Source organism: Peromyscus maniculatus, chromosome 23 (assembly GCF_049852395.1).
Source record: "Peromyscus maniculatus bairdii isolate BWxNUB_F1_BW_parent chromosome 23, HU_Pman_BW_mat_3.1, whole genome shotgun sequence".
NCBI lineage: Eukaryota > Metazoa > Chordata > Mammalia > Rodentia > Cricetidae > Peromyscus > Peromyscus maniculatus.
Window position 1 is genome coordinate 16,853,927 of NC_134874.1, and position 121,896 is coordinate 16,975,822.

General features: G+C 53.5%; 1 protein-coding gene and 1 long non-coding RNA gene across 3 annotated transcripts; one reads left to right on the forward strand and one right to left on the reverse strand.

Moving 5' to 3' along the window:
* Positions 1 to 53,191: 53,191 nt before the first annotated feature.
* Scarb1 (scavenger receptor class B member 1) lies at positions 53,192 to 121,282 on the reverse strand. Of its 2 annotated transcripts, XM_006970668.4 has the most exons (13): positions 120,958 to 121,270; positions 81,568 to 81,725; positions 80,366 to 80,507; positions 77,735 to 77,938; positions 75,910 to 76,005; positions 74,812 to 74,927; positions 71,216 to 71,382; positions 65,686 to 65,804; positions 62,919 to 62,992; positions 60,468 to 60,519; positions 59,609 to 59,755; positions 57,090 to 57,218; positions 53,192 to 53,975 (listed from the first exon to the last, which is right to left on the reverse strand). In XM_006970668.4, the coding sequence occupies exons 1-12, from the start codon at positions 121,081 to 121,083 to the stop codon at positions 57,090 to 57,092; spliced, it is 1,530 nt and encodes a 509-aa protein (XP_006970730.1). In that variant the 5' UTR covers positions 121,084 to 121,270; the 3' UTR covers positions 53,192 to 53,975. The 2 variants fall into 2 exon arrangements, with proteins under 2 accessions (XP_006970730.1, XP_006970731.2); XM_006970669.4 differs by lacking the exon at positions 57,090 to 57,218 and having other exon boundaries at positions 120,958 to 121,282.
* LOC121825514 (uncharacterized) lies at positions 109,172 to 113,910 on the forward strand. Its single transcript, XR_006067834.2, has 3 exons — positions 109,172 to 110,255; positions 111,869 to 111,918; positions 112,426 to 113,910. It is a non-coding gene; the product is annotated as an uncharacterized LOC121825514 (long non-coding RNA).
* Positions 121,283 to 121,896: the final 614 nt, after the last annotated feature.

Here is a 121,896-nt window from a genome sequence, read left to right on the forward strand (position 1 = left end):
AGCTTATAAAAGAAAGCGTCTGAGCCGGGCGTTGGTGGCGCACGCCTTTAATCCCAGCACTCGGGAGGCAGAGCCAGGCGGATCTCTGTGAGTTCGAGGCCAGCCTGGGCTACCAAGTGAGCTCCAGGAAAGGCGCAAAGCTACACAGAGAAACCCTGTCTCGAAAAACCAAAAAAAAAAAAAAAAAAAAAAAAAAGAAAGCGTCTGCCAGGTGAGGTGGCGCACGGCTTTAATCCCAGCACTTGGGAGGCAGAGGCAGATGGATCTCTGTGAGTTCAAGGCCAGCCTGGTCTATATAGTAAATTCTAGGACAGCCAGAGCAACAGAATAGAGAGGCTTTGTCTCAAATTTAAAATAAATAAGTAAATAAAGCATTGAGTTTTGGAGGGGGGCACGATTCCAGGGGATTAGAATCTATGACCATGATTCCAGGGAGCATGGCAGCAGGCAGGCAGGTGTGGTGCTGGAGCAGTAGCCGAGAGCTTATGTGTTGAGACAACAACCACAAGGCAGAGGGGGGGGGAGGAAGGGGAAGGGGAGGGAGAGGGAGAAAAAGTGAACTGGAACTAGCATGGGCCTTTGAAACCTCCAAGTCCACCCCCAGTGACACACCTCCTCCAACAAGGCCACACCTCCTAATCCTTCCCAAACAGTTCCACCAGCTGGGGGCCAAGTATTCAAACATGAACCCATGGGGTCATTCTCATCCAAACCACCATAGCCACACTCCAGCATTACTCCCACTATGTATGTCCATGCTCATTTTTGTGTTTTTTGTTTTTTGAAGACAGGGTTTCTCTGTGTAACTTTGGTGCCCGTCCTGGATCTTACTCTGTAGACCAGGCTGGCTTTCAAACTCACCGAGATCCATCTGCCTCTGCCTCCCAAGTGCTGGGATTAAAGGCGTGCGCCACCACCGCCCGGCTCCACTTTTGTTTTTTGAGACAGGGTCTCTCTATGTGGCCCCAACTAGCCTGGAATGCACTATGCAGACCAGGCTAGCCTTGAACTCACAGAGATCTGCCTGTCTCTCCCTTCCAAAGTTTTAAAGGACAGGGTGGCTCTGTCTGGCCTCTCTAAACAGAGGGGCTAAGGTGCCACCCCTCTTGGCATCACACTCTGCCTGCCTATCAGGTCCACTGTCCCCAGTGGTGTCCTCAGTCCCTCCTAACACACCATTATTTCGATTCTGGTGGGACCTCACTTTGCACGTGGCCTTTGCAATCCCACCAAGACAGAAGAGATGATGGAAGCAGACTGAAGCAGCCACCCACATCAAGAGAGGTGCCCTGGGGCTCTTAGGTCTGCCTGGCAGAGGGTGACACCGCTCTACCACCTCTTGGGACATGGCTTTTGAAGCTCAAGCCACGCGTGCTGGCCTCCACCCAGCAGAGGTTCTCTTCGGCAGCTGGCACTACCCCGTAGAGATGGGTGGATGGAGCAACCCCAGCCCTGGCGACCATAGGCCTGCCACTGCATCAGGGTCCCTGTAATTAATGAGCCCCCTTGCACTGCGACAAGACACAGGGACGTGTCCTCTCCGGCTGGGGCCAGGCAGACCGGCTAGCAATACACCACTTTTGCTGGTGTCCACTGCCAGCTCTCTGGAAGCTCATAATACTCAACAGCAGAAGAGTGATGTTGGGGGGTTGGGGATTTAGCTCAGTGGTAGAGCGCTTGCCTAGCAAGCGCAAGGCCCTGGGTTCGGTCCTCAGCTCCGGGGCGGGGGGGGGGGGGGGGGGGGAGGGGGGGGGAGGAGGAGGGGGGAGTGACATTGGGGAAGATTGACTCCAAATCAGCTGCTGACATGGTAAGAAAGGAAAGCCCATGCTCACCACCTCTCCCAACGCCACCCGGCCTGAGAGTCACACAGCTAACCTTCCACCCTGCCATGCTCCGTGGCTAGCCATGCCCAGGGACAGTGTGGCCCGCATACTGGAGGGGGGGGGGGAGACATTCCTTATCCCCTCAAGGCATGGCCATCTTAGCTCCCACTAGGGAGAGGGAACTTGTCACTTTATTAAACCTTGAGAATAGAATCTGCCACCCAGAGGCCCTCAGGGGCATCCACTGAGATTGATGGAAGATGGTGGGCAGGCGCCATTGCTCAGCCTTGCCCAGCATTCCTGACTCAGGCGAGGGTCCCCTAAACCCTGCAGGGCCAGCTACTTGGAGCAAGCTGCCTGGAGAGGAGATGGCGCCACGTGAATGGAAAGAGCGTGCAAGTGATGGGGTCCTCTGAAGGTGTAATGAAACACACCCCTGGGGGGCTCTAAGCTCCAGTGGTACCCACACTCCGCCTTCTGACGTCAACACAAAGCTCCACCCCCCCACCCTCCCACCCCGCTAGTTATACAGACTGATCTGCCATTGTTCACTTGACCCCTTGTGTGCTCAGCTTTACAAACTCTTGTCTTCTCTCTCCCCACAAAGCAGTGGTGCCCAACCCTCCTGACTCAGTGACCCTTTAATACAGTTGCTTACGTTGTGGTGACCCCCCGCCCCCAACCATAAAATTGTTTTTGTTGGTACTTCGTAACTGTAACTTGGCTACTGTTATTAATCGTAATGTAAATGTCCGTGTTTTCTGATGGCGTTAGGTGACCCCCATGAAAGGGTCATGACCCATATCTGTGCACAGAGACCTGGATGCCCATGTGAAATCTTCATGACTCCCTGGGCACACTCAGATACACAGACACATGTGTGTTCTCATGATCCATGCTCTCAGTAATGAACAGAAAACTATGTCAGCTAGCTGAACTTCGTGAATCTGGACAACTCTGTCCCTGCCTGGTCTACCACTCACATGTAGACACGCTTGGGTCCTCCCTTCCCGCCCCTGCAGCTGGGCACCTACCTCCATGAGCCCTGGGATGGTGATTGGTGCCCTCAGATCTGGGATGACCTTGGAGCCCCGGACACCCTGATCACTTGCTAATACCAGCCAGCCTGTCAGGCACCCGTCCAAATGCAGACCCACAACAGGGAGGCGGCAGCCACAGGTTTCAATGGCGCCTCAGGGGGTCTGTCCTCACCCTGGAGCCCCTGCCCGGCCCCGCGGAGCTGAGGACGTCAGCATGGCATGGACTGGTGGGTACGGCTGCCGGCCCACTCCTGAGTAGCCAGATGGTCAGCCATCTGCAGCTCTCCTCCTTCCTTCCCCGCCCCCTCCACGCTCCACACCCTCCTTCTTCTTCCTCCGCCCCCCTCTCCCCCCCTCCTCCCTCCTCACCTCCACTCTTCATCCCCACAGGGCTAGGCTGCTCCAGGCTTGCAAAGTGCATGCTGGAGTCAGGTGACGCATGGCAGGCAAACCAGGCCTGGCAGGAGAGGGCTGCTCCCCAGAGAGGGACAAGACATGCCAGTCAGGCCGGGTCTAGACGGGCCGACCCCTCCCCAAACTAGCCCCTCCGTTCTGAAACATTCCCGGCTTGGGAGGACAGGTTGTCCACACATGGAACCATTCATTCAGTAAACAGCCAGTGCCTATGAAGGTCTGGGTGTTGGAGATGCAGCAGGAAAAGTAAACTAGCATTTATTGAGTGCCAGCTGTATGCCAGCCACTGCTCTAGGTGCTGAGAACCCAGCTGCCCTCAAAGTAAGTACGTTAGACGTTGTATTTCAAGCTCCAGGCTGATGGCAACATCCATCAGATAGATGTCGACTGGCCATCTACTACATGCCAGACACATTTCTGGCTGCTAGAGATGGAGCAGAGAAAGGAAAGCCACCATATTTTAAGCACCTCCTGTATGTCAGACACCAAACCAGTCATAATTAGACTTTCACAGAGAAGTAATCCCAGGTTGGGGTTGTAGCAGATGAGGGACCCGGGACAGATGATCTGAAATAAAATGAAGTGTGTATAGTGGGTAGCTGTTCCAGCTTTGACCTGGAAGTACTATCCCTAGTGAGGCTTCCCATAACTGCAACACCTACCTATGACCTGCCCCTGTGGCTGGACGAAGGCGGGAGCCCCTAAGAACCGAGATCCGGCCGGGCAGTGGTGGCACACGCCTTTAATCCCAGCACTCGGGAGGCAGAGTCAGGTGGATCTCTGTGAATTTGAGGCCAACCTGGGCTACAGAGTGAGTTCCAGGAAAGGTGCAAAGCTACACAGAGAAACCCTGTCTTGAAAAACGGGGAAAAAAAATAAAGAACCGAGATCCAGACATGCTCGATCTCTTGGTTCCTTGTGACCCCAGATGCTGGAAGATAGACCGAGCAGAGTTCTCCAGAGGGCACCACTGGACTGTACTCCACCTCTCCCGGATCCTGTAACCTATTCCTTTACTGGCTGTAAGTTACCTCACAATAAACCTCTTTTTAACTACGTGGAGTTGCCTTAATAAATCCCCCAATAAGTGTGGAAGGTGTGGGAGATCTCACTGTGTGCTCCTCTCAGAGGGGCAGCCAGGGAGGACACTCAGAGGGAAGACAGGGAAGCAGGGCCCGGATGGAGCGGGAAACCCACCATGAGGTTGGCTGGTGAGGAAGAACATTCTGGCAAAGGTCATACCCAGGGCCCAGCTGGGATGAGGTAGAAGAGCTGGGTAGGGATGAGTTGGGCAGCTCCGGAGGGAACTAGAGAGAGAGGCCTCGTGGCCAGGAGCAGTGAGTACCTCCCAAAGGCTCCCACCTGGAGGGGGCTCCGGTTGTGAACAGAGCTGTGCATGCTCGCCTATGAGGAGAAGGGGCCCGATCCATCCATCTGTCCCCACTTGGCTTGGCGTCTGGCGCGGGAGCCCTGGGTGGTCCCTTAGCCTCACTCTGGCTCTGTCCTGACACCCCGATGGGGGCCAGGAGGGTGTGGCAGGGGCTCTGTCCTCTTATTTGGCTGTGAGCTCCCAGGCTGTGTCCCTGGCTGACCCCTCTGCTGGAGTCTGGAGCTGTCAGCCTCGATTCCCCGGTGCTTTTAGTCACCCCCCCTCTGTTCCCCACGAATGACATTTATTTATTCCCTCGCCTGGGAGCGTGGCGAGAATTAATTATTTAGCATGAAGAAAAGCACTTTGAACATGGAAAGTGCTGAGGAGCATCCGACTTCACAGAGCCCGGGGGGTGGTATGCCTGAGGGTGATGGTGATGGCCCAGGGTCCCCACTGCTGGGGGTGGGGGGCTGGGTGAGGAAGGAAGAGGCTGTGAGAGAGCAATCTTAGCGTTCTCTGGGGGAATTTTTCAGTGGCTGTGCTCTGTTCTATGTGAGGAAGTCACCTTGTAGCTCACAGAGTGCCCTCTTCTCACGCGTCCCCAAGACTTACAGACAGGACCATCAGGGCGAAGGCATATTAGATGGAGGTTCAGAGAGGCACAAGGCTGGTGCGTGCTGGCCCAGCCTGGATGCAAGGGTCAGTGTGGTGGTAACTGTGTGTATCTGTGTGCCCATGCATACTTATATGTGTGCATGTGTTTGTATTTGCACACGTATCCGTATATATTTTTATGTTTGCCTGTGTTCATGATCCTGTGTGAGAGGACAACCCCCAGATCAACGAAATTAGAGCCCACAGGACAGAACAGGACAACGGAGACCAGAGGCCAGTGGGACCCCAGGCCAATCGGACCCGAGGTCAGCAGGAACCCAAGGCCAGTGGAATCCAAGGTCAGCGGGGACCTGAGGTCAGCAGGGTCATGAGGCCAACAGAGACCAAAGGGCTACAGGGACTCAAGGCCAGTGGGAGCCTGAGGTCAGCAGGGACGGGAGGCCAGCAAGACCCAAGCCTGTGGAAACTGGAAGTCAGCCAAGGTCCAAGGCCAACCTCTGAACTTAAGCCTTGCCAGGATTCTCTCTGGGCGGGGCTTGAGCCATCTGGAGAATGAAGAGGGGTCATAGGGAGGGTGAAGCTGGACATGATTATGTGAAATGGACCCAATATCCACCACTGGGCTGGAAGGAGGCCGGGGTGACAAAGCCAGGAGAACATAGTTCCCGGCCACAGGCATGGGCCCCTTGGGTTCTCCTTGTCACAGAGCAAAGGACTGTGGGTCTGTTCAAGCCCCTTCCCCATGCCAGCACCAGGAGACCCAGCAGAGTTGGCCATCAGGCAGTCTCTGGGATCTCAGCTTCCTCCTCCCTCCTGGGGATCTGGCTCCACCGTGATTGACCCCCTGCACCTAAGTTGTTAATATGATGCCTGTATTCAGTAGATGCCCAATAATTGTCTGCTCAGAAAAACCGGCTGTTATTCAAGGGCCTCTGTAAAACAAGATGGAATAGGATTGGAGAGCAGAGAGATGCCCTGCTTAGGTTGGTTATAACACCCCCTGTGCCTCAGTTTCCCTACTTGTGATACAGATCAAGGAAGTAGAACCACATTGTGGGGATTCGAGGGCCTATCTCCAAGATGGTAACATCAGCTCCGGCACATAGCATGTGGTCCAGCCTGGGCTACCACAGGTCCCCAGGCCAGGCAGAGACCTAGGCAACCCACAGTGCTCTCAGCACCATCCTGGACAACCCTACCGGATCATCTCATTGTTACCACACAGGTAAGGAAACATTCCCAAAGGAGGCTGGGGAGAGATAGCTCAGAGGGTAAGAGCACCGGCTGCTTTCATCGGGGACCCGAGTTCAATTCCCAGCACCCACATGGTGGCTCACAACCGTTTGTAACTCAAGTTCCAGGGGATCCTATACCCTCTTCTGGCCTTCTTTGTTACCAGGCATGCACAGGGTGCATATAAATACATGCAAGTAAAGCATGAACATGATGCATACATACTTATATGCAGGCAAAACACCCATATACATAATAAAAAAATATTAAAAAGTACATCTTTAAAACACTCTCCAAAAAAAAACGAAGCCCCATGCCCAAGGCCATCAGCTAGACGGCATGGCTGACGGAGGCGTACATCCAGCAGGGACAAAGGACCCAGGAAAGAAGGCCAGCCTGTGTGCTAACCTGCCAGGGCAGCTCTGACTGCCTTGGCATGGTGCCACCTGGATTTTAATGGCCCACTGTGTGCCTGGGGCCAGCAAGCGTTCCCAGCTGTGAGGCAGGAGGCTGCCGTGGGTATGAAGCCCAGCCACCGTGGCGGCTCTCCCAGGGAACCGGGTGGAGCTGCAGCTCCGTGGGCAGCTGGCACACACGCAGGAGACCGCTACCATGGTGACGGGGCTAGGCCCGCTCCCTGTGCGTGGGCCACATCCTTCCTCTCTGGGGACTGCAGGGCCAGGGCTCTGGAGACGCCTCTCCCTGTTCCCTGTTCCAGGGGTCATGTGGGGGTCCCCCATGGATCCCTGGCCAAGCACAGGCTAACAGGGCAAAAAGCAGCTCAGGGCCCCGACCCCCTCACCTACCCACAGACACCAGCTGGTGTGTGAGACATTCAATTGGCAGGGTATCCGACTTCTAATTCTCACGCAGATCCGTGGCAGAGGCGCAAAGACTGAAGCCCGGGAAGCTAAATGGCTTTCCCAGCGTCATGAGACTGATATTGGGGAGCAGATAAAAGACTTGTCTCCCGGAGCTGTGGGACCCCAGGCAAATTACCCAACCCCTCCGGCTTTAGGTTCTGCATCTGCGTTGAGCAAGTGGGTTCATGATGTCAGCCTTGGAGACTTGGAAGAGCTATACTTGATCTCTCGGCCAAAAGGGAGAGGAAAAAAAAAAAATCAATCCTCACTCCCAAGGACAGATGAGTGTGTATGTGTGCAAACCGTCTGCAGTGAGGGTGTCTACAGAGTGACACAGGCCATTGCCTGACCCCACAGGAGAAGGCCCTAATATAAACAGTGGGGACGTGTCCAAGGGTGGGAGCAGAGAAGATATAGAGCAGAGCCATGGGGTCCCTGCAGGAAAAACCACACCTTTAGTATAATTTGGTGGGCGCTAGCCTGAGCCACACACTCCTCATTCCCTCTGCCTGGGGCATGAGGTTCACCACACACTCATCCCATGGCAGCCATGGAGAGTGGTATCTCCCAGCTAGCTTGCTGGCCATGGGATCAACGTAATTCCTGCAGGGCTGGAAGGAGGTATGGAAGGAGGTGTCATCTAGGCACTAGATGACAGACCAGAGAGAGATGGAGGGCACAGCCTGGCCCAGCTCTTTCCAAGCTTTACCTGCTTTGAAGTTCACAACCAACCCGCCTGACCTGATCGGGTACACTTGACCTTGTTTCTGCCCATGGAGTGCTAGTAGTTTGAGCAGAGTCCTTGGAGACTCGAGGCAAGAAGCTGTTCTCCAAATCGTCATACTCCGGAGGCAGCTGGGGTGTGGGGTGCTCAACCCAGGGTTTGGGGCACAAGGAGGAGATTGTATTAGCAAGTGAGGAGAAGGAACTTTAATTATTTTTAGTAATTAATTTAATGTATTTGTATTGTGTATGTATGTACAAGTTGTAGATTTCGGTTGTCTTCCCCGTATGTGGGTCCTGGGAATCAAGCTCAGGTCGTCTTTTTTGTTTGTTTGTTTGTTTTTGTTTTTCGAGACAGGGTTTCTCTGTGTAGCTTTGCGCCTTTCCTGGGACTCATTTGGTAGTCCAGGCTGGCCTCGAACTCACAGAAATCCGCCTGCCTCTGCCTCCCGAGTACTGGGATTAAAGGCGTGCGCCACCACCACCCGGCGAGCTCCTTTGCCCGCTGAGCCATCTCACCAGCCCATCAAATATGATAGGCATTCCTATGATAGGCAGCCCACAGGGGAGGAGCTGGGGGCTCAGCTGAGCCGTTGGCTTAGGACCTGGGTCCTTCATCTGGTCAGCTCATTGCCACAGCCCAATAGAGGATTGCTGTTTCTTCATATTTCTTTCTTCCTTCTCCTTCTCCTTCTCCTCCTCATCATTACTCTGTTATTACTGGATGCTGGGGTTCTTACCTTGTGCATGCTAGGCAAGTGCACTATGACTGAACCATATTGTGTGTGTGTGTGTGTGTGTGTGTGTGTGTGTGTGTGTGTGTGTGTATACAGGTGTGTGGAGGTCAGAGGACAACCTCAGACTCCATCCTTAAGAGGCATTCACCTCCTTGGAGACAAGCTCTCTCGTTGGCTCGGAGCTCACCCATTTAGGTTAGGCTGGCCAGCCAGGAGCCTCAGCAATCATTTTCTCCTTTCTAGTGCTAAGATCACAGGTATGTACGCCTGGCTTTTTACATGCATTCTAAGGATTGAACTCAGGTCTTCATGGTAGCATGACAGGTAATTTACCCTCTGAGCCCTTTACCCCAGTCCCATTTCTCTCTCTTTTTTAAAAAAGTGTTTATTATTTTTCCATGTATATGTGAGCTTGTATGAGTTTGTGCACCATATGTGTGCAGTACCCACAGAGGCCAGAAGAGGGCATCAGATCCTCTGGAACTGGAGTCACACGTAGTTGTGAGCCACTGTGTGGGTGCTAAGAACTGGACCTGGGTCCTCTGCCAGAGCAGCCAGTGCTCTTAAAGCCCGAGCCATCTCTCCAGCCTCTGCTTCTCTTTAAGAGCAAATTTTAAACATCCCACAATTTCCCTTAGGGAAGCCCTTCTCATTGGCTAGAGTTGGGTCACATGAAGGGGAATGGGTACCTCTGATTGGCTGAGACCAAGGCTCGGTAAGCTAAAGTTTGCTGGCTCAATCTGGCCCCCAGTCTGTTTTTGTAAATAAAGATTTATTGCCAGTTGTTGTTGGTGGTGTACGCCTTTAATCCCAGCACTTAGAAGGCAGAGGCAGGTGAGTCTCTGAGTTTGAGGGCAGCCTGGTCTACAGAGCGAGTTCCAGGGCAGCCAGGGCTACACAGAGAGACCCTGTCTTGGAAAAAAACAAAACAAAATAAATAAATATAAACAAATAATAAAGATTTATTGATGCATAATCACATTCTTTTTACATATCATCATTGACTGCTTCCAGGCCCAAAGGCAGAGCTAGCTACATAATTGTCACAGAGATCATGGCTTGCCTAGCTCACCTCTTCAGCTAAGCTGGCTGACCCCTAACCAGCTTGACCTGGGTGGTACTCAATCATGGGACTAGTGTGAGCAAAGATGATCCATGAGGGCTGGGCTGGGCCATCCGGAGATGGTCCCCTAAACCATCAGTACTGGTGGAGGAGAGTCTGGGTACACCCCTATTACACCCGTGTGCTGTCGAGATGCCTACCTCCCCCAGCCTCACCTCTGACGTGAGCATCTGTGCCAAGGTATATGGGATAGAGTATCACATGCTGGAGGGAGCAGAATCTGGTAGATAAGAGGTGGGGGTGGGGGCGGGGGTGGAAGAAGTGGCCGAGAGGACACACCGGTTGTGCAGGCAGCCTTTGGATGGTATTTTTATCCGTCCACTCCCTGCTTCTCTCCTCAGTGGCTTCTCTTCATGTTTCTCCCCCTTTTCACAGGGACACCAGGCACATGGGGCCAGTGGCCACCTAACTCCCAAGTGTCTGGATCACCGTTCCACTAACTTGTTTCTCTCCTGCCTGGGACCCGAGGATTGCAGATGCTCGATAAACCTCCCTATTCCTCCCCCAGCTGAGTGCAAGATCAGAGGCCACTGCCAACGCTACCCTGCTGTGGGATTTTCCATGTGGAACTGTTCCCTGGGCATCTTCAGAGCCCCTGGGGCCTCACACCTCGCCTGCTTTTCTCTAGAAGCCCCTATCCTAAGACAGACAGACAGACAGACGGGCGCAGGGCTGGGAAGGGAAGCAGGTTGCTCCACCTGCCGCTCTGTGTTCCTCACCGGGGCGTGGCCTTCGCCAGGCAGCCACGGCACTGGGCTGCCCACCTGAACTCACCTCAGTCTCCACGTGGCCCCCGGGGAGTCACAGATGGTGGCTTCCCAACTTCCCAGCTGTTGACAGTGCAAACAGGACAGGGCTTCTTTTTCCTCCTTGTTAACAAATGTGTCAGGGAACCCATATTGAGCAGCTGTGGAAAAATCCCAGAAAATCTCAAAGGTCCTGTCCCGACCTTCCACTACAGCTGTGACAGCCACGGCCAACAAGACTGGAATCATTAAGGAACCCAATCCTGGGGACAGCCTACATGTCTCCAAGACTGTCTCTCTCTCTCTCTCTCTCTCTCTCTCTCTCTCTCTCTCTCTCTCTCTCTCTCTCTCTCACACACACACACACACACACACACACACACACACACACACACACACACGCCCATGACACAGACTGATAAACTGAGGCTGCTAGGGAACAGAGCCAGTCAACAGTAGGACAAGGTCACAGCCAATCATCTCTACACCACAGGCAACCTTAGATGGGGAAATTTCTGTCTCAGACGTTTATCTTTGAGACAGGGTCTCACTATGTAGCCCTGGCTAACCTGAAACTCGATATGTAGACCAGGCTGGCCTCCAACTCATAGAGATCCACCTGTCTCTGCTGAGATCAAAGGCATGCACCACCACCCCTGGGTCTGTTTTGTTTACATTTCTTTTTTCTTTTCTTTTCTTTTCTTTTCTTTTCTTTTCTTTTCTTTTCTTTTCTTTTCCTTTCCTTTCCTTTCTTTTCTTTTCCTTTCTTTTCTTTTCTGTGTATTGTTGCTCTGCCCAACTTTCTTTTGGGCCATTCTTTAAACCAGGCCCACGTGGCCACTTCGATCTTTGTATGGTCTTTGCTGTTTGTTCTGGTTGAAGTCCAGAGCTCCCAGCGAGTCAGAACAGCCCATTCCCAATCATCTTAGTTTCTCGGGGGGGGGGGGGGGGGGGGGGGGGGTGTGTGTGTTCCTTTGTGTGTGTGTCTGTGTGTGGTATTCCGAGCACACCTGGGCGAGCCGGTCACACGTGGTTTGGGGCCGAGAGAGTTCCAGGGCTCCGACACCTACAGACCCAGGAATAAATCATACACTGTGATAAAGGAAGTCCATCGTGCCCCAGCCCTGGAGTCCAGAGCATTCTAGCTCCAGAGGTTCCCTACGAGTGACATGGCGAGGCGGTTCTGATTCACACAGAAGGGCTCTGAACATGCAGCCTTCATAGGCCTGTGGCTCCTCCTTGAGCTGTGGGATGGAAATTCACAGAGCAGCCCTCACTCAGTACCCCATCGTCTGCCTGCACGTCCACGGCCGGTCCCACCCAGAGCCTGTCCAGGGTGACTCGGGACACAGCCTCGTCTCTTCATCGGCCTGTCCAGGGTGACTCGGGACACAGCCTCGTCTCTTCATCGGCTTGCTTGGATGGCCACCACGACGGGGTCCAGCTGTCACAAAGTCAACATGAACCAAGCTGTGCATTTCCCAAGTGACCATCGTGAGGACGGGGTCGCTGTGTCAACAGAGCAGACTCTGACCCCTGAAAGGGACCGGCAGCGCCCTGCACTGCTGAGAAAAGCCACTCGTGGACGTGGGTGGAATTCCCCTCTGTTGGGAGCCTCGGCACAGCCCTCTCGCCTGGGTTCTGCTCCAGGAGGCCCAGGAGCCACCTCAGAGGACTGAGCCACCTCCCCCCCCCCTTCTAGAGTCCATCAAAGCCCGGCAATGTGACAGTTTCAGCAGAGGAGACTGGAGGGGCGGGGATCGGGGGAGGGGGCATGAGCTGTGGCTTACCGAGGTCCCGCTGGTGGTTGGCCTTGAGCTGTGTCCTTCCACATTTGTCCACCCAGTAAGGGGGGGCGGAGGGGGGAGGGTGCTGACAGGCTTGCACAGGCAACAGAGGGCTTCAGCGATTTCTCCAAGGTCATACAGTGTCTTAATGCCTCAGGTCACGCTCCATCACTGAGGGAAGTCAGGGCAGCCACTCAAGGCAGGAATCCGGAGGCAGAGCTGGTGCAGAAGCCATGGAGGAGCGCTGCTTACTGGCTCTCTATCTCCTGACTTGCTCAGTTTGTCTTTTTTTTTTAAGTTTTTTGACACAGGGTTTCTCTGTGTAGCTTTGGAGCCTGTCCTGGAGCTCACTCTGTAGCCCAGGCTGGCCTCGAACTCACAGAGATCCGCCTGCCTCTGCCTCCCAAGTGCTGGGATTAAAGGAGTACTACACCACCATGGCCTGGATTCAGTTGTCTTCTATATCCCAGGACTACCCACGCAAGGAAAGCACCACCCACAGTGGGCTGGGCCTTCTCACATCAATCACTAAGTAAGAAAATGCACCACAGCTGGATGGTGGTGGCCGCACACACCTTGAATCCCAGCACTCAGAAGCTAGAGGCAGGTGGATCTCTGTGAGTTTGAGGCCAGCCTGATCTACAGAGTGAGTTCCAGAAATCCTGTCTCAGAGAGAGAGAGAGAGAGAGAGAGAGAGACAGACAGACAGACAGACAGACAGACAGACAGACAGACAGACAGAAAATGCACCAGAGGCTTGCCCCACAGGCCAGCCTTGTGGGAACATTTTCTCCGTTGAGGTTTCCTCTTCCCAAAGCACCATCGCTCGTGCCAAGCTGACATGAAACCAGCCAGCACACACAGCTAGGAAACATCCAGTATGAGATTTGAACCCAGGCAGCCCACAGTTCCACAGCAACGGCATGGATCACAAGAGGATCGAACTTATTCCGTGGGGAAGGTCTTTTCTTTTCTTTTTGGCTTGAGACAAGATCTCTCTAGATAGCAAGCTGGCCCCACACTCACAGAGATCCACCTGCCTCTGCTTCCCAAGTACTGGGACTAAAGATGTGTGCCACCAAGCCCGGCTGGCCCTAGGCTTCTTACAGGGGTACACAACAGCTCACAGGTAAATCAGCCTGTAGTCTCAACTGGTCCAAGATGGCCACACCCCCAAGCAGAGACTGGGCTCTTCTCAGTCCTGTGACTCAATAATGGCAAGCCTTATCTCCTCTCAGGATGGAGCTCCCTACAAGTATGAGATGGAAGATCCCCTTCCCCAGGAGCTATCAACAGTGATCAGTGCCTCCTATTTCCTGGGTCTGACTGCAAGCTGGCTAACCCACAACCAGCTCATTGCCTCAGTGGTTCCCGAGGATTCCGTGTGGATTCTGCTGGACCCTGTAAATACTGCCTGAAGCCAGCATTGGTATGCTGGTGACATGCAGACCCCGTCACAGGCCAGGTGTGCTGGTGACATGCAGACCCCGTCACAGGCACAGGCATGCTTGCTGCCCCCCCCCCCCAGATCTCACTTGTCACTCACAAGCTACAACCTCAGCTTTTGTTGAAGTTCCAACTACGGGCGATAGAGAGATGGCTCAGCAGTGAAGAGCACTGGCTCCGAGAGGACCTGGGTTCGATTCCCAGCAACCACTTGACAGCTCATAACCACCTGTAACTCCAGTCCCAGGGAATCTGATGCCCTCTTTGGGCCTCCACAGGAATCAGGCTGGCACGTGATACACATACATACTACATACATGCAGGCAAACACTTGTACACATAAAATAAAAAATGTATATGTAAAAAAAAAAAAGTTTAACTGTGGGTGGAACAGTGGAATGTCCAGATGTTACAGATCCATGTTTCTAAGCCAAGTGACAGGCTGGGGATTGGAGGAGGTCATCCGGCCCGGATGAGACCCACTGAATCTCTCCCATGAGCTGCCCTGCCTCCCCCACCAGGCTTAAGAGTCTATTTTCACACCGGGGCCACTGACTGGCAGGTTTAGAACCGGCACAGCCCTCACTACCGGGAATCAAGCCCCCTCCACCTCCCCACCCCACCACCCCCGCTCAGTGACCGATTATGAAAAGGAGGAAGACCACGTGCATGGCGCAGGTGGGATAAACATCCTCCTTCCTTGCCAGATTTAAATAGCTTTTCCTGAATTATTGCTTTGGACAAGATTAATAGAAGCAAGCTAGTGCTGGAGAGGCCTGTGAGCAAGTACAGGGACCGGGACCCAGGGGTTGATGTCCCGCAGTGTGAGGCTGTCCTGGACGCTGTGGCCAGGGCTGTGGACCACGTGTGGACCAGAGGGCAGGCATGGGCTGGGTGGGGACAAGTGATGGACACTTGGCAAACTTGGACATCCTGTGTCCCCATTACCTCAGCTTTGCCCCACAGGGTCCTCCTAACATCCCACACAAGACGTGCCTGGCTAGGGTTCCTTTGTCTCCTCCATCCCCGTTTCTTTTTTTTTTTTTTTTTTTTAAGTATCAGTTTCTTTCTTTTTTAAAAAAAAAGAATTTATTTATTTATATTTTATGTGCATTAGTGTATGTATGTCTTTGCGCCTTTCCTGGGACTCACTTGGTAGTCCAGGCTGGCCTTGAACTCACAGAGATCCGCCTGCCTCTGCTTCCCGAGTGCTGGGATTAAAGGCGTGTGCCACCACCGCCCGGCTAGTATTGCTTTTCTTACATGGTTTTTGGGGGTCAGACTCAGGCCCTTCAAGGAGTCCTTTAGGTGTGGGGGTCTGACTCAGGCCCTTCAAGGAGTCCTTTAGGTGTGGGGGTCAGATTCAGGCTTTTCAAGGTGAGTCCTTTACCAAATGAGCCATTTTCTCAGGCTGGTGTTGAGTCCTCCAGCCGCAGCTGCACAGATGTGGCACTCCCACTGAGCTTAACTTTAAAACAGCAAGCACAGGTTTATTCCTGGTTTCCCTGGCTTTTCAGTCAGGTGGGTGTGGGGACGGCAGGTTTTGAGGAAGGAAGTCACTCTAGCCCTCGGGAATGGCCATGTGTGCTCTCTATATGGACTGGTGCACCCTCCAAGCCAGATATAGGGAGGGCAGTCTGGCAGCTGGACTCTGGCAACCCCAGCAGATCTTCGTGGGGCCACAGGAGGCAAAGACACGCCCCATCGAGGGTCACTTGTCTGATAGTCTTTGGGTGGCCACACATGTTGGAACCCAGGAGTCCCTCTTGGGGACACTGGAGCCCTCATCCTACCCTCTCCTCTGACTGGCCATGATAGGGAATCATTTATACCACCCATCCTAGGACTCAGTTCTTAGCCTAGCTCAATGCTGGGCTCTGAAGAAGGGCAGAGGCGCCTGTGGATCCCTCTATGGCTGAGGAATGCCAGGGCAAGGCCACATGTTCCAGAGTGATGCCATTCACAGCCACAGGATGACCTACACAGGGAGGGGAGTCCCCTCAGCTACCCATGTCCCTTGGCTGGCCCCAGGGTGGGCTTTGACTGGGCCTCTGTCTTCAGCCTGGCCTAAGGCCATCCATTTACCAGCTCCCTATGCGGCTAGGAGATGGGCCTCTCGCACGGGGAACGCCCAATTCACCATCCAAGGTCAAACTGATTCGCATAGAAGCCCCTCCTTCCGACCAGGCTGGGTTTACTGGGACATCCAAGAGCTGCTTAGGGCTGAGCTGGGTCATGACTTCCTCCTGCAACCCCTGTCCCAGCCTGGCCCTGTAGACTCAATAAGAACTTTCACAACCAGGGCCGTGCATACAGTCGGCACTCAATCAATGCATACTTCACCCCCGAAAGGGGGCTTATCTGGAGTGGCAGGGTGAACCTGGCCTCTAGGTGGTTCCTCCCATGCTCCTAATGTGCAAAACCCACGGGCCCTCTGGCCCCGCGCTCTCTAGAGACCGCAGCCAAGAGCTGTATTAATACATTCAAACCTAATCAAATCGGGGTAATTTCACCAGTAACCTTTTCATAATTTCATCAGCATTAAAGGATCACAACGGCAACAAATTAATGCAGCAGGCACCAGCTTCAGCTGCCCAAGAGGAAGTTGGGGGTTGAAGTTTATTAACCAATCTGAATTAATTTGATTCTGAGCCATTGTTAAAGATACATCCCAACTCGGCAGCCAATAGCACAGCCGGCAGTGAGGAGGACCAGTGGGGAGGACCACTGAGCCAGGGCTCCATGCCTACAGGCAGCTGTTGATTCTGAGGTCCTGGGCTGGGCCTTCACAATTGGAGGGGTTGGGGGGGGGGACCAGGGATATTGTTGGTTGTTTTGGCTCTTCTGGGGGGCCCACCACCCAGCTCCCAAATAAATCACACACACACACACACACACACACATAAACACAGAAACCTATTCTTACTTATAAATGTTCGGCCTTAGCTTGGCTTGTTTCTAGCCAGGTTTTCTTAACTTATCTCGTCTACCTTTTGCCTTGGGGTGTTTTCCTTTTCTTCTGTAAATCTTACTTTTACTCTTACTCCGCCGTGGCTGGCTGTGTAGCTGAGTGGCTGGTCCCTGATGTCCTCCTCTCCTTGTTCTCTTGCTCTTTCTTCTTTTCCTCCCAGATTTCTCCTTCTATTTATTCTCTCTGCCTGCCAGCCCTGCCCATCCTTTCTCCTGCCTCGCTATTGGCCATTCAGCTCTTTATTAGACCACCAGGGGTTTTAGACAGGCAAAGTAACACAGCTTCACAGAGTAAAACAAATGCAACATAAAAGAACAAACGCAATCCATCTTTGCATCATTAAACAAATGTTCCACGATAAACAAATGTAACACACCTTAAAATAATATTCCACAACACAGGGGAGACTCCCAGGAGCATGGGTTCCCAGCTCTGTCCCCAGCCAAAATCTCACTTTCTCAGTATTGGAAAATAGCAAGGAATGGCTAGCTTCAGGTGTGGCTGGATCCAGGTGCTCACGGTCCATGGGGACTGGCTTTTCTGGGGTGTGTCCTGTTCTATGGTTTCCTTCAGAGTAGAGCTGGCTTCTAAGCAGCGTCTTCCTGATAGGGGAAAAATGAGGGACTGACGTGGCCACTTTCATATTGTGCATTCTGTAAATCTCCATGAAATCTTGGGTAAAAGAAACCAGTATATGCATGCTCTTGCTAGCTTACTGTGTACACGTTGCTAATGGTCGGCTTGTTTTGAGTTGACACCACACAACAGCCCAGACGACCCCAGAGTAACCCCAAAGTTGATAATGGGCCCAACGGTGGTTAAAATAAGCACTGTTCAAGAAAGTGCCTGAAGCCAGACAGCCACAGGATGAGGGAAGACCCTAAGGGGTGGTAGCAGAGGTTGAGACAGGGCACCCTTGGCTGCGGGACACCAGAAGGGACCTCAGTGGATCCTGCCACGGACCCTGAGGCCTCTGCCTGGCCACTGGCCTCACCTGACCAATCCTACCCATCCCACCCTCTTGTCAGCCAGGGTCCTGTGCCCTGCCCCTCAAGGACTTGTGTGTCAGCCCCCCCTTGCTGTATAATCTCAGACCAGCTGCCAAGCTGGGAGCCGGGCTCCCCCGGTGTGAAGCCAAGGGTTTCAGGGGGCGGGGCTGAAATGGAGAGAGAAGGAGACACAGGAACAAAGCCCCCCTGAAATCCCCTGTGGAAAGGTGAGCGGCCACACTCTGTCTCTCTTGGGTGTGCCCTGCCTCCTGCTGGATGGTACAGGAGGGGTGGAGTCTGGCGGCAGGGTGGGGGGAGGGGCGGCTAGGGTGGAGGCTGTCCTGGGCTGCGCCCTTCAGAAGCATGCCTGGGGCTCCCCGAGGGTAGAGTGCACTTGAGTACGTGTACCCTAGACAGTGGCAACTCTCCCCCACCCACCCACCCCCCCCGCAGGGATCGGGAGCTGACTCTCCCTGAGCCTGCCAGGCCCACTGAGGTTTCCAGTTTGTGTCCAGGGCGGCCCTCAGTAGAGAGGGTGCTGTGTGGAATCTGGGGCCACCGCTCCGGATGGCTCGGTCTGCTGCCACCACCGGGGAGGGCCCTTGGCTTCCGTCGGCACCTTCTTCCTGGTCCACCCTAGCCTGACAGCTCCCAGGTGCTGCCTTCTGGCCAAGCGGCTGGGACAAGTGATGTATAGTGTTAAAAGGGCGAGGTTCATCTGGGGTGAACGGAGCCACAGGGCAGGAATGCGCTGGGCCTGACTCTCCTCCTGCCGGACCGGATCTTCTCCTGGCAGCTGAAGCGTCTCCTGGTGGCTCAGAGCCGGGCCATGGCGAGCCAGTCTGTGCCCGGCTGCGCCAGCAAGAGCCACGCCGCAGTAAGCCACCGTGCAGAGGGGACACAGGGAGGTAGGGGGAGGCCTGTGTTCCATGGGTTCACACCCCCCCCCCCCCCCCCCCCGGCTCCCATCCTCACCAGCAGAATGTGGGTCTGGTGAACTCTGGAGCATAAGATTTTTCAAATTAGCCAGCTGCCCAGCACTCAGGAGGCAGAGCCAGGCGGATCTCTTTGAGTTCGAGGCCAGCCTGATCTACGGAGCGAGATCCATCCAGGACGGACACCAAAACCATATAGAGAAACCCTGTCTCGAAAAACAAACCAACAAACAAAAATTCAAATTAAAAATTCAAGAAATCTATCTGAAAAAGCCAAAATAAAAAATTTAAGGAAGTGTGTGTGTGTGTGTGTGTGTGTGTGTGTGTGTGTGCAGAAGCCCACAGAGCTCAAATGACCGAGATCCCCTGTAGCTGGAGTCTAATATGGTGGCTGGGAACTGAACTCAGGTCCTCTGTAAGAGCTGTGGGCGTTCTTAAGCACCACCGTCGTGTTTTCAGCCTCACCATGAGATATAAGCAGCTCTCAAAACTTCCCAGATTCCACCTCTACATGCTTTAAAAATCACAGCTGGGGGTGGGGGTGGGGGTGGGGAGGGTGGGCCTGGAGAGAGATGGCTCAGCAGTTAAGAGCACTGGCTGCTTTCCCAGAGGACCCGGGTTCAATTCCCATCACCCACATGGCAGCTCACGACTGTCTGCACCTCCAGTTCCAGGGGATCTGGAGATCTCACACGGACATACATACAGGCAAAACCACAATGTACATAATAAGTTAAAAAAAAAATCACAGCTGGCGGGGGCTGGGTAAAACCACTTGCCGCGTGAGTTTAATCCCTGGAACCCATGAAGAGTGGAAGGAGGGAATGTACCCCACAAAGTTGTCCTCTGACCTCCATGCGAATACTACGGCGGCATGCGTGCAGCCCCACCCCCACATACACGTCACACACACACAATAAGGATAAATAACCACAGCCAGGGCGAGGCCTGGTGATGTAGGTCAACATTCTAATACTTGAGAGGCAGAGGGAAGGGGACTACAAGTCCTGGGCCAGCCTGGGCTACACAATGAGTTCAAGGCAACCTGGGCAACTCAGTGAGATCCTGCCTCAAAAATAAAAAGTAGTCGCTGGGCGGTGGTGGTGCACGCCTTTGATCCCAGCACTCCGGAGGCAGAGGCAGGCGGATCTCTGTGAGTTCGAGGCCAGCCTGGGCTACAGAGTGAGTTCCAGGAAAGGCGCAAAGCTACACAGGGAAACCCTGTCTCGAAAAACCAAAAAAAAAAAAAAAAAAAAAAAAAAAGTAAAAGAGCCGGGTGCTGGAGGGGCAGCTCATTGATGAGATGCTCTGAGACCAGAGTTTGAGTCCCAGCATCCACATGCTGGCTCACACCATCTGTAATCTAGTTCTGTGGGGGTCAGGCGCCCTCTTCTGGCCCCTGTGGGAACTGCACACACATGGCACACATACATTCAGGCAAAACCCATCTACATAAAACAAAAATAAATGATTAAAAAAAAAAAGAGAGAGTGGGCCATAGCTCAGTGGTAAGGTCCCTGCTTAGCCTAAGGCTGTGGTTTTCACCCTCAGCACCAGAAAAAAGAAGCCGCAGCCCCTGGCCGACCCACCACTCCAGAGGCAGGGCCAGAGAGGGGGGCTTTCCCAGGGCAGGCTTGCTGGGGAGAGGGGCAGAGGAAGCCTCGGGCTAGTCCTCTCCTGCACTGGAGCCTGCCCTGCACTAGGGTCTGACCGCGGGAAGCCAGGCTGGCTGGAGTGTTTGTGTGTGTGTGTGTGTGTGTGTGTGTGTATGTGTATTATGTATGTATATGTGTGTGCATGTGTACATGTGTGTTGCATGTGTATCTATTTGTATGCATGCATGTATCTGTGTGTATGTGTGTGTATTATATATGTGTGTTTATGTGTGTGTGCATGTGTACATGTGTGTTGCATGTGTATCTATTTGTATGCATGCACGTATCTGTGTGTATGTGTGTGTATTATATATGTATTTTTATGTGTGTGTATTATATATGTATGTTTATGTGTGTGTGCATGTATGCATGTGTGTTGCATGTGTATCTATTTGTAGGCATGCATTTATCTGTGTGTGTGTGTGTGTGCGTGTGCATGTGTGTGTGCATCTGTGTATGTGTATGCGAGCTTGTGTGTGATGTTTATGGAGCAGCCATTGTTCTGTGAAATCATCCCCGCCACCCCCTTCCAGAAGGTTTTCATCTCCCTCAACAGCAGCTCTGCTCCCCCTGAGCTCCACCCCTCCCTCAGCCCTGGCACCCAGTGTCCCGCGTCCCATCTGTGCATGTGACAGATGCAGCTGCCTCCCACGGGGCTCCTTGCCATCTGGGGGCTGGCTGCTTCTTAGCAGAGTCTCCGTGTCAGAGCTTGTGGCACAACCCCCCCCCCCCCCCCCCCCCCCGTCTCTTCATGTCTTAAATAGATTTTCTTTTTCAGAGCATGGGGACCCACAGCGGAGGAGTCAGCCAAGCTCAGGGGGAGGGAGGCTCCCAAGGGGCCCAGGATGTGGGGCAGGGTGGAGGGGTGTGTGTGTGTGTGTGTGTGTGTGTGTGTGTGTGTGTGTGTGTAGCTCTGGGAAAGGAAGAAGAACACAGGGCCAGGCAAGTCCAGCAGGTGCAAAGGCCCTGTGGCCAGAGGCTTGCTCACAGAGGAAGAAGGCTGGGGAGCAAGAAGGCCAGGGGACTGGGCTGAGCCCCAACTCAGTCACTGCAGGTACTGGCCTCGGGCACAGAGGCACCACAGCCTCCCTGGTGACAGGGCCGGCGACAGTAACTAGACCCGAGAGCCTCTGCTCTCTCCAAGTCGGAGAAGATGGCGGCTCCCTGTCCACAGAATGTGACACCCTTTGACTTGTCACGTGAGCCAGAAGGCACGTTCACAGGTCGGGGTTTCCACGGCCGAGGAGTAGAGGACTGCTGGGTCTCCTCTTCCTCCCAGGACAGGGAATGGGATATGTGCCCAGCCTGGCCTCATGGCCATCCATGACAGTCCTGGGCTGCATGAGGCTCAGAGAAGTTGTGGAACTCATCAGACAGCGCCTGGCCCTGGCTGTGGAGCAGATTTTGAGCTAGTTGGAAAGCACATTGCATTTCCCGGTCCTACTTCCAGGATCCCAGCCTCTGGCCATATAGGAGGCCACACGGGGGGCTGGCTGTGTCCCTGAGCCTTGAGTCTCCTGTCTGTTGGGACCTGCGTCCCTTCCCGGTGTCTGGCGAACTGTAGGCACAAAGGTACACATTCGGTAGACGGTCAGAGAGACCTGCTGTGTGCTAGTCCTGTTCTGGTGACAGACCACTGTCCTAGGCAAGACCAGAAAAATGCAGAGCAGGGCCAGGGCACAGAGGGCCATTCCCGAAGCTTTCAGGCAAGCAGCAGGAAGGCCCAAGCAAGGAGAGCTGATCTAGCCAGCAATTGAAAGAGGTGAGCTCCAGCAATGAGCAGCTTGGGATGCTGGCCTGGATACCTCTAAGAGCCCCGGAGAGATTAGGAGGCAGATATGAAAGGACCGGGGTCACTGGTGTGAGGGGCAGGACATCCAGGGTCTTTGCTCTGAGGAAAGTGGGAGACACAGGAGGTTTTAGAGCAGAGAATTATCATGCTACAGGCTTTAACAGATTTAACAGGCTGCTGTGTGAGAATTGGAGCTGGGGCGGGGGGGTAGGGGTGTGGGGGTGTGGGGGTGTGGCCACCGGAAGCCAGGAGAACTGGATTACTGCATGGGTCCAGGCAACCAAAGTGTCTCCAATGAGGAATTTCGGTCCTGGCTAATGAATCAGTTATAGAACGGGCTGGGAAAGATGCAGCCAGGGGTGACCCTGAGTCCTGAGTCCAGCATGGCCAGATGGTTCAGCTTGGCAGAGAGAGGGGAGCCGCAAGAAGTGGGCCCGAGGCCAATCTCCAACAGCGGCAAGTTCAAGACGCCATGAGCCATCTGCCACCCCACAGCGCTCCGTTCCCTCCTGGGACCCCTCGGCAGGAAACAGGATGCGCTGTCTGCCTGGAGAATTCAGAACCTCTGCTCATCTCGGTTCGCCGCAGGCTGCGTCTCCTCTGGGGATTAAGCAAGCCAACCAGATCTTTCTTGGAGCTCAGTGAACCTCTAACTGCCTCTGCCTCACGCTGTGGGGAGGCTGGCGTCATAAATCAGCCGCCGTGATCCCCAGCCTCGGATGTGTCTCCTGGAGCGGCTCAGACAATAGACAGGATTGGGATGAGCTCACGCGGCGGCGGCGGCGGCGGTGGCGGCGGGCACCTTAGACAAGCCATGAATCATGACACGGGACAGGAAGCCACAGTGATCTCAGTTCCTAAGAGGGAATAAGAAAGGTCCCCAGCCCCATCCTGCCCCAAATTACCATCCTGTGTGCAAGCAGGGAGGTGCATTGTGCACGTGTGTGTGTGTGTGTGTGTGTGTGTGTGTGTGTGTGTGTGTGTCCGTGTCCCAGAATAGATAGGAGACATATCTAGAGTAAAAGGATAAATGAAGGTTGTTTTGTCTGGAGACAGGGTCTACGTAGCCCTGGCTGACCTGGAACTTTCTATACACACCGGGCTGGCCTCAAACTCACAGAGATCCACCTGCCTTTGCTTCCTGGAATCCTGGGCTTAAAGGCGTGCGCCGCCACGCTCAGCAAGTAAAGATTTCTCTTGAGGGCATAGGGAGATGTCATTGCTGTGTGTCCCTGAGCAAGGCAAGTGACCTCTCTGGGCCACCTTCATCCCATAGCAGGTGAGGATAGCCGTTAGCAGAGCTGGTGCGAGCTGCCCAATTCTGAGTCTCCGGGTGGCAAATCATGAACAGAGGTGGTGGTGCCGGTTTAAGAATGACTACTAAACTGGGTGTGGCAGTTCACGCCTACAATCCCAGCATTTGGGAGCTAAGGCAGAAAGGTTGGAGGTTTGAGGCTAGCTTGAGCTACATAGCAAGACAGAGAGAGAGAGAGAGAGAGAGAGAGAGAGAGAGAGAGAGAGAGAGAGAGAGAGAGAGAGAGGAGGAGGAGGGGAGGGAAGGGCAGGGAAGAGGAGGGGAGGGGAGGGGAGGGGAGGGGAGAGGAGAGGACAGGAGAGAAAAAACCAGTGTAAGATTTACTCAGGTTCACATCTCTCGAGTGAGTGGGTTGTGCATGAGCATCAGCATGTGATAGCCAGAGGCTGACCTTGGTGTCTTCCTCCGTTAATCCCCACTGTGTGTATTAACACAGGGTCTCTGACTTGAACCCAGAGCTCAGCGATTCCAGCTGGTTGGCTAGTTGCTTGCCATGGGGCATCCCCAGGCTCTGCCTCTGTGTGCTGGGATGGCAGGTGGGCAGTCCGCACACATGGCCCGCTCATTTTTACCTGGGTGCTGGGGATCTGCACATCCATCCTCACCATTATGTGCTGCCCACTGAGCCACCTTCCCATCCCCGCCATGTCCCTTGCAATAGTCGACGCTCTCTGCCCATCAAGAGCCCAGCTTTCTGCTTGACCCACTGGCCAGTAGGTGCATCATGGTCAGCATCTGGTCAGCTGGGGTTTGGGGGGTCATTTGTTACTGCAGCAAGACTCATCCTCTCCTGACTGAGGTCAAGATTAGTGTGAACGCACGTGCAGCTGAGGCTACCCCCGGGTGCACAGTGGAGGCGAGAGTTGGCTCATGGCCCATCACAGAGGGGAAGTGCCAAGGTAAGTGGCTTTGTCTGTTGTGGCAGAAATGTATACGGCTTCTCACACCTTGGTGAATCAGGACATAGACAGTTCTGGCCAGAACCAGGAAGAAACACAAACCAAGGCCTGCCTATCCACAGAGAGCACTTCTGCCAGCTAGGCCATGGGTCCCCAAGGTGTCACAGCCTCTCACAATAGCACCCCCTAATGGGGGGGGGTAAGAGTTCAAACACATGAGCCTGTTGGGGGCAGACCCAACCCATAACAGATCCATCTCCAAACAGCCACATTTGGATGTCCTAGGGTTGGGGCCAGGGCACTGTCCCACAAGGGGTTCCCAGACTTGGCAGCCCAGGAACTGTCCTGGCTTAGAGTCAGATACCTCATGGAGGCCTCAGCTAAGTCTAGTAACTCCATCCCTGTAGCCCTAAGAGGCCCTTGCACCCACTGGGTCCATGTGCATAAGAGCCTCACCTGACCTAGGAGAACCCTGAAGAGCAAGGACGGTGATCGCCCCTTTTTAAAGGCAGGAACCTGGCTCCAGGCTCGGGTGGAAGTCAAAATACTTGTTTGACCCACGATGCCTTGTGGTTCATGGCGGCTCAGCAGGATCAGTCCTCGGGCTCCCTCCCGGAACAAGACTCAGTGTAGACAGAACGCTGACGCAGACCAGACACAGAAGACAGCTTGCTGTTTCCCATCTGCTGCTTGCTCAGCGTTCCTGCTGAACTTAAAAAAAAAAAAAAAAGGAAAAAAAAAAATCCCTGAACGTATCAGTCCCTCTGCAAAGGCCCCAACCAGTCCTGATCAGCAACATTAAACCAGGCTGGACTGAGGCAGAGCAGAGAGCTGCCCCATTTTGGCCCCTGGAAAATGGCCCTAGAGTTGGGGTCGGTGCCTTCAAGCTGGGAAGGGGGCCAGATCCATCCTTCCCCAGGAAAACCAGGGCAGAAACCAGAAGAAAAGGAACCAAAAATGGATTTGGGCTGCAGGGCCCCCCCCCCAGATCCTCCAAGTCCTCTGCTACCTACCCTCAGTTCCCAAACCTGAAGCCCTTGGCTATAGTTGATATTCTTGACTTCTGGCTCCCTTTGGGCATTCAGAACTGTAGCTGAAGTTTTCCTGGTCCCACCCGGCTCCCATGATCCCACAGTACTGCAGCCGCTCAGACCCAAATAAACACACAGAGGCTTAATATTAATTAAAACTGCTTGGCCATTAGCTCAGGCTAACTACTGACTAGCTCTTACACTTAAACTCAGCCCATTTCTGTTAATCTATATGTCGCCACATTTTCCGTGGCTTTACCTGTGTGCCATTACATGCTGCTCCTTGGACAGCAGGCTGGCGTCTCCTCCTCAGTTCTATTTTTCCTTCCCAGAATTCTCCTTGTCTGCTTATTCCGCCTATACTTTCTGCCTGGCTACTGGCCAGTCAGCGTTTTATTTACCAACCAATCAGAGCAACACATTCACAGTATACAGAACATCCCACAGCACAGAACCCCAGTAGAAGGTAGGAGAGAGGCTCTGGGACTCCCCTGAGTTTCTGGAACTTCTCCTTGTGGCACAGGGATGCCCAACCCATCCCCCACCCCCACACTGCCAACCCACCTCCTTTAGCACATCCTCTAGGAACTGCTCACCTGTGACTTCTAGCTTCTCTTAACAGTTTCATTTTTATTTCGTGTATATGAATGTTTGTCTGCATGTGTGTGTGTGCACCACATGTGTGCAGTGCCTTAGGTGGCCAGAAGGGGGCATCAGATCTCCCAGAACTGGAGTTAAATAAAGGTAGTCATAAGCCATCATGTGGGTGCTGTTAACCGACTCCAGGTCCTCTGGAAGAAGAACCAGTGCTCTTAACCACTGAGCCATCTCTCCAGCCCCAACTTCCAGGTTCTGATCCACACTGGGCTCCTGGCCTCTCACATTGCCTAGCTTCCTTCTCCAGCGACCCTGAGGTTACCTGAGGCTGTAAGCCATTGAACTGGGAAGAGGAAAGTTCTGGAAGCAGGGGCAGTGATGCATCATTGGGAAGGTGCTCAGTGCCATGGAAATGACTGTTTAAAAAACAACTCGGCCGGGCGGCAGGGGCACACACCTTTAATCCCAGTACTTGGGAGGCAGAGCCAGGCGGATCTCTGTGAGTTTGAGGCCAGCTTGGTCTACAGAGTGAGATGATCCAGGACAGGCACCAAAACTACCCAGAGAAACCTTGTCTTGAAAAACAAACAAACAAAAAACCCAGCTCATGTGACCATTTCCTCTTGTCTCTATTGTGGCAAACCACAGTTTTAAGAAGCCAGGGAGCCCAGACCCAGACCCCGTCACCAGTGTTCTAGTTTGATTCCCTCTCCCAGTTGGTGGCACCTGCACCTGGAAAGCGGGCTGGCAGCCAGTGGTCCATGCCATAGCAATCACATTTCCTGAGCATAATAATTGCAGGTTCCTCCCAGCGGGTCTGACCTTCTGCTGCCTCCAGGCCTCAGGCAGCCAGCGGGAGGACGGGAGGATGGGAGGACGGGAGGACGGGAGGACGGGAGGACGGGAGGATGGGAGGACACATGCTCAGCTAGCTGTGGGGAGGTAAAGAGCCAGGAGCTGGTGACCTGGCTGTAGACAACTTCCTGTGGTTGGGGACCCTATGGATGCCAGGCTCAGCACATAAATAGTCCTGTAAGGACACAGGCTGTGATGGAGAAGGGCGGGCAGGTGGATCTACCTGTGAGCCACGTGTACAGAGGTTAGAGCACAGACCTCTGTGGGCAGGATTAAAGCGTATCAGCTGCCATGTCAAGAAACAGAAAGGCTGGGCGGCGGCGGTGGCGCACACCTTTACTCCCAGCACTTGGGAGGCAGAGGCAGGTGGATCTCCATGAGTTCGAGGCCAGCCTGGTCTACAAAGCAGATACCAGGATAGTCAGAAGTGTTATACAGAGAAACCTTGTTTCGATAACACACACACACACACACACACACACACACACACACACACACACACACACACGGAAAGATAGACACCAGGTGCAATGATTTTAAACACCTCATACCCCAATCCCATCCCATATATTATCATCTGAGTTGGATCTGTTAGGATCCCGCCCTCACTCCCACACATGCGCAGCTCCGGGTCTTATATCTAACGTCATCACCGGGTGCTGGCGACTACGTAGGTGAGGCATGGTCACAATCTGTGCCTTAAAAAGGATCCTTTTGATCTCTGCTCCCCTCCCCCCCTTTTCCCTCCTAATAAATCTGTCTGTAACTCTGGTAGTCATGGCCGTGGCTCGTCACTTTTCTGCCGGTAACCAGCGCCACCACCAGCGCCGATTATTATCTTTCAGGATCCATTTAAAAACTGCCCTCCAGGGCTAGACAGATGGCTCAGTGGTTAAGGGCACCGACTGCTCTTCCAGAGGACCCGGGTTCAATTCCCAGCACCCACATGGCAGCTCACAACTGTCTGTAACTCCAGTTCCAGGGGATCTGACACCCTCGCACAGACATCCATGCAAGCAAAACATCAATGCACATAAAATAAAAAGAAATTAATCATTAAAAAATAAAACTGTCCTTGAGACATTCACAAGTGTTTTTCCATGTTAAAATTTTGGAGTCTGCAAACCCAGAAGAACAAACAAGGTATGTACTCACTCATAAGTGGATTCTAGATATAAAGCAAAGAACAATCAGACTGCAACCCACAGAACCAGGGAGGCTACATAGCAGGGGGGACCCTAGGATGGCTATGGCTTATAATAAGTTTTGGTTTTACTCAATTCCTGGGCAAGCCTAAATCAAACATTTCACTAGTAGGATAAGAATTTATACCGTATCAAGCTGATAATAGAAAAATAAATTAAAAAAAAAGATTTTGGAGTCTGTGTGTGATAGCTGACTGTGGCCATCCCCTCCAACAGAAATCCCAGGGCCCAGGTCCCACAGCCCCAAGAAGGCCAGAATCACCGTGTATTTATAGGACTATATATCAGTGCTGGGGAGGCGGTGGACGCAGATCCCAGCAGCTCACTGGCCAGGAGATGGCTCTCTGGGTGAAGTCGCTTGTTAAAGACCCTGACAACCTGAGTTCCTTCTTTGGGAACCACATGATGGGGAGGGGAAGAGCATGAAATCCTGAGGGTTATTCTTTGATCTTCCCACGTGTCCCACAGCACAGGCATACAATAAATAAAGTAAATGGTACAGAGTGATAGAGGAAGACACCGATATCAGCCTCTAGCCTCCATCTTCATGTGCGTGCACACACAGATGTGCACATGTGCACACACACACACACACACACACACACACACACACACAGAGGCAACTTGACATACTCCCACATCATCCTGCAGAGATGAACACTTCCTGGAGCCCGATCTGAAACATCCTTTTCCTTCAATATTCCCATCCCCATCACCAAAAGAATATTTTTTGATGTCACTTTAATGGAGGCAGGGCTTGGTAAAAGCATCTTCCTCTATAACCCAGCATGGCCTTGAATTCACGGTGATCCTCTTGCCTCAGGATCGCACATTCTGGGACTCCATGTGAGCCATTCACAGGCGGCCTCTTTGGCTTTTATTCCGACTGAAAGTCATTAAAATGAGGTAAGACATAAATTTCTTTTTCTCTGTTTTAGAGTCAAGAGTTCAAGGGCTCCATCCACATGTGGCTGACAATTATGACCTCTATTGATACAGCTATAAGCAGACAATTTATAGGATTAGATATAATTATTCTCGTCAATGGAGCCAAGCAGGTCTCTGTCTGGCCTCCTTCATTCACTTTTCTTCTCCCACTCCCCCGCAAGGCTAGGGTTTGAACTCAGGGCCTCATACATGCTAGAAAACCTTCCCTCCTTTGAGTCACACCCCTAGTCCTGTGTAAGAGTTGAGAATCATCCATACTGGGGTATGCTCAGATGTACCCCACATGCACACCGTGTGAGGGTGATGGAAAGGGTCTACTTAGGTCTCTTTGAAGGTAGCGTTTGGGCCATGGCTGGAAGGCAGCATGTCCTGGGGCCATGTCTGGATTTAGGGGTGTGTGTACAGCCAGCTCAAAGACCCTGAAGCAGGGCCTCTGGTTTATGTTCAGGAAACGGGACAGAAGCCAGGACAGGGAGAGCAGGAAGTAGACCCATGAGATCTTGGGGACAGAATGTTATGCCCAGACCTTGGGGACCCCCAAAAGACCACCACGGAGACCAAATCCCATATGTAAAAGCAAAGAGCCTTTATTTTCAAGCTCAGAGCTTGGGTTCTCTGTCCAACGCAGCAGTGAGAGCAGAGAACCCCGAGATCAGGCAGGGTGAGGTTTTTATCATAGCAGAGCTTGGGGTGAGGGATTTCCAGGGTTCAGGACCCTGATTGGCTGACATCTGTCTAGGGGTATGGGGAATGTCTGGAATGTCAGGTATTTCCCCTTAGATGTAGGCCCACCCTGGGTGGGATCAGTTTATGGCTCTTCCTGGGTCCAGGTGTCCCAGAAGCTGTGTCTGGGTCTCTAAGCCTGTCATGGCAGCTGTGTGGTCAAGCTGTTTTGTGCCCCCCCACCCCCCAAGATCAGGTGACTATGGTACACTGTAGGGTCTCAGTCTTTACTCTGAACTTTCTATCCTGACCCAGTCCACTCTCAGTTCGATACACCGTTTCGGCAGCCGGCTTCTATCATTTAGCCTGATGCTGTCAGGTCAACTTCTCTTGTCCTGGGGTGGATCAATAGTCCACTCTTCGGGGCTGGAGAGATGGCTCAATGGTTAAGAGCACTGCCTGGCTTCCCGGAGGACCCAGGCTCAATTCTGGGCACTTACACGTCAGCTCACAACCATCTGTAACTCCAGTTCTAAGGGAATTCAATGCCCTCTTCTGGCCCTTGAGGGTGCTGCATACATGTGTACAGACTTACATGCAGGCAAAAGACTCATACACAAAATTAAAAACAAAGAAATCTTTAAGGAAAAGTGTCTCCTTGTGTCCCTTTGTGGAAACGTGACATTTTAGAACGAGCTGGACAGCGAAAGTCTGCAGTGGAAGACCAGTGTGTAAGCCAAGTCTACGAGCACGGGCCAGGCCAGTGTGGACATATTGGCGGGTGTGTGGTGCACACTTTCATGGACCTTGGCATGGCTTGACAGCTTGAATTCCCAGTTGAATGGCGCAGGAGGAGGCAGGCTCTGCCCAGGGAGCAGCTGAGTCTATACACTGTTCCTCACAGCAGCACCATGCTGGTGACTCTCCAGCCATCTTGGCAGGCCGAGATGGTCAACAAGGGACACCAGGGACCAGGCGCATCCAGGGCTCCCCTGGAATCTGTTCGCAAGTCCCAGTTGGAGCTGGGTGAGGTTGCTTGGTGGTTGGTGCATACTCATCATCCCAGAGCTCGTGGTAGAGGCATCAGCAGGAGCCCAAGAGCGTGAGGGAGTCCACAAGAGGTTTGGGTGGAGTGTTGGGGGCGGGGTGACGAGGGACAGTTCCTGCAATGGAGGACACCCTCTTGTTTACCTCTGTCCACACATACTTCTGTCTTTTATAAACGAATGAGGTCTAAATGCGCCATCGCCAGCCGCAGCCGCTGACCCCTCTGGGATGCTGGGAGCTGGGAGGGTGTGTGAGGATGGGTGGGCTCAGGGGTGATTGCAACCCCTCCCCCACCCCCTCACTCTCCCCCCCACTCCCCTGCCGCCCCTGACAGACAGCTCTGATAGAAGTTTCTGGTGCAGGAAGGGTGCCTGGCCTTCGCCAAGCCAAGCTGAAGGGAGAAGCCAGCCTCCTTGGCCCAGCATCAATGCTTTCCTGCTGTGGGAAGCCCAGCCCAGAAGGTCCCAGCCCAGAAGGTCCCAGCCCATCCTTTGAAGTCTGAGTCATCAGCAAAGATTCTATTTCACACCCAGATAAAGCCGAGCCTCTGAACAAACTCTAAAGGCAGGAGCCCTGCCAGCCCAGCCGGGCTCCTAGGCTTGGGGCAGCAGAAACAAGCCAGGACCAGTTCAAAGCCAGCACAAGTGTTCCAGGATGGGTCCCAGCCCAGGAAGAGGCATGGCTGGGGCTACTGACTGATTTGGACTCATGAGGAAAGGGAGGACCAGAGAGGTTGCCCTGTCTACCGAAGGTCACACAGCTCAGATCCAGGAAGCTGGGAAAGGACTCGGGGCTCCCCATGGCCCTCCTTCCATGCGACAATGGTGCTTCTGACCGCCCCGCCTCTGTTGTGACCTCTACCTGCAGGGACCTTCAGCCCCAGTGTGTGGGTGGTCTCCATCCACTCAGAGAGCCGGCCAATCGCAGCACTTACGGCCATGTGGTTGTCTCAGAGCTGGGCGTGTAGCCCAAGCTGATTCCATCCAGAATCGCTGGGGACAGGACGCAGGCATTGAGGGAAGTCTGACTTTGGCAGGCTCACAGCTGTGGAGATGGTGAGTCTGACGTGGACCCCACCCACCCGCTTAAGATGTCAGGAGCTGTGGTCCTCTGGATGTGTTGCAGCAACGTAAAATACATATGGTGGAGTCCTGAGACACAGGGCAACGAAATCCTTGAAAAGTGTGTGTGTGCGTGCGTGCGTGCGTGCGTGCGTGCGTGCGTGCGTGTGTGTGTGTGTGTGTGTGTGTGTGTGTAATGACTTACATGTGAGTATGCTTTCATGCAAGTGCTGGCTTGGTCCTGGCAATGAACTCACAGAGATCCTCCTGCCTCAGCCTCCCATCACATGCCCTCTCCCCCCCACTCGACAGGGTTTCTCTGTGTAGCTCTGACTGTCCTGGATCTCACTCTGTAGACCAGGCTGGCCTCAAACTCACAGAGATCCGCCTGCCTCTGCCTCCCGAGTGCTGGGATTAAAAGTGTGCGCCACCACCGCCCCGCTTTCCCCCTTAATTTTTGAGGCAGGGTCTCTCACTGACTGTCTTAATTGTGAGCTCCATGGCTCCTTCTGTCTCTGCCTCCCAGTGCAGGGATCACAGGCATATGCTGTCACGCTTCACTTTTTAAGTAAACTCTGGAGATTTAATTCAAGGCCTTATGCTCTCATTGCAAGAACTTTGCTGATCAGGCCATCTCCCCAGCCCCTAAGAAATGTTTGGAGTGCCTGGATCAAGCCATACCTGAAAGTCTGGACTTAATTCAGTCACATGATGATCACTCAGTTCCCTTTGGCTTAAGCTGGCTTAAGGGTTCTGCTCCGTCTAACCACAAACAGGTCTCAGGTGAGGCTGGAGTTCTTTGAGAGGGAGGACAATGCCTTTATTGTACTTCACACTACAAGCTCCTACCATGGCACCTGTACCAGGAACAGATGAGTTTGTTGATTGAATAATTAACCGACTGGACAACTGAAGAAACAGCCCACACCCTCTCTAGCTGTTGTTACTGGAACAGGGGGACAGAGGAGTCTCTGTAGAGTCCCCAAAGGCCAGTATAGCCCCTGCTGGGGGTGTGCCATCTTCAGATGGTGGTCCCTCAAGGCCTAGCCTAAGCCGGGAGACAGTGGAGAGATCGTGACCTTGGCGAAGGGTTGCGGCACCACATCCTGAGCCAGCATTTCCAGATTAATCCAGGATGGCAGCTGCAGGCCCCCCCTTCCCCCCCCCCCCAAACTCCCATCGAATCCATCTGAGTCATCTCAGGGCAGGAAGTGGCTCGTCTGTAATAAGTCACCACCGGGGTCCTGCTCAGGAAAAGGCAGACTTGGCGTTTTCCACAGCTGCAGGCTGAGGGGAGGGGGGCTTCACAGTGGGAGGAGAGAGAGGGGAGAGCCCTCCCGTCACAGCCCGCTGGTCCCCATCTCCAGGGCTGACTGGCCCCTCAGTCAGCCAGGCCTCTGCAGGGCTGGTAAATGCGTGGGATGGACATGCTCGGCAGCAGGTCCCGCCTCCAGTCCTCCGCCACCTGAGACAAGAAGAGACGGGTCATCTGCTATTTTCACACCTCCTTTGTCCTCTGTGTGCCCCCAAGGTGCGGCACTCGGTAGTGGCCAGATGGCGCTGGGCCGTGTCCCGGCCCACATGCCCTGCGCACAGTGCATAGCGGGCCTCTGTTCGTGCCGTTCCACCCACTGGCAACACTGTTCCCTACGTGGAGGGAGACTGAGCAGAAATGGCAAGGTGGTCCTCTAGTCACTCTGCAAACAAACCCTGAGCGTGAGTGCGGTGCTCTGGGCATCACGGGTAGATACATACCTTACTTCATTGTCACCAAAAGCCTAGGTTTTATGAAGGAGAAACTGAGGCACAGGCAACAGTGAGGGAGGGGACTGGGCTGTCCCCAGGGGCCGGGTACTCGCCTCAAGCCGTACCAGCTCCAGTGGCTTCCACACAGGCTCCTGTGGGTGGGGTCACCTCCACTCCCACACGGAGGGCCTCTGCCATCATCCTCAGGGGGTGTATTAACACACAAATAAATACCCGTGTAGCCAACGCTGGGCCCTGAAAATTTCTCGTGCCTCGGTTTCTCCTTAGCGAAATGGAGTAACAGTGACTCCCCCAGCAGCTCTGATGAGGACTTCAGAAGTGAGTTGGCTTCTAACAGCCTCCTTCCAAGCCAGACGAGGTGGTTCATCCTTGTCATTCCAGAACTCAGGAGTCAAGGCAGGGGGATGGCGAGTTTGAGGCCAGTCTTGGCTACACAGCCAGACCCTGCTTCAAAAGCCAAAACCAAAACAGCATTAAAACGCAGAGGGCTGGAGAAATAGCTCATCTGTTAAAAATGGACACTGAGGGGCTGGAGAGATGGCTCAGCGGTTAAGAGCATTGGCTGCTCTTCCAGAGGACCCAGGTTCAATTCCCAGCACCCACATGGCGGCTCATAATTGTCTAATTTCAGTTCCAGGGGATCCAACACCCTTGCACAAATGCACCAATGTAAATAAATCAATCATTTTAAAAACTAAAATGGGTACTGATCTTGCAGAGGACCTAATTTTGGTTCCCAGCACCCATGATGAGCAACTCAAAACTGCCTGTAACTCAGCTCAAGGGAATCCAATGCCCTCTTCTGGCCCCCCATAGGTACTGCATCCACATGCACGCACACACGCACGCACGCACGCACGCACCTTGGAGGGTAGAGGAATGGGTTTGCAGTTAAGAGCACTGGCTGCTCTTGCAGAGGACCGCGTTCAGTTCCCAACACCCACATGGTAGTTCACAACCATCTATAACTCCATTCCTAGGGGATCCGACAACCTCTTCTGGCCTCCATGGGCACTGAATGCACATATTGTCAGATATGCAGGCAAAACACCAGTACACATAAAAAAAAAATTAATGAAAAGAAGTCTTTAAAACATGCATCTGTTGGTGGGTGGTAGGTAGATGCATGGATTGTTAGTGAGTGGACAGGTGAGCGGTCCCTCTGTCCCAGACAGTTCTAGGCTGTATTAAAAATGTGGGTGATAACTGGGGCGTGGAGGCACACACCTTTGCTTCCAGGCAGGGGCGCTCTGATCTCTGGGCTCTGGGAGGACCCTCCCTCTCACCCCAGTCTACAGCTTCTAGAATTGGCTCTCAGCACTTAGGCAAGGAGTACAAGGGTCTGGGTTCCACAAGGTCAGCTCAGGATGGCTGGGAGCTGGGGCCCCATTGAGGGAAGAAGACTTGCCCTCAGCAGCAGGTTCCCCAACAGCAAGCTGATCGTGGGGGTCTGTGGCTTCTGCTCACGTGCCTCTGAGGACAGGGACCTCCCTTCTCTTTGGTGTGTGATTAAAGTCACAGCCTGAGAGGGGCCCCAGCCCCCCTGACTCTGCTCACCCAGGCTGGACACTGGCATCTCTGCCGTGTGCCAAGGCTTGCCTGCACACCTGTGCTCTGGCCCCACATGGCTGACATCAGATCCCCCATGGTTCCCCAGGCCACACCACAGCACACAGACTCTGCTGCCAGAAGCTGTACTCTGTAGTAGAGAGACAGACAGACACATGGACACAGTCAAAGGAATCAGTGGTCATCAGTAACTACGTGGTGGGGGGACAGCCAAGGAAGGAGGTACCTCAGATGGGAGTTCCACTCCAAGTACCCCAGGATAGCCCAGGCCGGCCGGGGACAGAAGATTTCATTCCCGCTAATAGAAAGAAAACAAGTGGGGGGGGCGGCTAAGGAGATGGCTCAGCAGTTCAGAACCCAGGTTCGATTCCCAGCACCCACACGGCAGCCCACAACTGTGACGGAATATTTAACTATGCGAAGATGAGCTGCATTTGTTTAATTATGTAAAGATGTGTTGCTGTTTTACTTTGCTTGCCTAAGGCACCTGATTGCTCTCATAAAACGCTGAATGGCCAATAGTGAGGGAGGAGGTAGAGGTGGGACTTCCAGGCAGGGAGAATAAGGAAGAGGAGGAATCTAGGCTCAGAAAAGAAAGAAAAGGAGATGCCAGGGGGTGGCCAGCCAGATACAGAGGGAGCAGGAAAGGAGGATATTCAGAAAGGTTAAGAAGCCCCGAGGTAAAATGTCGATGACTAGAAACAGGTTAAATTAAGTTACAAGAGCGAGTGGGACAAGCCTAAGCTAAGGCTGAGCTTTCATAATTAATAATAAGTCTCCGTGTCTTTATTTGGGAGCTGGTTGGCAGCCCAAAGAAAATTCCAACTACAGGCAACTGTCTGTAACTCCAAGATCTGACACCCTCACACAGACATACAGGCAGGCAAAATACCAGTGCAGGTAAGAGAGAGAGAGAGAGAGAGAGAGAGAGAGAGAGAGAGAGAGAGAGAGAGAGAGAGAGAGAGAGAGAAAGACAACAAATTGGGGAGGCAAATAGTGGACTCCATCCTATATCCACCTTCAAATGTTGGGCATCACAGTCAGGGCCAGATCTTCCAGAGGCCTGTTGCTGAGGAGAAGGAGGAGCCTCCAAAATGCAAACTAAGACTGTTTACCTTACTGAAGGATCGTAAAAACAAAACATACAAACAGCTTGGTGAAGTGCTGAGGCAGGAGGATTCAAAGTTCAAGGCCAGCCTGGGCTACAGTGAGAGCCTGTTCCAAAGCCCAAAACAATAAAAAACCCAGATTATACAACAGACACCTTGTGACCCACAAAACCTCCAACAGCCACTGTGTCTGAGCCTTCACAGGAAAAGTATATTATCCCCAGCTCGCTGCCGGAGCTCGCCGCCAGAGCTCGCCATACTTTCTGAATAGGAGGAGGCAAAGTCAGGAACCCAGTGACCGTCTTCTGTCCAGAGAAGAGGTCTGTGGCCAGCAGGAAGACAAATGTCCCCACATGGAGAGTAGGAAGCCCAGGATGGCCTCTCTCAGTCCAACTTCTCACCGGCAGTTTAGAAAAGCAAAGAATTCTGCCTTGTTGTTTCGTTTTGTTTGGGTTTGGGTTTTTCTGAGATAGTCTTGATGTGTAGTCCTTCTGCCTCAGCCTCCTGCATGCAGGGACCACAGATCTGTGTCGCCATGCCAACTCTGGCTTGGTTTTAATCTCAGGAAGGTAGGAGGAAGGAAGGCAGAAAGGAAGGGTGGATGGATGGATGGATGGATGGGTGAGTTGTAAGGTGAGTGGGTGGGTAGACGGACAGACGACAGATGGATGGATGGATGGATGGATGGATGGATGGATGGATAGGTGGGTGGGTGGATGGGTGGATGGATGGGTGGATGGATGGATGGATGGGTGGATGGATGGATGGGTGGGTGGGTGGGTGGGTGGGTGGGTGGATGGATGGATGGATGGGTGGGTAGGTAGTGAGTAGGTGGGTAAGTGAGAGGGTAGGTGAATGGATGAATGGGTGGGTGGGTGGATGGATGGGTGGGTGGGTAGGTGGATGGGTGGGTGAGTGGATGGGTGAGTGGATGACAGAATCTTTTCAAGACCCCAGGCTTCAGTGGAGGGCACAGTTCAATGGACTAAGGCTCCAGGTTGCTTGAGAGTGACCTCTTAGGCAAGGAACTCCCAGCCCACAGGGAGGGTGGGGCTGCCGTAGGACAAAGAAAGATCAGCCCTGGCCAGCTCCGGGCGGCTGTGCCAGGGACACCGTGACCCACAGCCCTGCCCTCGCCTGCTCAGAGAGAGTCTCCATTGTCAGTGGGTGACTGAGTTGCCGTCCTCTTCCCGGCAGGCGAAATGCAATCTGCTGTTTTTCAGAGCCACCAGGAGCGACAGGGCTGTGACCCTCCTGGTCCCAGGCGGGGCATGGAAGAGAGCCACTGGCCCCAGTTGGCTGATCCAAGGGAACATGAGAAAACCCCAAAAGCACCTTAAGGGGTCTCCTGTTGGTGTGATCCACGGCCAGTCACACCCATGGGAAGCAGAGCCGGGCCTCAACTTGAGAATTCAGCCTAGAGGAGGGACTGGGGCCTGGCTCCTTGTCTTTTAAGCTGTGTGACTTTGGGGCCAGTCGCTGGACCTCTGTGTGTGATCTTCCCCATCTGTAAGTGCTGTGGGATGTTCTGTATGTCCTGTGGGAGCCCTTCTTGGGTTCTTTGTGGCGTTACCCAGCAGGTCCGTATAGAGGATGATTAGGACCATGGGCCTGAGTGCAGGTGTTTGAGATGGTCTGCACTTGGCTGTGCTGGGGGATGGTCTGTATGTCAAGTTGCTCTGATTGGTTAATAAATAAAACCTGATCGGCCGTGGCTAGGCAGGAAAGATAGGCAGGACTAACAGAGAGGAGATATAAAAGGACAGAAAGGCAGAAGGAGACGCTGCAGCCACCGCAATGACCAGAGAGGCTGCAGCCGCTGCCATGACCAGAGACGCTGCAGCCGTCGCCATGACCAGAGAGGCTGCAGCCGCCGCCATGACCAGCAGCATGTGAAGACGCCAGTAAGCCACCAGCCACATGGCAAGGTATAGATGTATGGAAATGGATCAATTTAAGATAAAAGCACAGTTAGCAAGATAAGGACAGTTGGCAGGAAGCCTGCCACGGCCATACGGTTTGAAAGCAATATAAGTGTCTGTGATTACTTGGTTGGGTCTGAGCGGCTGTGGGACTGGCGGGTGACAGAGATTTGTCCTGACAGTGGGCAAGGTGGAAAAATCAAGCTACATGTAAGAGTTTAAGGGGAAGAGCCAGGGCGGGCCATGGTGGGCACGGAGCAAACACTGCTGGCCTCCCTCTTTTTTTTTTTTTTTCTCCCGCAGACAGGGTTTCTCTGTGTAGCTTTGGAGCCTGTCCTGGATCTCGCTCTGTAGCCCAGGCTGGCCTCGAACTCACAGAGATCCACCTGCCCCTGCCTCCCGAGTGTTGGTATTAAAGGCGTGGGCCACCACCGCCCGGCTTCCTTTTTTTTTTTTAAGATGAGGTCTCACTATGCAGTCTACACTGACTAGCCTTAAACTTGCAATCCTCCTGCCTCAGCTTCTCGAGTGCCAGGATGACAGGTGTGCACCATCCGCCTGCCCTCAGTGTTTTGGCACAGTGTCATCTGAGGCTCCATGTTTTTACTCGCCACCAGTGAGGTTCACCCAGAGGCAAGGCTAACCTCCAGGGACTGCTGGAGACACCAGAGGCGGGCCAGGCAGTGAGACAAAGAGGAATGACCCAACCCCGTAAGTCAGCCACGCAATACACAGACCCCGAAGAAGCAACGACCCAAAGTCCCTACCCCCGCCCCCAAGAATGAAGGACACACCAGACATGCTTCCGTAGGACTGGGTACTGTCCCTACTGTGTGGCTTCACAGGGGTAGAGGGTGGCTGCCATGGAGGGGGGTCACTGGCTTCTCTCATTGCTCCTGAGATACCCATAGATGAGAAACCCCCCCCCCCCAAGAGACTTCTAGAACTTTCTAGAAAGTTCTGCCGATCTGGCCTGACAGGCCAGGTAAACTGGCTAGCAGGTCTATGTCATACTCGCAGACATCAGTCTCCTTGGGCATCCCGAACCCTCCACCAGCCAGCTCCTCCTTCTGACCTTGTGTCCACCCCCTCCCTCCATAAAGCAAGGTCACACAGGAACCCATACACGGCAGTATTTTCCCTGGGGTCGGCCAGACACAGCCCATTCCAAATCCTGGTTTTATTTAGAATGACCATACTGTGTGTCTACAGGGCAGTGATTTGACCTCTCTGAGCATCTGATTCCCCATCCAATAAAGCTGGCGCTCAAGGCCGCAGGTGTACAGCCAGGTCACAAACCCAGATCTGATTTGGGCTTCCTCCCCACTGGATTCAGCACCCATCTCAGACCCCTGTTGTCTAGGGTGGAGGGCAATTCTGCTTCAGCCTTGGTCTGGGCCTTCCTACACATCAGGGCTCAACATCAAATGTCCCAGGCACGCTGCTGGTCATCCGATCCTCTGGGGACCCCGAGATGGCTGGGATCAGAACCATAGAACCAAAGTAGGCCTGTTGAGCAGCCTTGGGGGCAGATTCTAGGTCACAGCCCTGGCAAAGCAACTGAGCCTCCAGCCTGCTGCCCACCTATGGGCACCTATTTTATTTGTACTGAAATGTGATTTTATTTGTATGTTAATAAATAAAGTTGCTTGGGGGTCAGAGCTAATAGCAAGCCATAGCAGAGCTGGGCGTTCGTGGCACACACCTTTAATCCCAGCACTTGGTAGAAGAGCTAGGTAGATCTCTGTGTGGTCAAGGATACAGCCAGCATTGGAGACACACGCCTTTAATCTCAATACCAACCATAGAAGACCTGGAGGTCTGTACAGACAGGCAGTGACGAGGCAGTCATGTGTTTGGGTTTATAACCAATGAGAAGGCAGAATAGAAAGACTATGTAAAGATAGACACACAGGAAGTATGTCTCTTTTGGAGAGGTCTCTTGGCTTAAGAGGCTAGCTGCTGTAGGCAGGTAAGGCTCTTAGCTCTGATCTCTTGGCTTTCTTCTTTGCATTGGTTCTGTGTTTCTTATTTAATAAGACGGTTGGTTACATCTACACCCACCCAGCCCCTTCTGATCCCCATGGCATGGCATGACAGTGATAATCTTTCTCACTCCCTGGATCCAATCAGAACCAGTTCCAGCTTCTCAAGAGCCCAGCTGTGTTGGCCGTGGGCGGGGCAGGGGGGTTGGTGACAGCAGACACAGGAGATGTGTCGGCCATTGGGGGGTCCTGGTGGTACCCAGACACAGCCAGATCTGTCTTCACCTCTTGCTGTGTGCAACCTCCTCCCCGACAAACCCTGGGCCCTCACTCCCCCCACCCCAGGCTGCATCCATTCTATGGTGAATGACTTCATCCCAGAGATGACGGAAGAACCACATGGAGGGACCCAGGTCCCCAAACAACAGTGGGACAGATCTCCCACTGTCCCTGGTGGAGCCGCCCCATGGGAATCCCATGTCATAGGGAAATAAACTTCTGTTGCCTTTAACCAGAGTGCAGGGTTTTTTTTTTTTTTTTTTTTTTTTGTTTTTGTTTTTGTTTTTGTTTTTGTCACAGCAGCTGAATCTGCAGCTGGCAAATACACACGTTGCAGAGATAAGGAATCTGTCGCTTAGAAGCTTCAAATCTCAGTCCAGTAAAAACAAAACCCAGGACATGGGGTTGAGCGCCATCTCTGAGTAGAGGAGAGGAAATTACATTGTGGGTAAAGGAAGCTGCCCCGCCCCCACCCCAACCCCCCATGCACCTTCCTTAGGAGTGGTTTGCAGTGGGAGGGGTCTGGCATGGAGCCAGGCAGGTGAGCACTTTAGCGGGAGTCCTGTCTGGCTCAACATTACACCTCCGAAGGTCTCCAGGGCACATGGAGCTGGGTGAGTCATCTCACAGTCACAGCACATTAGCATCAAGCCCTTGCTGTGTGCCAGGCACCCTGGAGATGCCAGGTACCTTGGAGAATGCTGGGGATACCGTTGGGAAGGAGGAACAGGTTCTAGGTTCTCCATGCCTGGCTTGGCCCTCTTGTGAGGAGCAAGCCTGAGGTCCCCAGCAGACGGGAGGGGTGTGACAAAGGCCAGAGAAGTGGATTAGCCCCGGGTGGGAGCAGCCCGGCAAAGCTCCATTCTCTCTTAATAACTGTTGGTTTGCCGCTGACCAGCCACCTGGCAGGACTTCCCACACCCACACGAGCGGAAGTCAGGCATGGCCATGGCACTGACCACCATAGGCCTATAAATATGAGTCAGGGAAGGGGAACCCCACAGGGATCTGGGCACCAGGCTGGAGATGCGGCTAGCTTGGTGGCCGAGTGCCTGCCCGGCAAGCTCAAAGCCCTGGGTTCCACCCCAGCAGCGTACACACACACACACACACACACACACACACAGTGATGCCACTGTTTGCCCCCATCAGACGTGTGTTGAGCTGCTGCTGTTCAGAGCTCCAGGCACATAGTAGGTGCTCAGCAAAAGTGTGCAGAGGGCTGCGGAGACCTTTTGGTCAGTTAAAGAAGTGCAGGCATGCAACCCGAGGACCTAGGTTCAGATCCCCAGCAGCCCCGGGGCTGGGGGCAGAGAGAGGTGGGTCCGTGGGGTTTGCTGGCTGCCAGTCTAGCTGAATCTGGGAGCTGCGGGCTCAGTGAGAGACCCCGCCTCAAAAACTAAGCCGGCAGCTCATAGAGGAACGGCCTTCAGTCTGGGTTGCAGAGAGAAGGACGCGGTACAAGTCCACCCCGGTGGACCACAGCACACGTGGAACTCAAGTGAGCCGTGACCTTGCTAGTTTCTCGCCATGAGACTGTGGAACTCTTTGTTACCACGGCCTGCCCCCAACTGGTGCTGACTAATCCACATCCCTCAGGAGGGGTAGGAAGTAAGGCTGGGCACTGGCCACCTAGATTGTCCAAAGTCACAACCAGAGAGTCTCCAGGGACGGCTAGAGCCACGTCATGCCACACCACACTCTCCCCAGAGGCTGGGGTGTGTGTGTGTGTGTGTGTGTGTGTGTGTGTGTGTGTGTGTGTGTGTGTGTCTCACCTCCACCTAAGCCCTCAAGCTCCTGGCTTGCGAACCCTTTCAATCAAAGTCAGTTTCAAGGTTTCCAGCTCTAAATGATCAGCTCAGCTGCCGCGTTCGTTAACGGCCCCGTCTGTCCAGACTGCCCGTTTTATCAGAAGCTGCCAGCAAGATAAATGGCCTCGTAACTCACTGTTCCAGCAGAGTACCTCACGGCGCCGGCGCCAGGAATAAATCACATATGATCTTCTCCAAGCTGCGTAGAGTGTGGGAGGCGGGGAGCTGCGTGGCCAGGGAGGACTTTGCAGAGGATTACAGAGCTTCTATGGTGTGCCTCGGGCTGAGGTCTGCTGCTGCTGACATTTACCTCCCTCTCTGCTGGCTTCTCGTCCCTCAGATAAGCGCTGAGGCCAGGGTGTGTGCGCTGAGCACGGTGACACCAGTGGAAACTATATACACAGTCTCTTACAGGCTGGTCAGATCAACACAGCATTGCTTCTGTATGCAGACCAGACCCCTAAAAACGTGGGTGGACAGCCTTGCTTGGAAAAGCCTTTCTCTGCCACTCTTGGCGCATGGGTGTGGGGTGACGCCATTCTGTGTCCAGCCTTGGGGTAAGCATGTAGCCTCACCTGGACCAAGGCCTAGTCAACATGGCTAGGTTCCACCTGGCAGTATTGAGTCACTTTTCTCATGAATTTGGGCCATAAACTTTCTTCAGTGTAAAATGGGGCTACTGATAGCATTTACCAGTCACAGACTGTATCAGTTAGTTACACCCTCAAAGTGCTGCGTAAGAAAAGAGCCCCACACTCAGTGGTCCAAACAACCATCCTTCATCATCATATCCCGCTCTGTCCAGGCTGGGCTTCAGTGATCATCCTGTGACATCTGCTTCTCACCCCGAACGGATATGTGCAAGGGCCAGGGTGTGCTACGTGGCACACTGTGACATAGGTGGACACTATACAGGGTCTCTTAAGGACTAGACAGACAAACAGCACCCATTTTTTTCCTGTGAGCAGACTGTACCCCTGAAATAAGGGGTAGGGACCTCACCATTTTGTAAATGAAGATTTGGGTCACAGCAGGGCACCCCAGTGACCACCCTTAGGCTAATTCCATCAATACCTGCACTGGGCAAGAATGTAGCCCCCAGGCATGCACAGCAAGGCATGAGGTGTGTCCTCCTCGTTCAAATGTGACCCGGTGGGAACATGGCTGTTCCATACGCCGCTGTCCCTCAGCACCCAATGGCAAGGCCCAGGACAAACCAACTGCTTGGCGAGGACCAGATGGGAGATTCAGTGGCAGAAGCCTCTCAATGGTCACGGTTTATGCCTGCTCTGTCCCTCTGTCTCCAGGGCAGATGACGGTCCATCTGTCCCCCTATGGACAGACAGCAGAGCCGGGGCTCTGGTGGTGGGTGAATGTCCTCACATTTGGGGGCAGACCCACTGTCCCTAGCCATGTGTGTATCAGGCTCACGATCATGGAGTGTACCCTGGCTGGAAAACCGTCAGCCCCCTTAATAAGGTGCCGTCAGCCACAGACCACCCTGAGGATGTGTGAGTGACCCCACCCGAGACAGGACCAGCCAGGCAAGTCAGCCTCCCTCACTAGCCCGCAAAGGCAGGAGCGAAAGATGCCTCCATCACTGGGATTCGAGGCAACTTCTTATACAGCGCCACTGGCCGGTCACTGACTGATACAAACCACACAGTCATCCTTGTCTGCCTTTCCTTCCTTCAGGCACTCCAACGCACAGTCAGAAAGCAGCCACTCTGTGTTCTGGAGGAGGCCTGCCAGCCAGGCCCCCGAGGGACCCTCAGGAAAGGGGGTTGAGAGCTGTAGCTCACTGGTAGTGTTTGCCTAATATTCACGAGGCCCTGGGTGGAGTGCTGAGCAGATGTGCACTTGATAGTGATGCTGGGCGAGGCAAGATCAGCCAGGTGAGAGGTCTCACCAGGGCACCACTCTGGAAGCCTACAGACCCTCAGGCACTCCGCAGTGTAGACGCCCTCAGCCACTCCGCAGTGTAGACACCCAGTCACAAAGTCACTGCTGCCCTTCCAAGGCCGTGTGGCTCGGAGTAGTGATTCGGAAACCGAGGTTGACCAAGGACAAGCCACCCAGCAAGCCGCTCAGTTCCCCAGAGACAACGGGGTGACAGGAAGGGGGACCCTGCCAGCTGGCAGCCTCTTGGGCTGCAGAAAACACACTGCCCAATCGGGAGCCAGGGCACCCAGGCCACCTTCACGGCTGCCGCCGAGAGTGTCTTTGCTGAGAGTGGGACACAGAAGGCAGCCATCTCCTCCGATTGCCGGCGTGAGACACAGCCCCAGCTGGTCTCCACCGCAGACCAGACCCCTCCTCCTCCAGACCCAGCCATCCATCGGCATCCATCACTTCCAAGACAGAAACGAAGCCGCAGCTGCATCACTTGTCCCCAGGATCAGCGTCCCTGCTCTGAAAACAAACGTCAGTTTTACGCTTGATATATCTGTGACTTTGCCGTGACATTTCCGAGGCAGCAGGAGGGCCGTTCCTGGGTGACAACGCTCTATTCCGCTGACATTATCTCTTAATTATAATATGCAAGCAACGTGGAAAGACGGCCCATAAATAGCTCATTTGGGGTTCTGCTCTGCCACCGGCGCCGAGCTGCGCATTGAAGGGGCTCACGAATGAAGTGTGTGTGTGTGTGTGTGTGTGTGTGTGTGTGTGTGTGTGTGAATGGCTGCTGCAGGGGCGGGTGGCTGCGTGTCCTGGCTCAATGACAGTGTGCTCAGGGTGTCAGGAAGTGAGGCATCGACCAGGCTTCCACCGGCCTCCCGGGTGTCTCCATTCTCACCCTTGTCAAAACAGCCCGCCACTACCAATCCTGAGAAGGAGTTTAATGTCTGGCACCGAGGGACAGGCATTGATTTTTTTTTTTTTCCCGTCCAGGAAATTAATTCTGTGAGGAATTGTAGCCCAGGCCTGAACTCAGGGAGACAGACCCACCTGCCTCCCTGAGTGGTAGGTGCCCCACGAGAGGACATTACCCAGAATCCCACACGCTCCGTGCGGCTACTCTCTTTGGCCAGCCTCTGGGCCAGGCCATGCCTTTCCCATCTGCCTGCTGTAAATCACGTGCAGTGTATAGACCCTTGGCCTGAGAGTCTCTGCTTCAGTCCCAGGTTCAAATTCGACCCCTGAGCCAGGCAGGAAGCCCGGAACCTGCCGTGTGACCAACAGCGGCACCTGCTGGTGGTGTGTGGTATCGCAGGGCAGCTTGCCTGGCTCTGTCCCGGGTCACAGGGTTTGTGCGGCATTCCTGTAACCCATCTGAAAACCGTTTCCAACCGCCCGCAGCGTGATGTCCGTACAATGTCCCTCGCGCCCACCCTCATCTGGACCCTTGAGTGGGTGGGCGCAGGAAGTGGCTTTTCCTGTGAGTTGGACGTGGGCATGGTGTGGTCCCAACTGTGCCTGGCTCGGGGAGACACCCGCGCCACCCAGCCTCCAGCCCGCGGGGCTGGCCTCCCACCCCTGCTGCCCGCTTGCTTGCCAAAGCTGATGTCATGGGGAAACCATGTCCTGCCCCTGAAACAGCTGCTGCCCACAGTCTGAGACCATAGGGCCAAGAGCGGCACAAAGCTGGGTCAGAGAGGCCTGTGTGTCATCACTGGGTCCCTGCTCCTCAAACAGAAGACATTCCTGTGGCCCAGCCGAGGGCAGATGGTAGCCACAGACACAGCGGGGGGGGGGGGGCGGCGGGGAGGACCAGAGAGGCCACTGTACCGCGTCTACCAGCTTACAAGTCCTTGCCCCACACTAGGCCTTGCCCGTCCATCTGTGGACAGGGGTAAGGGTAGGGTGAGGAAAGGGAGGGGTGGGGGTGGGGTGGCTTGGGTATGGCGTCCCATATCCTATGGGAGGAGGCAGGTGACATGTAGATGAGCGAAATGGGCCTAGTGGCCGCATTGCAAAAGCCCCTCCTTCCTCCTACATGGCCCTCTAAAAGTCTTCACACAAAGCCCAGGACCCAGAACGGCTCAAACCTTGACTCTAAGAGGGTGGCATTCGCTGCCCCGGCACCTCCCCCTCTAGCCCAGCTCCCCAGACCTCAAAGTGGCATGGACCGCTCCTCTGAAGGTGTCTACCGGACCCCCAAAGTCTAGGGAATCCGTCCCCACTCCCTGGCCGTCTTGCCCTGTCCTGTGACAGGTTCCGGGAGCCAAGCACTATTTTTAGACACATGACTCTTCCTGCCCTACCCACCGCTCGCCACCTGTCGGGGACAAGTCTGAACGAGACAGGCCTGGGGTCTCACCAGAGCAGCCGGGCCTGGTAAATGGAGCTCATTCTAGAGCAGCAGTTCTGTGGGTCCCAACCCCTTTGGCCAAGCTCTCCCCCGAAAATGATTCACATTACGATTCATAGCAGTTATGAAGTAGCAATGGAAATAATTTTATGGTCGGGGATGCGGGGGGAGGGGGTCACTACAACATGAGGAGCTGTATTAAAGGGTCGCAGCGTTAGGAAGGTTGGGAACCGCTGGCTAGACACAGCTGGAATGCAGGCTGGCACCGGAGCCTGTGGCTTCCCTTTCTCCCCGGGCGTCTTGAGGTCTCCTGCCTCAGCGCCTGCCCTGCTTCCTGACCTGGGTTGAAATTCTTTCTGGGGTCCCGAGAGCCGGAGAGCAGTCCTAGGTGCTGCATATAGAGGACCTAGAGGGCAGTGCTCCAGAGCTGGACCAGGCTGCCGAGATGCAAACCTGCTCCCTTATGGACGGGGAGACCATGAACTATGACCTCATTCTCTGTGCCTCAGTTTCCTCACTGGAAAAAATGAGGGGAATGGGTAACACCAGCGCTTCCCCAGGTCTTGACGCAAGAATATGGCCTGTGTAAACAAGTACGCAAGTGACGTCAGTATCCCAGGAACGTAGAACCAGGGCCCAGCTTTGGTCTCATTGGTAGGCAGTGGCCAGAACCAAAAATCTGTATTATTTTTAAAATTATGTGTATGCATATGTGCCCCTCTGTGTGTGAATGTATGCACACATGAGTGCAATGCCCACAGAGGCCAGAAGAGGGCGTCAGAACCCCCCCCCCCCGGATTAGAGATGTTTGTGAGCCACCTGATGTGGATGGTGGGAACTGAACTTCAGCAAGTGCTCTTAACTGCTGAGCTGTTTCTCTAGCCCCAGAATCTGCCTTTTCATAGTTCCCGCTTACCCCGAGGACAGCTGTGTGGCTGGCCTGAACCCGTGTCTACTCTGGAGATGAGTATGAATGTCCCATCCCAGGACCTGGCTTGCTGGGCTAAAAGAACTATCCCTATTTCCATAGACATCGTCCACAAGACCCACGACTTGGCAACACCACACACACACTTGTGTATGTGAGCTGGGGATAGCCTTTTAAACATAAACACATTTGTTTAACAGCATATTTTGTGCAGCCCTGATCTGTTACTTTTAATTTTGTTTTGTTTTTCACTCTTAATATGTCCAGCACCCCAAGAAATAGATGTTCCGCTGCCTCAAAGCTGCCATAGAAACCCAGGATGGCTAAGGATGCTGACCTCTGGTCCAGGCACTCTAGTGACTAGAACCACAGTGACCCCTGGTGGCCATTCCCTGTCCCTGCAGCAGCTCCAAGCTATTCCATGTCCCGGATTCCTAATACTTCTGTGCCCAACTGCCCTTGGCTACTGAGTCCAGTCCCCCTCCCAAGGGATACCCCTTAGTCATAATTCTCTGTCTCACACATTCCTTTAGGAAACTCAGCCCAACACGATCCCACTGCTCAGGAGAGCGCCGGGCACACAGCAGCCACCCAGATATTTACTGAATGAGAGACTCTAGGACCTTCTGAGAGCGGAAAGCGTTCTGCATACAGCAGGTGCCTAATAGCTGTTTGCCGGAAGCTCGGCATCCAAGCATTTTCACCGTAGGCCCACCTCTGGAGAGACTGCTCACACACCCATGTATTCCTTATTTACGTATAGACAGGCTCTTGCTATGTAGCCCAGGTTGGCCTCAAATTTATGACTGTTCTGACTCAGCCTCTTGAGGTCCTGGGGTCACAAGGCTGTACCACCATGCATTTTCTGTTCTCTCTTCACCGATGCTCCCAGAGTTTTGCATGGCAAAGATCGTCACTCCTTCCCATGAGCTGGCAATGGCAAGTTCAGAGATGTAGAGAATTGCTCCAAGGCAGTCCAGCAATTAGAGCAAAGATTAGCAACACAGAAGGCTGTTTTCCATGGCCAATGCCTTTATCATTTAGCCCTGGGTTTTAGCTTAGGGGCTCGCTCTTGCTCCTAAGCCTCTTAGGGTTAAGACTCTTACAAATTCTAAAGATTATTAGAGAAATATTTCTGGCGAGGGAGGGGTGCCCTGGAACACACACAAAATGCAATTCCTCAAGGTTACCAATCCCCGAGCCAGCCCCGTGGACAGTTAAAGATGGATTTTCCACATCCCAGGCATGGGAGGACCCTGGCCCTTGCCGGTGCTGCTGGGCAGCCTGTGTGTGCAGCTCGCCCCCCAGTGGCCGATCCTGGGATTGCCCAGAAGCCGGTCCTGTAGGTGTAGGATGACTATAGGTGGGTGGAGGTGGGGTGGGAGGGGTGGGGGTGAGTGGGAGAGGTGGGGGTGCCTTCAGAGGAGGGAAAAGCTACCTATGTGGTTAGGGACAAGCTGTGGCAGGTGACATCTCAGAAAGACTCCTGGGTAGCTGTCTGGAGGACAGAAGGCGCAGGCCACGTGTGGGAGCCAGGAGCAGCCAGGCAGACGCTCCAAATACTCCAGGGACAGATCAAAGTATGACAGAGGAGTGAGCTTGAACACAGGGGCCACCAAGGCCACACTCCAGGCAGGTTCCACTCACCTCCTTGTCTGCTCCATCTCTTGCAGGGACTCTAGCTTTTGTTCTTGCTTTTTAAAATTTTATTCATTGCTTTTTTTTGGGGGGGGGCAGGGGCCTCACTCCGCAGCCCCAATTGGGCTCTAACGATCCCCCTGCTTCAGCCTCCTGAATGCTGGGGTGACAGGCACGTGCCCAGCCAGCCTGGCTTCATTTTGGTTTCTCTGCTTTGACAAGAGCCTCATGCAGCCCAGGTTGGCCTCTAACTTGCTAGAGAGCTCAGTTATTCCTTGAGCGCCTGAACCCCATGTCTCGGCCTCTCAGGTGTAGTTTTAAAGGGGGACGTAAGTGGTGGTTGGTGGTGTGCTGAGGTCCGTGACTCATCCATGCCCCTCGCAATTGCCGTCTGAGAGGAGGAAGGACATCGGGTGGGCACCTCCACCAGCACCCCGTGCCAGGACCCCGGTGCCAAGCACACAGCAGGTTCTGGACGGGTAATTCCGGGACCAGTTGGCCTCTGAGGAGGTCGACATGTTCTGGGGGGTCACATACTAAGAGGTTCCTTCACGGGGTCAGGGCTGAGGGGGAGGGGACTGCGGCAGCAGCCAGGGTTAGCATCTCAAGTATTCCAGAACATTCTGGCATCAGCCGAGGTGCAAAAGCACGCCAGGTGTCCGGAGATGGAAACATTGAGTGAGCGGTTGTCATGGGGACCGGGGAGCGTTCTAGTTCCATTTCCAGCGCTGTGGACAACATGGAGGACGAAGGGCTATATGACTTACGGTTTCGAGTCACCGTCCATCACTTCGGGGACGTCAAGGCAGCGAGCTATTCACATCATCATATCCGCAGTCAGGAGCAGGGAGAAACAGACACGCCCACGCTGCCTGCTGGCTCATGCTTAGCTAGCTTTCTTCTCTCTTAACACAGGTCAGGGCCCAGCCTAGGGAATGGTGCCGCCCACATAAGGGCGGGTCTTCCCATGTCAATCAACCATCAAGGCAACGACCCACACACGTGCCCACAGGCCAGCTGGATCCATGCAATCCATCTCTGAAACTTTCTTTCTTTTTCTTTTTGGTTTTTCGAGACAGGGTTTCTCTGTGTAGCTTTGCGCCTTTCCTGGATCTCGCTCTGTAGCCCAGGCTGGCCTCGAACTCACAGAGATCCACCTGCCTCTGCCTCCCTCCCGAGTGCTGGGATTAAAGGCATGCGCCACCACCGCCAGGCTCTGAAACTTTCTTCTAGCGTGACTCTACGTTGTGAAGTTGACAGTCACAATTAGCCAGCACCGGGCGGGGGGGGCAGGGGAGGGGGCTTCCCAGAGAAATTAGTAAGGGCTCGGATAGAGTGGTTGATGAAAGTGAGGCCTGGATGCGGCAGGAGAATGACCAGGGGTGACGCACACACTCCATTGGCAGTGTAGGATGTAGCTCCAAGAAGTAGCAGCCACAGGACCCTGAAGGGCCTGCAGGTGTGGGAGCTGTGTGACAGCCCTCCTGGGTGCCACAGAATACCGCTGGCCAGACAGCCAGACAGCTCCAGACCGTCACAGACACATGGCTTCCTCTTCAAACAAATTTCTTTTTTTTTTTAAAAAAAAAAGATTTATTTATTATGTATACAGTGTGTTCTGTCAGCACGTATCTCTGCAGGCCAGAAGAGGGCACCAGATTTCATTACAGATGGTTGTGAGCCACCATGTGGTTGCTGGGAATTGAACTCAGGACCTTGGGAAGAGCAAGAAGTGCTCTTAACCTCTGAGCCATCTCTCCAGGCCCACAAATTTAATTCTTGAAGCCAGGTGTGGCGCACACCTTTAATCCCAGCATTCGGGGATTAAATTACATTAAATTAAATTAAATTCGGGGATTATGGAGGGGCAGGTGCATCTCTGTAAATTTGAGGCCAGCCAGCCCAGTCTACGTAGCAAGTTCCAAGACAGCCCAAGCTACATAGAGAGACCCTGTCTCGAAAATCCAACAGTTTTTATTTTTCTTGTTTTTAAAGCAAACGTCTTTAGAACTAGAGAATGGTAGCAGACACCTGAACCCCAGCTCTGGGGAGGAGGTTGAGGCAGGACTGCCCAGGGTTCAAGGCCAGCTTGGGCTACACAGTGTGTACACACACACACACACACACACACACACACACACACGGGGGGGGGGGGGAGCAAACCAAACCAAAAAGGAGCCAGCAGGGGGCGCTGTGAGTGACCACCTCTCCCAGATCTGGACCTCCAGGACCACCTGTGGCCTTGGGGCTTCTCCACAGCATAGGCCTCTTCCTTAACACCCCACCCACCCACCCCGTGGGGGAACCTTCCCACGCTAGTTCCCAGGGTGCTGCAGATTGGGCAACCAGCTTTTGCAAGCGGGTTATTTCCATTCCCCGGCTTTCTATAAATGTGGAGAGAGATCAGTGGGCGCGTCAGCCTGCTGGGTAGAAATACCCTGGATGACTGACGGCTGGCAACTGCTGGCATCGGATCCCTGCACACGGCTCGGCAGGGGAGGAGTCCCCGAAGCCAACTGGGCAGGCTCCCCGCTGCGTGGTTCCTTCTGAGAATGTTTTGGAACAAGCGAAGCTAGCCAGCTGCCAAATGCTGAGAGGAAGGTCACAATAAAGGGGGTGGGGTGGGGGGGTGGCCCCGGGAATGTGGGGTCTGAAGCCCAAGTTTTGCTTTTTTTTTTTTTTTTTTTTTTGAGACAGAATCCAGCTATGTAGTCCTAGCTGGCCTGGAGCTTGCTGTTGGCCTCGAACTCACAGAGATCCAGGTGCCTCTGTCTCCTGAGTGCTGGGATAAAAGGCGTGCGTCACCTCATTGGCCTCCTCCTCTTTTTTTTTTTTTTTTTTCTTCTTTTTTTTTTTTGTAAGACAGTCTTACGTGTAGCCCAGGCTGGTTTTGAACGTATGTACCTGAAGATGACCTTGAATGTCTGTCTGATCCTCCTGCCTCTACTTCCCAGTCCTGGGAGGATTCCTTGATCCCGGAAGTTCATGACCAACCTGAGAAGCACAGAGAGGCTGCCTATCCCCTGTCACAGAAATTATAAATCTGGTTGCCAGGCGGTGGTGGCGCACGCCTTTAATCCCAGCACTCCGGAGGCAGAGGCAGGCGGATCTCTGAGTTCGAGGCCAGCCTGGGCTACAGAGTGAGTTCCAGGAAAGGTGAAAGCTACACAGAGAAACCCTGTCTCGAAAAACCAAAAAAAAAAAAAGAAAAGAAATTATAAATCTGGATACAGTGGGGCATTGCTTGTCACCCCAGCATTTGGGAGGCAGAGGCAGGGGGATGGTGAGTTCCAGCTCAGGTTGGCGGTTGGCCTTGTAAAGCTAGACCCTGTCTTTTTTTTTTTTTTTTTTTTTTTTTTTTCTAGATTTATTTATTTATTATGTATACAATGTTCGGTCTGCATGTATGCCAGATCTCATTACAGATGGCTGTGAGCCACCATGTGGTTGCTGGGAATTGAACTCAGGACCTCTGGAAGAACAGCCAGTGCTCTTAACCGCTGAGCTATCTCTCCAGACCATAGACCCTGTCTTAAAAGAGCAAAAATAAGCCGGGCGGCGGTGAGTTCGAGGCCAGCCTGGGCGGTGAGTTCGAGGCCAGCCTGGGCTACAAAGTGAGATCCAGGACAGCCACCAAAACTACACAGAGAAACCCTGTCTCGAAAAACCAAACAAACAAAAACAAAAAACCCAAAAACAAAAAAACAAACTTAGACCCTCCCTCCCAACCCTTCCCCCTGCCCCTCCCAGGTCACGTGGGTGACAAGGATGCTCCGGCCCTGGGCGCTGACTGTAGGAAGACCAGGAGGACTCCCCACAGGACCGAGAAAGGACACAGGCAGCCCGATGCCGGTGCATCAGAGCCACGTACCACACCAGGCTTGAGGTGGTAAAATGGCTAGGGGCCGGTGCAGGCCTGACATGGGCCTGACACCAGGAGACATGTTTGGCAGCCTTGGGGAACACATCCTGAATGAGTGATGTGGCCTGGACCCCAGAGCCCCAGCCCATCCCTGCCCAGCAGAGAGTCACGGAAGGCAGTGTGGAATTTGTGAAAAGGCTTTATTGCTTCAATCATGAGTTTCTTTCAAAAGATGATAAAATTTCTCTTCCAGTAGAAAAAGGGGCATTTGCGGGGCGCTGGGCCTCCTTGTCCCCCACCTTCTGGGGAGGTCCACCAGGCCACCAGGGGACCGGGTGCCAGGGGTAGACGGCCCACACCTCTCTACCTTTGACACTATACCTGAAAACTAAGGACCCTGAGGGGCCTGCCACCGTGGCCACTTACAGTGTTGAGGTGACTAGAGGAAGAGGGCCAGACACAGCTCCCGAGTGTGCGTGCACACCCATCAGGACCCGGAACTGCTTGCCTGGCCTTGGCACAAGAGGCCGATGCACGCCCAGCCCCTAGGAGTGACGGCTCTGTCTTCCGTGGGGACCGAGGCTTTCAGCCTGATGATGGAAGACAAGGGGAGCATGAAGTCTGAGGGCCCTGGGCAGAGCCAGCGCCCCACAGGAGGGGCCGGTGGCAGCTGCAGCAGTCTCCACGGCCCGGCTCACAGGCCACTTGGAGGAAAGTGCCTGCGGTCTGTCCGTCCGGCAGGCGGGCGCCCTCCCAGCAGCGGGCCTGTCCTTGGTCCCTGAGTGTTGCTGCACACGCCTGGGCACACGCGTGCTGTGCGGACAGGTGTGACCTCTGGGGGCTCAGGCCGTGGCACTGGCAGGCTGTCCGCCGCCGAGAGAGTCCTCAAGAAGCGGGGTGTAGGGACTGGGTGGCTGGTCTGACCAAGCTATCAGGTTTGGGGGGCTCATGGCGTCTTTGGGACCCTGTGGAGAAAGAAGAAGCCGAGTCACCAGACGGTCAGCCAGCCCCGCCCTGCCTATCCCCGGTCCCCACCCCTCATTCCACCAGCACGGAACCCACTTCCTCCCCATCACAGCGCTGTCTGCCATGAACTCAGAGATGGGGAAACTGAGGCCAGAGAGGCTGGCAGGATACAGTGAGGAGGGCAGCTCCGAGTCCAGAGTGGGTGTATGTAACACCATCACACAGGGAAACTAAGAATGGCCTAAATGTCTGTCCACAGGAATCCGTGTTTAAAACAGGGTCACGTGACAGGCCAGGATCAGCTGTGAAAAATGGCTCTTGTTCATGGACGTGAGAGACACCTTCCCATCGGATCCCTGTGATGGGGGCCTCTGGGCCTTAGGGACAGTAGGCTATGGAGAAAGGGCAATGGTACAGAGGAGGAAAAGATGCTGTAGATGTTGAAAAGACTTCCCAGCTCAGGCAAATGGTAAGAATACTGGGCATCTACCCCTGCTCTGCAGCCCCAGCCCTCCTCCCCTAGCATACGGTTTTTTTTTTTGTTTTGTTTTTTTTTTTGAGACAGGGTTTCTCTGTGTAGTTTTGGTGCCTGTCCATGATCTCGCTCTGTAGCCCAGGCTGGCCTCGAACTCACAGAGATCCGCCTGCCTCTGCCTCCCGAGTGCTGGGATTAAAGGCGTGCGCCACCACCGCCCGGCCTCCCGCCTCCCCTAGAACAGAGAGACACTGTCACCCCCATATCCTGGCCCTGAAGCAGGGAAGGAGACTGCAGGGCAGACAGAAAGAGGGCTGCAGGTGGGGGAGCATCCTCTCCCTGGACCAAAGCCGGTCTCCCGCCACCATAAGCCACAGCAGCCCGGCATGTGAGAAAGTCTCGGTGGGAAGTAAAAAACGGGGGTGCTGGGGGTGGAGCTTAGAGGCTGAACACTCAGTAAAAGGCCCGGGTTTCAGTCTCCAGCACCACAGACAGGCAGAGACAGACAGACAGACAGACAGACAGACAGACAGACAGAATCCAAAGTAAAAGGAGGACACAAGGCATACATAGCAGTGGTGTGGGCTTGGAATCTCAGGACTCGGGAGACTGAGGCAGGAGGATTGCCACAAGTTCAAAGCCAGTCCGAGGGACCCAGCATGCCCCTCGCTGCCGGGGAGTAAAACAAAGAGTTGGCTGTAGCCTGGTCCTTCCCAAGAAAAGCACACCATAGCAAATCTACAAGGCACTGGGCAGCCAGGGGAACCAGGGCAGCCAGGGGAACCAGATGGCCCCTCGCTTGCCCCTCCCCCACCACTGTGTTGGACAGACAGTAATTGAGAATGGGAGACAGACCAATGAGAAAGAGAGGTTCGGAGCACTTCCCTAAAGGCCACACTCAGTACCCTTGTCCGTTCCCAGCACCTGGCCACACAGCCAACCCCCTTGCTTCACAACAACGCCCATCCGCCCGGGGGGTGGGGATGGGGGGTGGGGAGGAGGCGTCTTTTTCTGCTTCATATAATAATACCCTTTGGGCTAGCAGTGGCCCTGTTTCCCTTCTCCTTCAGCAACGGCAGGCACCCCTAGGGGCCACCCCCACACCCCAGGTGCAAGGCGAAGTGTGGGGCCTCACCAAGTCTTACTTAGCCAGCCAGTGAGGCTGGGGAACCTCCTCTGCAAGGGCCCACGTGTCTACCCCGCATGCAGAAGCTGGTCTTTGGAAGACACTCCCCACCCCAGCACATGGCCGGGGGGTGTGTGCCGGGGGTGGGGGTGGGGGTGCCGGGGGTGGGGTGTCCCCTGGAGTGGGGATTCAAGCCATTCTCCATAGCCCAGGGGAATCTGCAAACAAGGCCTAGACCAGGTTGGGAAAATAAAGACGAAACCCCGGTTCCATTCATTTCTTTGGGGTCTGGACAGGGTTAAGGCTGAGCGGCTATGGGCTCCATCTGGGGCTAAAGTGACTATCCAACCTCTGCTTGGAGTCTGCATTTGTGCCGTGGGAGTCCCACCCAGGACGCCTTACCTGCCCTCTGGCAATACCAAACATCACCTGCAGAGGGCGCCATGGATGGGAGGCAGCAGGACCCAGGGCCTCACCCTCACCCCTCCTGGAGGCCCCACCCGACCAACTCCAGGGACACAGGAGACCCACGGAGCTGCAGAGGCCCAGTCAGCTGGGCCTGCCCTCCTTCCTCCTCTGGGGAGGTGGCACCTACCAGGACAATCACATACCCACCAGAGTTCTCTGTTTTATTTTCTTCTCTGACACAGCTGACTATTGTTGGAAGTAGCCAGCCGGGCCCCCCAGAAGCCCAGAGCCGTGGCCTCCACCCTTCTAGCTCCCTCCAAGGAAGTGTTCACACCCAAGTTGGCTTAAAGGCTAAAATAGCAGCGTCTATTGGGACACAACTCACTTCTGCTAACCTCAAATTGCAGGGCCCATGCTCTTCCTGTCTCTTCCCAGGCAGGGGCACACCCTGGAGGGCTCGGCCTCTCCTGAGCCCTGAATGCTACGGGACCTGGAGATCTTGGGGAAGTGCTGTCCTGGCTCCCAGCAAGCCAGCCAGGATGTCAACCATCTGGTGGTGAATCACTGGGACCACCCATCCCAGCACTGAACAGGGCAGACACTTCCTGGTCTAGAGTCAGACTGTATCGGGCAGTCTGTCAGGTGCTCGGGCCTGGGCCTGCGTATACAACTGGCGCTCAACTAATGCTCAAATTACTTATAGTCACTTATTCCAGACTGGAGCCGGTGCGCCTTCTACACCAAAATACCCTTCCTTTGAGGTCCAGCAAAAGACAAGTTTCAAACCCGTGGGGCTGCAGGAGTCTCTGGGTTTCCAGGATGCCCAGGGACCTGCATTTGGCAAACTGCATGGGATGGACGGACGGAGAAGCGCTGAGAAGCAACTGGTCTAACTTTCAGCTTCTCACGGGACCTTGTGAATGAGAGCCACCCGACTGGAAGGTCCAAGAAACCCAGGCAAGATGGGACCCACCGTGATGATGGCAGGCGGGCGCTCTCCGCGTGGATGACGCCCAGGCAGATGCTATGTACCAAGAGTGTGGAACAGGTCTACTGGCTACAGGCGAGGTGGGAGTGGGGGGGGAGGGGTTACCTGATACGCACCTACAGCTTGGCTTCTTGCAGCACCGTGCCCTTGGCAGCTGGTGACATCAGGGACTCAGAGTAGGCCTGAATGGCCTCCTTATCCTGCGAACCCTTTTTACTAGCATTCCAAAATAAAAAGCATTTCTCCTGGAAGACAACCAAGCTAGTTTATAGTCCGCGCTGTGTCGCTGGGGAGCCCCTGGGTTCCCCCAGAAGCGATGGGAAAGAAGAGAACAGGAATCGCCGAGTCCTCCACCCTGCGCCACGGGCGAACTGCCCGCCCCCCGATAGATGGGCAAGCAGAGCCTCAGAGAGCCACCCCAGCGGAAGTATGGGGCGTGTTTGGGTTTCTCTGGTCTGGTTTGGCGGAGCTGGGCTGGACTTGAACCCAGGGCCTGGGGCCTGCTAAGCGCAAGGTCTCACTTACACCACATCCTCAAGTCCATGGTGCTTGCAAACAGGGGGAAATGTTAACATAATTTTGTTCTCCTTAAGAACGAGGTATGGGTGAGTATGTTGTTTACCAGCCAGCATACAGTTACAAAAAACGACTAGGACAAACAGACACACACACACACACACACACACACACACACACACAGGTGAGGCCTAGCCTTGTTAGAGCAAGGCTGGTAGGGTGTGGATTGCTGTTTTGGCCTCTGATGAAACCCCAGCCCCCCGAGGGGCAGTGAGAAGAAGCCTTCTATTTCGGGATCCCCCTCTCTTCTCCAGTGGTTAACTGGAAGAGGCTGGCCCGGCTCACACTGGGCGGCAGCAGGGAGGAGCAACAGCAGCCTGGACGCCCATCAGACACTCAAAGCTACTGCCAACGTGGAGAGGCAGAGGCTCCCAGATGCCCCTTTGAGGTGACATGAGACCCGGGGGTGGGGGTGGGGGGCAGTGCTTGGACAGGGAAGTGGGGTACTGGTGAGTTGAGAGGGATGTGTTCTTCCCACAGCAAGAAAGCAAGCAAGCAAGCAAGGATGCCTTCAGAGAGAAAACCAGCCGACTGACTGGGACGGGTGGGCAGGAGTGAGGGGCCCCCCACCAAGCACACCAAGCAGAAAGTTGGACCTGTAGCCCCAGGACATCTCAGGTGGGGGGCCCTGCGGGTGGCCACTGACTCCCTGCCTGCAGACAGCCACCCTCCCCCTTCACAGCTGTTCATCACCCTGTCCACAACTACCTCATAACTACAGCTATCAGCACCCACCACCCAAGGGGACTTGACCCTGAATTTCAAGTGGTATGTTCTGTTTGTTTTTTGTAACCCCAAGATCTATGGGCAAGACCTCGGGGGAAAAAAAATTCTCACCACGGGTGGATGGATGGCCCTAAATAAGGCCAGAAGGGAACTAAAGTTCTAGTCACCCCCCTTAGCTTCCTGCTTTTAGCGGCTGCATGCCCCAGGGTTAGAGTTTTCATTCATTTTTGCTTCCTCCCTTACATAAGTCACCCCCACCCAGGTCTGAACCACACTATTCCCTTTTATTTTATTTTCTGAGACAAAGGTTTCATGTAGCCCAGGCTGGCCTCAATCTTTACATGTAGCCAAGGGTGACTTTGAATTTCCGGTCCTCCTGCTTCAACCTCCCTCCAGGATGCTGGGATTACAGGCGTGAGCCACCACACCAGACTTCAAAGATTAAACCTGGAAAAGAACCTGAGGGCACCTTTCTATCTTTTAGGTTGATTGCATGCCTTCTCTGCTTTTTAAATATTTATTTCATATCTGTGTGAATATTTTGCCTGCGTGTCTATGCCCCAATTGTGTGCGTGCCTGTTAGATCCCCTGGAACTAGGGTTCCAGACAGACGGTGGTGAGCCACCATGTGAGTGCTGGGAATGAAATCTGGGTCCTCTCCAAGCAATAAGTGCTCGCAACTACTGTCTCTCCAGATCTCTTCTCTCTTTCCCTCTCTCTCTCTCTCTCTCTCTCTCTCTCTCTCTCTCTCTCTCTCTCGATCTTTTTATCACTTTTGACCATGGTTTTTGCTGTCAGTGTTGAGGACTGAATGCAGAACTATTTGCTAAATGCATTTGCTAAACATTTTAAACGCATTTGCTATTTGCTAAATGCATGTTTGAATGCATTTGCTGAATCCATTTGCTCAACAAGCGCTCTATTGCTGAGCTAACCTTCAACCCCATATTTTGATATATTTGGTGGCTCCTCCCATTTCCACCTCACACCCAGCTCTGGCCCATCCCATTTTCTGTTATCTTTTACCTTGGGTAATTTTTTTTTTCCCCTGTTAGGTTTAACCTGGCTTTTTCATTTGCTTCTCTGACCAGGCCAGACCCCAGCTTCCCATCTTCACCTTCCGCAAGCGCTTCACAGAGTCTGCACCAAGTCGTACCCAGTTAAATGACTACTGAGTACTTCTCTCAGCCCAGCACCCACTGCGGAGCGTCCCGGGCCTTCCAGGGCAGATAGAAGAGTCAGAGCAGGATGCGAGAGGTGCAGAAGGAGACCTGGCGGCGGGAGACAGAAGTCCGCGCTCCAGGAGCAGAGTCCTGCCGCCCCGCCTACTCACCTGGCTGCGCAACTGGTAGATGATGGGCACCAGCAGCAGGAGGCCGCCCAGCCCCAGCAGCACATACTGCGCGTAGTGGAGCACCTGGGGCACCAGCACCAGCTGCGTGTAGAACGTGTTCAGGGGCTCGCCGCCCATGGCCCCGCTCTGCAGAAGGACAGACGGGCAGGTGAGGAGGGACGGACTGCACACTGCATCCCCCCCCCCCGGAACTTTTCCTTGTGTCTCACCCCTCCCAAACCCAGACCAGAGAGCCCCAAGGAGCGTTTGCTAAAAAGTCTAGGGAAAACTACATTTCCCAGATGCCCTTGCTGTTGGCAGGACAACGTGATGAGGCATTGGCCAATGGGAGGTGGAGCTGACCCCAAAGGCCCCTCCCCCTCCCCACCTAAGACAGTCGTCTCTTTCACTGGTTAGAACCTAGTCTTAGGACCTGAAGGGTCGCGAGAAAGATCAGATGGCCTGGTGCTGATCTCCACCTCCGTGCCCCGCCTCAGACAAAGAGGAAGTGAACCTGACTCTCGGAGTCGTTGTTAGCAAACCCTGTAGATGGCTGCTCAGTGGTCAAAAGCTCTGGCTGCTCTTCCAGAGAACCCGGGTTCTCTTCCCAGCACCCATTTGGTGGCCCACAACCATCTGTAATTTCAGCTCCAGGGGATCTGATGCCCTCTTACATACACGCAGGCAAAACATCCGTGCGAATAACTAAACTGAGGTACCGGATGTTAGGCTAACATTAGCATCAAGGTGAAGTAAGATAAATCAGCTAGGCCGGCACCTCTCTCCATCTGCCTCAGAAACACGCACACTCCCTACCCGGACCGGACCGCCTCCTGCCGCCCTTAGAGCCTCGCCTCACCTGCTCAAACCACAGCAGCGGCAGGACCACCGGCTCGATCTTCCCTGTTTGCCTAGAAACGAGGGGACGCAAAGTGAGTGACCGAAGGTGGCCTGGAGAATGGAAGCTACTTTAGGGGCTGGGGGTGTTGTGTAGCTCAGTAGAGCTTTTGGTTATCTTGTGCAAGGCCTTGGTTCAATCCACAACACCACAAGAAAATGGGACAGGAAGACGTATGGGGATCTTGGAAGGCAAGAGCTCAGTACATTTGACTATCTAGCCAAGTTTGAGGACAGCCTGGGCTACATAAAACCCCAAATCAATAATAATAATAATAATAATAATAATAATAATAATAATAATAATAAATTAAGGGGAGTAGCATGCCTCACCAGGTAATGGTGTTTGCTGCCAAGCCTGATGACCTGAGTTCCATCCTCAGGACCCACAAGGTGGAAGGAGAGAAAGAACAGGTTTCTAAAAGTTGTCCTCACCTCCACATGTGCATTGTGGCATGCACCTGCCTGCCCACCCCACCCCACACTCCACGACAATAAATACATTAAAAAATAAATAAATAAACAATAGCAATGAGTCTCATCCCACGGAAGCCTGGGTGGCTGCATTTACGGCTGTCTGCAGCCGAACCTGATCTCACGACGCAGGTCTAGATGCAGCGGGTACTTTACCACACCCCTGAGGCTAGAGGAGAAGCCGGGGCAGTGCTGGAGGATGGTGCAGTGGGCAGAGCATTTGCTGCTCAGGCATATGCACCTGAGGTCAGATCCCAGAGCCCAGATCTAAAGCTGTGTGTGTGGCTTTGAACCTCGGACCCCAGGGCTGAGAGGGGTAGAGGCCAGGGCTGGGGCTTCTGTCTCAAGGGAAGAAAGTGGAGTGTGACAGAGCAGGACGTGCAACATCCTCTTCTGGCCGCTGCACACTTGCACATAAGTGTGCATGGAACACACACGCACACGGAGAAGGAGCTGGGAGGCCTGAGCAGACTGCATGCTGAAGCTGAAGCCCATGGGGCTGGGGTTGTAACAATAACACCTCTCTAGACTTTGGTTCCTTACTGTGCCAGCTACTGCCAGCAGATGACGGTGTGGAGGGTGCTGGGGACAGGGGACAAAGATCTCCATTTCCGCCATGGCTCCATAAATCTACAAAGATTCTAAGGAGTATTTTAGGCAGTGCAGCCAATCAATGTTTGGAAGCCAGCCTCAGAAGATCAAGCTGGCTCACCTTGGCCTCCAGTTTCAAGAGCCTGGGCGAGCGAGATAGGGTGGTGCAGGTCTAAGTTCGAGGCCATGACGGGCTATAGAATGAGTTCGAGGGTAGCCCAGGCAATTTAGTGAGACCCTGTGCCAAAAAAAAAAGTGGAAAGAGAGCTGGAGGTCGTGTGTGTGTGTGTGTGTGTGTGTGTGTGTGTGTGTGTACACGTATAGGAGCCTAGCTGAATCAGGTGCTTCCTGGCCTCAGTTTCCCCTACAGAAGGTCAGGGCCAAGCTCTTGAGTATGAGACCTATACACCCTGCTGGCGTCCACTCAAGCCACGAAGCCCAGAGCCCATCTCTTCCTCAATGACATCCTTCGAAGTGGTTCCCAGGCATTCGATCCATGACCCTGGGGAGTGATCAGCCCCAAGGCTGGACCCCCATTACCAAGTTTCTGCCTGGCAAACATGGAATGGGGCAGGAGCCCTCGAAGACTCACTCTGTATACATAACTAAAGTAAATCCAGGGAATGATGGTTAAGAGCACTGGCTGCTCTTCCAGAGGATCCAGGTTCAATTCTCAGCACCCATACAGGGGCTTACAACTGTCTGCAACTCCAGTCCCCTGGGATCCCATGCCCTCTTCTGGCCTCTGTGGGCACTGCACTTAGATGGTTCACCGACATGCTAGCAGGCAATCTATTCTATTCCAGAAAAGGGGGGGGGGCAGTTTGGATTGACCAATCTGACTGATGGGAGAAGAGTTTTTGAGACAGGGTTTCTCTGTGTAGCTTTGGAGCCTGTCCTGGAATTCACTCTGTAGACCAGGCTGGGCTCAAACTCACAGAGATCCACCTGACTCTGCCTCCCAAGTGCTGGGATTAAAGGCGTGCGCCACCACCGCTCCTCATTATTATTATTTTTTTCTTTTTGTGTGTATGTGCATTGGTGTTTTGCCTGCACATATGTCTGTGTGAGGGTGTCAGATCCTCTGGAACTGGAGCTACAGACAGTTGTGAGCTGCCAAGTGGGTGCTGGGAATAGAACCCGGGACCTCTGGAAGAGCAGTCAGTGCTCTTAGCCACTGAACCTGACGGGAGAAGAGATCTTAGGAAAGGGGGAATGAAGGAGTGTCAGGGTGCAGGCTGGGTCTCCATCCAGAGTCAAGATGCCTTGTCCCATGCCTTGCATCCACCAATGCACGAAGCCCCCTGGTCCCCGATGCCTTCAGAATCTGCGACCCCATCCTACTCACCCAATGCCCTTGACAGACTTGATGTAGAGGCTCAGCTGTAACTTCACAGAACAGTTCATGGGGATCCCGGTGACCTGGAGCAGAAAACAGTGAGGAGAGCTATAAGACCATGGGGCTGGAGAGATGGCTCAGAGGTTAGAGCACTGGCTGCTCTTCCAGAGGTCCTGAGTTCAATTCCCAGCAACCACATGGTGGTTCACAACCATCTATAATGAGATCTGGTGCCCCCTTCTGGCGTATGTATACATAATAAATAAATCTTTAAAAAGAAGAGGAGGAAGAGGAAAGAAAGAAAAGCAAAATGAAGAAGAAGAAGAAGAAAAAGAAGAAGAAGAAGAAGAAGAAGAAGAAGAAGAAGAAGAAGAAGAAGAAGAAGACCATGAAGGCCAGCTCCCAGCCTGCTCCAGCCCTGGGGCCCTGAGGGGCTTCTCACCCACCTGAGCCAGGCAACAGGTTAGGGCAAGCACCCTTCTAGAAACTTCCCCCCTCCATACATTAAGCTCTCCCTCAGGAAATACATGCTTGCCAAAGGGATCAGACACTGGCCATCTCAAGGTCCCCTCTACAGAGCCACTTGTCACCAGAGGGGCGATCTCCATCTGGGTTTCTGTTTGGTTTGGTTTGGTTTTTCCAGACAGGGTTTCTCTGGAGCTCTGGCTGTCCTGGAACTCGCTCTGTAGACCAGGCTGGTCTCAACTCACAGAGATCTACCTGGCTCTGCCTCCCGAGTGCTGGGATTAAAGGTTTGTGCCACCACTGCCCGGCTTGTTTTGTTTTGAGACAGAATTTCCTGTGGCCCAGGCTGGACTCCAATGTGCTACATAACCAAGGCCGATCTTGAACTCCCAATCTCCCTGCCTCCACCTTCTGAGGGCTGGCTCATGCCTAACTGCACGGTGCTGGGAGGGAACCCAGGGCTCAGTGCCTCCTAGGCAAGCACTCGACCTACTAAGCTATATCCCCAGCCCTCACACAGCTCCCTCAGACAGTGTCTCCCGTATGGGGCACGTGCAGTAAGGACGGCTTTTTCGATCTGTTTACGACATTTCCCAGTGACTCAGGAAGCTTAGCGCAGCGCCTGATCCAGGGTGAGTAGGTTTAATTACACAGGAGCTTGTAGCCATTTTTTTTTTCTTTAGTCCTAACAATGCAGGGTCCTGTCATTTCCTAGCAGAGGCGACAGCAGAAAGCCTCCTGTGTGTGGCTCTGTTTTTAAAATGAGATGCTTAAAACAAAACAAAACAAAAAACCCCAATAATAATCACTAGGGGAACTGACACTCACAGCATTTAAGTCAGGGAGAAAGTTCTAGAAAGAAATGAGAGAAGGTTGGTGAAAAGAGACCTCCAGGATTGGGACTGGGGGGCTCTGTGCTGATTCTTTGCTGAGAACGCAGTGAGCCCTGCCCAGGTCATGTGACTCTTGCAAGGGATGATGGAGCCAGGAGGTCACCTCTCAGATCATAACCACTCACGGTAGAGGGCAAGGCCTTTCCTCCGAGCCCAGCGCACCCAGGTACCCAGGTCCCTCCTGCTCCCAGGGCAAAGGCCTCCAGAAACTGGATATGACTTTCAGACAGAGGTGTGGGGATCATAACTGTGCATACAACTCCATCGTGGGTGACCACGTGACCCTCCCCAGGAACTCTGCCAGGGTGAATGCCCAGTGTCAGTCTTGGAACCTGAGTTCCAGGGGGTCCCCCACTCCCTAAGCTAGGGTGTTGGTCTCACTGTGCCACACCATTTGCATAAACTAGACAGTTAATACTGGCTAGCTGTGTCCTCTGGGAGTCTGGAGCATGGATCTGCCCCAAGGAGAGGGGCCCACGGGACAGGTCCCCAGTCAACCCCCAGGCCCCTATCCTGAAGGGTTTTCCTGACATAAAATAATTTGCATACATCAGGTTTCTTGCTGGGGAGTTAGGTACAACCTAGGGAAGGCATCAGACAACTTCTGTGTGCCCAATTAGGCTTCCCATTCTTCCTCTGCAATAACCTTGGCTGTGAGCTAGGTCTGACTATGCACTTGGAAGCTGAGGCAGGAGGACGGCAAGTTCGAGGCCAGCTGGAGGCACAGCTCAGAACCAGAGCACCTGCCGTGTGTGAGAGGCCCAGGTTCCCATCCCCACCCACTAAAACAAAAAAGGTCTGCACAAAATGCCTTCAGGCAGTCAGGGGTGTTCGTGCAGGATAGGAGCCTCGAGAATCCCCAAGTTAATGGTAAAGACACCAGCCTGACTGGATACATCTTATGGTGACCAGAGGCAGGGAGGAGGGCAGGGCTGTCATCCCAGAGAGGGCCTGTGTCCGAGGGTCACCTTCCTGGCCCTGGCTGGTGGCTACAAGTTAACACGGGACAAATTCCCCACACAGATTCCCCCGTGAGACACTGTGGCCCACACGGATGTCTCGAAATCTTTAGTGTCTTGACACTGTCAAGGCTATCTCTAGTGCGGGAGACGTCCCAGCTGATATTTCTTAATTAATTTACCACCATATATCTTTTTTTTATAGGCCCCAATATAAAAAGGAATGACATCACTGAACTATGGAATTGGGGTACGGTAAGACCTTTGATGGCTCGAAGTTCTAGAAGCTGCCACTGTGGAAGGAACTGGACTCCCCGGCTCTAGTTTGAGCCAGCTCTGTGCTGGGGGTAGGGAGAGAGGGGGAAGAGGGGGGAGAGGGAGAGAGGGGGGAGGGGGAACAGCAGTAGCCTGCAGCAACCCATAGGAGCCAGCCCCCAACTCGAGCAGGGCGCATCTTACCGGATGGATGTCTAGGAACAAGGAATGCTCCTTTGGGTCGGGGTTCAGACCCAGGACGGCTTCGGACAGCACAGGGTCCGCGTTGTAGAAATGAGGATGTGACAGAAACAGGGGCGCACCTGGAGGGGGAGGGGGAAGGGCAGTCAGAAGACAAGGGGTTCCACCTTGGCCCGGCTGCGTGCCAGGGGCGGGCGCAGGATAAGGACCGGAAAGAGACCCACAGTCGGCGGCGGCGGCGGCGGCGGCGGCGGCGGCGGCGGGGCATTAACAAGATGTGAACACATCGGTGACCAGGCAGGGAGCATCCTCCCTCGTTGCGTGAAGAAGCTGGGCACAAGGCACGGGGATGGGGGGCATGGAGCCAGAGTGGTTGATTCCAGTGGCCCGGGGGTGGGGGTGGGGGGTTGGAGGAGGGGACAGGGCAGCCGACGCCAAGCAAGGAAAAGGTATTCCAGGTAGGAGTGTGGCAGAGGTGAGAGCATAGAGGCCCCCCCCCCCCCCCCCCCCCCGGCGAGAGGAGCAAGAGGGAATCATGGGAGGTGAAGACGGAAGGAAAACCGAGGCCACACGAATGTGAGAGTGGACGCTGCTGCATCTGAATTTCAAGCCGGGCGCACGGGCTGCTTCTGCAGGCATGATAGCTCAGGGGTGCCCATGAGCAGGTCTCTGACAGCACAGGGGGAGAGGGGCAGCCCAGTCAAGAGAGTCCCCTCCCGGACCCCCGAGGCAGGACCTTGCCACCAACCAAGCCAAGGGGCGCAACACAGCCGTCCCAGGACAAGAGCCGGATGTGTAAGTTCCTAGCCTTCCTGTGAGGTCACAAGAGGCTCCAGGGCGGCAGAGCTACTGAAGTCGGATGCACTGCCTTTAGAAGTGGTGTTTCCTAAGCCTTTACATTCCAAACACTCTAAAATTAAAAAAAGGAAAAGCTCGGGGCTGGAGAGGCGGCTCAGCGGCTAAGAGCGCGTCTGCTCTTGCAAGGACCTGGATTTGCTTCCCAGCACCTAGTCAGAAGGCTCACAACTGTCTGTAACTCCAGCAGTGTGAGATCTGAAACCTCCGGCCTCTGCAGGGACCTGCTTTCAGATGTACAAATGAGCAGAAATAATAATAATAATAATAATAATAATAATAATAATAATAATAAATCACATAACTAAAAATAAAATAAATCTTTAAAAACGAAAGGCAGCCGGGTAGTGGTGGTGGTGCACACCTTTAATCCCAGCACCACCTGGCAGAGCCAGGTGGATCTCTGTGAGTTCGAGGCCAGCCTGGGCTACCAAGTGAGTTCCAGGAAAGGCACAAAGCTACACAGGGAAACTCTGCCTTGAAAAACAAAAAAACCCCAAAACATAAATAAATAAATAAATAAATAAATAAATAAATAAACAAATAAATAAATGCAAATAAAAAATAAAAACGAAAGGCAGATGCGATAGTATCCTCCTTTATTTGGGAGGCAAAGGCAGGTAGATCTCTGAATTCCATCCCAGTCTAGTCTCCAAAAAGGACCCTCAAACCTCACTGTCCCTGCTGAAGCCCCCAACCCCTTCTTCTCTGCAATTGGTGCTTATGTGTGGCCTGTGGCCTCGGGTTCACGGTTGCTTTGACTTTGTTAGCAGAGCCAAGCACGGGTTGGGAATGAGGCCAGGATGTTTTCAGTGTGGGGCTTTGATCTTTTGTGGCATCCCTTGTCTTTTTGGGCTCTCAAATGTCCTTCATTCTATGGTCCCTCTGGTTCTCCTTATGGGATATCCTGAGTCACGACTCAACACGATTTACGGCACTGGCTGACACAGCCCATCTTCAAGTCCAGATGTCAGACAGATGTGAGCGCCGTACCTGAGCCTCGAGTGGCAGACCACTGCCCTACCCAGGTGTGTGTGGGCAGAGAGGAGCAGAGTGTTGCGAGCTATTTCATTACACCATGTAAAGATAGGTCACTGCGATTGGTTTAATAAAAAGCTAAATGGCCAATAGCTAACTAAGCAGGAGGTATAGGCGGGACTTCTGGACTGAAAGAACTCTGGGAAGAAGAAAGGGGAAGTCACCAGCTGGATGCAAAAGAAGCAGGACATGCCACGAGCCATGTAGTAGCATGTAGATAAATAAAAATAGGTTGATTTAAGTTATAAGAGCTAGTTAGAAACAAGCCTAAGCTAAGGCCGAGCTTTCATAATTAATAAGATAAGTCTCCGTGTCTTTATTTGGGAGCTGGCTGGTGAGACAGACAAAGACTCGTTACAGAGGAGAACAAGAGTCATTGAGAATCCAGGTGAGTCCTAGAACATGCGAGGGAGGTTCCAGAGAGGCACCTGGTCCTGTCAGAAAGAGGCAGCGGACCCTCAGAGGCCTTCAAGTCCCCGTGAAGACAACACCAAAAATAAATCAGAACAGGAAACAGATACCTGGTCAGTCCCTGAGGCCTAATATCACTTCCATGGACCCTCTAAAGTCACCCCGAGCTTGCCTTCCCCGTCTCCACCTTCCCATCTAATCTGTGAAGGGAGACACCAGCAAACACCAGAACCCCGTTTCTATAGGAGGGACATCATGGAACCCGGAGAAATGGAGCTGCCATATAACCAGCCCTGGAAGGTACAGATTCCAATCGAGTGTCATGGCTGCCAACACAGCCTGCTGCAGATGGCACACCCATGTGGCCTTCTAACAGCAGGTGTGTTTCATCTTTTTTTTTTTAATTTTATTTTTTATTTTCAAACACCCTCAGAGAGACGCACCCGGGCAATAAGTATAATTAATTTATAGCTTTATGGCCCGTGTATCCAGACTTAACTGCTCAGGATTACCCCAGCTGTGATTAAGGGGCACTCTAGGAAAGGTCCGAGGCCCTCCCAAGACAGGCAGATGAGACACAGGAGTCCTGAGTCCACGAAGTTCTCGTGACCCAGAAGGGGAAACCTATGTGCATTCTTTATCATCAGATAAAATGCCACAGAATATGTGGACCCAGATGCACCCTCACAGCATGGGCAAGAATGTTCTAGGAGCACCCTCGTAGTTGTGAAATGCCAAGAGGGAGCTCCAGGAGCCAGGAGCTCACCCACCATCTTGCAGATAGAACATATCAACGTGATGTGGGTTGGGGGGGCATCAGGGAACGAGGGGAAAGAACACACATCATGACTCCATCCACATAGAGACTGATGCCAGGTGGAGAGTCTAGAGACCAAAAGTCAGGCAGTGGGCTGGAGGAGCTGGGAAACATTGTGTCCCGAGAGGCCCGCCTCTTCTTCGTGGGTTGCGGTTGGCCAGGCAGCTGAGCTCCCTCTGCGGTTTCCAAACTGCTCATTTCATTTGAGTGCCCCCACCTCCTCTTTCTTGTTCTCCCATTTTAAAAAAAGCAAGCTTTAGGGACCCGAGTTCAGGTCCCCAGCACTCACATAGAAAACCAGATGTGGCAGTACACATCTGTAACCTCAGCACCGGGAGGCGGAGACAGGTGAATCCCTGAAGCTTGCCGGGACAAGGAGTACTGAGAGAATCTGCCTCAAAAAACATGAGAAGAGGGTGACTGAGGAAGATACCCAGCCCTGGCCTCCATGCATGTATGTGCCTGCACACACACGCTTGTGCCCACCTCCCCTTTCCCCCCAAAAAACCAAAAGAACAAGCTACAGATACAAGTACACTTAGATTCTCTGGCACATCTGAAATCCTGTCCCTGTCAGCAGAGGGTGTTGGGATGTCGCCGCCGCTCCTGTGCTGTGTGTGACCCAGCATGGCCAATCAGCACGGCCTCAGGCAGCGTCAGGGACTGGGTCACAGCTGGACCAACTGGAGCAAGCTCTGGGATCAAGCGCTGAGGGGAAGCAGGGCTAAGTTGTGGACACAGCATCCCGCCCACAGAAAAGTCCCAGATCCCATGCCTGTGTAGGGCTCTGCCTTGGAAGCTTGAATCCCACTAACCAACATGTTTCCCCGTCAGGCCAGGCACCTGGCACCTGCCACAGATTTCTGATGGCTCCGAGCAGCAGGTGACCCGGTAGGCTCTGTCTTACCAGGGGAAATCCCAGACTAGGCTCTATCATGTCTTCTCTTCTTCTCACCCCTACGGCAGTATCCCCAGAGCTCACTCCTCTGGCTACGAGAGAACGCTTCACCCGAACAGGCTCTGAAAGTCAGACCCAGTCAGAGCGAGGCTGTGTCTCACCAACCACCAGACCCGGGTCACCACCCTGCCTCGGGCCTTCTAGTGTCTGTCTCAACATGTTGTGAACAACTACCATGAGGCCATATGTCCTAGGAGTAGGAGGTGGGGGGCGGGGCAGGGCACAAGGTTTGCAGTCCAGGGAAGAGACAGGCCGGGAAGGGTTAAATAACATCAGTAGCCATAGGCAGGCAATAGGGAGGCACAAAGAGAACGGACAGAGAATGGCTGGAGGGCCAAAGAAGACGCACGATCAGGAGGGCCTCCGAGAGGCTATGAACAGATGAAGCTTTTGATTTCAATTTGACCCACATCTGGTGCAATGTGAGCTGGCATGGGACCGAGGGGACCACAGTAGCAGACCGGCGGCGAGCAAGATGGGTAGGAAGAAGAAAGACTGCGTGGGAGGTTACCTGGAGCTGCCTAGGCCTGACCACCAGGTGAGGGGTGAGGGGTGCAACATGTCGCTGACACCCAAGTATCCAAATTGAGCAACAGAGGCGGGGTCATGGCAGGGTCTGGCACAGGATTAGAACTCGCCGCCAGAGCAGATGCCAGAGCAGCCAGCCAGCACCAAGACTCACACCCAACTTGGCCGAAGAGGAGAGTTTTGACACAAGAACAGAGTTGTTGCCGGTTTGATTCTGCCAAGCCCTTGCTCCTCGCCAGGTGAATGCTCCCCCGGGGGATGGTCCCACCCACACCCTAGTGGGCAAGGGAGTTACAGCGGTAGCCACCAGGCTGAAGATCGGCTGGCACTCAGATCTTTTAGTCCCATAGTGGCTCCCATCCAGTCAGTCTCTGGGGTCCTGAAAACTCTTCAAGAATTGGGCAGAGGAGGAGATCAGAGAATGAGGTGTTTTTGGGGGAATCTGGTTTCAGGGTACGTGCCTACCATCCCGGTACTCAGAAGGCAGAGACAGGAAGGATGTAAGTTAGAAGCTAACTTGGGCCATACAGCACTACCTGGTCTCAAACTGGGTGCCAGATGGAAAGGATGGGGCCACGAGCCAAGGAATGTGGTGCCTCCAGAAGCAGGAAGGGGATGAGGGGCTGGCTGACTCCTCTCCCCATGGCCGAGAACACAGTGCCCCCTGTCAGAATCTTAACCTCAGGGCAGGACCCTTCGGACTTCGGAGCGACAGGAGCCCGTGGATAAGGAGTGCTGGCGGGCCGTTTATCAGGGTGGCGTTATCTTTCGCACTTATCTTTGGCTCCCTATCTGCAGCCCTGAGCTCATCAGGGGGTGCAGAGACCAGAGATTAATGGGACTGCAAGCTGGCAGCAGATAAGATCCGGGTGCCACCCTCCCACCTCGGCCTGGAGGCAGGGAAGGAACCCGGACAGGACACTTACCAAACCGGCAGGTGCTGACATTCTGAATGCCGGACTCGAGGCACGGGCAGAAGCCCTCATTGGGTGGGTAGACGGAGCCGTTGGCAAACAGAGTTTTGGGGGCCGTGAAGCGATAGATGGGGATGCCTTCAAACACCCCTGAATCATGGTAGGTGAGCTTCATGGACCTGCAGGGAGGAGGCAGGGTGAGGACTATTCCCATAGTTCTCTGCTTAGCAGGAGAATCAGGAGATCAAGGTCAATCTTGGCTACACAGCAAGTTCAAGGCCAGCCTGGGTGATAGGAGACCCGGTCTCAAAAGAATAAACAAACAAACAACAACAACAAAAAACCATTTGGGGTCAAGTTGCACCTATACTGCCCATCTGGTAAATTTTCTCCTTGTTCCCCAAACAATAAAGAAAGCCAGCCAGCATGTGCACAGTGTCCTGCTACACTAGGTGTGGTCAGGCACCTGAGATAGTTTGAAGTTTACAGAGTTCCTGTCCACTTACAATGAAATGCCATTCTCTCTCTCTCTCTCTCTCTCTCTCTCTCTCTCTCTCTCTCTCTCTCTCTCTCCTCTTTTCTTCTCTTCTCCTTTCTTTTCCTTTATGTAACCCTGTAGTCTCTCTATGTAGCTGTGGCTAGCCTGGAACTGGCTATGTAGACCAGGCTGGTCTCAAACTCACAGGAATCCACTTGCCCCTACCTTGAGTGCTGGGATCGAAGGTGTGCGCCACCACCACCCGGCTGCCACCCAGATTTCTAAGACTTGATATTAAACAAAAGGTCTTCTCAGTAATGTTTAGAATAATATTTTAGATAAGTAAAACGTATCTAACAAATAAACATGTCAGTCAAATCAAATATTATGTTCACCCAGACTGATGGTAAGTTTTGTCCACTTGACACATCTAGACTCTCCCGCGAAGAGACTCTCAGTGGGAGACTGTCTAGATCAGGCTGGCCTGTGAAACTGTCTTGATTCCCTTAATCGATGTGGGAAGACCCAGCCCACGGCGGGCGGCACCATCCCCTAGGTTTGGGTCCTGGACTATAAAATAATGGAGACGGCTCTCTGAGTCCTAGGCATGAGTGCACTCAGTTTGACTCTGCTCTTGTAAGTGAACTGACTAGCTGCCTGAAGTTCCTGCTTTGGCCCCCCACCCCCACCCACCAGGATGGACCGTGACCTGAAATGATAAGCTTGGTTTGTTTTCTAATCTATGTGGCTGTGGCGGCTCAGAGGATCTTATCGGGTCGATGCTAAATTCCCTGATTTGGATCCCTGTGACTGTGTAAGAAAATACCTTCATTTTTGGAGAACACCTCCTGAAGGGTTGAGGAAAAGGGGCACCCAGCCTGCAGCCCACTCTCACAGGATTCCAGAAGAGGGCATACGGAGGAGAGGGTGGAGCAATGGTTCCAGGGATGGGCAAAAGAGAAACACAGAGAGCAGCTGGCTGGGGTGTGGAGGAGTGCCTCCCAAGAGCCCTGTGGTCAAGGGGTGGTCTCGGGGGGTGCTGCTGGATTGGGGGAGTGTTTAAAAAGTGGGGTCTATGCCGGGTAGTGGTGGTGCACGCCTTTAATCCCAGCAGTCAGGAGGCAGAGGCAGCCGGATCTCTGCGAGTTCGAGGCCAGCCTGGTCTACAGGCTAGCTCCAGCACAGCCAAGACCCTGTCTCAAAAAACAGACAGACAAAGTGGGATCCAATGGTTAAGGGTGACCTTGAGAGGGGTTGTGGGATCCCAGGCTCCTCCCCAGCTTCATCTTTGCTTCCCAGCCCCGAGCTGAGCATCTTGCTCACTCCTAGGCTTATCAGAAACACTAACCTGGCTGAACCAGGGCCTTGTGTAAACCAAGCAGCAAATGCCGCACCGCTCAGCCACCCCCCACACACACACACACAGAACACTGCTGGCCACAGGTTCAAAAGCCACAGGGACAATGAGTCCCTGTCCTGAAAGCTCAAACCTGAGAGGGGAACTCACTGTCTCCTTTCTCTCTGGGTCACAGATACTTGTATGTCTATGGGTATGTTTACATGTGTACGTGTACGTGTGTGTGTGTGTGCACACACGCGCGCGCGTGTGTGGGTGCGGGGTGTGGATTCATGTATGTATGTTGTAAGTCAGACACTGACACTGGATTTCTTTTTCAATCATACTCCACATTATTTTTTGAGACGGGGTCTCTCCGTGAATCTGGAGCTCATCCATCCTGCCAGGCTGGATGGCTTTCCAGCCCTCTCCTGCCTCCATCTCAGCAGTTCTGGCTTCCTAGGCACACCCTGCTTCTGAGTTCTGGGGATCTGAACCCAGGTCCTCTCGCTAATGGTGAATACTTTACTGACCGAGCCTCTCCCCAGCCCTGAGCCGTCTCAATCATCTCCGTCACAGACAGAGGCTGGGTTGAAGATGTTTTCTCTAAATCTGCAATCCTATCTGGGGTCTGGGCCATATAACTCAGGGGCAGACCACTTACCTAGTGTATGCGAGGCTCTGGGTTCTATTATAAGCAGCACACACACACACACACACACACACACACACACACACACACACACACACACAAATAAATGGGCTGGAGAGACGGTTCAATGGTGAAGAACACTTACTGCTCTTCTAGAAGACTTAGGTTCAATTCCCAGCACCCACTTTTTTGGGCAGCTCACAACCACCTATAACACAAGCTCCAGGTGATCTGACGCCCTCTTCTGGCCCCCACAAGCACCGGCACACACGATGCCCACACAGATACACCTAACTTAAAAAAATAGTAATACATTTTCTAAAATAACCAAGCTCTGCTTTGGAAAGTTACCCCACGGGCCGCAGGCACCCAGGCACAGACTCTGCTCAGCCCATCATGGCTCTGTTCACACCGGGCACAGAGCGTCGTTGTCCGTGTTAGCTGGAGAGGCAGAGGGCTCAAAGGTCAGCCCAGTGAGTCCCCAGGCCAAGGTCACCTCCAGCGTGGCCAGAATGGAACACTGGCTAGTGTGCCAATTTGGGAATGGACTCAAGAGGCCCACCGTGTCTTCCCAGGCCACAGTCGGGACCCTGGGATGGTGGAGCCCGAGCTACAAGACCCCAGCATGCCTCTGAGGCAGGGGAGTTGGAGATCGGTAGACTGAGAGGGAACTGCGCCCAGCAGTTAAAGGTCCAGGTTCCAGGAGACCCCAGCCCTCCGGCTCCACTTCACAGCTCCCCTGAGAACTTGACCTTTTCCTAACATCACCTCTCACCACCACCATCACGACTGAGTCCCCAGCAACCACCCACTCACAGCCCCTCTGGGATCTGCAGAAGCCTATGGCACCCATGAAACCGTCAAGGCAGCCAGGCAACGTGTTTGCACTCTTGGACGCCAGCTGGGGGCGCTGTTGGGGGAGACGGAAGACCCTTCAAGGTGCAAATCCGCATGCAACCGAAATCCAAAATAAATCCTTCCTCCCCCGCAAGCCACCTCTGACAAGAAAAACACCTGAGCCATCGGACACCAAGGGCCAGGCACTTGAGGTGCACACCCAGGAGCTACCTGAGTGGACCCTAAATCATCTTAGAGGCAGATTCTCCTGTTCAGGAGGTAGGGCGTGCCCACGCAAGCATTACCTGCAGGCCTCGGGGCTGAAGAATTCCAGCGAGGACTCGGGTGTCATGAATGGGGCCCACATCTGCCCAGAAGTCCCGTTGATCATGTTGCACTGTTCCGAATGCCAATAGTTGATCTGTGGGAGGACAGGACAAGATGCAGCCTCGAGGGACAGCCCAGGCCTGCAACTCATACATGCCCCGGTGCAGACATATCATATCCAACCCCTGGCACAGAACAGGCTGTGTAGACAGAGCATGCAGCCCAGCTTCCTGCTCCCCACAGAGGGGCCTGAACACACAGCATTGTCGGGGACTCAGTTAAGTCATCTGTACAATGGGCGTATTGCCCGCATCTTCCTGTGCCCTCCCCCAGCAGAAGTCAACATATACAAGGTGTGGCTCAGTGGTAGAGCACCTGCCTAAAATCCCCCAGTGAGGGGTTGGGAGTGTGGCTCAGTGGTAGAGCACCTGCCTAGAATCCCCCAGTGAGGGGCTGGGGTGTGGCTCAGTGTAGAGCACCTGCCTAGAATCCCCCAGTGAGGAGCTGGGGTGTGGCTCAGTGGTAGCAGCCGTACCTAGAATGCCCCAGTGAGGGCCTAAGGGCATGGCTCAATGGCAGAGCCCCTGTAGAGGATGCACAGGGGCTGGGCTCCATCTTCAGACACTGGCAAACATAACAATACAAAAACACAATATACACAAAGATGTCCTGAGCAGAAGAGCCAGCTGCAAAACAGCCCACACAGGATTTGTGTGTATTCAAAGAAGGAAGGAAAACACATTTCTCTGGATACACAGAGGCGGGGTGGTTGGTCAACGGCCAGGAAGCTGGGTCCCGCAAAGAGTGCTGGGGGGGTTTCCGGGCGGGCACGGACAAGGTGCTGGGCCTCCATTGTCTTATCTTTATGGGAATGTCTTCCTGTCTGCCTGGTCAACGAAAACTCAGGAACAGAAGAGTGAGGAGTTCCCAGCAGAAGCACTCAAGGGACAGTTCCTGGACCTGGGAGGTCCTCGGGTGACCCCGACGCCCTCTCCAGAGCACTTACCATCCCCTAAGGCTTGTCCCCAACCTAGTCCCTGCTTCAGGGGTTGGGGACTGTCTCCGCTCCTGCTCACCTTGCTGAGCCCGTTCCATTTGTCCACCAGGTGGATCCTGCTGAAGTTCTGGACGCCCGTGAACACAGTGAAGAGCCCAGAATCCGTGTTGTTCATCTGCAGGCAAGACAGGGAACGGTACCCTTAGCCCTAGGTTGGGGGCAGGAGACCTGGACACAGGCACAAGCCCACCTGTCCTTCCGCTGTAGACAGGTCCCCTCACTGCCGTACTGACTCAGTGATGAGGACAGGACCCCTGCAGGGCCTTGCACATGCTGCCGGGCAACTGCTTGTCCACTGAACCATCCATTACCCCCAGCCCTCTCTTTTTTTTTTTTTTTTTTAACTTCACATTTTGAGACAGGGTCTCACTAAGTTGTCCAGGCTGGTTTTGAACCTGCCATCCTCCTGCCTCATATTCCCATGTACAGAGAGGACAAGCCTACTCCATCAGGCCCAGCAGCTAATAAAGAAAAAAAAAAAAAAGGCATTTAAGTGGGGAGTGGTACCATACACCTTTAATCCCAACACTCAGGAGGCAGAGGCAGGCAGATCTCCGTGAGTTCGGGGCCAGCCTGGTCTACATAGTGAGTTCTAGGATCGCCAGAGCTACATAGAGAGACCTTGTCTCAAAACAAACAAACAAGCAAACCAGAAAGAAGAAAGAAAGGAAGGAAGGAAGGAAGGAAGGGAGGGAGGGAGGGAGGGAGGGAGGGAGGGAGGGAGGGAGGAAGGAAGGGAAGAAAGAATTTAATACAAATTCCCCAGGGAAAGAGTGCCATGGAAGGGTCTAGAAGCTCAACAGAAGGGCCAGCAATGGTAGAATGGATCAGAGGTCACAGAAGCAACAGATGTCAATCTCAGATCAGCTAAGCAGAACGGCTGGGGAGCAGAGCTTGATGGAGTGTGCTCTGCTCCTGTCTCCTTGCCTGTCCCCTCAGGAGCCCCACCCAGGACCCCCAACCTCAGCTGCAAGGAGAAGAGAGAGGGATAGGGGTCTGTATGGGTGGGTGGGTGGGTGGGTAGGAGGTGGTGGGAAGGGCAGGTGCAGGAGCAGGGCTTTACCCAGGGCTCCTGACTGTAAAAGTGCTACCATTTGGGCATTCAGCATCTTGTTACATGTTCACCCCACAGGATCCTCACCTATCACTGGGAGACGCGGTGCCTTATCCATAGTCTGCTCTCCACAAGACTGTATGTATTTCTATTTTATGTGTATGAGTCTTTTTGCCTACATGTTTTATCTGTGTCCCACATGCATACAGAGCCAAAGAAAGCCAGAAGAGGGCATCAGATACCCTGGAATTGGAGCTACAGATGGCTGTGAGCCACCATGTGGGTGCCGGGAATTGAACTAGAGTCTTCTTGAAGAGCAACCAGTCCTTTTAACCGCTGAGCAATAAATTTCATCTAAGCTCCGTATAACAGGTCCTGGAGGTGTGGGTGACTGGGTCATGTCACTGACCCTCACTGCAATCCTACCTCATCAGCAGATTCCCTCGAAGAAAGCTGAGCCAGAGCAGGGGTCAGAGGTCAGATCTTAGCTCAGGTTACTTAAGGTCAAGATGGAGACTAGGCAGGCACCTCTGAGTCATACTGATGGGACATCTGAGGTATGCTTCTCGAGAACTCAGTCCTCCACCTCCTCCAGCAAAGCCTCTAATTTTCTAAGCTAACCCCCAGTCACACATCCCTTGAACCAGATCAAGCCACCCCTGAATGCAACACTGGTGTTTTCTGTTATATGAGCTGATAATTTCCTGACTTTGCTTAAACCGGTTTGCGTTAGGGCCTTCCCCCCAACAGCCGGCTTTCACAACTGTTTATGTGGATGGAAGACACTTACCTCAACAAACAGGCCGAACTTGCCCTTGATGGGGAACATGTCTGGGAAATATTTGTTGATCAAATTCACGAAGGGATCGTCATAGCCCCACAGGATCTCACCGACGGTCCGGTTCATAAAGGCACGCTGGCCCAGGGTGGCTAGCCCCAAGGTCATCATCAGCTTCAGGCCTGCGGGCTTGTTCTCCATCATTACTGAGCCACCCTGCAAAGCCAAGGACATGGGGCTAGGGAGATGGACGTGTCTCCCTTCCGCTACCTTCAACCAGGTATCAGGCAAGGAGTCCAGGCCCTCAGTGTGGACCCTTCTCTGGTCCTTGTTGACAGGGCCATATGTACTGAACATGCAAAGGGTTCAGACTAAGTGAACTCCAAGGCAGTCCCAAAGCTCAGGCCTGGCATTCAGAAGCCCTCCTCAGCCACTGTGACTGTAGAGCCACACCTGAGGCCTGGCAGGAGAAACTCTGCAGAGCTGGGGCATGCACCCTCAGAACAGTTGAGGCTGGGGCCAAGGTTAGGAGCAGGCCTGCCAGAGAGGATCCGGGTGCTCTGTTTATAACTAGGATGCGGACCCCACACTATCAGTAACAGGAGCCCAGGAACGGAACACATTGAGAAAGTCTCCCCAACCTCCTGCAGCCCCCTCTTCTAGGTTTTTTTAACACAAGGTCTCAAGATGTAGTCCAGGCTGATGCAGAACTCAGCATCCTCCTGCCTCAGTCTCTTCATGGGGATTCTACCCCACTTCTCATGTCTCCTCCCCACCTGGGAGTCCTGGGGCATCTGCTCCCATCCAGGGTCAAAGTGATCTGAGTGCAGTTGAGTTTGACAGGGTTTTTTTTTTGTTTGTTTGTTTTTTCAAGACAGGGTTTCTCTGTGTAGCTTTGCGCCTTTCCTGGAACTCACTTGGTAGCCCAGGCTGGCCTCGAACTCACAGAGATCAGCCTGGCTCTGCCTCCCGAGTGCTGGGATTAAAGGCGTGCGCCACCACTGCCCAGCAGTTTTTTTTTTCCTTTTTTTTCTTTAAATTTATTTATTTTATGTATATGAATGTTCTATCTGCATGTACAATTTTATGTCAGAAGAGGGCATCAGTTCCCACTACAGGTGGTTGTGAGCCACCACGTGGGTACTGGGAATTGAACTCAGAACCTCTGGAAGAACAGGCAGTGCTCTTAACCTCTGAGCCATCTCTCCAGCCCAAGTTTTACAGTTTTGTGTTGGCTTTCCTCTGCAGCATGCATCTGGGTCCAAGGTTTTTCCAAAGGCTGCTCAACCAAAAGTCACCTGTGCCTCCGGGGCGATGCATGGCTGAACTTTCCATGTGCTGCCCCCTCCTGCCCCGGCCCCCCTCACAGGTCCCCTTCATTATTAGTAATCAATGCAGGGTTCTTATTATGTTTATTGGCGGGGGTGGGGGAGCATGCCATAGCACATGTATGGAGGCCAAAGGACAACTTGTGGGAGTCATGTGGGTCCTGGAGAGGATCCAGCTCAGGTCACGAGGGTTACAGACAGGCATCTTTTTTTTTTTTTTTTTTTTTTTTTTTTTTAAATATTCTTTTTTTTTTTTTTTTTTTTTTTTTTTGTTTTTCGAGACAGGGTTTCTCTGAGTAGCTTTGCGCCTTTCCTGGAGCTCACTTGGTAGCCCAGGCTGGCCTCGAACTCACAGAGATCCGCCTGGCTCTGCCTCCCGAGTGCTGGGATTAAAGGCGTGCGCCACCACCGCCCGGCTGAGACAGGCATCTTTTACCCACTGACCCAGCCTGCTGGCCCAGCACGGGTTGTTGTTATGTTTTAATATACAAAAAAGGAGCCATGTGCAAGGTGTGGTGGCGCACACCTTTGATCCCAGCACTCAGGAGGCAGAGGCAGGCCGATCTCTGTGAGTTCAAAGCCAGCCTGGTCTACAGAGTGAGATCCAGGACAGCCAGGGCTGCACAGTGAGACTCTGTCTCAAGAGAATGATAACGATAATAAACAAAAACAAAAATTCTCCCTCCAGCCCCATCGGTCTTTGGGGATGCCAATGACAATAGACCTGGGGTTGGCAGGCAGGGAAGCTGAGGGGCAAAGCCAGCCAGCACCTAACTGGGGTTTTTGACAATTTCCTATGGCCAGGGGTAGGGAGGGGGAATCAAAAGAATCTTCCAGAAAGTATGAAAATCAGACCATGGGATCCGCCCCTGGCCTGGTGAGGCTGGCCCAATTGGTGCCTGGGACTTCGTCCATGGCAGGGGTGGGGGGTGGGGGGTGGGGGGTGGGTCCTCCTGACCCCTCTGTGTAAATGTCCTTCCTGATCTCACTCTTGCCTTCTCCCCAAGACAGCTGGGACTGCTCCGCATTGACCGGGTCCCAGCATGCACCGAGGCGGTTGACCCAGCAACTCCTAAGCCTGTACTCCATAAATAAATGTCTGCTCTCTCTGACTCCCACCTGCCCAGATCAGGTGACCCTGCCACACTGGTCCCCGGTGGCACTGCCGACCCTCAGGCTTCGTCAGGGACCACGATGGTGGTCCCAGAGTCTCAGGTGGGAAGTAAGGCAGTGAGAAGGATGGGGTGGTCACCGCGGGGACAGCGGGGGAGACAGCGGGGGAGACAGTGGGGTGGGCACGGGGCCACAGCCTCACCAGCACCAGAATGTTAGGCAGTACAATGTAGTCACTCTCCGAGCCTCGGGACCTGTCGGGCTGGAAATGGAGACTGCGACGCTCCACGAAGGACACTGTGTCGTTGTCGTGGAAGGTGATGTTGGCCTTGTGTCTGAATTCCCTGTGGGGAGACACTGGATCAGCTGGGTGTGTGAGGCCGCGTGGATGTTCCCATCAGCTCCCAGCACACCCTCACCCACCACAAGGTTCTCTGAACCCCTCTGGAGAGCACCCCAGGTCCCCACACACCCCCCTCCCACTTGACAACCAGCACCCAGCACCAAGCTGACATCCACCCAGCCAGCATTTACTGAGAGTTTACTACAGGGCCACACGCTAAACTAAGAGGCTCAAACTAACCATCTCACCTGGTCCTTGAACCCCCCCCCCCCCACGGTAGGTTTCTCCATCTCACAGATGGGAAAACAGCCCTGCAGAAGTAAAGCCCCTTGCCCAAGGGGAGAGGACCAGGCAGCCACTCTTAAGAGTCCATAGTTTCAACCATGAGAGCCCAGGATTGGGACATGTGCCACGGAATGCAAAAACCTCTGGGGCCTCAGTTTTCGCATCTGCAGGGTGGAACAATAACACTCCCACCCCAGCAGGTGGCTGCACCCACAGGAAACCAAGGAGAGAGTTGCTGGCAGGTAAGCCCCAGGCCCCGAAGTCCCATAAGCTGGCTTCCTCACTGTTCCCCAATGCCACCAATCTCCTGCCTCAGGACTTTTGCACTGCTCACCCCATTGTTCCAGGGCCACATGTTCCTTCCTGTCCAACCTTGAAGTCACAAGTCTCTTCACACAGGCCCACCCAGGCCACGTCAACTAAGACACAAGGCCCCTCCATGCTCTCTGTCCCCTCCCGGCTTGTGGCCCACTTCTTAGGTGCCATGCTAACTGGCTTCATTTCCACACCACTGTCTGACTTTCCGGACTCCATAGCAGCCATCTCTCCCCTTTTGTGCCCTCTGTGCCCCGCCCGCCCCCCCCCCCCATAAACACACATACACGGCGCATGTCAGCACTCAGCCCGGGCCCACAGCATCACTCCATCAAGAAATGGTCAGCCATGATGGCCTCCCTCTTCTGTGCCTGGCCCACCTCCGGAGCAATCTCCAAGGCTCAACACAGCAGACCCTCCTCCCCACCACCACAGCCCTCCCCGACCCCGCCTGGCCTCACCTGTAGACATAGGGTCCGCGCTCCCGCACCACCGGCTTCTCACCCTTTAGGACCTCGTTGGGGTTGACCACCTCGAAGAAGTAGACGGACAAGTAGAAAGGGACCGGGATCTCCTTCCACATCCCGAAGGACAGGCTGCTGGGGTCTATGCGGACGTTCTGCCGGGAGAGACAGAGAGAGGAGCATAAGGACGGGCTTGCTTCCCCACTACGGCTCACAACAGCTGCCCGAGACTGGCCTGTGTGCCAAGGGCCCCCAAGGCAAGTCAGGAAAAAGGTGGTTGTGGTGATCTGAAAGAGAATGGCCCCTACGGGCTTACATGTTTGCACACTTAGTCCGCAGTCGGTGAAGTGTTTGGAAGGATTAGGAGGTGTGGCCTTGTTGGAGGGGGTGTGGCCTTGTTGAAGGGGGTGTGGCCTTGGAGGAGGTGTGGCCTTGTTGAAGGGGGTGTGTTGCTAGGGGTGGACTTCGCGCTTTTAAAAGCTCACTCCAAAGCCAAGTGGTGGTGGCGCTCCTCTTTAATCCCAGCACTCTAGAGGGACAGGCAGGTGTATCTCTGTGAGTTCGAGGCCAACCTGGTCTACAGAGAGAGTTCCAGGACAGCCAGGATACACAGAAAACCCTGTCTCAAAAAACAAAACAAACAAACAAGCCCACTCCAGGCCCAGGGTAGTTCTCTCTCTGCCTGTGGATCAGGGTGTAAGGTCTCAGCTACTCCTGGAACACCATGCCCACGGTACTCGCTGCCATGCTCCCCGCCATGAGGATAACGGATTAGGCCTCTGAAAACTGTGAACAAGCCCCCCAGTTATGTATTTTCTTTTATAAGAGTTGTCTTGGTCATGGTATCTCTTCCTAGCCACACAGAACACTGGCTAAGACAGTGCTCCTCAGGGAATGTGCTCCTAGGACGGGAGCCCTGCACCAAAGCAGTTGTGACTGGTGACGTTGGCATGTCCATTCATCCTGTCACTCATTCATGAAGCTATTCATTCATTTTTTTCATTTACATTCATTCATTTTTTTTCATTTATTTTTGTTCATTCATTTCGCTTTTTCATTTTCATTCATCATTTCACTTGTTCCTTTACTAATCCTTTTGTTCCTTTATTCACTCATTAATTCCTTCCTTCCTTCCTTCATCCATTCACCAAGCATGTTGTCAGCAGCAACTCTTGACAGGTCAGGTCCCAGGAGTGGCAGAGAGCAGTGGGAATGAGACAGACTGTTCCCAGCCTTGTGGGGCTTTTACTGAACCAGGGAAACATGGGCTCTGTGCTTCGAGGGGAAGGAAGCCAGTGTCATAAGACATGTTCTTTTCGTTTTGTTTTGTTTTGTTTTCCAGAGACAGAGTTTCTCCGTGTAGCCCTGGCTGTCCTGGAACTCACTTTGTAGACCAGGCTGGCCTTGAACTCACAAAGATCCCCTTGCCTCTGCCTCCCAAGTGCTGGGATTAAAGGTGTGCACCTCCACCACCTGGCGTGGCTTGGATTCTTCACAGTCACCAGCTTCGAGGGACAAAACACACACACACACACACAAACACACACACACACACGCACACGCACACACACACACACACACGCACACGCGCGCGCACACACACACACAAAGCAGGGCTGGGGGCGTGTCTCAGTGCTTGCCTAGCACGCAGGCAGCGTGGGTTCGGTCCCTAGCCATACAAAGCAGACATGGCGGTACAGGGTTGTCATCCCAGCACTTGGGACGCTGAAGCAGGGAGATGGTAACTTTGAGGTCCAGCCTGAGATACGTGATGAATGAGACTCTGTCTCAAAACAAAACCACCAGCCGGGTGGTGGTAGTACATGCCTTTACTTCCAGCACTTGAGATGCAGAGGCAGGCAGATCTCTGTGAGTTCGAGGCCAGCCTGGCCTACAGAGAGAGATCCAGGGCAGGCACCAAAACTACACAGAGAAACCCTGTCTCGAAAACAAAAACAAAACAAAACCCACCAATTTTCTCAAAGGCTGGAAGGAAGAGGTGGCCTATTCCCTGACCTCTGACCTCTGCTTTCCATAAGAGCTAAGAGTCCCCACCCCCAGCTCATCATAGACAGGAATGTCCAAAGGCCAGGTCTCTGGCAGTTTATATCACCTCTGACTGTCTTTGAACTAGGCCTTCCAGGACAAGGACTACCATCCCGCTGTCCCCAAGCAGCCAGAAACAACAGGTAGAGACCCCAGAGGAGGTGGCAGGCCAGAGCTGGCAGGTCAGGGTGGACTCCAAGGCAGGGAGACACTGGGTCACACTCTCCCAGGCCTAGCTTACCTCTCTGGGCCTGGGTTTGTTCTTGAATACTACAAGGCTCCATCACTGAAACCACGGCTGGCTCTAGCCTGTCCTCCACAGGACTCAGGGAAAGTAAATCGTCAGCTCAGTATGAATCCCCACCTAGGAGAAGCCACGTCACACCTTCCTACAGTTGTGGCCACCTGTGGCCGACATTCAACCACAGCCTGAATTTCTGGCACACACAGAGAGGCATTTCGGGACCTTGGCGGCGGCGGCGGCGGCAGCCGGAGTGTCCCTGGGTGCCCTGTGCTAGGCTTTGCCCTCTGTCCTGCACTTTCCATTCCTGGCCAGCTACACAGCCCTTTGAGGCAGCGACAGTCATAGTCCCTTTTTTCCTGGTGACACAGGAGGTCTTGGCCGTGGACCAAACACAGCGTCCACCTCATGGGCCACCGGAAGGTTTAGGTAAGAGTTGACAGGGAACAGTGACTGGATCAGGCAGGCCTCTGGCGTCACACTGTCTCCTAGTGAAAAGTGACCCTTCCCGTTGTAACTACAGAATCACCTTTTTAATTTTTTTTTTCCAGTCAAAGGAGACCAGAGACACCAGGACCAGCTGACTAGATAACGGTCATGAAGCTCAAGGCGGAACACAGTTGATTCGGTCACGCTATCCATCCCCCTTCCCAAGGCCAAAGATCATAGCCCTAGGACACAGAGTCAGAGGAAGCGAAGGTGAGTCCGCTCAGGACCATGCTTCTTCCAAGGAACCCTCAGGCCAGCCAGACAGGTAGAAAGGCACCCAGGAGAGCACATTTGGGCTGTGTATTAAATACTACATTGAGGGATGGAGAGATGGGTCAGTGGGGAGATGAGGGCTCAATGCTTTTTGGGTGAGCATGACCAGAGGTCAATCCCTAGAACCCACGTAGGAAAGCTAGGCATAGTGGCACAAGCTTCTAATCTTATCCCTGGGAAGACAGAGACAGGTGAATCCCTGGGACTCACTGGCTTCCCAGCCTACTCACCAAGTACCAGGCAAATGAGAGACTCTGTTTCCAAACACAAGACATAGACATAGACACAGACTGACAGACAGACAGACAGACAGACAGACAGACACACACACACACACACACACACACACACACACACACACACACACGGATAATACTTCTCCCAGAGGTAAATAAGAAGCCTGATGTCAGGCATGGAGAACCACACCTTTAATCCCAGCACTCTGGAGGCAGAAGCAGGTGAATCTCTGAGTTCCAGGCCCTCCAGGGGTACATAGCGAGACCTTGTCTCAAAAAGAAACTAAATGGGGCTGGAGAGATGGCTCCGTGGTTAGGAGCACTGGCTGCTCTTCCAGAGAACCTGGGTTCAATTCCCAGCACCCACATGGCAGCTCACAACTGTTTGTAACTCCAGGATCGATCCAACACCCTCACACAGACACACATGTAGGCAAAACACATATGCACATAAAATAAAAATAAATAAATTAAAAAAAGATAGGCCCTTGGATACATTAGTGGCATGAATATTATGGGGGTAATAAACCACTTTCTGACTGGATGTAAAGGTTGCTCCTGGTACTATGAATCTGGCCAAGAACCAATGGCTGAGCGCTCACAGGTTCCAAGGGTAAATGTACTATTATTTTGCTAAATGGACATAGTATAAACTGGCCCCCATACTATGTGTATATGGGCCATAGTAATCAGATTCAGTGGGATACTTAAGAAAGAAAAAAAAAAAAGATAGAAAGCTGGATGTGGTGTCACACACCTTTACTCCCAGCACTCATGAAGCAGAGGCAGGAGAATCTCTTTGAGTTTGAGACGAGCCAGAGCTACATAGTGAGACCCTGTCTCAAAGGACAAGGAAAAAAAAAAAAAAAACATAAAGTTAAGAGGGGCCTGTAGAAGAATCCGGGAGAATTAGCAAGTCCAAACCATTGAAATACATTGTATGAATGCTGTAATTCTCAAAGAATAAATAAACGACACTATATTGAAAATAAAAGAAAGTGTAGATGAGGGTTGAAGATGTAGCTCAGTGGAAGGGACCTTGCCTAGCACGTACAAGGCCCTGGGTTCAATCCCTATCACCGTAACAAAATAAACAAAATGTGGAAAACTTTAAAAAAAAAAAAGAAAAAAGATCTAGCTGTGTGTTGGGGTGCACGATTGTTACCTCAGCATCAGACAGCTGAGGCAGAAAGTTGGCAGCCTGGCTGGGGCCAGGCATCGTCTGTCTCACAATAGCAAGACAACAAAACAAAGACAAAAACCAGGCTGTGTGCCAGGAAAAGATCCCAGGAGGGAGTTCCAGCCAAGGCTGGCCCGCTTTGAGAGCGTGCCGGGCTCCGGGTCCACCCTTAACAGGGGTGTTTGTGAAACGAGGCTCTAGGAAACATCTGGAGAGCCGCTGGGAGAGCACCAACCTGCCTCTGGCAACACGGGCCTCTGTGTGTGTGACCTGGTGGGTTAGGTCAGTTCCATTCCCAGCACTCGAGCAGCAGAGACAGGAGGATCAGGAGTTGAAGGTCATCCTCAGCTACATAGTGAGTTCAAGGCCAGCCTGGGCTACATAGAAGCCTGTCTCAGAAAGAAAACGGGAAAGGAAGGGTGCAGTGTAGTATCTCGGGGGGAGCAGAGAGAAGGCAGAAGCAAAGCATTATAGGCTGTGTGAGTCCTACTGTGCACAGCTCCAGAACAGACAAGGCCGGCATGTCTCATTAAACTTTTTTTTGTTTGTTTTTCGAGATGGGGTTTCTCTGTGTAGCTTTGCGCCTTTCCTGGAACTCGCTTTGGAGACCAGGCTGGCCTTGAACTCACAGAGATCCTCCTGGCTCTGCCTCCCGAGTGCTGGGATTAAAGGCGTGCGCCACCACCGCCCGGCTTAAACGTTTTATTATTATTATTATTATTAAATCACTGCAGTTACTTATTTAAGCACATAGGTATGTGTATGGGTTTGCACACGCCAGGGCACATGTGCGGAGGTCAGAGGACAACTTGTAGAGAGGTTGATTCTCTCCTTCCACCATGTGGGCCCCAGGGATCGAACTCAGCCCATCAGGCTTGGCAGCAAATGCCTTCACCCACTGGGGCCACCTAAATGATACGCCCACACAGAAAGTCACCTGTCATTTTAAAAAGATAAACTGTACAGTCACATAGGATGTAATTTCCCAGCAACTATGCAAAAAATAGGAAGCTCGAGCCATAGACATGAGGACGTAGGTGAGGTATACAGCCTGGGGAGAGAAGGCAGCCGTGTCCACGTCTGGAGTCGATCGTATCTATGTAATGCCCAGTGGCCCCGTGGAGTCTCTGGTTGGCACAGCACCCAGAACACCAGCTTCCAAATGCCACACGCCACCTGGGGCAACCTCCCCCGCCAAAATGACCTCCATCCCAACTGCAGTATTTCTGACTCTGTACTGGGCCCCTACAATTCCTCTAGGGTGGGTTTTGGGATTCTTTGTATGTGATGAGGTCTCATGTAGCCCAGGCTGGCCTTGAACCCTCTATGTAGTTGAGGAAGACCTTGAACTCCTGATCTTTTCTTGCATCCGCTTCTTCAGTACTGGGATTGCAGGGATCTCAGGATGTCATTACACCAGGCTCTCAGTGGTTTAGACTTTTATTTATTTGTTTGTTTGCTTTTAACTTGTGGGGGAGCCAGCTAGAGAGATGGCTCAGTGGTTAAGAGTATTTCAGTTCCTAGCACTCACATCAGGTGGCTGACAAAACTAACTCCAGCTTCCAACACCCTCTATGCGCGCGCACACATGCACGCACGCACGCAGGCATGCACACCTCTCTTAACCTCTGAGCCATTTCTCTGGCACACCCCCCCCACCCCCACAAACACACACCACATTTGAAATACCAGTCGCCCACATACCCCGGAGATGTCACAACCCGTATCAGAAAGATCACATCCCACAGTTTGAAAACTCTGCCCTAGAGGAATTCTCAAGGTGCAAGAGCCCGGCAGAACTGCGGAGGAGAGTGCCCGCAGGCTCTCATCTCCAACAGACTGGCTCCCTTCCCCTCCCAGAGGGCTCTTCAGGAAAGCTGGCAGGCAGGGCAGGCTCCCCACAGATCCTGCTTGGCTCTTTTGGGCGCAGGGAACTAGCCAAAATCTCAAAAGCGTGGGGTGATGGGCGGTTCCCGAAGAGAGCAGGTGGTCGGGGTGGCAGGAGGCTGAAGTGTGCAGCGCCCTTGAGCCCAGTGATTAATGTGGGGTGCATAAGGCCTGCAGTGGTGTGGCCTTTCCCTTATCTGCAGCTTGCGGTCCAACGTCTTTCAAAAAAAAAAAATTTAACTTTGGAATTCTTTGGCTGACAAGATGACTCAGCAGGTAAAGGCACTTACCCCGAAGCCTGAGGACCGGAGTTAGGTCCCTGGGACCCAATTAGGGAAGAACAGAACCTATTCCAACAAACTGTCCTCTGACTTTTCTGCACGTGCTCTGGCATTTGCATGCCATGCCCACTGGCCCCCACCAAAATGATTCTTTAAAAAAAATTGATAAAATTTTACCATGACATTGACCTATGAGCCTCTTCCTCTGCCTGGCCCCGGTGGCATCTCTAACGCCACGACTTTCCATCATTCTCTCCATCGTTCCATCGGCTCTGCCTCGGATGCTCACACACTCTCTCCCAGACCCTTGCTTGGCTGTCTTCTTCAACGTGCTTGCCAAGGAAGCCTTATGAGCAAGGCCCTGTGGGATGCTGTGTCTGTGCTCAGGAAGGCCCACACAGGTCACCCTGAACCCCGAGCTCCCTCACCCACTCTTGTTTTTTCCAAGGCGCTCCTTGTTTTCCCATTTGCCTGTGTATTGTGCTTAGGTCTCCCTGCCAGGCCATAAATCCCACCGATGATGTTCACGCTGCAGCCCTGAACTTCCAGGCAGCGCCAGGCACCTGGCAAGACCTCAGAAGACTTTGAGGAAGGAGCCAAAGCTAATCCTGGAACACCATAATCTGCCAGTCTGGGAAACGAACCCCCCAGAGAAGCCGACATCCTGTGGGCACCTTTGACATAGTATGAGCTTGAGAATGGAATATTGATGGCTCCGTCGTAAATTGCTTGCCTCAAAAGTATAAGGGCAAGCCGGGCGCTGGTGGCGCATGCCTTTAACGCCAGCACTCAGGAGGCAAAGGCAGGCGGATCTCTGTGAGTTCGAGGCCAGCCTGGTCTACAGAGTGAAATCCAGGACAGGCACCAAAACTATACAAAGAAACCCTGTCTCGAAAAACCGGGAAAAAAAAAAAAAAAAAGAAAGAAAGTATAAGGGCCTGAATTTGCCCCCCACCCCCAGCTCCCACATACAAAGCCAAGGGTGGTGGTGCATTGCTTGTAATCCCAGAACTGGGGAAATGGAGACAGCAGGGTGCCCGGGGTGAAACCCAGATCCTAGAGAGAGACCCTGCCCCATAAAAAAAAAGTGAGGGACTAGAGAGACAGTTCAGTGGTTAAGAGCATTGGCTGCTCTTCCTGAGGACCCGAGTTCAAATCCCAGCACCCACATGATGGCTCGCAACCATCTGTATCTCCACTTCCAAGGGATCTGACGCCACAGTCTGGCCTCTGCAGTCACCAGGCATGCACGCGGTGCACAGACATACATGCGGGTAAAACATCTATATGTGTAAAATAAAAATAGATCCTTAAAAAAAAAATAAGGTGGTGACACACGCCTTTAATCCCAGCACTCAGGAGGCAGAGGCAGGCAGTTCTCTGTGAGTTCCAGGCCAGCCTGAGCTACAGAGCGAGATCCAGGACAGGCTCCAAAACTACACAGAGAAACCCTGTCTCAAAAAAAAAAAAAAAAAAAAGAGGTGACCTGGACCTGAGAAACAACACTAAGGTTGACCTCTGACCTCTACACACAAACATGCACAAGTGCAACACCAATAATGGCATTTGGAGATGCCAGGGCAGAACCCTCACACAGACTAGGCATACACTGTGCCACTAAAGCTGTGTCTCTAGCCTCAGAGAAGAATATTCCTGAGCCCACCCATGGCTCGGGCTCTTCAGGTCCAGGATGAATGATAGGTAAAATGTCCCACCTTCGTTCTCAACCATTTGTCTATTTTTCAATTAAGTGAGTCTCAAAAATTAAAAAAAAAAAAAAAGATACTTTTGGGCTTCCACAGCTTGACCCTCCCAGCTGGTCCCCAGCCCTGGGCAGGAGGACCAAGTGAAAGGATCCTTGACTTCCACACAAGAGGTTTGCAGCAAGCCTCCTGCCTGGACTGAGTGCTGGCCAGAGACAGTGAGCACAGTCCTGAGGGCTGGGGACCCAGACAGCCCTGGAGGGGAAGGGGGGGGGGTGTTCCAAGATGACCACAGTGCCCAAGTGGGGAGCCTTGCCAAACCCTGTCCCAAACACCAACCCCCCTGGGCCAGCAGTAGCCGAGGCACATAGCTGAGGCTCGCACTTGACACCCGAATTCCAGCGAGCAATGACCTCACTGGCCCATCAGATCCTTACCTTAAAAACACCTGCCGGGCGGTGGTGGCGCACGCCTTTAATCCCAGCACTCAGGAGGCAGAGGCAGGCGGATCTGTGTGAGTTCGAGGCCAGCCTGGTCTATGAACTGAGTTCCAGGATGACCAGAGCTACATAGAGAAACCCTGTCTCAATCAACAAACAAACAAATACTTTGAGCCGGAAGTGGGCTCTGGGCCACTCAAACCAAAGAGAACACAGTGGGCCTGGGGTGAGAGGGCATTCTGACTGTAGTCAGGGTAATTCCCAACTACAGGTCGGCCTGCAGGAGCCAAACACACCTGGATGTCGGAGACACCATGTAAAACAAAAACAAAAACAGACGGAGATGATCAGGGCCCTCACCTGAGGTGCTAGAGACTTGAGGAACCCTCTGTGTGGGTAACAAGACACTCGGGCACATTTCACCTCATTGACTCTCTGACCATATATCACAGGCACAGCACCAGGCTCGGAAGCCTCTGCCCCAGGAAGATCACAGAGAGGGAATCTCACCCAGGCTCTATCTCCACATAGGACCCCACAGGATCAGCAGGGCACTCTTCCCAGCCTCTCCAGGGACTTCCCAGCGGCTCAGCTGAGGTTCTGCGGAGCAATCATTAATCTGACCTAGGAAATTGCAAAACCCGATCCTTCCCTTAGGAAACACGTTTCAGGCTCAAAAAAAACACAGTTCTGACCCAGCAGGGGTGGGACACACGTTTAATCCCAGCACTCGGGAGGCAGAGCCAGGCCGATCTCTATGAGTTCGAGGCCAGCCTGGTCTACAGAGCGAGATCCAGGACAGGCACCAAAACTACAGAGAAACCCTGTCTCAAAAAAACAAAAAATTAAAAAAAAAAAAATCTCTGGCAATGACCAGTGGGGTCTCTGGCAGTCTCTCCCCTGAGTTATTCCGAGCTCACCTCTCTGTGCCACCTACGTCGCTCACTCTCCACCTACCCTAGGGTGCTCCTAAGCTCACAGCCCGTTGCACTTAACCCTCTCACGATCGCGACACGTGCCCTCTCTCATCTTTTCCACCTCTTTCCACAGCCTCTGCTGAGCCCCCATACACAAGAGGCTGTGCGCTAGGCCTGAACCACAGCAGTGAAGAAAACGGACGGGACCCGTCTTTGTAAAAAACAGCCCCTCCCCCTCAGAGCCCTCCCCTACCAAAAGTTCCTGTGGCTTCAGGGACAAGGCCCCCCCCCCTGCCCCCAACATGCACCCAGGGATTCAGTCCTGATGGAGAGAGCTACAGCCGCCGCCCTGGAAACATGAGGCAGCTTTGAGACAGAAAAGGACCATGTCCTTTGCATGACAAGGGATGGCCGTGCGTAAAGCTTGGTGACCTATGACGTCATAAAGCTATTCCCACCACCTCGGGAAATGTCCCCTCGATTCATAATGAGCTCCAGGCCATGTACCAGCATGGCTAAAATGAGAAAGACTGGCAGTCAGAGATGTTGGCGAGGATGTGTGTGTGTGTGTGTGGGGGGAACCAGCATGTGTACACTCTGCTGGTGGGAGCGTGGGCTGTGGGTGCCACGGCTCTGCCTAAAGAAGCTGAGTACCCGTGCACTGTGGCGTGGCGGTCCGCTAAGTCATCCTGGGGAAATGTCGTCACCCCTCGGCACCGCCCACAGGCTGTCCATAAATGTCTCCAAGAGTTTTGCTACGGCAGCTTAATGCACAAGAGTGATACCAACGTCCCCACAGTCACATGCTAGAAAGTTCCCTAGACGTCAAAGGGTGTGGCCGCTGAGTCCCTGGGGCTATGCGAGAACTGTGGTTTCTGCTTCTGTGACACACGGGGACGGGCAGACACATCTTTAGGGACAGAGGTGGGAAGGTGACCTCAAGATACAAACCCCAGTTTGACAGGCCGAGGGACCTGTCCAGGTATAAAAATCAGAGCCCCAGGGGAAAAAAGATCTGCTGGCTCCATCCTAGTGTCCCTAGTGGGTCCCTTGACGCCCCTCCAGGGTAGCTTCAGGACCTGCGGGCCTGTCAAAAGCATCCTGCGAATACACACACACACATCCCATCCCATCCCATCCCATCCCAAAATAGGCACAGCCCGAAGACACCCTAACCCCACAGCTCACATGGCGCCTGTACCCACCCCACTGACACTCCCACTTATCCCCAACCCAAAACAACACAGGCTGAGAACACTCATTCATTCATTTGTTCATCCATCTGTTCAATCGATTTCATTCTCTCCAACCTGCCCAAGCACCTCCGAATCCCCAAACTGGTACTTAGCACTATGACGCAAAGTTAACCAAACTGGATTCTGCCCTCAGGGAAATGGTCGTGAGTGGACAAGAGGACTCTGCTAACCTGCATGACTCAGGGACCTGAGAGGTAACACTCAGAGCATCTAGACGCATCTGCTGGCATGCGGCGGCGGCGGCGCCAGCACCCTTGAAGGGCGCATCACACAGGGCAGCATCATTGGGAAACAGCCATTAAAGCCTGTCACCCGCTCCCACCCACCTGCAACCTCCTCGCTCAATCCCAGGTGCCACTCAGAAAGATGAGAAGATCAGCAAAAGACTTAGTGATGCTTCCAGAAGCTTCGATCACAGCCCTGTGAGAGCTGGAGCCCACCGAACAGGGACCAGTTTGCTCAGGACCACGACCCAGCAACGAGAAGCAACCAGCCGTGACTCGTAGGCATCTCACCGGCCTCAGGCTGAGCTGCACGAGGCCACTGCAGAGCAGGACCAGGGGTCCCACTGTGAAAGCACAGGGACAAGTCGAGGCAGAACCCGGCTCTGCTTAGATCGATCAAGCTAATCCACGCAGCCAGAAGCTAGTGGAGGGCCGGGTGTGGTAACTTATATCTGTAATCCCTGCACTCAGTAGGGTTAAGGCAAAAGGATTGCCATGACTTTCACAACAGCCAGAGCCAGAGCCAGAGCCTGTCTCCCGGAGGGAGGGAGAGAGAGAGAGAGAGAGACAGAGAGAGAGAGACAGAGAGAGAGAGACAGAGACAGAGAGAGACAGATAGAGAGAGAGAGACAGACAGACAGAGACAGAGAGACAGACAGAGAGAAAGTGAGTGGACTGGTTACCTTCCAGGTGCCCCAAGGGATTCTGGGAACTCCTGTTTCTTGATCCTGGTGCCAAAGTGTCAGGCTAGTAGTGACAACGGCTACCATTTATCAAGGGCCAAGCCAGGTGGAGAATGGGCATCTTTTCTTGCAGTTTTTCTGACAGGTTATGCAACCCAGGCTAGCCTGGACCTCAGTGTGCAGCTCAGGCTGGCCCTCACACCCGTCATCTTCCTGTCTCTGCTTCCCGACCGCCATGTGCTGGATACGCATTTGACACACACAGCAGTCTGTGTTGTTACCCACCCAGGGCTCTCTGCCTCCTGCCCCCCCCCACTAGAGATACATGTGGCTCACCTGTCGGGTAGAGAGCCCTACCTCTCAGGGAAGGCTGCCTTGCCTCTAGACTGGGGTCTGTGGGAGACTTCTAGAGAATTCTTGCAGTAGCAGCTAAGGACTTGAACATTTAGAAATGTGTGAGAGTTCTCCATTGAGCTAGCGCCCCACGAGGCCTTTGGGGTAGGTCCGGGCCAGGGTTTCCATCCTCAGCTCTCTCCAGCCTGGTCCCCAGACTATTGTATAGGTCCCCTCATGGCCCCTTCCAATGTCAATGTGTGCAGTGGCTTGGGGGCACGAAGCTGTCCCAAGGAAGACACCCACTCACTCACAAACACTCCTAAGGAGGACAATCACCACAAGGGCCTCCAGCTCTGGCTGGCGGAGGTTCAAAAATGCAGCCAGAAGCCGGCCAAACCTCAGAGGAAGGGGCAGTGGTTACGGCATCAGCCATGGCTCGGGGCCACACTTTCAGGGAACTGCGATTTTTCTAAGACATTCATCAGGCTGGAACACAGCCACCATGGACACTGGGTCCTCCATCTACAAGCCAGAGAAAGGAGGGCTGTGACCCATGTCCCTTCAGGAGGAAACGGGCCACAGCTGGTTTATTCGCTTTCATTGTGGTGAAGCCTCCAGACTTGGGGCCGTTTTTAAGTATCCGCTCCTAGGGTGTTGGGCAGATGTGGCCACCAACGGCCACAGACTACCTCTCATCTGTCCTTCTGAGACCCTGTCCCCATTCGACACTCTACCCCACACACCCCACACCCCACCCACGCACAGTATCCCACTCCTTCAACCTCGACATCTGGGTCCTCTGGGGGCTCCTGTGAACACAATCGCACTGTATCTGTCCTGCCTTCTCTCAGAATCCGCCTTCAGGGTTCATCCATGTTACAGCACAGAGTAGAACTCTCTCCTCTGCAGCGGCTACCCCGGCACTCAGAAAGCTGAGGCAGGAGGATCATGAGTTTGAAACCAGCTTAAGGACTATATAGTGAGACCCTGTCTCAAAAACAAAACAAAAACCCAAAAACAGAGGGGCTGGAGAGATGCCTTATCCCTTACGAGCATGGGCTGCTCATCCAGAGGACCTGGGTTCAATTCCCAGAACCCACATGGGGGGCTCATAACTGCCTGTAACTCCAGTTTCTGTATGAGGGATCCGACACCCTCATACAGACACACGCACAGGCAAAACACAATGCACATGAAATAAAAATAAATAATTTTTTTTTTCTTAAAGAAGAAGGAAGCTCTCTTCTTTTGTAGAGTTATATCCCATTCCCTCTCCTGGAGAGCCCTTTTGATTTCTGAAGATTTAAATTTAACTTATGTTTTGATTAAATTTAATGCCTCTGTGCACATGAGTGTAGAGTCCTAAAGAGACCAAAAGAAAATGTAGGATCCCCTGGAGCTCATGGTACAAGCAGTCGTGGCCTGCCTGATGCGGGTGCCGGGAATCAAACATGGGTCATCTGGAAGAGCTAGCTGCCTGTGCTCTTTACCTCTGGGTCATCTCTCCAGCCCCCTTTTTTATTTCATTCGGTTTTTCTATTTGCCTATCCGTGGTCACTCAGTGCTTGGACCACTCAGCTGTGTGTGGCGTCCAGATTCCCCAGGAGGATGGAGGATGGCTGCACCCAACAGTGATTCTCTGGTCAGCTTTTTTTTTTCCCCCCGAGACAGGGTTTCTTTGTGTAGCATGGCTGTCCTGGATCTTGCTCTGTAGCCCAGGCTGGCCTCCAACTCCCAGAGATCCACCTGCCTCTGCCTCCCGAGTGCTGGGATTAAAGGCATGCGCCACCGCTGCCCGGCTTTTTGAGACCTGGACACTGACTTCTCGGGGCTGCTCCTCTGAACACCTGTGACCCGCTGGGTTATCCAGAGGCTGTCCTTGTGGGTGTGCACGACCTGTGACCCTCAGCAACCTGCAGCCCGACAGGTGTCCTGAACACCTGCTCCCGGGCCACCGCCACCCGTGAGCTACTCTGGACAAACACTCATTTTGGTTCTCGGTCAGGTGGAAAGGCTCCTGGTCCGGCCCTCAGAGAGGCCTACTCCTTCCTGCTGGGCTCCAGAGACCCTTCCCCACCGGTCTCCTTGTTATCCACGCCATGCCCACCATGGCCCTTTGTACTAACCATTGCACCACCTTTCGTGCGGGTGCTGTGTGCGGCAGATAAGCCCATGAAGACCTTGTTTCTCTGTCCACCATGCAGCTCCAGGGCCTGGGAAGGGCCCAGCATGCAACAGAGCACTCAGCTCCACGGAAAGAGGGAACACCTGTTTCCCCAGAAGGGCCTCAGAGTCCTCCTCCTGTCTCCCCTGCTCCTCTGCGTCTGTCCCAGCTGGAAGACCAATAACTCCCCAAGGCTTCAGGGTGACACAAAGACCCCTGGAAAACATTTAAGGCACCAAGGGTCCCTCCTGGCCTGCAGTGGGAGTTCTTGTACTGGGGGGTGTTTGTGAGTATCCCAACTGCTAGGGAACAGACACCTTCCATTCCCACAGTTTTACCAAACAGAGCTCAGCCATTCCCAGCTGTGGGCCTGGGAAGGGGGCGATGCCACCGTGAGGCCGGGCTGTGTGTGGGTTCTCCACAGGGGCTCTCCGCTAGCCTCTACCTTGAAACAGAGCCCATCCCGTCTCTTCCCTCCCCTGAGGAGTTGGTGGCCCTGACTGCTGATCGTCCGGCCTACTTATCTGCTCCTGGACCACAAACCATGCAAGCCCAGACTGGGAAGGTCAGCTGTGGGGAGACCTCAAAGGCCAGGCTGCTCAGCCCAAGGGCAGCCTCTTGCCCACGGCCACGGCCATTTCCCTGGCTGGCCTCCTCTCCTCGTCTTTCTTTATCTGACTTGACTTTGTCCTCCGCTGTGGGAGGTTCCCAGGGACAGCTTCATCACCACCACAGACAACATCCCTGGGTGTGCTCTGACTCCTAGGTCCTCACAGCTGGACGCAGGAGTTAACACAGCAACCACTTCGCAGATGGGGAAACTGAGTCCTTGGAAGATGAGGCCGTGCCTGAGGCTGTAGCTAGACCTGGGCCTGTCTTCATTCTCACTCTGCAAGTCCATGCACAGAGGGGAGAGTTACGGGGACAAATGACATTTCCTAGCCCCTTGCGATTAAAAAAAAAAAAAATCACATTCATTTATTTATTATTTATTTTGTACGTGCAGGGCACAGACACACCACAGCACATGTGTGGAGGTCTGTTCTGTCCTTCTACCGGGTAGGTTCCAGGGATCAAATTCAGCACCCTTACCTGCTCAGCCATCCCACTGGCCCTCTCATCCCTCGTCACCACCTCACCTGACCAGGTAGGAGGCTCGGGGCAAATGAGGACACAGAGGTAGGAGGTTACCACGAAGCTCCAGTGGCTTCAGATCTCAGCACCCACCATGGCCCAATTTTTTTTTTTTTTCCAAACCCATCACCCAAGAACCCCAGACGCCGCCTAGAACACACTGGATTAACAAGAAGGCCCGATGTTAAGGACATCACTGCCAACTTGAGTTGAGTGCCTCGATGCCCATGTTAGCCCGCAGCTGGATACAATCCTGGCAGCACCAACACACTACCCCAGTTATCACTCACTTATCCCTCCTAGTCACGGTCCCCTTGACAAGCAGGGAAACTGAGGCACAAGGAAGTCCAGCCTCTTGCCCTCAGACACACACTAGATATCACTATCCCGGGTCGAGGAGGAGGACCCCACTGAAGAGCAGCAATCCTGGAGGCTGCATCCCTGCCAGCGGCTACCACATAAATTCTGCCACCTCTGTGCACACAAGGGCCTGGAAAGGTGAGTCTGAGTTAAGGCCTACTCCTCTGTAAGTGTCAACAAATATCCAAACACGAAACGCACACACAGGTCCTGACGAGGGTCAGGGTGTAACCTCCAGGCAAGAGTGACGCGCCCAGATGCCAGATAAAACCTGACCTTCCCCAACAGCTGTGTGGCCTCTGGCAGGTACCTCCACCTCACAGAGCCTGTGTGCCTCCACTTGCAGAAAATGCCTTGAGCGGACCTTTAGAGACCGGGGTGGCTCTGGTTCTGATGCACATGCCTGGAAGCTGGACCACACACAGCTTCGTGCCTGGAGGAGTGAGCGCTCAATGAAAGCTGGTGTGTGAGTGTGCGCGGTGCTGGGGATGGAACCCAGAACCTTGTGCACTCTAGGCAAACCCTCCCCCAGTGAACTACATCCCTGAACCATGTTTTCATTTGTTTGTTTGAGAAAGGGTCTTACTGTGATGTTCTCATGGAGACTAAGCCCGGCAAGTGCCTTCAGGGACCAAATTCTGTGTCGATGAGCCTTTAAATCTTTTACACACGTAACCCGTAACTCTGAGCTAAGCACACCCAAAGATGTGCCTTGTCTTTTAAAATCATGACCGTGTGATGGTTGGCTTTAACTGTCAACTAGACATACCCAGAAGCACCCGGGAAGAGGGTCTCAAGGAAGGACTGTCGACATTAGGTTGGCCTGTGGGTATGTTGATTAGGTTCACGGATGTGGGAAGACCCAGTCCACCGTGGGTGGCACCATTCCCTAGGCAAAGGGGTCCTGAACTGCACAGGAGTCCCCGGGGAAGTTGAGCCCAGCACAAGCAAGCAAGCGAGCAAGTGCACATGAATCCATTTCCTTCTGCTCTGGACTATGGCTGCTGTGACAAGCTATTTAATAGTTCCCTACAGCCCAGACTGGCCTTGAATGTGCAATTCCCCCTTCCTCAGCCTTTCGTGGGCTTTCAGTTTTGGTCAACGCTGACTGCTGCTGTTAGCACCATCCTCCTGCAGGGTGTCAACCCCTCCCCACCCCCACCCCCACAGCTCTGTTTATCAGAAGGCATAAACACGGCCTTGTCAAGAGGAAGGGTCTGCGGATGTTATGACTGAGGGTCTTGAGAGCAGCCAGGGGTGAGTCCTGGATCCAAGAACAGATGTTCTTATCAGAAGGTGGAGCAGGGATAGAATGACCGATGGGGATACAAGCTGGGGGACACAGAAGCTGAACTGGGGGGTATGTTAGGACCCCTGGGGCCTCAGAGGAAGTTCAGCCCTAGTGGCACCTTAACTCACAGGTGGCTTCCAGGCACCCAGCCAGGGGGGTATTAGTGGCGTTTCTCTAGAAACTAATACATCCCCCGAGAAAGCTCCGGAAGACATGGGGAGATGGTTCTGGAAGAGGCCCAATGTCCCGGAGACATGCTGTCGAACACACACCCACTCTCCATGGACTTGGCTGATGGGAAACACGGCAGAGGAGAGAAGGGGAAGACCCAGGACCCATCCGGGTGCCCAATCCAAGGGCTGCAAAACGCAGGAAGTGCGCACCGGTACCGGGAGCCAGGCTAGGGAGGACGGAGAGGGCAGGGAGGGACTATCCTGGACATAAACATGTTTTTTGCAGGAAAGAACAAAAGCCATGAACCAAAGTTACCTCTGTGCTTGGGACCCTGGGGGAGGGCAGCGACATGTCACCTTTGTCTTCCCTGAGGGTCATGCCGCTCTGGGCTGGCTTCAAACTGACTATTAGCAGAGATGACCTTGAACTTCTGATCCTCCTGCCTCCACCTCTCAAGTGCCGAGATCTGGTCATCACAACAGAGGGATGATTTTTTTGTTCTGTAGTTTGTTTTCATAGTGGGGCTGTCTGGGCCAAAGGTACCCCACCATGCACATGGTGTAGACACTCAACCATGCCAGTGGCCCTGTGTGACCTCCAGATGGTGTTGAGAGGGTGCCTAGCCCCTCCACAGATGAGGAAGTGACATTCAGGAGGGATTTCAGTCTCTGTAGAACTTATGACAGCTGGGATTGAATCCGAGAATCCTGCAGATCTGAGTCTGGGCTCACATACATAGCAGCCCCACAAAGTTGACGCCCACCCAAACCTCAGAGTGAGACCTTATTTGAAGACAGGGTCTGGGCCGATGCCGTCAAGTTAAGAATATCCCGGCACAGTGGCACAGGCCTGTCATGCCAGCACTTGGGAAGCTGAGGTAGGAGGATTGTGAGTTTAAAGCCCGCTTGGGCTTCGGAATGAGTTCGAGGCCAGCCTGAGCTGCATGGTGAGACTCTGTCTCAAAATGGGAACGAATCTCAAAAATGATTGGACATAGGCTGGATCCCCAAATGCAAGAACAGATGAACTTATAAGAAGGGGGGAGGGGCTGAAGGATGGTCGGGGGAGAAGAGCATGCGCGTTCAGTTCCCAGCATCCACATGGTGACTCGCAACTGCCTCTAACTCCAGGTCCAGGGGATCCAACGCCTGTAGCTGGAGGGCTTCTCTCCAGGTTCCACCAAGCCCCGCAGTTCCACAATCCACGTATAAAATAATCACTCACGATGCTTATATTACTTATAAACTGTATGGCCGTGGCAGGCTTCTTGCTAACTGTTTTTATATCTTAAATTAACCCATTTCTGGTTCTGTGTTTCTTATTTAATAAGACGGTTGGTTACATCTACAAACGCCCTCTGGCCTCCATGGGCTCCAAGCACATCCACCATGCACATAAATTCATGCAATCATACACATATACATAATTAACACTAACAACTAAATCTTGAAGAAGAGGAGGGGGAGAATACAGAGGAGGCCGTGTGGAGACAGAGGCAGAGACAGGGGCATTGACTCCACCTACTGAAGAGCCGTGAAAACTTCTGGGAGTGGAGAGAGTCAAGGGCCCCCAACACAAGGCGCTCCCAGCCTAACCAGCAAGTTCCCATGCTTTAGAATCTTAGACCTAGGTGACTAACCCAGGCCTCTCTAAGGGGCTGAGGCACCACCACCGAAGGAATACCCCCTGATTTCAGCACTGGTGAGGAGACAGACACGCTAGTCCCTTGGCCTCCAGTCCTTGGCAGGACTTTCCCGTCCGCCTCTACCTGCCAATCAGGCTCCCATCCCAGACAAAAGCCAGACACCCTTGAGCGCCACGACCTTCAACACAGATTTTTTTTTGGACCAGTGTCTCTAGCCCAGGTTGGCCTCCTTATGGTAGTCAAACAGAGTGCTGGGATGGTGGGTATGGACCACCATGTAAAGTTCCCAGGGTGCTGGGGATTGAACCCAGGACCTCAGGCACGCTAGACAAGCACTCTACAAAGTGAGCCACAAGCGCAGCCTGACACGAATTCTGAGTAAATGGAGCTCAAGCCTCAGGCTAGCCTGTTAATGCCCTTCAAATTCTTGGAGCCCTGCTTACAAACGGAAGAGGCTCACCAGGCCAGGGAGTCAGCTCAGTAGATACAACTACTCGCTGTTCAACCATGAGGACCTGCAAATGACCCCAGAACCATGAAAAAGCCAAGCAAGCCTAGCTGCATAGGTCTATAACCCCAACACTTAGTGCATTGAGGTGGGTGGAGAAAGGAAGGTCCCTGGAGCTTGATGGACAGAGAGTCTAGCCAATCAGTAAGCTCCAGATACGGTGAGAGACCCTGAGTCAAAAAACAGACTGGGCATGGGAGATAAGATAGCAGCAGAGTGCTCACCTAGCACCTAGGAAGCCCTGGGTTCAAACACCAGCAACACACACACACACACACACACACACACACACACACACACAGAGGTGTGGTCATACATGGCATTAATCTCAGCACTAAGGAGGCAGGTGGATCTCTGTAAGTTCGAGGCCAGTCTGGTCTACATAGTGAGTTCCAGTCCAGCCTGGTAATAAGAGTTTGTCTTAGAATAAACAAATAAGCAAATTGGGCAATCATTGAGAACATCCAACATGGACCTCTGGTGGCCACATGTACACCAACATAGAAAATGCACCCACAGACACATATGCGTACATTGTGTACACACACACACCCACACACACACACACACACACACAGAAATGCAAACTGAGACAACACCCACAGGCCCTCTTCCAAGTCACAGAGCTCCTAGAAGGCTGGTCACGCAAAACTCTGAGACGATGAATGGCCGCTTATGAAGCCAGCCTGCCAGCAGTGGTCAGCTGGTTGCTTACCCAGACATCCCAAGCGCAGATCTGAAGCCACCCAACGTGGCAGGTTCCAGGGAGTATGTGGAATATGCTGTGTGTGTGGCTAGGAATTGGAAAAACCAGGGCACCTGTCACCATGGGAACAGACAAAATCTGACAGACATTAAACAGGGAATCCAGGTAACAGCAAGAAGTCAGGAGCCAGATAGGCACACGGCAACCCAGATAAGATAGTGCCACCTAGCAGGGTGACTAGCCAGTGCCTGGAGAGGCCACCACCTCCCCGAACACTGCAGCTGGAGTTCACCCTGATGCTCAAATCAGTGTGGTGGAGAGTGATAAAAACATCTGATGGGGGCTGGAGGGATGGCTCAGAGGTTAAGAGCACCGACTGCTCTTCCAGAGGTCCTGAGTTCAATTCCCAGCAACCACATGGTGGCTCACAACCATCTGTAATGAGATCTGGTGCCCTCTTCTGTATACATAATAAATAAATCTTAAAAAAAAAAAAAATCTGATACCCAACACACACACACACACACACACACACACACACACACACACACACGCACAAAAGCAAAATAAACATAAAAACCCCTATTCTTGTGTGACTTTTCTCGGGGACTTGATTCACCCCAGACAGGGTGACCTCTGGCCAAAGAGGTGATTCCAGCCCATCCGGATGAGTGCAGCAACATGTTTACTGGGGTCACTTACAGGAGCATGGGGTGACTCAAAGCATCTGCGTCACCCATCTGCTCCACCCCCAGCAATTGCGAACTACTTAGATATTCCCGGGCACCCTCCTCGCTCCCACAAGACCCAACCTTTCCAGGGTCTCAGGCACGAATCACAGAGACCCTGATTTCAAGATGGCCACACAGTGTCCTACCCCAAGTGTTCCACATGGTGGTGAGCCACTACCTCCACCCCACCCTCATGCCTCAAAAAGTGGGGCTGTACCGAGTCGGGACCCACCATGGGGCGGTGGGAGGTTAAAATGAGGCAATCGATTCATCAGGGTGGCCCCTGATGCAATGTCTACAGCAAGAAGAGTTGGGGATGCCGGGTGGTGGTGGCACATGCCTTTCATCCCAGCACTCGGGAGGCAGAGCCAGGCGGATCTCTGTGAGTTCGAGGCCAGCCTGGGCTACAGAGTGAGTTCCAGGAAAGGCGCAAAGCTACACAGAGAAACCCTGTCTCGAAAAACGGGAAAAAAAGAAGAAGAAGAGGAAGAGGAGGAGGAGGAGGAGGAGGAGCTGGGGCAGAGAGACCAAGGACGAGGCAGGCAGTGGCTGCAAGTTAAAGAGTGGGAACCTTAGGAGCCATGGCGGCAGCCCCTCCAGAACGGCCAAGAGGAAATGAGCATCGCTTAAGCCACCCAACTGATGGCCTTTCACTATGATGGCCCAGTAACGTAAGTCACCTAACCATGGTCAGAGAGGTGAGCCAGCTGTTGGAGGTCACACAGCTGGCGGGAGGCTGAACCAAGATTTGGGCACCAGCCAGAGGACTCCAAACTCAAGTTCTCACCCACTGCGGTATGGACGGACTCCCACTGTTGAAGCAGGTTGAAGGTCACATTCAAGATCGAAGCTAGGAAGAGGATGAGCCACGGAGGAAGAAGCTGAGGTTTGGGAGGGCAGACAGGGAAGGGCAGAGAAAGGGGGACAAGAGGAGTGAGCATGTATCCATACCCCTCACAGCAGCATGCTTCCCATACTCACAAGTGCCACCATCGAAAGACCGATACTGTGAAAAAAAAAAGAATCCCTCCATCATAAATAGTGAGGATGCACAGCCATATGTTACTATATAGATGAACCTGAAAACAAGTTCAGTAAAAGAAGCCATATCCCCGGCCAGGCGGTGGTGGCACATGCCTTTAATCCCAGCACTTGGGAGGCAGAAGTGGGCGGATTTCTGTGAGTTCGAGGCCAGCCTGGTCTACAGAGCGAGTTCCAGGCCAGCCAGGATACAAATAAGGCCGGGCTTGGTGGTGCACATCTGTGGGCCCTGCATTCCAGAGGCTGAGACAGAAAGGCTGACACCAGTTCAAGCCGAGTGTGAGCTACAGAGCAAGAACATCACAATAAAATCAGAGTTTGGATACACTGGAGAAAAAGTTCGAAACCAGGACCCAGTCGGGTATGTAGGGATTCTAAGAAAGGCAGAGAGCAGCCCGGGGGGGGGGGGTGTCAGTGGTTCCCTCTGGCAGGGCCACAGGACCACAAGGGCTTCATCTTTTCACCTGGGGCTCCTGTCACCTGATGAACGTGTATCATGGATGACCTTTGCCAGAACTACGTCCTCTTTCCCAATAATAAGAAACAAAGAGCGGGAGGCATGAGCAGGGCTGAGAACAGAGAGCAGAAGGAAATCCCAAGGCCAGCGCCTGTCAGGACCCCAGCTACAATGGGAACACCCGCTGAGACAGGCTCTCAGCCCAGGGGAACCAACGCAGCCTCCTGTGCCAGGAGGCCCGATGGGACCAGGGCCAGGATCAGGATTCCTGCAGGGCTCAGAGGCCAGGATGGGGAAATAGGACAGAAGGAGCCGCGCGGGGCGGCTGGACGTGAACCCTGGGCTGGCCCCAGCCTGGCCAGTGGAAGGATTAACACTTCTTGGGGCGTGGAGGCGGGGCTAGGAAAGCCAGCAAGCTTAAGCGGGAGCTGGTGCAGGATACTCTAACCCACCTAGGTTCTATGGTCACCACCCCTCTGCTGCTGCTGTGGAGCCCAGAGGCCTGCTCCACCAGGATAGTCCGACACCCATCACAGCGAGCAGCTTTTGTGCAGGGTCTGTGGGAAGAGCATACGTCGATCAAGCCCAGGGCACCCTGCCTAGAAGCTGACCAGCTCCTCAGCTCCTGGAAAATAGGGCTGGGAGGGTGTATGACAAGAAACTGGTGGCACCATTGGTAGGAAGAAGAGGACCCACATGGGACAATCCTCTAAACTTAACAACTGCAACCAAATGGGGGCATGGTGAGCCGGCCTGCCACCCCAGCTGCTAGGGAGGCTAAGGAGGAGGGTTGAAAGGTTCAAGGCCAGCCTGGACTCCAAGGCTAGTCTGGGAAACTCCATGAGCCTTTGTCTCAAGATGGCTCAGCAAATAAAAGCACTTTGCCGCAGAGCCTGGGTTCGTTCAGTCCCGGAGCCAACAAGATGGAAGAAGAGAATTGACTCCCCAGGGATGTCCTCTGATCTCTATATGGCCCCTCTGTAAACAAACAAAAACTGCCAAGAGACAGCCTAGCAGTTAAGAGCGTGTACTGTTCCCGCAAAGAACCTAAGTTCAGTTTCCAGGACCCTGGTCAGGTGGCTCACTGTTAACTCCCCGCTCCAGGGGGATCTGGTGCCGGGAAATCTGGCGCCCTCGTGTGGCCTCCATAGGCACCTGCGTTCATGTGCACATACGCACACAGAGAGGCAGGAAAGGTGGATTGGGATGGAGGAAGGTCAGTGTAGGAAGCCGAGGTTTCACAGGCGGGAGCCAGCCTATAGCTGCAGGCTGTGGGCAGAGAGGCAAGCGTCCTTGACCCACACAGAGTTCTACATGTATCCTCTGCAGGGCCAAGGGGTTTGGGTGAGGGCCAATGTGGCCGGCTGTCCTGCGTCAGCAATTTTCCCAAAACAACAGTGTTTTAAAGAGAAAGCCTGACGGTGGGAGAAAGGCCCACAGCTGAGTGTACCCTGGAGAGGCAGCTGGTCGTGGAGGGGCAAGGCTCTTCTGCAAGGTACTAACTCGGGCCAACTGCAGAGTCAGCCTGAGACATCACCAGGCGGTCGAAGGCCAGTGGGAAACCTAGACACGCCTTGAGCAAGCCTCCTGATGGCTCAGAGCAGCAGGCGGAGCAGAGTTCTGTTGCAAACGCGGATGACAGACCCGCCTGGAGGTGTGTGTGTATGTCAACACGGTGAAATGACATTCTAGGTGTCTAACAAGTACTAGCTCCCCCGCCGTCACAAAAGTCAGGGCCCAGGACATTATTCAGAACACGGTGAAAAGGCACAGAGACGTTAAGGCGTTTGCCTGAAGTTGCCCAGCAGGGAACTGGCAAAGCCAGGGTTCAAATTTAGAATGCCACCCACCCCCCCAGGCCCAAGCCCAGAGACTATTCAACTCTTTCACGATATTGACCATGACCCTATAGGAACATCCACCTCATCTCTCTCCTCCAGGGAGACGGCAAGCATGTGAGAACCCCGGGCACAGCTCAGCTTAGAAAGGGACGCCAGCAGAGGCCTCATCCCTGAGGCCCAGCCGCAGCCCCTGTACTGTCCCAGAAGAGCGGGGCGTGCATCAAAGTCCGGGGCAAGAGCCAACAGCTGCTTTGTCTGAGGCCAGAACTTCGTCCGAGCCACATTGCAGAACACGCCCCGAGCGGCTCGACGCCTCTTCCTTGGAGCCTGGTGCCGAGTGTCGTGAAGGTCACCAAGGCCCAGGCTCCTTCTCCTACTTCCGTCCCAGGGCCCATCCGGAGCCTCGAGGGAAGCCCACGCAGCTTGAACTTTGGCACTCGTGGCCCTGACGTCTATCGGAATACTTCCTCCCACTCCTGCAGCCGGGTGGGAGCCAAGAGAAAGGTAGGTAGGGACACAGGGACTCTGTCTGGAAGCCGCCATAGAATAAATCACCTGGCCACCCCTCCCCTACCAAGCTCCCTGTTTTTTTCCCTAGGTCCAACTTCCCACTTCCCTAGCTAGCCGGGGACTGTCAGCATGGCCCGCAGCAACAGGCCGGCTACCAACCACGGCCTTGAACAGAGCACGGTTTCCTCTGACCTTTGTGGTCTTTAAAGAGAAAATAAAGCATGGGGGTTGGCAAGATGGCTCAGTCGGTAAAGCCCTTGTTGCCAAGCCTAATGGCCCGAGTTCAACCCCTGGGCTCTACCCGGTGGAAGAAGAAAACCCGACCCTTGCCAGTTGTCCTCCGACCTCTACTCGTGTGTGTGTGTGTGTGTGTGTGTGTGTGTGTGTGTGTGTGTGTGTGTGTTCCCACCCCCACACACAAATAAACAAATACATGTAACTTTAACAAAAGAAAAGATGGGCCACGCATGGTGGCGCATGCCCATAATCCCAGGACTGGAAGCAGAGGCAGAAGGATTGCCCAAAGGTTTGAGGCTAGCCTGGGTTACAGGTGTGAGACCCTGTTTCAAATGACGATGATGATGATGGTGATGAGCTGGGCGTGGTGGCACAGGCCTTTCCCAGCACCCCAGAAACAGAGGAAGGTGGATCTCTGTAAGTTCAAGACCAGCCTGGTCTACATAATGAGTTCCAGGATTATATAGAGAGACCCTGTCTCAAAAGACCAAAATAATAATAATAATGATGATGATGAAATAAAATAAAAGGGAAAGAGAGAAACCCAAGTAGCTGAAGATCCAACAATCCAAGAGTTGTTAAATTTACCCTGATGAGCTGCCTCCTTTCTCCTCAAGAAAGGCTGGAGCTAACGCCAAAGGAAGCATCCCAAATACAGAACCACGAAAGGGGGTGATTGGGTGCTAACCAGGGGCCAAGGGTTCCTTCCCCACGCGGGCTACTGTCACAGGACACCACTCCATTCCGACCTGAGTCCTCAGAAGAGGGCTCCTCTTACACAGAGGAATGGTTTTTTTTTCCCTTGGTGCACAGTGATTGGTCCAAAGAGAAGCACGTGACCCAATCCCAGCCAATCAGAGGCAAGGGACTGTCAACCACCGCGTCTCCCGGCCCTGGGCATCATTGCTTTGATTTGTTTTGTTTCGTGTTTGTTATTTGTGTGTACGTAGGAGTTAGAATGTGTTACCTGCACGGAGGGCAGAGGACAGAGGACAGCTCGAAGGAGCTGGTCCTCTTCTTCCACCACGTGGGTCCCAGGATCAAACACCCGTCAACAGGCTTGGTGGCAGGCATCTTTACCCACTGCGCCCTTTCATGCCCCCCTCCCCCCCCCCCCTTTTTTTTTTTGGAGACAGGCTCTTATGTAGCCGAGATTGGTCTCGGATTCCCTATGTAGTCAGGATGATGTAACTCCGATTTTCCTGTTTTAGCCTTTGGAGTGCTAGGATTACAGGTGTGTGATAGCAGCCAGGTTTTCCTGTTGTTGCTGCTGCTGTTCTTCCTGACTGTGGGCCACACCTCCTCGTCTCGATAGATATAGATCACTAGCAGATCCATAGAGATCACGGGCAGATTAAGAAGCAGCTCTCCACCCCAGCCCCACACTGGCTCTGTGTGTGAGGAAACCACGGGAGGACGTGACCCCTGCTTTGGTAATAAACCTGGGCTTTACAGACTGCAGAGGAGAGAGAGAGCGGGCGGGGGGCCACGCCAAGCCAGGGCTGCCCAAGACCGTTCGCTACGGAAGGCAGTGCTCCGCAAACCTGCTCCTCACCTCTAATCCCTTCCGCCCTTGGTTAAGACAGGTGTGATTTATTTACTCACCACCCACGGCAGTCCCAATAACGTCTCTGAAAACTGGGTCTGTTCCTCCAGGCCCAATGCCTTTGTGCTGGGACACAGGTAAGAGGTCACTGGGGGAAGCCAGCTGCATATACATGGGGTACACCCTGGCACCCACACCAGAGAGAAGTTGCTGGAGTCAAGAGGAAGCACTTCGAGACTCGGATCCTGCCTGAGTGGTCCTTGCCAGGGGCTCGGGCCACTGGGTGTGGTCTGGGCCATATGATTGCCAGCTCAGGAGGCTGTCCTGGGAGACAGAGGCACATCAGAGCCCCGTGACTCACCCACAGCCCCCCCCCCCCCCGGCCCCCACAGAATGGAGCTGAGTCAAGCTACAAGGCTTGTGATTTCAATAATGGCCACTAGGGCCCGGGCCCGGCGCCTCAGCACTGGTCCCACCCCAGCCATGTAAAGCTGTGTACAAAGCACGCAGGATCCTCATCCTGGTAGGTCATCAACCAAATGGATGAGATGGTTGGAGGGTGAGCTCAGGGACAGTCCCAGGGGAGCCTCAGAGGACGTGGGGTAAGCTAGTGGCCAGGAAATGTCTTCAAATTTAAAAAAAAAAATCTCTCCAGGCGGTGGTGGTGGCGGCGGCGGCGGACGCCTTTAATCCCAGCACTTGGGAGGCAGAGCCAGGGGGATCTCTGTGAGTTCCAGGCCAGTCTGGTCTACAGAGTGAGTTCCAGGACAGCCAGGGCTACATAGAGAAACTCTGTCTTGAAAAACCAAATAAAATAAAATAAATAAATAAAAATCCCACTTACAGGTGCAGTGTGTAGATTGGTGGCAGAGCTCTTGTGTAGCATGAGTGCATCTCTGGGTGACTCCCAGGCACCACAAAATACATGTTTACTTTGAAGCACAGGAGAGGAACTGAGTAAAAGAGCCAAGGGAAAAGCTTTCGGCAGAAGGAACAGCAGGCAACGTTAGAGGAGAAGATGGGTGCGTGCGTGCGTGCGTGCGTGCGTGCGTGCGTGTGTGTGTGTGTGTGTGTGTGTGTGTGTGTGTGTGTGTAGAGGCCAGGATGCTGATTGGCCAGACAGGCAGGAGCCTGTGAAGAAAAGACTGATGGACCAGGGTGTGTGTGTGTGTGTGTGTGTGTGTGTGTGTGTGTGTGTGTGTGTTTGCAAGTCTCTGCCTCTCTGTGTGTATATGTATGTATGTGTCTGTGGGTTTGTGTGTGTGTGTATCTGTGTATGTCTGTGTATCTGTGTGTGTGTATATGTGTCTGTGTGTATACTGGGGTGGGGGTTCAGGACACTGATTGGCCAGACAGATAGAAGCCTGTGAAGAAAAGACTGATGGGCCAGGCATCGTGTGTGTGTGTGTGTGTGTGTGTGTGTGTGTGTGTGTGTGTGTGTGTGTGTAGGCCAGAGGACAACCTCAGGTGTGGTTCCTCAGACACTATCCACCTTGATTTTTGAGACAGGGTCTCTCTTTGGCCTGGAACTCCCCAGTTCACCAGGGTTGTCTAGAGTTGCCAAACCCAAGGGATGCTCCTGCCTCTGCCTCCTCCCCAGCGCTGAAATGACCAGCTCTTTTGACCTGGGTTCTGGGAATCAAATTCACATCATTTTACCTGCCTGGAACCTGAACCAGCCCTTTAAACCACAGTACCTGGAATTTTTTTTCCCCCTTTGGTTTTTCGAGACAGGGTTTCTCTGTGTAGTTTTGGTGCCCGTCCTGGATCTTGCTCTGTAGCCCAGGCTGGCCTCGAACTCCCAGAGATCCACATGGCTCTGCCTCCCGAGTGTGCCACTGCTGCCTAGATGCACCTGGGAATTCTAAAGAGCGGTCTGTGACAGGAAGAACTGCTAGGCAAGCCATGGCGGGGCAGTGGCACCATGGCACCCATGGCCTGGCACGGGACCTCATAGTGCCAAGTGTCCCAGGACACCTTGTGATTCGGCCTGTCCGCTCTGGCTAAATATTTGGGAACCCAAGGCCCGGTGCCAGGCAATAGTTCCAACACTGGGGACAGAGAACAAACACCACAGAGGTCCTTGCCCTCCTGAGCCCAGGATTCCCATGAGGACAGCGTGGCAGAAGAAAAAGGCCCGATATACAGGTAAATGTCACAGGTAAACAGTACAGTGTATTGGGGCTGAAGAAAAAAACATGGCGTGGAGACTGGGGCCAGGGGGGGCCTTCGTGTCAACTGTGGGAGCCAATGTGGGCTTCCCAAGCAGATGCGATCTGAATTGACCTAAGTGGGCTCTTATTGGGACATGTCACAGGCATAAGCCCACAGACCTGGCCCATGCACAAGGGGAAGCGGAGAGGACAGGCCGGGAAGGTGTCGAAGGGCAGGGTCCTGGCCTCATGGCGCAGGAGAAGGTCCTAGGTTATCTCTGGCTGCTGTACTGGGAGCCGCGGGGAGAGAACACAGGAGAGAGACATCAGAAAGAAGTTCAAGAATCCCGATAAAAGATACGGTGACAGGAGCCAGCCTCAGGAAAAGGGACTGAAGATAGGAGAGAGAGTCTCACTTCCCCAGGGCTCAAGCAGAGAGGAGAGAGAGTGAGCAAGTGATGACTGACTGCTCCCAAGGTCTTGGCTGGCGGCCACAGTAATGAAGACCCCAGGCCAAGCTAATCAGGAGGACAGGCCCGGAGATGAGGAGGGGGGGTCAGGACAAGGTGAGACACCTGGCAGACCAAAGTCCTCCTTCGAGGTCAAGGCTGGAGGAGTTCAAGAGAAAGGTGAAGGCCCACGGAAGACAGTCCGGAGCTGAGCATTGGATGGCTAAGGCACTGAGCGGTGAGCCGGGCCTGGGCATATTCTACCAGAGTAGAGCTGAGGCAAGGTGAGGACTCACCAACTGTGAGCAAAAAAGGACCCAGCCCAGCGACAGCCATGAAGACATCCAGGAGCCCCACCGCGAAAGTGGCCCAAGAGCCCTTCTAGAAGCTTCCAGGGAGGGTGGAAGGAACTTCATTGAAATGCCAGGAAGCAAGCAAGGGTCAGACCACTCCTGTTCCTTCCCTCCCCTCCCTGAGCAGCTGAACATCGCAAAGAAAAGGGATGGGAGGAGACAAGAAACCCCCAGGTCTGAGGAGACCGTGATCTGAGAAGGTGTAAAGCACCCGGCCATTCAAGGCTTGGAGTGGAAATCGCCCCTGGGCAGCCATGAAGCCTCCTGAGCTCCTCTTAAGGCTCAGAGCCAGGTTGAGCCAGGTTGAGCCAGGCTGAGCCAGGCCTGGTTTTTGTTTGTTTGTTTCTGTCTGCAACGCAGCCTGGCCTGACCCTCCCCTAGGCCAGAGGTGGCCAAGGCCACCTGTGAGGGAGGAAGAGGGAGAGGAGAGAGGTAAAAGTGTAACCGTTCTTGTTTTCTGTTTTCCATTTTTTGTCGACTTTCTCTCTCTCTCTCTCTCTTTTTTTTTTTAGCTCTGTCACGCTGTAGCCCAGGCTGGCCTGGAATTAGCAATCCTCCTGCTTCAGCCTCCTCTCCTGTTTGTATTTGTGTGTGTGTGTGTGTGTGTGTGTGTGTGTGTGTGTGTGTGTGTGTGTGTGTGTTTCGAGACAGGGTTTCTCTGTGTAGTTTTGGTGCCTGTCCTGGATCTCCCTCTGTAGCCCAGGCTGGCCTCGAACTCCCAGAGATCCGCCTGCCTCTGCCTCCCGAGTGCTGGGATTAAAGGCGTGCGCCACCACCGCCCGGCTTCCTGTTTGTATTTTTGGCAGAGCCCCTGGCTGAATCCTCCTTGGACTATATTGGCGACACCGGATCCAGGGTAGGCGGCTGGGAGCTTCGCAGCTGAACTCCCGAGTCCTGAAATGGGAAGTGTCAAACTTCCAGTGACAACCTGGGGGAGGGGCTCATGGTGGCCTGGAGCCTCTCTTATGCTGGCCAAGGATGTGTGAACACTCCTCTGGACTCTAGAAGTCCCGGATGGCCACAGAGCTGGCAGCCTGGGCCAGACCTCTTAGGAACCCTCGTGCACCTAAGATAGGCTCTACAGAGAGCCGAGTGGCCTCCCCAGGAGCGGGTCTAGAGTCGTTTGCTGGGATCCAAGGCCAGTGCACAGGATTCCAGGTAGCTGAACTCCTGGAGTTGGGGTGAATTAGGGTGAGTCATTGTGGGAGGACAGTAAGGAGTCCATCCTTCCCGGAAGGGTCCCTGGGGCCTTCCAGGAATGAAAAAGGGGAGAGCCAGGCTTCAGTGCCAGACAGGAGCACCTCACTGCTGCACACAGTGACCACACACAGAGTGACAATGACCCTTTTTTTCTTTCCTGCAGGGTTAGATGGCCTTGCACCTGCTTGGCCATCCCTCTGCTATGGAACCCCGTCCCCTGCCCCTCCTCAGCACATGGGAACATGTATCCGCACATTGTGTCCACGAGGGCCCAGACAACGACTTGCATCCACATGTGGATGGGCGCAACTTGCGTGGCACACAAAAACACACCTAGCCACATATGTCAACACTGGGACCCTACACCGAGCTGTATGTGCTAGTGTACCTGGGGCCACCATTGTGAGGACATTCACCAACAGGTGTGACACACGCACCGGAGACATGCGTACTAGTGGATGTACAAGGAACCAGGTGGGAACAGAAGTAAGCGCTTGGAACTAAAAATAGGCAGCCGATAGCCACAGCCACAGCCCTGTAGGGAACCAAAATAGCTCCTCACGAGCCAGGGGGACCGGAAGCCAGACGGGAGGAAAGAGGAAGAAAACAGAAGAAATCCCAGCACACCCAAACATCCCTACCCAGGGCCTGGAGAGCAAGGAACCTGCAGGGATACCCATCCTGACACTGAGGGCCCCAGAACCCACTGGGAGAGCGGCCCACAGTGGCCCAGGCAGACCTTAGCCTCAAGGTCATAGGGTGCCACAAGCTGGGGAAAGGCAGACTTTCCCACTTGAGTCCTCCTGAGGGGCTCTGAGCCTGCAGTCTTCTCAGGCAGCCACGGGAGAAAAGCCTAGAATACATCCACTGGCCATGCAGATAAATGGAGGACTCATCCATTAAGGGTAAAAGAAGGAAGGACCAGGGTGGTGGCCTTAGGCCTCTCCAGTCAGGATGAACTAAACCCAGAAGCAACAATCTATCAGCAAAGGCTACACCACCCAGAAGCTACAGTCTGTATCAGCGGAGGCTACACCACCACAGGCTTTGAATTCACTGAAAAGCTTGCTTCTGTTACCTCAATCTGTGTGACTTGGGACAAGTTACTTTCTATCTATGTGTGCCTGTGTGTGTCTCCCTGGAAGGAAGCCGAAAGCAACTGTAGCCATTTAGACACTAAATAAAAGGCTTTGAGAAACAGCAGACTGCTCAAGGTAACAGTGTCTACAAGCTGCTATCTTCTGTCAGGGCCCCCTTCCAAGGACCAGGCCCCAGAGCTCTGACAAAGGTCCCCAAACAACTCAGGGACAGTGTAGATACCCCAGGCTAGCCCAACTCCTGAGAGTTCCCTGGGGGTCCAGAGGGAGCAGTGAGAGCAGGAGACAAAATTGAGGTGAGGAGAGGTAGACAGCCATCTACCAGCATCCCAGTCAGCTCCCACAGCCCCTCCCCTGGCTAACTTCATGTTCAGGAAAAAGAAAGCATCACATACAGGCCTGGGACCGAATAAGGGCTGGAGAGATGGCTCAGATGTTACCAGCAGCAGCTACTCCCGTCGAGGACCTGGGTCCGGTTCCCAGAACCCACAGGTCAGATCACAACCACCCATCCCTCCAGTTCAGGCTGAGGGACATGTCAGGACCTTTGAAATGAGACTAGGGATCGTGTTGCTCAAACCAGGAGGGTGGCCAAGGGGTGGGGGGGTGGCTGAGTCGAGGGAGGGAAAGGGAGACAGACTAAGTGCGGATCTTCAAGCTGCTGAGAGGGATTTGGGGTTCCTCAGAAAAAGACGGGGAATGCCAAAGGATCTGAGCAGGATGGACATTGTTCCTCTGGCTGCCTGTGAAAAGCTGAGACTACTATATGGATCCAAGCAGGTGGAGCAACCAAAGGGGTTCAGGGGTTACCTGCACCCCCAGGCACGTGAAGTTAAGATGTCGGTGAACTAGATAGGAGGTAGCAGAAAGCAGCAGACAGAAACAGGGAGGCATGGACAGCCTGAGCCTTCTGCTCTGCACCTCAGGGACAAATGGATGAAGGAGGCATCAGCAGATGTATAGATCAAACCCCTGGGGTGAGTTCAACAGGAAACCCCACTTAAGGACAGCACAGGGGCCCCAGTCATAGACAAGAGAAAGATTATGAGGGCCTCTGATGAAGGGGGTGGTCCCGAGGATGGGCACCTGCCTGCCAGGTTGGGTTCTAGGTGAAGCAGCCAGGTTCTCAGTGCTGGTGGACTGGTGGCCTCTGGGACACTATCACACACACTCCAGGAAAGTCACAGGGCAATCACCCCCTTCAGTTGTTTCCTTCCTTGCCATGCCACCTGTGCTGGCTAGTTTTACGTCAGCTTGACACAGACTGCTGTCATCTGAGAAGAGGGAGCCTCAATTGAGAAAAATGCCTCCATAAGATTGGGCTGTACACAAGCTTGCAGAGATTTTTCTTAATTAGTCATTGATGTGGGAAGGCCCAGCCCATTGTGGGTGAGGCCACCCCAGGGCTGGTGGTTCCTGGTTCTATAAGAAAGCAGGCTGAGCAAGCCATGAGGAGCAAGCCAGTAAGCAGCACCCCTCCATGGCCTCTGCATCAGCTCCTGCCTCCGGGTTCTTACCCTGTTTGAGTTCCTGTCCTGACTTCCGTTAATAATCAACAGTGATGTGGGAGTGTAAGCCAAATAAACCCTTTCCTCCCCAACTTGCTTTGGTTTGGTGTTTCATCATAGCAATCGTAACCCTAAGATACTGCCTCACTTGTCATTTTTAGTTAAATTCATAAGACACGGATACATTCTTTTTTTGTTTTTAATGAGGCCGGGTGGATTGGTACAGACCTGTTACCCCAGCACTCAGGAAGCACGATTATTTCAAATAAAGCCTGGGTAACACTCAGTAATAGAGAGCTTGACTCAAAGCACTACAAAGCGAATAATAACCACTGGGGCTAGTGAGCTGGCTCAGCAGGTAAAGATGCTTGCTGCCAAGTCTCACGACTTGAGTTCAATCCCTGGGACCCACATAGTAGGAGAGAACTGACTCCTGGAAGTTGTTCTCTGGCCTGCACAGGAACACTGTGGCACGACCCTGTCCACTCACACACACATAAATACATACATATAATATTTTACAAAAAGAATCATGGTGGGCTGGAGAGCTGGCTCAGTGTGGTTAAGAGCACTGGCTGCTCTTCCAGAGGACCTGGGTTCAATTTCTATCATCCACATGATGGCTCACAACCACCTTGTAAGTCCAGTTCCAGAGGATCTGACACCCTGTTCTGGTCTCCGAGGGCACTGCACACACGTGGCGCACGGATGTAAACGCAGGCAAAACATCCATACGCATAAAATAAAACAAAAATGCGCAAAGAATCATGGACCCAGCATTATGTGCTTAGTGTGTCTGGTGTGCCCCCTCCCACACCTTTTTCTGAACTGTAATTGCACTGACAGGAATCTGTTGAAAATATAGAAAACTGCCAGGCATGTGGTGGCACACGCCTTTAATCCCAGCACTGGGGAGGCAGAAGCAGGTGGATCTCTGTGAGTTCGAGGCCAGCCTGGACTACAGAGCAAGATCCAGGACAGGCACCAAAGCTACACAGAGAAACCCTGTCTTGAAAAAAATAAGAAAATATGAAAAACGATTAGCTTTTATTATTATTGTCATTATTATTGTTATTATTATTATTATTATTATTATTATTATTATTATTATTATTATGTTTTGCAGCACTGGGGGTTGAACCCAGGGCTTTGCACATGTTAGGCAAGCCTCGCTCTATTACCGAGCTGTATCCTCAGCTTTCTTTTCGCCTTTTTTTAAATTAAATTATTTATTTATCTATCTATCTATTTATTTGTCAGGGTCTCTCTATGCATCCCCGGCTGTCCGGGAACTTGACTCAGAAGTCTGCCTGCCTCTGCCTTCTGAACACTGGGACTAAAAGTGTGCCCCGACGTGCCTAGCTTACGTTTTATTTAAAGGCAAGGTCTCACTGTTCGAACTTCCTGTACAGCCTAGGCCGGCTTTTAACTTCCTGTACAGCTGAGAGCCAGCTTCGAATTTACATTCCTCCTGCCTCAGCCTCCAGGTAGCTGGGAGGACAGGCAAGAGGCTGGGGAGGAGGGACTTTAACAGGAACAGTGATTTATCTCCATCATCCATGTGCTTTTTCTCCTTTCTTTTTTCTTTTTGGTTTTTGATTTTTTTTTTTTTTTTTTTTTTTTTTTTTTAAGACACGGTCTCTCTGCTGCCCTAGCTATCCTGGAACTCACTTTGTAGACCAGGCTGACCTCGAACTCACCAGAGATCCGCTTGGCTCTGCCTCTCGAGTGCTGGGATTAAAGGCGTGCTTCACCACCGCTCAGCCCATATGTTTTTGTAACCTGGCCCTTCTTAATTCTTTTTTGACTCTGCCCAGCAGCTGCCTGTATAGAGAGGGCTCTTCCCTATTTCCTGCTTCCCAACAGAAGGTAAATCGAGCATGGGCACTTAAAAAGTCCCTCCCAGCCCACCACAGGCCATGCTCAATAACCTGCTCTCCGACCTTTGCTATGGCCCAGATCCCTTATCTGTAGAAAGGAAGAATTCCGCAGCCTCGGTCTGTTTCACAACACCGTGGTTGGGCGCAAACCAGAAAGAAGCAGGCGGGTTCACAGGACATTTCCAAAGGCGCTTGTAATCGCCTTTGTAATTTGCTAATCTCTCAAAGGAGCAAACCAGATCTGGCCGCTGTCTCATTGACAGAGCCCAGCTCCCAAGTGATGGACTGCCCCCCCACCTCCCAGCTAGCACACTGGCACAGTGTGCCTGCACCCCTAAGCTCTGGAAACTGTCACCTGCGTGGGCATCCCGTGGCCCAACCCCGTGGAGCTGAAGATGGGAATCAAAGCCCCTGGAGAGCCCAAGAGAGGGTGATGTAGTTAATGAACGAAGAACCAAGGGGAAGTGGCTGGTGCCAGAACTCTCCTCAAGCGGGAGTCAAGAAGAAAATACCAAAATCGAAATGGAGCACACCTGTGGATCCACAGGCTAAGACTCACACTGTGGAAGTGTCTGTGGACTCACACACGAGGGTATGTGCTCTCTGTAGCCTGAGACAAAGGAAGTGGCCGGTCAACAGAGGCCTCGGTAAACAAAGGAATACCGCACAGTGTATGTGTGGGGTAGGGGGGGTGTAGTAGTTGGGGGGGGAGGCAGTAACAGATTGGCATGGTCTGTCTGCCTGTCATGCAGAAACCTTTGAACAGGACAGGGAAGACAGCTTCCTAGAGGATCGCGGCCTGTTTCCCAGAACCCGAACAAAAGCTGAACACTGAGCCAGGTGTGGCGCACGCGCGCGCGCACACACACACACACACACACACACACACCTTTAGTCCCAGCACTGGGGAGGCAGAGGCAGGTGGATTTCTGAGTTTGAAGCCAGCCTGGTGTACAGAGCAAATTCCAGGGAGCAATGGCTACACAGAGAAAACATGTCTCAAACAAACAAACAAAAACAACCTCAAAAAGAAAACAAAAGCAAACAAACAAACACAAACACTGAGCACAGTAGTCCATCTCTGGAACCCCAGCACTGAGGTGGGCAGAGACAGGCAGATTCCCAAGCCAGCCTCCAGCAGAAAAGGTACACCACTTAGCCGGGCGGTTGTGGCACACGCTTTTAATCCCAGCACTCAGGAGGCAGAGGCAGGGGGATCTCTGTGAGTTCAAGGCCAGCCTGGGCTACCAAGTGAGTTCCAGGAAAGGTGCAAAGCTACACAGAGAACCCCTGTCTCGAAAAACCAAAGAGAGAGAGAGAGAGAGAGAGAGAGAGAGAGAGAGAGAGAGAGAGAGAAGGTACACCCCATATCCAATGAGAGAGCCTGTCTCAAAAAATAAGGTGGACAGCAATTGAGGAAGACATCCAACATCAACCTCTGGCCTGGACTTGTGTGGTAAGCCCAGCCACACAGGCGCGCACACGCACACGAATGCACCTTTGAGAACTAACACTGAACAGAAAAACCATACTACTTAAGCCAGCACAGTGGTGCATATTTTTAATCCCAGTACTCAAGAGGTAGCCATATGTGGATCTCTGTGAGTTTGAGGCCTGGGCTACATAGTGAGACCCTGGAGAGAGAGAGAGAGAGAGAGAGAGAGAGAGAGAGAGAGAGAGAGAGAGAGAGAGAGAGAGAGAGAGAGAAGAGAGAGAGAGAGAGAGAGAGAGAGAGACTATCCAGCTCAGGTTTTATAACATATGTCCATCAGAGTTGGTGAGGTGGTGAGGTGGGCAGAGTGTGCTTGCTGGGCAAACAGGACCTGCGTTTGAACCCCGGGCACCACATTAAATGTTGAGCACTGAGAGTGACCCGGTGCTATGAGAAGGCAGAGACAGGAGGATGGCTGGGGCTTGCTGGCCGCCTACCTGGTTCATACACAAGTACGTGCATGCACACACCACACCACACACACACACACACACACACACACACACACACACACACACAATTGTATATACATATCTATAGAAAGGTCTAAAACGATACCATACCTATGATAATAACATCAGAAGAAATTTCTCTTTTTTCTGTGTGTGTGTCGTATGTGTCTGTGTGTTGTGTGGTTGTTATGTTTGTACTGGAACCCAGGGCCTGTTACATGCTGGGTAACTGATGCCCTGATTTTTTTTTTCTTTACAATTTATTTATTTTTAATTTTATGACATTGGTGTTTTGCCTACATGTATGTATGTGTGAGGGTGTCGGATCCCCTGGAACTGGAGCTGCAGATAGTTGTGAGTTACCATGTGGGTGCTGGGAATTGAACCCGGGTCCTCTGGAAGATCACCTCTGAGCCGTCTCTACAGCACCTTGTTTTTGTTTTCTTTTGTGTTTCTTAAACCAAGTATTCCTGCCTTTTATACATCAACTTCTTTAACTGACCAAAAAAAAAAAAAAAACGCATAAAACATGAAAATTCACAAAAACAAGGCTTCCATTCAAGTCGCAAAGAACGAAAGTGGCCAAAGTCAACTCCGGGGTCCCCCTCCCTGCTCCCCTCCGCCCCCGCCCTCCAGCCAGCTCCTGAAGTGAGCTTTCTTCTCCTCCAGGAGGTCGGCTGCACTCCAGCCGGGGCGTCTAAGAAGCGGCTGTCTTGGGCGAGGCGTGTCCTCCTGTCTTCCTTCCTTCACGCCACTCACCCCCCAACCAATCGCCTTTGGGATTTTCACTCGTCGGGTGCTGGAAGCCGCTCACTCAAACTTAAAGCCCCAAGCTACTAACTGGAGGGCAACTCCCCCAAACATGGCTTTCCTTCTCAAAGCCCGGGGCAGATGCCCCCCGCCCCACTGACCCGGCAGGCATGCGCAGTCCCAACGCTAACACGTTAACACCCCACCACCCCCACCCCGGCAGACACCAACCCAATAAAAGAAAACACTCCTGAGAGGAGCCCGGGAACCAGCTGAGATTCCCCCCCTCACCCCCAAATAGGAGAGCAGGGGTCACTTGCTCACGCCACCCGCGGCAAGCGGGGTGAGGAACAGGCAGCCAGTCCACGTGTTGGGTCTTGGCGTGGCTGAAAACCAAGACTGTCACTGAGACAAGGCCGTCACTGCTAACTTTGCTAATTCTGAGGTTCCAACGGGAAAAGGGTTTTCCTCGACCCCAGACACGGCAACCCCTGGGATCCTGGGACTTCTTTGCCATCAGATCCGAGGATCTTCAGGAGCAAGGGTTGAAAATTCAAAGCACTAAAAATGACAGTGTGGCCAAGAGGACTCAGAAGTGCCCATCAGAGCTCCAGGAAAGCCACCTGTGGCTCCATCTGGAAGGCCAGTCAGGGCCTAAGAAGGAGCAAACTTCATTCATTCTCTCCTTCATTCACCCTACGACGGGGCACACTGCACGAAGCCATTCTTAAATTCCCAGTAAACAAACCCGCTAAGAGGAAAGATGTCAATCAACCCATGTGACAACAACCTCTTCTATAACCCAGGTCCACTTCTAACTAAATGGTCCCTAAAGGCCAGCCTCGGTTTCCCCTTCCGGGGTAGCTTAGCGTCTCAGAAACACCCCTAGCTGGAGTGTAATGGCACGGTAATCTCCAGGACTTAATGAGCTCCGGGCACATTCGGAGGACACAGGCTCCCAGGGCAGAGTCTGTGGCTTGGCCGGCACCGCCCGCCTAATATAGGTGCCCGGTTGAAAGGGCAACGGGACCTAAGGCTGAGTGAGATCAAGAGAGAGGCCCGGCTGCCTGCCCTCACCGACCTGGGTACTGTCTGCCTCTGCCAGAGCGTGGGGGAGGAAAGCGGCTTAACTCTCCAGACTGGCAGGCAGTGTGGGGGCGAGCCAGGGCATCGCTGGGGCATCTGGGCGGGAGGAGACAGGCAGAACACCCACTGAGGACTGGGCGTCCGGGGGAGCCTCACGGAGAGGTACCAGGGGACACCAGCTGCCCACAGCCCTGAGCTCACTAGGTACAGTCACCGGCCGGGATGCGTAGAAGGGCTGGAGGTCAGGGCAGCAGCAATCGAAACTCGGACAACCAGGCCACACTTCTGCTCCAGCGAGGGTCAGGCCCCTGGGACGCTGGTGACTCAGACCTCCAAGCCTCCGGGGTGAGCCTGGGCCTCCCAGGTGGTGGGAAGGGTAGCGCCAGTGTCCCACCCTGCGTCCCTCTCCCCCGGAGGACGAGTCACTCACCTTCAGCACCTGCTGCTTGATGAGCGAGGGCACCAAGAGGATCATGACAACACCGAGCGCCGCGCACAGCACCCCCAGGACGCCCAGCCCCACCGCCACCCAGCGCGCCCTGGCGCTGCCGCCCATGTCCGCGTGCGCGGCCGGGGCTCGCGGGGCTCCGGGCCTGAAGGGGACAGCAACAGAGGCGACGGAGGCCACAGAGATGACAGAAGCCGAGGCTCAAGCTTCAGCAAGGTGAGTCCCCGTCGGTGGCCGGCGCAGCAATAGCCCTGCAGGTGGCCAGAGGCTTTATGCGCCATGGCCCGGGCAGCCCGCCCCCTCGCGCAGCGCGGGATTCCGGAGGGGGTGGGTGGGCGGGGAGTGGGCGGTGCTCTAGTGGTGAGTCATGGGCGTGGCCTCCGTCTGGAGCGGCCCCTCCGAGTTCCGCAGCTCTCTGAACCAGTGCACCGGGCGCCTGGATTCCCGCTGCGCGCTCCGGATGGCGCTTCCTTGTGTCTCTGGCTGGTCAAAGTGGGAACCGATGCGCTCCCCATAGAGCGCAGAAGCCCCTGGCTCCATCTGCACTGGCTAGCCACCCCCACTCCTGTGATCTCGTCTTTCTCCCGATGCGAATGCCTCCCGGCTCCAGCATCCCTAGCCTTGCATCAGTTGCAGTCGGCTGGGGCCTGCCTGCTTGCCTCCGGGCCATGCACGCCCTCCACTCCGAATTCCGGGCCCCTCCCGGCCTTCGGACGCCCTCCATTCCGTGTTCCTCCCGGCCTTTGCACGCTGTCCACTCGGAATTCCGTTTCTCTCGGGGCCTTTGCACATCCTCCACTCGGAATTCCGCGTCCTTCACGGTCTTTGCACACCCTCCACTCAGAATTCCAGACTCCAGACACCCGCTGGGGCCCTGACTCCATCCGGGAAGGTGTTCTAGGGGCTTATCAGGCAGAGATG

Bases quoted from the DNA above. Each gene is read 5' to 3' on its own strand.
- Scarb1 (XM_006970668.4), bottom strand. From the start codon at position 121,083: ATGGGCGGCAGCGCCAGGGCGCGCTGGGTGGCGGTGGGGCTGGGCGTC. The intron at 65,805-71,215 runs GTAAGTGTCCTG...CTCCCCCTCCAG, and splicing joins TGTCAGCACCTGCCGGTTTG to GTGCGCCCCTGTTTCTGTCA. The intron at 59,756-60,467 runs GTGAGGCGAGGC...GTCCTTCTGCAG, and splicing joins CGCTGCTGTGGTTTGAGCAG to AGCGGGGCCATGGGCGGCGA.